Raw genomic sequence first — 135,637 nt, forward strand, 5'->3', positions numbered from 1 at the left:
GCCACTAAATACGGACCGGTGCAGTTTCGGCTGCTAGGTTTTGTTTTGGTGCAACGCACAGCGGTGGGTGGATCCGCCGGAATCCACTCTTGGGGTTGTGAATCCCCAGGAAAGGTTCAGCAGACTTTCCGCGACATTGTGAGCGTGTCGCGCCTACGATGCTCGTTGCCTATGTGGGAGGGCAGGTCCGAGAAGGGAGACGGACTGGGCACGTGGAATCCGGCTCAAAAGCAGAACTGGTGACTAGAACGACTTGTTTGCTTTTGGCGTGGTCGCCCCGGTAGACGCGGTCGGGACTTTGTCGTTTTGCCGTTGGTGTTCGCGCCTCGGTATACGCGGTTCCGACTTAGCTGTTTTGCCGAGCGACGAGATCGCCCAAATAGACGCGGTCGTTCCAAAATTCGCAAAATTGAAAGTCAAACGGTTCCCTCTCGGTACGAGGGCGTACCACCCTGCCGTGGACGCGTTGGTTTCCGATCACGAAGAGCTCGGTGCCTCGCGGGGGCATGCGGCTGGGCGAACCAAGCTTTGGTTTTTGGGAAGCTGCCTTTGGCCCGAAAACACGAAAAGTGATGGAGTAAGTAGCACGCTCGGGAGGCCAGTAAGCTCCGAAACGCGGGAAAGCCCGGCGGTTGTCTGAGTAACGTTAGTAGACCTGGCGAAATCGCAGAGAGACAACATGCTACCTTGTGTTAGCATGTGACGATAACTGCGGACATCAATTGAGACTTCAACCATGAAAGTGTGGGAGAATGGATTGCAGTTTCACATACTATGCCAGGGGCAATCGTCGGTGGGCACGGACGCCGCGAAAACGTGAAAGGATAACTGCTGCGTTGCGAGTACCAGTGCAGTAAGAGCCGAAGTACCGAACGAGTGGTGTGAAAAATCCGTCATCTTAATACGGTGGGACGGTCGGGGTGGCGGAACCTGGCTTGGGGGAGGGGATCCTAGTCGAGCCCCTGTAGGTTTTCCCTGTCTCAGACGGTCGGAGATTGCCCACAAAACGTTCTCTGTAGTGTGGCAGTACGCTCGACGCCGAGGGCCCACTATTGGTGGACTGAGTGCTCGCCCTTCAAGGAGGCCTGAAAAGGAACTCAGGATCAAATCAAACCAAATCTGGTCAAAATCACTGCTGTCCTCAATCCCACCTAAATCCCATAACCCAATCCAACTTCCAATTTCCCATCCATTTGCCCATCCCTTCCGCTACTTCCCAGGGGAGATCAGGGGAGTCTCCCCGGGCCCGCTCCCCCCATTGTGGGTCGCTACAGTAGCATTTTCCCTTTTATTTTATTTTTCCACCCATGGATGGCGAAAATATATTTTGCCTACGGGCCTATTCTTTTATTTTTCAATTGGGTTAAGCCTGTTGTGCCTACGCGGTGCAGGCAGGGGCATATTTTTATTTCCTTCTGGTTGCCCCAACCTAACAAATGTTTACCTCCTGGTCCCTTGCGCTGTTTCCTCAATCGTGAGCTTGCTACATAGAGCGGCAGCGCAGAGCTTTCTTAATACGGTTTGCGCTTCAATGAACGGCTTACACTTACGTTATTGCCGCCAGTTGCGCTTTATCAATTCCCATTGTTTCCAGGAGTATGGCTCTCGAATCAATGTGGGCGCAATTGTTACAAGTTGTACACCTAGTTCTCACAAATCACAAATAACAGTTACAAACCACAGTTACAAATCACAGTGGTTTTGTTGTACAAAAGCGAAGTCGTCCTTTGTTGTCGCTAGTATCTAGGACCCATCTGAAGCTTCCTTTGCGTCGAAACAGCGGCTCGGAAGAGCACAATACAACAACATACGCAGAACACATCTCTATCGGCCAGACAGTAGGATAACGGAAGTTGCTTTGCCGCCATGCAAAGAAACTTGCTTCTTTCGTGCAGCTTTTGCTAATATTAAACGTAATGTCAAGAAGCTTCCTGCCTTTCGCGACGACGGCCAAAGTAAGCACGGGTACCCAGAATTTTTTTATGACAACACGGATCCTTAGTCCTCTGCGGCAAATTTTGTGCGGGAATTGAGAGCGACCAATACGCTCATCTTAATCCTATTGAGCGAAATTTACTACTTTCCAACAGAACGTACAAAAAGGGAGTGTCGGAGCATTTTAATCAACGTAGCGAAAACTTCTTTATGTTTAACTATTCATTCTCCCATCAGGCTTAAATTGTGCAAGGGATAGAAAATAGGATGAGTCATTCCTAATCCACAAATTTCAAACCTTACAACCAGCTGGAATCACGTCTCCGAAGTAAACTTGGAATAGCTCAGGTATATTCCCGCACCGAGGTCATTTTTTTTTAAGTGTCCGTCACCTGGATTTACATTCCGAGGTTTTGTCACTAACGAAAACGTCGCCATCGGCCACAGCGGCCACATCTCATTTTCGAAACGCGCAAGCGGATGTGTTTGTCCGGATGCAGCCGAAACCTTTGACGTAACGGGACCTTGTCGTAACATGCATTGCGCATGCTCCATAGCAGTTGCTTAAGGACCCCAATCACAGCCAACATGGCGTAGCGCTCCGAAGCTGTGCCTCTCGCTTCGGAGTGAACTCATCGGTGTCACTGCGTTTTTTGGCACTGGGTACCGGGCTTTCGCTTCGTCTTGTCTTGCCGCAACGGACGAACGTAACTGCGGCGTCGAAGGGGGCGCCTCTTGCGACGAGGAGCGTCATGTAAATAAATCTGCAGTGGAAGTTAGCAAAAAGCGATTGGAGGATTGGTGGCTGAAAAGCAGAGATGTGACATAAGGTTAGAAGTGTAGGAAACCATGGGTAAAGAAGATGGCGGATCTTAATGAGAATTGACAACACAACACAGTTTAAAAAAATAAATAAATAAAAGCTGAGCATGGTGGCAATTGCCGCCACCCAGTTTCAAAGGAGGCGCTCCTATCCATCCATCCATCCATCCATCCAGCGTGCCTGTTGCAGGGTAAGCTTGCCGCCGCGCAACCTGAAACAGCTGCAATTCGATCGTGACGGCGGGCGGTGCTCGGCCGCGGATTTTAAACATAAGTCGTCGTGTCGCCAACTGCACATGCACACACATGCGATATTTCACCATGAACTCTACAGCACCACTCGCTTGATCGCGCTTGTCCCGCGTCGAACTTGGCGTTATGCACACTAGCGCTTGTTAGTTCCCGGAGGACGAAGGCTAAGGATAAAAACTTCAATGCAACAACAATGAAGATTGGCTTACCACACCTCACTCGAGAATATGGAGCAAGAACTTTGTTGGTTGTGCAAAATCAAATGAACCGCCACACCTATCCTACTGCCGGTTGGCTGTGTTGTATAAAGAACACTGTCCACTCTGACCTCTCACTTGGATCTCTGATTACGTTGTCGTGTTATACTTTTAAGGTGAAGCTTAAGTGTCCCCTCTTTTTTTTTTTTTGACGAAGGATATTCAAATTTGGTGCGCTCGTTTTGAAGCGTTTTGAATTACTACAAACCTCTCTGGAAGAAGAAGATTCCTAGTGAACTATATTCTTCTGAGCACGAACTTAATGGTGTGTTGAACATGCCGCAATTCTTGCGCAATTAGAAATCTATTGTATGCTGGTTTCGGAACAAGGCACTGGAAAGGCACTAGTGTTGCGCAACCTGTTCCTATATAAAGCGCTCTAGTCAGCCCAGACTGCCCTGGAGTAAGTTTACGTTAATCTCTGTAAAACTCTATTCTCGAGCAGGAAAACTTCGAAAATACAGTCAAGCGAATTTCGCATCATGCCGCAACGTTTCTTTCACATTGCTCGAAAGAGCATCATTATTTACCACTGAATTTGGCGCAGCTGTTTGGTAAGCTATATGACGCCTCTCCTCCCAGGTGAAAATATCCAGAGTGATTGAAGGAAGTTTATTTCACCAGATATCAACTGCAAACTTGCACCTGAAACCAGCTTGATCACTGAGGATATATTCACGTGAGCCGAATGTTAATTAGTATTATTAACCTCCGTATGTCCAACAGTCACCCATTGTTTTGAGTATTGACTTCAATCTGCAGAAAATCCTCAAGCTCGTGCTTGGCTGGTTCACGACCAATACTTCACCTCTCGAACGAACAGCTCCCCAGCTGCGCCATGGGCGCATCTTTTTTTTTGTTGTTGTTGTTGCGAAAGCAACACTACTGGAGCTCAGCTCGGCTCGTCCCGTATGCTCGTGGTGGTGCGGCTACCAAACGACCTTGAGTAGCCGTTGCCTAGCAGCCGCTTCAGCTGCGCTCCAACCCGAGTTACTATCCGAGCTTACCCGGGTAAGCACGGTTAAGTTTGGTCAAATTCGGAGCAGCGTCGCGCCGGTTTCGCGAGAGGTTGGTAGGGGAGAGCAACATGGGTCGCACAATCCCTACCGGTGGCTCTGATAGAAACAGCCACCTGCCAGTGCAGTGGCGCATCTCTTATCCGCTGCGCCATTACACCACGAGGGGTATGAGAACTCTCATGGATCTATGAATGTAAAGTAGAGAATGACCTTCCGCGTATATGGGAATTAATCCACTACGCTATCGCGTCATACGCTTAAGGCGGAGCTTAATTGCCCCCAACAACTGAAGAATGAACACCTGCTTTCGCACGTCTCCTCGGTTTAACTACGTTAAACCCCACCAATTTTTTTGCGTACCGGCACTACAGCCACAGACTACCAAATTTAAGTATTGCCGAACGGCACATATCTGAGCTACGAAGTTCAGTACGCTGACGGATAGGACTAGTTGGTGCAGGTAAGGTATGTCATATTTTGAAGCGCGGGAAAGATGCGGGCACAGAAAGAGACTGACACTAATGAGCGCTCGTCCGCGTCAGTCTGTGTCCGTGTCGTTCCTGCACCTCAGAATATGTCATGTGAACTACGGTAACTACGACTGCACAATAAGTGCGGGCAAGCACGGCGCAATGGTAACAACGACCACGCATTACCGACTTGGTCGCACTGCCCGCCCGGCTGTGCTAGAACCCTATAAGAACAGCCAGAACCGTAAGCCCGTAATACACAGTTACAAGCGTTCATTAATTGGAAGCACAGCGGCGCGCTGGTCGTCGAGGGCGTGAATTCACTGTGATCTCAGACGCCTGACAACACCGCATCTATCAAGTCGTGTAGCGTGTTCTGCTTCAAAACGAGCGCACCAAATTTAAATATCCTTCGTCAAAAAAAAAAAGAGGGGACACTTAAGCTTCACCTTAAAAGTATAACACGACAACGTAATCAGTTAATTCCCATATAATAAGCCAGTAATTCTTTACTTTGCATTCATAGATCCCTGAGAGTCCTCTTGCCTCTACTGGCGCAGCGATTAAGCGATGCGCCACTGCCCTGCGGGAGCAAATGCTTCCAGCGGCGGGCCTTGTGCGATGCTTGAAAGGTTTGAAAAGTATTTATTCGAAGTGTGTCTCATACACTGCAGGAAGGAGGCCAAAAGGCGTGGTGCCTGACGAGGGCCTTCCTCCCTGGGGGTAAGCAAACTGCATTCGGCTCATACACACACAAAAGACACAAATCCAATAAATGTAGCGGTCGCCGTGACACTTGCCGGGATATTAAAAGGAAAACGAAAAAGTGTACAACATTGTTAAGGTAACTTCAAAGTTCTTCAGATGCGTGCTGTTGGGTTACAGTGAATTATAAAAAGGAAAAAATATATACAATCATGTTAACTGTTATCAATATACAATATGTCACAGGACGTACCGGTTAGTCATGTAGTCAACAGTGCAATCACTTTTTTCTCGTATATTTTTTGAGTTCTGCATTGATGGAGGAGGTCATGAAAATTTCTGCTTTCATTCAAAAAGGTAGTCATTTGGTATCTAATCGTTTGGAATCCGTAATTTGTTCCTGCTTTTGGTGCTCTTATCGTCATGTGTCGAAGGGGATATGGGTTTTGTGGTAGTTCTGGTGTTGCAAAAAAGTGCTCTTCTCGAGCGCCCACTCATTAAATCAACTGCCACCTGCCGCGGTGGGCAGTTTGCTCACAATCCGGTGGACAGTCTGTAATGACGCCGTAAGGTCACGTGACCTAAGTGACCCACCTACCTACTGGGTTGCGCTCTGGGCACCACCTGCCAGAGGCACGCTCGTGATCTTTTGCTCACAACGGCGACTCCGACACCGGAGAACGGGGCCTTTAACACTGTCGATTGAATAAATAAGAAACCAGAATTCAACTAAGACGTGCAAAGTTTACAAAGCTACGATTCTCTTACTTTCTCTTATGATGCGTTCTGTTTCGGGTTATGCTACCCCATTTGCTGCGCTGGAGCGATCCTATACAATACTCTCACCGCTGCTCGCTGGCTGCTAATCGCTTGCGGCGGCACCTAAAGAATGCCCGTTGCCTGTAAAGAATTAGAATGGCGATAATGGAATAAATTTACTGTTAAATGTTTACTGTTGTCAGAATGCCTTGAATGCGAGAGTAACGGGAGAATCAGAAACATAACTAGACGTTTTCGTTACAAATATATATCCAGCTCATCTAACGTCCGCGGTAATCAGTTCAAAAATTAACGATCAACTACCTATTCTCCAATCTGTGAACTATACACTTAGCCGAAAAAATATTCTACACAGGGATATTAATCCTTCTATACTTTCTAACTTTCGGGAGCATATAGCCGGCGCGGACTGCAGCAATGTTTTTTTCTGAAAGAAGTCCCGAAGTAGCGTGTCATAAATTTATTACGATATTTCAGGAAATATATTCTACCTGCTTTCCTCACAAAGTACACAATCCCCCACGGAAGGCTCGTAAACCGTGGGTCAGTTATAAGTTGCTTAAACGGATTAAGAAACGTGACAAACTATACAGCATTTTTTTTAAAACCAAATGTCCTGACGCATTGAAAACCTTCAAATCATTCAGGAATAAGGTGACAAAGGAGCTTCGAGCCGCGAAAAAACTGTATTATGAGAACCTGTTCCTCTAGTCGAGAAATAGTTGCGAGGCGACCTGGAAGAAATTAAACTCAATCATAGGGCGTACGCCAGAACCGTTCACCAAAGTTACTCTTCACGGAGTAGATTGTGAGGGACCCGAAGTGGCGAATGCATTTAATGACTTTTTCATTTCCATAGCTCAACCCTCCTCATCTTACGAAGACTTGCAGCTCAATTATTCTCCCAATAACCCTACTGTTTTTTTTTAATCCTGTTTCAGACGACGAGGTGGTTGCGCCTTTCAACAGCCTTAATAACCGCAAATCTGTAGATATTACAGGCATTCAGATAAAACCAGTTAAATTTGTTATTCATGATATATCAAGCTGTTTGACATATTTTTTTAATACATGCAACTCAGAAGGGGTATTTCCACGCAACATGCAGTCTGCGAAGGTGACAGTATTGTTTAAGAAGGGCGATAAAAACGACCTTGCTAACTATCGCCCAATCTATGTTGCCTACCTTCTCAAAAGGTTTTGAAAAGTTAATTCTCACACGTCTTACATCCTTCATCTACCGTCAGAATGTTTTAAACCCCGCTCAGTTTGGATTCAGGAAAAACAGATCAACTGAGCTTGCCCTTCTCACGCAAAAAGAGTATATTTTAGAGAATTTTGAAGAAAAAGAACTAGTGCTAGGTGTCTTTAGATTTCTCGAAAGCTTTCGACAGCGTTAATTAGAAAACGTTGCTCAATAAACTAGACCGCTATGGTATACCTGGTACAGCCTACTCCCTTATATCTTCTCACTTATCTTATAGAACATAGTATGTTGAAATAAATGGTTTTTCCTCTGCAGTGCAAACACCCATCAACTCAGGAGTTCCACAAGGAAGTCTTTTAGGCCCCTTCTTTTTATTGTTTATATTAACGATATTGTCACCATAGATCCATCTGCAAAATACATTATTTACGCTGATGATACCAATCTGTTTTTCTCTGGTCATTCAGGTATTGATCTATCGAGCCGTGCTAACATGACCTTGGGTAAAATTCATCAATGGGCATGTAAGAACAGTTTAAAACTTAATGTAAATAAAACGTAAGCCGTTCTCCTCCAGCCCAAAAACAGATTATTCGAGTTATCCCCACTCATACTCAACGACAGTCAAATAGAAGTTAGCAAATCTGTCAAAACGTTAGGCGTCCATTTTTCAGAGAATATATCATGGGATGCACATGTAGAATACTTAGTCACAAAGCTCTCAGACACTATAGGTTCCATACGTCACCATCTTTCCGTATTTTCTCTCTAGATTAATATTCTCCTATACAATGCACTCTTTTCCTCTATTTTAAGCTATTGCTCACTAGTGCGGGCAACCACAACTGGAGAAAATATCACCAAGTTATTACTGCTACAAGAAAGATTAATCAGACTAATTTCTAAAGCTCCTTTCGCCGCGCACACAGCGTCATTATTTGAGCAACTAAAAATCGTTAAAATGACATCTTTGTATAACTACAGGCTTTCCCAACTGTATAGACAAGGCATCACCAAGAAGAACTACACGCTAACATTATTAGCGGCACTTCAACAAAACATTAATACACATAACGTCCGAAATCTAGAACATTAGCATGTCCCTGACTGTCGCACAAACTATGACAAGCAGATGCTTCGTCACAGGCTTCCTGTTTTACTCAATCAGCACTCACGCAATAGTCGGAAAGATTTTACAGTTGTTTCCGTACAAAAATTCCGTCAAAGGTTTTATATGAACAGTTTGTCTATGTCCTCATTTAGTACTTTGTACATGATGTACTTTGATTTCTTTTTTTGCATTCACTCAAATTGCATTCAATTTTGATTTATTGAAGTAAAAATTCAGTCAGTTGATTTATCCTGCGCTGCCCAATGCCGTCAGTAAGGGGGGCAGTCGCCCCGTCAAGCTGCTCTCCGAAGCAGCTTTCTCGCGGCTGCGCCTTTCCTTGTAACAGAGGAAAAATAAACTATATTTATTTAATTACCGTCTGCACAATGGTTCGATCGCAGTAGTAACTAACGTTCAGCGCGATGTTGCAGACGGCAAGTCGTCTGCAACACCGCTAAACGTAAGCTGCACTTCGTCTTTTCAGCACGGCAGCGAGCGCGCAGTGGGCAGCGAGTGAGTGCTGTGGGGCTGTAATGGGGATAATACGTTCGCCCCGCTTAATCGCGGCTGGCACAGTTCCAGACCACAGACATCACCCCCGGATAGCGCGCGCACACCGACCATGGCGGTCTTCGCTGGGAGGGGGAACAATGGAATGACACTCTGGCTGAGAAAAACAAGGCAATTGTTGCCTAAAGCAACCATAACGCCAGCTAGCAACAAAATACGCTAAGGAATCGCGGACGTCCGCCTCACCAGCAAGATAACGTGCGAACGTACGCCGACGCTAACTCAATGGAGAAACTCTGAGACCGGGCGGGATTTGCCAACTCTTCATGCGCAGAAGTGGCATATCTGGGCTCCGGCTCACGCGAAGCGCGGTGTTGACGAGCTTAGTGAAGCTTTTCGCTTCAAAAATAAATAAACGCGCCCTGGATCGGTCCTGCGAAATCCACGTCGATTCTGCGCCACAGCCGTTCAGGCTTAGTCCAGAAATGCGTTGGCGTCTTTTGTTCGCTCTGCCCGTTTTCCTGGCATGGTGTGCAGTGCCTGACAAACTTGATGGTCTCTACGTCCATCTTCGGCCACCACACGTACGATCCAGCGATTTACTTCATGGCCGTCACTCCCGGATGGTTAGCGTGCATAAGACTTACAACTCTCTCCTGCAATGTCTCAGGAATTACTACGCGCCTCCCCAGAGCACGCATCCACGATGTACGGACAACTCGTTTTGCCTTACCCCATGCGCAGAACATTTCAGGGCTACCCATTCTCGCGGCCAGCCCTCAAGGATCCATTGCTTCACCTGTGACAGCTGGGGATACGCCGGGTGAATGCTGCCACTTCCCTTGCGCTCACTGGAGGGTACTCTAGAAGTATGTCGCTTGGCCCCTCGGTCTCTTGGCGGGTTAGGGGGCCCGATAGCCTCTTTAGGCAGTCTGTGTTTCTACGGTCGTTTGTTTTCCTGTACTCGAGCACGTTACCGCAGGTTGGCAGCATTAGAGTCCACCTTAACATGACGAGAGAAATATCCCCCCGAAGTTGCTTTTTTCTTGGGATGGCGTTGCGCACACGAACAAACATACACAGGAAGGAGCAGAAGACAGAAAAAGCGCAAACGCAGAGCGCAGAAAGTTGCTTTTGCGGTGCGAAATTCTTAGCAGGAGTTTGTGATCCATAAGAACGAAATTTCGCTCACCATAGTATTGGTGAAAATTTCGAACCCCAAAAACCACGGCAAGGGCCTCACGGTCAATCTGAGCATAATTCCGCTCCGCCTTAGATAGCATTCTGGAGCCGCCGCGGTGGCTCAGTGGCTATGGTGCTCGGCTGCTGACCCAAAGGACGCGGGTTCGATCCCGGCCGCGGCGGCTGGAATTTCTTTGGAGGAGAAATTCTAGAGGCCCGTGTACTGTGCGATGTCAGTGCACGTTAAAGAACCCCAGGTGGTCGAAATTTCCGGAGCCCTCCACTACGGCGTCTCTCATAGCCTTAGTCGCTTTGGGACGTTAAACCCCATAAACCAAACCAAACCAACCATAGCATTCTGGAAGCATACGCCACAGGGTGCTCATTTCCTTTGCTGACGCGGTGAGCCAAAACTGCTCCTGCACCTACAGGCGATGCGTCACATGACAAAGCTAACGTGGCGTCCGTCTTAAAATGCACCAGCAACGAGTTAGATGTTAGTAACTTGTTGAGACTCTCAAACGCTTCCGTATGGTGTGCATCCTAGTTCCATGCTAGGTTGGTATCCAACAAACGATACAGCTTTTCAGCTCCCTCTGTTGTCGCCTTCGAGAACCGATTATAGAAATTTATCATACCCAAAAAGGCTTGAAGTTCTTTTTTGTTCTTGGGTGCAGGAGCCGGGTAGATGGACTCGGCCTTAACCTTCGAGAGCTAGGTGCCCCTAGCATCAATCCGATGCCCTAGAAACTCAAGGCTCGCCTTACAAAACTCTCAATTCCCGGCTTGAACTCTGAGTCCCGCTTTGGACAAGCGGCTGAGGACTTCGGCCAACATCCGTTCAATTTCCTCAGTAGACTCGCTTGCAATCAGGATGTCTCGGTATGTAGCTACTTGCGGCACCCCGGCCAAAACCGTGTCCATGGTTCATTGAAAAATCCCGGGGGCAACGGATACACCGAACGGCAACCGACAAACCTTGTACACAAAATCGGTCACAAAATCGACGTCAAAGCCAAGTAACGCTTTTGCATTAATAAAGCTGTCAGTTCAGCGCTATAGTGCCCCACCTTTGTTGTCATTTCTCTGCCAATGCTGCATGTTTCAAAAATGTTTAATTTTGAGCCGCTTCTTGATTACCGTGGGCACATCTTTAGGTTCATCTATTTCTCGCTCTGCGTTTTCGTCTACTTTGCCTAGGATACTTCTGCCTGTTTAGTTTTTATGATCCGCGCCATCTGTCTGGCAATGCGGGTCGCGCGGAGTTCCTCAAGTGCGCTGTGAATGCCGAGTTGGAGAAATTTTTCTATAGATGTGTTGCGAGGAAGCCCTAATGCCGCTTTGAATGCTTGTCCCTTTCCGTATTGGGATAGCGCTCACCAATACCTTCAAGATTGTCTAATGATGCACTCCAGCTGCGTCTTCCATGCAGCATAGAGCTGTAGGCAGGGCACTGAATAAGTGAAGCGGCTAAGGACAAAGGCCTGCAGTAATATGCGCCGGTACTTCTCCCCCATGGTCCTTCTCGTGTTTGCAGTTCGCTTAATTAGACTGATTGTCTGATCGGTAGTGGCAGAAAGCCTGTTGATGATTGCGTTCTTGCAATGACTCTGGATGAAGAGGCCCAATACCCTGTGTCTGGACTTCTGGCAGCACAATCCAGAGAAAGACAAAAATCACAGATTGGAAAAAATTCCGTGAACAGTTGGAGAATGAAGCCGGAAGAACTGCGATAACGGACATCGAAAAGTGGACCAAACGACTACGGGAGGTCCACAGAGACAATACTACAGAGCTAGAGGTCACTGATGAATTTCCACGTGCGGATAAACGATTGCAGAATCTTTGGGAGGCTCGTAGGGGACTGACGAAAAGATGGAAGAAACAAAAACATAACAGGAAATTGAGACTCAGAATAGCTCAGATCAATAAGGGGATAGAAGACCACACTGCAAACTTATTTAGAGATAATTGGCACCAAATTTGCAATGAACTAAACGGCAACTTGGGTAGCGCTAAAACATGGGCGCTGCTCAGGCACCTCATAGACCCGACAAAATCGAAAAGAGAAAACAGCAAAACGATAGAACGTATCACGCACAATTTTCAGGGAACGGACGCCCAGATTACAGATTTTCTTTGGTCCAGGTACGTCGGAAGCACGCAAGTGCCACCCTGCACCATGGTATATTCAGGGACAAGGAACTCGAAGCTGGATCAACCGATAAAAGACTACGAGGTATACGCGGCTGCCAGGTCATTCACAAGGAACACAACACCGGGAAAAGATCAAGTAACAAATGCAATGATCAGAAACCTCAGTGATGACCAAATCGAAAGCCTGACTGGACTAATCAACGAGCACTGGGAAAGGGGCACGGTCCCGGCGGAGTGGAAACACGCTGAGATTATCGTGATACCTAAACCAGGGAAAACACCCAGTTTGGAGAACCTTAGGCCCATTTCACTAACTTCATGCCTCGGTAAACTATACGAGAAAGTGGTCAAGACTAGACTGAGCATTTACATGGAGGACAACGGTTTGTTTCCGGATACCATGTTCGGGTTCAGAACGGGGCTCTCCACGCAAGACGTGATGCTCCAGTTAAGAGAAACGGTACTAAAACAAATATCGGGCACTCGAGAAGGCGTAATCTTGGCCGTAGACCTCAAGGGGGCCTTCGACAACATCGGCCACAATGCCATTCTCACAGAACTCTCGGCAACAAACTGTGGGGAAAGGATCTTCGCATACGTAAAGGCCTTCCTGTCTAACAGAACAGCAACGATCGGCATCAACAACATTAGGTCAGAAAAGAAGACGACGCCAAACAGAGGGACGCCACAAGGATCCATCATCTCACCTTTGATCTTTAACATAGCAATGATTGGATTAACTAGGAGACTGAAAAACATCAAAGATGTAGAACATTCAGTTTATGCGGACGACATCACAGTGTGGACGACAAAAGGATCGACGGGAAACAAGCAAGAAATACTGCAAAGAGCGGCGGATGAGATCGGTCAATTTGCTTTATTTAGCGGGATGCAGTGCTCCCCAGAAAAATCAGAATTTATTAGACTTCACAAAAATAAAGAGGACAGGGGAACGATAGAATTAGAGATAGATGGACAACCCGTAAGAAGGACAAATAAGCTTCGCATCTTGGGAATGTGGCTGCAGGAGAAAGGCAAACGGGACCATACCATCCAGCTCTTGGAACACTCCACGAAACAGATATGCAGGATGTTAAGCCGGATTACGAACAAGAGAAAAGGGGTGAAGGAGCGAGATGCGTTACGGATCACTTCTGCGCTCATCATACCGAGGATGACGTACGCGCTTCCGTACCTACAACCTAACAAAGGGGAAAAGAACAAAATGGAAACATGCATCAGAAGGGCGTACAAGCAAGCCTTAGGCGTCATGACCTGCGCCTCGACAGAGAAGCTGATGAACATGGGGGTGTACGGCACCTATGAGGAGCACAGCGAAACCATGCTCAGATTTCAAATGGAAAGACTGAAAAGAACAGCCGCTGGCCGCGCACTACAGATCAAGCTAGGATACCCGGCAGAAGACGAGGGCGAAGACAAGACAGACATTGACAGCCAAATTAGGAGCACTTTCTTGGTTAAACCAGTGCCCAGAAACATGGACCCGAAGAACCACGAAGGAAGACGGGCGGCGAGATCATTGGAGTTGGACAGGTTCCTAAAGAAGAAACAGATGGTTCTGTATGTTGACGCGTCCAAGTACAGAACGAAGGAAAACGCTAGGGCGGTAGCAGTAGTGAACGCCAATGGGAATATAGTTACTGGTGCATCAGTGCGCATAAGGACAACACAAGCAGCTGAAGAGATCGCCATAGCTCTAGCCCTGACTGAAGCCAATCGGCAGGGACTGAGTTACTGGATAGCCACGGATTCTCAGGCTGCAGTAAGGCCGTACAGAGATGGAAGGATCGGCCGAAAAGCCGCGAGTATCCTCTTCGAACAAAAACAACACAGACATGGATCAAACAACACAAACATTCAACACACCATCATTTGGGTCCCTGACACTGGGGTTGAGGGAAATCTCATGGCAGACACCGTTGTCCGAGGGTTCACGAACCGGAGGGCGGGTTTGCCGGTGGAACCCTTCAGCACGCCAGAATCTTACGGGGAGGCAATGAAGGCGTTGTTGGGAGCGCGCAAGAAGTACTCGGCTCCGGCGGATATCCTCGACAGAGAGCAGGCCACCACGCTCAGACGACTACGAACAGACACCTACCCAAGCAGAGCCATGTATCACAAAATGTGGCCGAACAGATACGCGAAAGAGTGCGTGTGGTGTGGGGGCTACGCCACAACGTACCACGCCACCTGGGGCTGCGAAAAAAGCCCTTTACTACCAAAGGTAAATAGCCCTAGTCTAGAGCAGTGGGAGGCCCTCCTGGCTGACTCCGACCCGAGCACTCAGTTTATGCTGGTGACGAGGGCCAAGGCAGCGGCGGAGGCCAACGGTATCCTGGACTAGGGAAGACCGACCACTGTAGCTCCACATCTATCTATCCCCATCCCCCTACTCCCTAACTCTTCCTTTTGAAAAAAAAATAAATAAATGTTTTTACTACTACTACTTGTCCGTTAATATTGACTGTGATGGGTAACGGATCTTGGTGTGCCCGAATACCTCCGACCTTACTTCGAATGAGGAGGAGTTCAGATTTAGGCTGCGAGCAGGTGAGTCCTGATTGTCCGGTGTACTTGAACTTGAAAACTTGAACTGGTCAAATCATATCGACAGCATAAAACCAGTATTGTGAGATCTAGCGGTATTATTAATAAGTTGAGAAACCTGCTGCCCCAACTACTGAAAATTCAGCTATATTATAGTCTAGTGCATTCACTTCATCAATACTGTTTATCCGTTTCGGGAACTACAACAAAAACCAACTCATATAGGTTATATACATTACAAAAACGAATTCCTAGCACGAGTTTGTGATCCATGAGAATAAGGAAATTTCGCTCACCATGGTATTGGTGAAAATTTCGAACCCCAAAAACCACGGCAAGGGCCTCACGGTCAATCTGAGCATAATTCCGATCCGCCTTAGTTAGCATTCTAGAACCATACGCCACAGGGTGCTCATTTCCTTTGCTGACGCGGTGAGCCAAAACTGCTCCTACACCTACAGGCGATGCGTCACATGACAAAGCTAACGTGGCGACTGTCTTAAAATGCACCAGCAAAGAGTTAGATATTAGCAACTTGTTCAGACTCTCAAACGCTTTCATATGCTGTGCATCCCAGTTCCATGCTAGGTTGGTATCCAACAAACGACACAGCTCTTCAGCTCCCTCTGTTGTGGCCTTCGAGAACCGATTATAAAAATTTTCATACCCAAAAAGGCTTGCAGTTCCTTTTTGTTCTTGGGTGCAGGAGCAGGGTGGATGGCCTCGACCTTAACCTTCGAGAGGTAGGTGCCCCTAGCATCAATCCGATGCCCTAGAAACTCAAGGCTCGCCTTACAAAACTCTCAATTCCCGGCTTGAACTCTGAGTCCCGCTTTGGACAAGCGGCTGAGGACTTCGGCCAACATCCGTTCAATTTCCTCAGTAGACTCGCTTGCAATCACGATGTCTCGGTATGTAGCTACTTGCGGCACCCCGGCCAAAACCGTGTCCATGGTTCATTGAAAAATCCCGGGGGTAACGGATACACCGAACGGCAACCGACAAACCTTGTACAGCCCCTGCACGGTGTTAATCATGAGCAACTCCGCTGTTTCTTCATTCCTTAGGCAAGAAGAAACTTGCAACACGTACCTGCACAGAAGGAACAAGGGGTTAGCCACTGTTCAGACTTGCGGCTGCCTGGATTTCTCCAAAATGACGACCCTCGTTGACCAGCGCAGCCTTTTATAGCTGAGCGATGACGTCAGTCCTGACCAAGGGGGAGTTTCCAGAACGACAGCTTGCGCCGACAAGTGTGCTGTCTTTGCAGCAGCACGGTGATGTGGCAGTGAAGGGGCGGCGATGGCTCAGCTCTAGAACATTTGATCGTCGTCGAAGTAGTGCACTTCTTTCTGCTGTCTGCAACATTAATGGGCAGCAAACCCGCTGCCAACACTTCAGTGTACGCCAGCCAGTCGTCGCTTTACGCATCGACAGGTTCGATGCGACCGAACGCAGGTACCACTCTTGATCTCTTGATTTACCAACAGTTGCTGATAAGCCTGCGTCAGATCCAGCTTGGAAAAAACACGCCTCCATCCTAATCTAGCAAAACGTTTCTTGCTTTTCGGAAGTGGGTATAAATTACTTTTGACCGACTGGTTCACAGTTCTTCTATAATTCCCGCATATTCTGAGGGAGCTCCGCCACGACTTCCTCCCTCATGGCAAACGGAATGCTACGAAACTTCATAAACCTTGCTTGGGCGCCCTCCTTGAGTTCTATGCGGATGCGGGGTAGGGCAGCGCCTGAAAACGTCTCACTCAACACGTCTGGAAAACTTTTCAAAATTGCTTCTGGTCTACTGTGAACGCTATGAAGACCCGCTAGGCTGGTTTCCAACGGCTGGAACCAATCCCGGCCCAGCAGAGTGTTTCCCTCGTTTTTCGCCACGAGAAGCGGCAACTGCAGTTCTCTGTCTTTGAACTTCACGGGCACGGACGCTTTTCCCAGCACGTCGAGACCTTCCCTTGTCCAGGTCACGAGTTGCGCGTTGCAATCTTGCAGCTTGACTCATTTCACCACTTGCAGCTTTTGAAATTCGTTCACACTAATAATAGATCTGGCAGCTCCAGAATCTATTTCTATAGGCACTATTTCCTTCCCAATCTGTACAGCGATGACGTACTGTCAGCAGCAAAATATTGTGGGACGTCCAGCGCGTGGCGGAGCGACGCAAAACTGCCTTGTGGCGCCATCTCCCGTCTCACAGCGCTGCGCCGAGGCTACCGGAACTTTCGTTCGAAGCACGTTTAGCGCAAGCCTGTCCTTTCTTTGCTATCAAGCTTATCCCGTCGCTCGTTTCCCCGTGAGACGCTTATAATACTCACGGAAGCCGCTGAGGCGCTGTGCGATAATCGCCCGCAGGCGTGGACGGAGTTCGCCGGCGGCTTTGGCGTGGCGCGCTACATTCTCCGAATAAATACTATCTTTCAAGAAGCGCGCTAGCTGAGCTTCAATTATCATTTCAGTCCTTTTCAACTCACCTCAATTTTGTGTTCTGTTATTAACAACGAGTGCACCTTTTCGTCCACAGAGGAAGAACAATGCGAACTGAGATGACGCTTGCTTTGAACTTAAGAGAGGAAAGTCCCCCCCCCCCCTGGCACTGAAATCCAGCTTCTGTCTCGCGGACTCTTGGCAGTGTTCCTGATGGGCATGTGCCGCCCGCCAAACAGCTTCCCCTAACTTACATGACGGAAAAATCACCTTGGCCTCTGCCCGAAGAACAATTCCTGGCTAACTGCCTTACGTGACACTTTCGAGTTTCGCTTCAGTTTGAGGATGCCTGTGGAGATCATCTGCTGTAATCTAAGTCAAATTTTTATATAAAGTCATTTTTCTCATCGCACAGCCCCGGGGTTTTTGCGCTCCCCTCCCTAAAAGGATTACTGCCACCGCAATTTACCTTACATCATGCTTAACTGTGGAATGTATACGCCACCAAAACTCCATGGCACGCCACTGTGAAATGTTTTAAATTAAGTGCCCAAGTTTGATTTTGAGCATGAGGCTACATCAACGCATTTACAAATGTGAAAGAGAAGCACGCAATTGATGGTGGTGAAAAAGATATATTTAGAAAGAGGCACCTGCTCAAACAAACAAACACACAAACAAACAAACGAAAACCAAAAAAAAAACAGCATGAAGACAAGTTTAGGGCAGGGTACCAGTTAGTGACCGGTATAGTGGCCTTCTGAAGCTATCACTTCGGCGATTCTTTGCGGCATGGACGCTTATAGAGCCCTCACGGTTTCAGTTTCTGCCCTCAGTGCATCCCATGCTTCCTGAACTTCTCTCCACAGAGCATCGGCGTTGGGGATACGACGACGTTGGGCAGCGAGGCGTCTTTTCATTAGACCCCACAAATTTTTAATTGGATTTAGGTCCGCGCCGCTTGGGGCCCATGGTAGTCGCCGCACACCGCAAGCGTCAAGTGTAGTGCCCACAATTCGCGCAGTATGTACTGGGCTGCGGTCGTGCTGCAGCCAGTAGAAGCCGTCGGGAAACGGGCCATCCAGAGCATACGGCACCAGGGTCTGCTTAATGACTTCGCAGTACGAAACAGCATTAAACGTTCCATCGATGCGCACTAAAGGACCGAGTAAATCTTTGCTGATGGCTCTCCAGATGGCAACGCTGCATCGACCACTGGATAGTACACACTGCGTGTACTGCGGTCGGTATCTGAAAGAAACGAGAAAAAAACACTGGTAATATGAACAACGCCATAACCGCGCGGCGAGTACAGCTTTTGTCGTCACAGCGAATAAGCTTTCTTAGTAACAGTCGGCGCGCGGAAAGGAAAGCTAAAATATTGTAATCTGTTATGACCGTGCGCTTTCTTGAGAAATTTGTGCTTTTAAGGAAAATGTGTCCATGTAGAAAAACTGCCACGTGATGTGAAAGCAGCTAGATGAGTTACTAAATTTCTGTATAATGCCTAATGAACTAATCCAGCGGGAATTTAGTTAACACTTATTTGGACAGTAAGCTGATCGGCACAGACGAAATGCAGTATCCTGTTCTTTGTTTTGTACTACGGATTCATATAAAATATTTAAACACAATGTTGAAGACGTGAACCTTAGCCATACCTGCAGTTGAGAGGTCGCCATACACGCTGCTGTTGATCCCACCTGGTGCAGAACGTGGATTCATCAGTAAAGATGATCTGGCCCCATTCGTCGACACCCCAGTGCTCGTACACCCTAGCGAATTCCAGCCGCTGCCGGCGTTGATTCTCGGTTAAGTAGGGCTTTTGCGCTGCAACACAATTTTGTAACCCCGCTTCTTTAAGGCGCCTTCTGATTGTGTCGCATGACACTTGAATACCCTGCTCTTTCTTGATTTCTTTGGCGCTCAAGAAGGGATCAGCGACGGCAGCGGCAAGAATCAGTTCGTCGTTTTCTCTTTCAGTGACCTTTGGTCGTCCACTTCGGGGGGCGTCAGCTATTCTTCCGCGATCATCTTGGAACGCCTTCACCACTCTTGTTACGGCTGATTTTTACCTTCCAGTCAGACGACATACTTCTCTTTGGGGCACGCCTTCCACGAAGAGGCGTGCAATACGTCTTCTTTCATCCTCCGGAACGCGAGGCCGCATCGTGGAAACACACGCACCATCAATTGTGGTTTCAAGAGCAATGAATGGCGGACAGGAATTGTGGGTCGCAATAACAGCGCATCAGTGTTCATGTCATCAGTCGAAGCGAAATGCTTGCTAGTCCGGCGACGCGTAGTGTAAGATAACATTTATTCAGAGAAGGTTGCGCCAAGATGCACCGGAGCTCCGTCCAGCGTCCCCGCAGCTGAAGCACACGCGCAGCGATGGTCTCACAGCGATTAGGCGGCTATAACGAGCGTCAAGAGCGCATTACAGGGAAGCAAACGATCAGACATGCCTCATAGCGAAGGGAGGACAGGCATGCGCAAAGAATGACTGTGGTGCGGAAATGAGGCGAGCCTCGACCTCAGGCGCGGTTGCGGCAGATAGCGCTACAAGGCAGTTTTGCGTTGCACCGCCACGCTCCGCCACGCTCCGCCACATGCAATTGCTTCTAGACCCAGGATTCGGCATCGCAACAGGCATCGCACATTTCCGCACTGGTCAAGCTGAAGTACTGCTGACAGACTTCAGCGAGGAATACCGTCACCTTAACAGATTTACGACGATTGCTTTCTTCGGCGAAATATCTGACGTACGAGACTTCTTCGCCCTCTCCGACTCATCCAAGGAAGATTCGCCTGAACAAAAGAACTCGCCCACATTCGACATCAACCCAGCCTTGCCCTGGAACAGACAAGACCAAATCTGCAATCTGCTTCGAAGCACAGCGAGTGCTTCTGGTCATATCGGAAGGTCCCACACACGCCGATTGCCAAGCGTCGCACAGCAACCGACCAGCACGCCGGACCTCTCCGCCAAAGCGCCTATCATGTGTCACCGCGAGAACTACAAGCCATCCGGGACAAAGCGGGAAAAATGCTTCGCGACGCCGTCATCCAGCATTCAAAGAGCCCCCGTGCTACACCGGCTGTTCTAGTCGGAAAGAAAGACGGCGCAATTCGATCTTATGTTGATTATAGCAGCTTACAGCATAAAGGAGAAGGACTCCTACACCTCACCGCATCGACGACACTCTGGACTGGCTCCGCGACGCCAAGGGTTTGTTTTCTATGGACATCAATAGCGGCAACAGGCAAATTGAGGTCGATGAAAGAGATCGCGACAAGACCGCATTCATCACGCTGGATGGTTTCTTCGAGTTCAGGGTTAGACCATTTTGTCTCTGTTCCGCAACAGCGTCGTTTCAGCGAGTAATGGATACAGTGCTGGCAGGCCTGAAGTGGCAAATTTGTCTGGTATAATTAGATGGCGTCGTTATCTACGACTAAAACATTGAAGAGCCCTCGAAAGACTTCGATTAGTACTAGACGCAATCAAGTCGTGCGGACTAACCTTGAAAGCATAGAAGTGCCACTTTGCCTATGAAGAGTTGTTTCTAGGCCACATCGTTAATCAGGAAGGAGTACGCCAAAACCCGCAGAAAACGGCTGCTATCGCACTGTTTCCACCGCCGGCCGATAAGACAGCTGTGCGCAGATTCCTCGGACTGTGCGCGTATCACCGACTATTTGTCAAGAACTTTTCGCGCATCGCCGAGACTCTGGCTCAACTTACAAAGGCAGATGTGCCATTTAAACGGGAAGAGCCGCAAGCGGAAGCCTTCAAGGAACATGAGCGCCGTTTACAGTCCCCACGGATCCTCGCACGCTTTGATGATAATGCTGAGTCTGAAATTCATACCGACGCAAGCAGCGTTGGTCTAGGCGCCGTCTTCGTTCAGAACATCGACGGACTGGAGAAAGAAATTGCATACGCTAGCCGTTACCTGTCCAAGGCCGAGGCTAACTATTCGACATCTAAAAAGGAGTGCCTTTCCTTCATCTGGTCTGCATCGGAATTCCGCCCCTACCTGTACGGACAACCGTTCAAGGTGGCCAACCATCACCACGCACTGTGCTGGCTTCCCACTTTTAAAGACCCCTCTGGCCGCCTCACTCGATTGAGCCAGCGCATCCAGTAGTTTGGCGTTACCGTCGTTTACAAGTCCGCACGCAAGCACTGTGAAGCCAACTGCCCGTCACGAACCCCTGTAGATGTACCGCCACTGGATGACGATCAGGACGCGTTCCTCCGACCCATCAGCTTCAGCTCTTTTGCACGGCAGCAAGGCTGGGGCTCCTACCAAAAACGTTTCATCCAGTACTTGGAAGGCAAGGTTTCTTCATCCCCCGCCGCCTCGTTCAAGCGAGGATTGTCCTCGTTCAGTATATCAAATGATGTCCTGGTGAAGAACTTCGCAGCGAACAGAACAGCCTACTTCGTTGTTGAACGTGCAAGTCTGCGCGAAGTTCTTCAGGATTCACACGGCGAGCCGACAGCATGGACATCTCGGGTTTTCTCGCACCCACCGCCGAGTTCAAGACAAGTATTACTGGGCCCGACGTCTGCCGATGTCGCACATTATGTGAAGACCTGAGAAGATTGTCAGCGACGAAAGACCCCTCCCACCCAACCAGCAGGATTTCTGAACACTATTAAACCCTCCTCAAGGCACTTTCAGCAGATCGGCATGGACTTGCTTGGCCCCTTCCCGAAGTCAACGTCCGGAAGCAAGTGGATCTTCATGGCGACCGACTACCTGACGCGCTATGCCGAGGCAAAAGCCCTACCGAACGAAACAGCAGCAGAAGCCACCAAATTTTTCGTGAAGTGCAGTCTTCTGGGGCACGGCGCCCTTGATGTGTTCATCACGGGAAGAGAAACAGCGTTCACAGCGGAACTGACCCAAACCATTCAGTGTTACAGCCAAACCAGCCACCGGAGGACAACTGCATGCCATCCGCAGACCAGCGGACTGACTGAGCGCCTTAACGAAACTATCGCTGACATGCTCACCATGTATTTTGATACCAATCACAAGACCTGGGACGTCATCGTGACTTCCCTTGTCTTCGCCTACAACACCGCAGTGCAGGAGACCGCCCAGATGGTGGATTTTAGGCTCGTCCATGGCAGGGCGGCCACGACATCGCTATGCGCCATGCTGCCGCCTAACGTTACCCAAGAAGATAACGTCGATGTCGCCGCCTACCTTCAACGCGCAGAAGCTTGAAGACTTGCCCAATAACGGATCAAAGATCAGCAGCGTACCGACACCAGACGCTGCAACCTACGAAGACACAACGCGGACTACAAGCCTGGAGACCGAGCCTGGGTTTAGACCCCCATTCGCCGCCGCGGATTGTGTGAAAAGCTTTTGCGCCGCTATCTCGGCCGGTACAAGTTTCTTCATCGACCAGGCGAACTGTACTACTATGAGGTCGTCCCTGACGAAATGACTGCATCCCAGCGGCGCCGCGTAGGAACAGTTGTCCACGTCGTCCCTCTAAAGCCCTGTGATGAGCGCTAAAGGACGCTGTGTTTCCACAATCGGTGCTTATTTTTGCAAATATCCGTTTTATTTGACCCTAGCCGCCTTATTTGTTTTAAAGCATCGCGTCGATGCTTCTTTGAGCATGTAGTATAATGCTGCGAATCTTTGAAGTATTTGTTTGGTTATTATTCAAAGCAGCCGGCACGCCTCTTTATCGCGTTGTTTGCGATGCAAGAAGCGACCGGATTTATCTTGACTGATCGCATCCAGGCCGAGCCGATTCTACGTTTTTCCAGAATGTCATGGTAACCTTGCACGCCTTATCTCGAAATTTTGCTATCAACATTAAATTGAGCACGGCCGAGGGTGACGGGCGTTCTGTTCGACGACCGCCGAGCACGCGTATTGCTATGCCCCCGCCGAGTTAAGTCCATTGTGGTCTTGTTTTGTTCAGAGTTTTGTTTTGTTCAGAAGGCATTCAGAAGGCATTTTCGCTGCCATCCTGTTCTCCGGACTGCAGGCACCACTACGTCATATCCACTACCACTACGTGACATGACGTTTTATAGCAGTGGAACAATGCCGCCCCGTAGTAAAGTTCGAATGTCATATGCTTGCCGACACAAATGTGACAAAACGGAACGAGCTTTGCCAAATTTTTGTTTAGAAATTGTTGGAAATTCTCGGTTGCGACCTGCTACAGCGTTCGATACTTCATCGGGTGTCTCTCCTAGGTGATAGGCTGATTAGGTAACTGCCCTGGACGACGAGACATAGGCGATAGTCGGAAATTTCTTGCCTTGCAGTTCTACGGACAGCAACTTCTTAACTTCTTATGCGATAACTTCTTATGCGGTAGGAATTCTTGGTGCCGATAGCGATCGTGTTCTTGTAAGGGCTGAGTCTAACATCAATCTTCTTTCAGTACCAGCATCGGCACTGAAGGCAATCGCCGCATCCACTTATGCGGCGATGGCCTGAAGAACCCATCTAAGGCTGTAAGCCTGAAGATCGAAGCCTCTTGGCCGCACGACCGCTTTATGGTAGTATGCAGGAAGGTGGGAAGGGCCGCCCAGCGATGCCGGAGACGTGCCTGGCTGCCAGCGGAGGGATTGGACTCGCCTTTAGTCTAGTCGACTCCCGTGGGTCGATTTCTTCGTCGCTTCTTCCCGCGTTCCGGCACGGGCGGATTTCCTGGATCCATTGCGGCTGTACTTTCGTAGTGTCCCAGGACTCGTTCTCAACCCTCCTCCGAAAGCTCTTATGGTGAAAGATCTTCACCGAAGATGGAGTACTCAATCCTTCTTAGCTGAACTAGCCTGCGTTGGCGCTGAGCCACTGACGATGCGTCGGGGGATGCTAGGCTTGGCACGACCTAGCGTTCCCGTACACTTGGTAATTGAGAAGTCCACTAGAGTGGTTAGTGGACGACCCACCTGGACAAAAAGAGGCTTCGGCCAGTCCGGGAGCACTGTCCAGTAAGACCACGGGGGATGAACAGTTGCCCACGTCGCGAGTAACGGCCCTCCAGCGGGCGCGGAGAGTGGAACGCATGAACACACGTCAGCTCACTCCGGCAGCTACTGGCGTACCCTCCCTGATGGCAGAAATTGTTTGAAAAAAATTATTTGATCGGCCATAAAAAAGCGGTAGGCACGAGATTCTGTATAATACCAGCGCCAATAGCACCTGATACCTGTCTTCAAATTCCAAAGCGTCGTCGGTCCTAGTGAACACCAGAGACCTACATGGCTCTTCCCTGAGCGGCGTATTCAAGCTTCGCTTATTCAAGATATTGACTACTTCTGTTCCATGATATTTTTGCTGTGATACTTCTGTTCGTGTTCCTGCCGTCGCCAACCACATCGACAACGATGGCAATTTTCACGCGCCCTTGTGAACATGGAGTTCCGATGTGGTCCTCCAGTGTTCATGAAAGAGTGGCAGGTGCACTAGTCCGTCGAGCTCTAGAACTGTGCTTCCTGGAGGAAAATGCTGCTGCACCCTTACTGCATTTTACATATACGACTACTGCAAACCCGCTCCTCTTTCCATGCTCGATGTTCTGCTCTAAGTTCTGTATGATTGCATCAGGGTTACATTTGGGGGGAGGGGGCTAAGGGGAGGGGGAGAAGGGGGCTAATGTTTATTTGAACAGCGGGCTAAAAAAAGCAGACCTCGCCAAGGTGCTATGCTGGCGCTGCTGGACCACTTAACGGCAAAGATAGAAAAAACCACATCGACGTATTGTCTAAGCCTAGCAACATGTCCAACATTCTCGGGCAAACAATTTTGAAAATTAGAAAATTGTAACATATAGTTAATTCTTAGCCCCACCGTTCTGCTCTGCCTGTCTAACTGATTGATCATGCTTTGCAGTTCTTGTCCTGAGTGGCTTAGCAAGGCAATGTCATCAGCGAATCGCAAATTACTCAGGTATTCTCCATTAACTCTTATCCCCGACTGTTCCCATTCCAGTCCTCGGAATACCTCCTGTAAGCAGGCACTGAAGAGCATTGGCGAGATCGTGTCTCCCTGCCTGACACCTTTCCGTATTGGCATTTTATTGCTGACTTTATGGAGAACTATAGTAGCTGTGCAATCGTTATAAATATCTTCCAATATTTTCACATAACACTCTTCTACACCCTGATTCCGCAATGTCTGCATGACAGCTGAGGTTTCCACTGAGTCAAATGCTTTCTCGTAATCAATGAAGGCTATATATAGGGGTTGGTTATATTCTGCGCATTTCTCTATCATCTGATTGATAGTGTGAATGTGGTCTATTGTCGAGTATCCTTTACGAAAGCCTGCCTGATCATTTGGTTGACTAAAGTCCAAGATTGTCCTGACTCTATTAGCGATTACCTTAGTAAATACCTTGTAGGCAACGGACAATAAGCTGATTGGTCTGTAATTCTTCAAGTCCTTGACGTCTCCTTTCTTATGAATTAAGATAATGTTAGCGTTCTTCCAAGTTTCTGGTACTCTCGAGGTCACAAGGCAATGCGTATACAGGGCGACGTGTTTTTGTAACACAATCTCTCCTCCGTCCTTACACAAATCTGCTGTTACCTGATCCTCACCAGCTGCTTTCCCTCTTTGCATTGCTCCTAAGGCTTTCTTTACTTCCTCCTTCGTTACTGGCAGGATGTCCAATTGCTGTGCTCGGCTGCCTCTCTCACTAACTTGATGATTACATTCGCAACTGTATAGATTTGTATTGAACTCTTCGGCTAATTCAACTATCTTATCCATCAGATAGTGGGACGGTGGGGCTAAGAATTAACATGCAGAAAACCAAAGTAATGTTCAACAGCCTAGCAAGGGAACAGCAGTTCGCAATTGGTAGCGAGGTGCTGGAAGTAGTAAGAGAATATGTCTACTTAGGGCAGGTAGTGACCGCAGATCCGGATCATGAGAGGGAAATAACTAGAAGAATAAGAATGGGGTGGAGTGCATATGGCAGGTTCTCTCAGATAATGAATGGTAGCTTACCAATATCCCTGAAGAGAAAAGTATACAACAGCTGTATCCTACCGGTACTCACCTATGGGGCAGAAACGTGGAGGCGAACAAAGAGGGTTGAGCTTAAGTTAAGAACAACGCAGCGAGCTATGGAAAGGAAAAGGATAGGTGTAACGTGTAACGTGAAAAGGATAGGTGTAAAAGATCGGAAGCATGCAGAGTGGGTGAGGTAACAAACGCGGGTTAATGACATCTTAGTTGAAATCAAGAGGAAGAAATGGGCTTGGGCAGGGCATGTAATGCGAAGGCAAGATAACCGCTGGTCCTTAAGGGTAACGGAGTGGATTCCAAGAGAAAGCAAACGTAGCAGGGGACGGCAGAAAGTTAGGTGGGCGGATGAGATTAAGAAGTTTGCGGGGATACATTGGCGGCAACTGACAAAGGACAGGGTTAATTGGAGAGACATGGGAGAGGCCTTTGCCCTGCAGTGGGTGTAGTCAGGCTGGTGATGATGAACATATAGTTATAGAAATATTGAAAGTAACGGTGAATTTGTCTCATATGTAGCAAAATCTTTCATTTAAAGTGTTTCCATCTGTATCATTCAAAGGTTAAGACTCCCATTTAAAAAAAATGCGGAACGCTTTTCATGACAGTAAAAAAGTTAATAGAAAAACAAATGCAAGGCTGACGTCAGGTGATCTGCAGATATATTTATTATGATAGTGAAATCTTACATTATATGAAAAAAGTTGCATTCATAAACCTTCTCCCGCTCAAAACTGCTTTTGTCTAGGATTGTTGCGTATGAATAAAAGGAAATCGTCTTAACACCGTTTCCAGCCGATAGGAAAGAGTGGAAGCACACGGGCGCCGCGGAGAGTTTCGCACCCTGGTACTCCAGCTCAACTGCCGAGCGCCCTCACCACTGAGCCACCGCGGCAGGCTGTGCCGCTGTGGCTGTGCACCGCGGCAGGAGCACCGTCACGCGGCCCCCGCTGGCGGCGATGAAGCGGGTGCTCCACCGCCGCAGGAACTCGTCTTCTGGGAGGGTCACATGATCTAAACACGCCTGTTGAAACAGGCGCGCCCGAACCCTCTGCAGCATGGGGAACATGGCGCGTTGAGGCCGGCCCTGCAAGGAAGCGACGCCTCTCTGGCGCCACAAAACAAAGGCCCCGACACACAGCAAGAGCCGCACAAATGCGTCGCGCGGCCTGGTGTGCGAGTCGAGGCTAACAAAAAACATGCGCGACATCAGCCTCCAAAAAGTGCGAGCTACGACGCACTCAAAAAGCGCGTGTTCGAGGATCTCTGTCGCACCTTGCTGCCTACCTCTCCCCCCGCACTATTCTGCGTCTTTCCACCCTGTCCTCGCTACGCCAGCTGTGGCTGCGGCTCAGGAGCCCACGCAGATATAAGACAATTACTGCGCCATTTCCTCTCCTCAAAAGCAGCTGGGGAGTTGAGCGCCGTGTTTACGAGGCGCGAAGTGAGCAGTCCGACAGATGTTCACAAAAAGTGTGCGCCGTGGGATGCTTGTAAATTGACCACGCCGGCGGAAGTGAGTATTTTACATTCCGACGGGAAAGTCGAAAGCGTGTTGATATCCTAGCTGATTGTGCAAGACCGCACCGCTAGCGGTGGTGCTGGCTCATAAAGCGGCGAAGCCCATTAGACACATGAGTTCAAAACGTGTTCGAAATAAACAAGCCAAAGCCAAGCAGCTAAACATGATCGAAAGAGAGGCAAAGCGAAGTAGCTAAACGTGCGCAATATAGAAAAAATTCAGGGGGGGCGCTTTGTTGACATAAAGCCCGGAGAGGCGAAAGACTTAAGCGCGGTGTTGCTGCTAGAGTCACTGATGTGTGGTTACGATGTTAAGCTTCGCCTCCGAGTATGGAACGCGATAGCGTCTTGCAACGCTGCCAGGGAGTCCACAAAACGCCATCGCCCGTTCAGCTCTACGCCTTGCTCGTGGGTAAACTGGTTTTTGAGAAAAGGAAATGTATCTGTCTCGCATATCTCGCTGGACACCTGTACCTCGCCTTAAGGGAAGGGAGGAAGATGGGAGTGAACGAAGACACCGTAATCACTAGACGCGCCTTTGTTCTTTTTAAACATCGAGCTGGCATGGCGGAGTGGTTCCCGTGCTCGTCTCGCACTCCGGAGACCCTGCTTCGATTCCCCAACTCGACCAATTTCCTACTCGGTCTTATTTATTTATTTACTTGTAGCATCACTATACGATCTCTTTAATTGCCTGCATGGTTACTAGCCAAAGTACAATTGTCCCCGTTTGAAATTCGTGCACTTGACGTCACGACCATTTCGACCAATTGAAAAACGTGACATTTCTGTCGACAACTCCTGCTTACAACGATGAGGCATTAAAGGCTCGCGCCTTAAAAGCGAAGCCAAGTAGCTGTTTGTGTGCGAGGTGGGTTCGTCGCGTACACAAAAAGTCTTTAAATAACCTTGAGTCAGCGCGACCGTCCTCATTGCACGCATGCGCCAAACCGGCTTTGCCTGCCGGTAACGAGGCTACTTACGACCAGCTTTCGGTGAATGGTGCGCTAAACCGATGAGCTTAGCTCTAATACTTTTTCCGGCGTATTAAGGAGGGTTCGAAAACTCATTTTTCAAGCATTTCACCCCAGAGACACCGAGCACCAGGCCAGGGCAATGCTTGTCGCCACTGTATCCCTGGTTGGTTCCTGGGGGCATTGGGAATCGAACCCGACATCTCCCGCTAGTCGAAGCTATTCCCTCGATACCCCACTGTTTTCATTATAACTATCACGCAGGATTCCTTCTCCAGCCGCTGATTTCATGTTGTTAATTGTAACAATGTGGAGTTATGGACCAACGCGATGACCTACCACATTCGTAGACAGCTGTACTGAAAGAGCTATTATTGCCAATTTCGTTTTATAGCTACGTCGCCTCTCGGAGCTGGCGCATTTTTGTCTGTCCGCATAACAATCTCGAAAGAAAATATGACCGAAAGTGTTTTAACTCTCAACTGGATTCGAACCTACGCTTCAAAACCTCTGGCCCAGAAGGTGGGATTGAAAAATTAGTCCTCCAATATAAATCAGGACAAAAGGCCTTCGTCATGTGCTCTGCTCCACTGATTCCTATTAGCTTCCTCATCTCCAGCTTTCCTGGACTATCAGCGAATTGCTCGTAAATCATTGGGGATATTTTAAATTTGTAGTTTTGAGAACACAACACAGTCCTGAGCAGTACTGCGCTTGTTGCAAAATCTGACCTATAAGATGCTTCCAGCGCACGGACCAACTATTTCCGACGGCCTACGATATCATTGGAATGAATGTAGCAAAACTTCGAAATTTCTTAGGGATCTCTATTTAGAATACAAGGGAGTGGAAAGGGGTGCTCGTTACGACATAAATGACGGAAGCCAACAGTCACTGAAACCAAGGAGCACAGGGCATGTGTTTTTTATTTATTTTCTAGTTTTTATCAGTGGAAGATAAACAAAAGGATAAGAAAAATAACCACTCAGCGCCGATGGGAAGCGAGCTCACGAACTCGAATTTCGCGCCCGGTGCTCGACTGGAATTCGGAGGTTGTGGGTTCGGATCCCACCGGATGGCAAGAGGGTTTTTTTTTCTTCAGGTTTTCCTTATCTCCCATTGACAAAAGCTACAAAATAAAAAAGGCCACCACCTATGACCCTTGGTTTCGGTTACTCTTGGCTTCCGTCCTCTATATCACAACGAACACCTCTTTCCATTCCTTTGTCTTCTGAATGGTTCATCGAGGGCCTCGAATCTGGCTGTCTTGACACTGTAGGTAGCATAATAAGGTTCTCGCGCAGCTGGCGCCCTCACCGTTGGACCACGTTCCTACGTGGGACTCGCGGTAATGCAGGACGTACCACGTCCGCTGCTATGAACAAGGGTAGCGCTGGTGAACACTCTCAAGGCTAAGTTACACTAAAGATAAATACCCCCGAAAGCAGACGATTGGACAGCCGTCGTCGTAGCTCAGTTGGTAGAGCGCCGGACGCGGAACTCGGAGGTCGTGGGTTCGGATCCCACCGGCGGCAAGTGGCTGTTCGTTGTTTTTCTTCTCCTTTTATTAATCTTCCGTTAGTAAAAACTACAAAATTAAAAAAGGACATCGTCTATGCTCTGTGGTTTCGGTGAGTGTTGGCCTCCGTCGTTCATTGTGATGCCTGTAACCAATGCGTGCGCAAAAAGAAACAAGTAACTGAAGCACTATAACGTCATTGCTAAAAGGAAACTGTAGTTCTAGAAAACAGTGCTGTAAGCTCCACCGTTTGGAAATAATGTACTACTTTGGGAAATTCGACGAACTCAAATTGTTCATTCTTCAGTCAGGCTTCAAATCGACCAGGGACAGAAAATACAGAGAAGCATTCCTAATCCACAAATTTAAAACACTGCAACCAACAGGAATTAACATGTCTAGAGGAAACCTGGAATCTCTCAGGTACGTTTCAGGGTTAGCATAATTTTAAATTAACAAATGTCTTGCACGTGCTCAGACAATTTCCTAGAACCTCGCATAAGTATATTATCTTTTTCAGGAGGACGCAGGGGCGGGATGGGAGGCACGGGCGTGGAGGTAGACAGGGACAAGGGCTTGTCCCTGTCTGCTTCTATGCCCGTGTCTTTTGTTGCGCCCCTGTCTCCTCCTGAAAAGTTATGAACCAACACGCCCAAATACAAGTACTTCTGAGTATACTATCGCTCTTTGCACCCTTCCCACGTCATATCTTCCACCACATTTCCGGCCTTCTCACCCTCTCCCTTTGTTCACTTTTTTTTTTTCTCCTAAACCCCTACTATATGTTCTCAGAAACCATGACATTCCTGTTACCCCCTCTGCCCCCACCTTTTGGCTTTCTCTGAACTCGAGCCATTCCCCCCCCCCCCCCTGCCTGTTCCTTCCTTGGAAATGCCCCCCCCCCCCTTTTCTTTCTCCTTCCAGGCTCAGCCTATTTTGTTTGCCTTGTTCTCATTTCCCTGTACCACGCTGACTAATCCTCTTATCTGTGTTTTTCAGGTCCATCCAGCGCCAACCCCCGACGCAGCCCCTTCAAAGCCTTTGTTCATTACACACCCCCGGGATATATGTTTTTTTCACTATTTCAGCTTAACGAATCAAAATTCACCTCCCTCCCCTTCCTGACACGCATCCCCTCTCACACCACTTTCCTTCCCAACCCCCGGGGCCTTCCTCCTCGGAGCGAAGGCCCTATTTAATCCCTGCCAATGATGAACGCTTTGCCCAGACGAAGACAAGTCCCCTTGTCGAAACGTTGGCTCAAGCAACCTGAGGTTTTCCCCTCCCTTGTTCATTTTGTGATCGCAAAGGACCATCTACCACACCCTCTCTCTACCATGGACTCCAGTAAACGGAAGATGACGGAACAAGGTAAGCCTCTCCCCCTTCTTTCATTGGCACATGTAGCGTTGATAGGTGATAGTCAATACAAGCACATCCACAATCACTTTCCTCCCGGAGAACATGCACCATACATTAGGTTTCAGAGCGGCGCCAAAACCAATGACATAAGGAAACTGATAGCCGCAGCACCACAGAACATCACGCACTTCGTCATTCACTGCGGGACTAATGGCCTGAAACACAGCATTGCGGAACAGACCATTGAGGCCATGAATACACTGGTACACGAGGTCCATGCCAACAGACCAAACACGAAACTGCACCTGACAACCGTGCTTCCTAGGGTAGTCAACTTGCACCACAGACACATGCCACAATCCCGCCAACTCGCAGCTCACGCACAGGACTCGTTTAAGCTCAACAATTTTTTGCTGGACATAGAACATTACCAAAAAGACGTTGAAATCATCCACCACGCTCAGATTCATCATGACCCTGAGGCACTTCTGGCCAGAGATGGACTACACCCTAATTTTTTTGGCGTCCAAGTAATGGCAGACAACATCAAGTACCGGGTGAGAAACACATTTAAGCGGACGCTACAGCCCACTCATGCTCCCTCTCCCACTCTGGCCAACACTCAACAACAAACCACCCACAAAAGCGACAACACCCAGGAACGAACACCGCCTACCCCCGCTAGGACCCAGGACACCTCCACACAGTTCACTCCAGAGACTCGCGACGCTGGCACAAAGAGGGTAACCGTGGATCCCACACCAGCGGAACAGCACGTAGGAATCCCACCGAAAGTAGCCACTAAACAACAAAGCCACCACTTCACACAGACACCTACGCGATTAGTGACGCACACTAGCACGCAGATTGTCACCGACGCGGACCTCGACACCGATACCTCCCCCAAACAGAAGTCCCCTAAACACACTTCACTTCACTTTATTTTCCTTAAAGACCCTTTTCCAGGGTGTTACATAAGGGGTGGGGTTTACAAAATGCAGGAATCAACAGTGCTTGAAAATGATGATGAACATGTTATGGCAGCAATATTATGGGGAAGGGCGTTCCAGTCAGCTGCTTCACGAGAAAAAAATGAGTTGGCAAAAACAGTGGTACGGCCACGTGGACGCAAAACTTGAAGAGAATGACCGATGCGATGGGACCTGCGTTGTGGAAGTGCGCAAATGTATGGTTCTTGTTTTAGTGGTGAATAAAAGAACTTGTGAAACAGGACAAGACTGGCTATGCGACGGCGACTAGAAAGATTAGCTAGACCTGACTGAGATTTGAGGGATGATATGCTCACGTCGTACGAGTATGAGGAGTGAATAAATCTGATAGCTCTGTTTTTGAACAGCTTCGATAGCGTGTGTTAAATATTCTTGATGAGGGCTCCAGATGGGTGATGCGTATTCAAGTTTAGTTCTAACGAATGAGATGTACGCTTGTAGTCTTACGTGTTGTGGGGCTTCCCGTAGGTGACGTTTTAAGAAACCTAGTGTTTTATTAGCAGATGATATCAGGTTAGTCACGTGCAAACGCCAAGATAAATCATTAGAAATGGTGACTCCTAAGTATTTATATGATTGGACGAGGTCAACTGGGGAATTGCAGACTGTGTATTTGAAAACAAGAGGATTTCGACGGCGGTGAAAGGACATGCACTTGCATTTGTTAGAGTTGAGCATCATCATCCACTGGGAGCACCAGTCTTGCACATGGCGCAGGTCTGCCTGAAGGGATTCTTGGTCAGAATGGTTAGTCACTGAGCGATAAATGACGCAATCATCGGCGAACAAGCGGGTGTGACAAGAGATATGCTGGGGTAAATCATTAATGTATATGAGGAATAACAAAGGACCGAGACAAGAACCCTGTGGGACGCCAGAGGTTACTGGAAGCGGGTTGGAAAGTTGGTTATTAATGACGATGGACTGAGAGCGATGCGTGAGGAAAGCTTTAATCCATGCAATTATGTTCGGATGTAGGTTCAACTGGGAGAGTTTAAGAAGCAAGCGTTGATGAGGTACTTTGTCGAATGCCTTAGCGAAATCTAAGAAAATGGAGTCAGTTTGTAGGTTAGTATCAAGGTTGGCGTGAATATCATGTAGAAAAATGGCTAGTTGAGTTTCGCTGGAGAACCCCTTGCGAAATCCATGCTGTGATGGATGGAAGAAATTATTTCAATCCAAAAATTGCATGATTTGAGAGTAAATGACATGTTCCATGATTTTGCACGGCACACTTGTTAATGAAATGGGGCGATAATTAAGAGGTGAATCAGTACTACCTGATTTGTGGACTGGAACGACCTTCCCCACTTCCCAGTCGTCTGGAATGGTACCTTCGGAGAGTGATTGCGAGAACAATGAACAAAAAATGCTGCAACAGACTGATTTATTGTTTTTCAGGACCTTTGAATTGATTTCATCTATGCCGGAGGCCGAGGAATTGTTAATTTTGTCGATTATGCACGAAATTCTATTACTGTTGAAGGTTATCGCGTCCATGCCTGTGGTGATTATAAGAGGCAATCTAAAACACGGTGTTTCGGATTCGTTAGTAAAAACGGAAGAAAACGCAGTGTTAAACGCGTTTGCACATTCGATATCAGTCATCCTTTCACCAGAATTGTTAGTGAGGGTTGGAAGACGTGCTTCCTTCGGGTTTATCAATTTCCAGAACTTCTTGGGGTTATCGGTTATAATTTTTGGCAGATCAGCTTCGTAAAATGAACGCTTCGCACTTCTAATCGCCGCCAAGTACGTGTGTTCGGTTTCGTAGTATTTATCCTAAGCCTGCTGGCTTGCTTGACGCTTAGCTGTACGAAATGCGCGTTTTTTCTTATTTTCAAGCTTTTTAAGAGCTTTTGTAAACCAGGGTTTTTGATTATTTTTTCGAAAACTTCGTGTCGGAATATATTTATTGATCAATTCAGAAAACTTATGTTTCAATAGCACCCAGTTGTGGTTTACACTTCTACTATGAAGATCCGTTTGAAACGTCGATAGAAAGTTAGTTAGTTCGGTGTTAATTGCGTCATAGTTTCCCTTATTGTAGAGGCTAATAGTTTTCTGGGTAGTTTGTCTTATTACAGGTGAGAAGTTAAAACTGGCATGGATTACTTTATGATCGCTGATTTCCCTGAGACACGTAATGAATTCTAGGCTGTCTGGATTGGTGGTCAGTATAAGGTCGAGTGTGTTAGCCGTTTCCCCTGCGACACGTGTTGGTTCGGAGATTACTTGGGTTAAATTAAATTTAAGGCAAACGTCTATAAATTCTTTTGACTCTTCTTGACTGGCTATAGGCTGAGACTGGTTATGCCAGTCGATATTGGGGTAGTTGAAATCCCCAAACAGGAGGATGTGTGCTTTAGGGTGCTTGGAAACCATGTTATTTAAAATATTGTGAAGTTTGCGAGGAAAGTCAGGACTGCTGCGAGGTGGTCTATAACACACACCGATTAATATTGTCAATGGGGATGCCCGGCACATGATCCATAGAATTTCTAAGTCTGAAGTGACTTCAATGCTAGAACAAGAAAACTGCTCATGGACTGCAATCAGAACTCCTCCCCCCCGAGCATCTTTGCGATCAGCGGGAAAAAGACGAAAATGAGGCAGGTCGAACAATATCTCGGAATCTGTGATGTCGTTATTCAACCACGTTTCAGTTAGAACGAGCAGACTGCTGCCTGATGATGTTACAAGATTTGACACGACATCACGTTTCGGCAGGAAGCTGCGTATGTTAGTAAAGATTACCGATAATGGAAAGTTGGCACGAGGAGTAGGCCGGGAAGATCGTGATGACCGGGAAGGATTAGTTGATTGTTACGATATCTCTTGTACGGACTGAGATGATTCATCAAAAATATAGCGTTTTGGGCCAATATGCATCGTTTTGAATCTCAGGGAAAAAGACGCAAACTTTGCCTTGGCAAAAGCCACAAGGTGTTTTCGGCAATTTTGGACACGACGTGAAAAGTCCTCACCGACGCTATAACAGGTATCCTTGAATTTCGGACCTTTTGAAAGAACTGATTCCTTAGTTTTGAAGGATATAAATTTAACGATGACCGGGCGTTGCCGGTCTTCAGAGTGGCGTCCGAGGCGATGGGCACGTTCTATATCATTTGCACTTAGCTGGGTGTCGAGGTGTTCGGAGCAGTGACGAATTATTAGGTCCTCGGACTGCGAGTATGTTTCAGAAGGGTTAGTGTCAGGCAAACCATAGAAGATTAGGTTGTTGCGTCGGGAGCGATTTTCCGCGTCGTCAAGGCGATCCTCTAGTACAGCAACTAGGCGAGCAGTCTCGGTTGCTGTGGTCTGCATTGCCTCTAGATCTGAACGGAGTGTGGGTAGATTTTCACAGTGGGTTTCTAGAGCACTGAGGCGTACGGTCAAATTAGACATTTTCTGGTCCATTGAGAGCAATTGACCCTTAAGCCCCTGCACTTCATTCACTAACTCTGCCTGGCTAGAAGACACCTTCTTTAGTTCGCTAAGAATAGTGTCGAGCTTATCGGGGCCAGGGTTGCTCTCAATGTCACCGCACAGCAGCAGAAGAGACCGAACAACATTAAAGCACTCGACACTGATAACAAGGCAACACTGGGGGCTCGGGAGCTGTACCAAAAAGTAATTGCTAGTTTTCTTTGAGAATAAACTCAGATGGTTACCAAACTGCATGGCGAAGACGGGTGGTTTAGACCGTGTTGTGGCCCAGCCACCGAGCCCACAGAGTGCTGGCGTCGGTTGCTGCTCTTTTATAGACTGTCCTTAGAATGTCGCTGACGATGGGGCTTTCCAGTCGAGTCCGAGGGTCCAGTTTGCTTGAGTCAGTAGCACAGGTGCGGGGGCGTCAGTAGGTGCAGCGCAGAATGTCCCACCATTTGCACTGCGCATGGGTGCACTTTCGTTTGCTGTCATCCAGGAACCGCAAAAGGCTGCAGGGAGCATGACGCAGATGATCATCGGCGAGAAAACCTGCATGGCGAAGACGGGTGGTTTAGACCGTGTTGTGGCCCAGCCACCGAGCCCACAGAGTGCTGGCGTCGGTTGCTGCTCTTTTATAGACTGTCCGTAGAATGTCGCTGACGATGGGGCTTTCCAGTCGAGTCCGAGGGTCCAGTTTGCTTGAGTCAGTAGCACAGGTGCAGGGGCGTCAGTAGGTGCAGCGCAGAATGTCCCACCATTTGCACTGCGCATGGGTGCACTTTCGTTTGCTGTCATCCAGGAACCGCAAAAGGCTGCAGGGAGCATGACGCAGATGATCATCGGCGAGAAAACCTGCATGGCGAAGACGGGTGGTTTAGACCGCGTTGTGGCCCAGCCACCGAGCCCACAGAGTGCTGGCGTCGGTTGCTGCTCTTTTATAGACTGTCCGTAGAATGTCGCTGACGATGGGGCTTTCCAGTCGAGTCCGAGGGTCCAGTTTGCTTGAGTCAGTAGCACAGGTGCGGGGGCGTCAGTAGGTGCAGCGCAGAATGTCCCACCATTTGCACTGCGCATGGGTGCACTTTCGTTTGCTGTCATCCAGGAACCGCAAAAAGCTGCAGGGAGCATGACGCAGATGATCATCGGCGAGAAAACCTGCATGGCGAAGACGGGTGGTTTAGACCGTGTTGTGGCCCAGCCACCGAGCCCACCTACCAGTCAAGCCCACCTACACAACACCCGTCAAGAGGTCCACTCGGCGCAACCACAGATGACTTACATCTGGCAGCACCAATCGCCCCGAACCCAAAAGTCGAATTTTCCTGGTCGCCAGAAAACTAGCCACTAAACAAACTAACTACCGATTCCACCTACACACTTATAAATCCTACTCGCAGCACAGGACAATACCCAAAGGACTTCGAGTTAATGTTAGGTGCTCCCTCGGTGCGCTCAGGGCTGAACTCCTTGCTCGATGGGAAAAGGTTTCAAAGGACGCATCCCTTTCATTCATAGCTATTTTAAAAGAACATTGTCAAGAGCAGTTAAATTCCACTCGATGATCAACTTAGTAAGATAGAACTAAATTCGGACGAAAGCCAGGCACTAGCAGATTTTGTAGCCAGAAAGGAACGAAAGCTGCACGATAAACAACAGCGTAAACAAATTAGAGATAAATTTCCGCTAGATACGTATACATCTGGACAGTTTAACAACCGCCCGCCAATTTCGATACAGACAAAAGATACGCCTCTTCCGCCGCGGGACACTGACAGCAACATTGTCGATATTTCCAAATCCTTAAGTGATAGCGACAAACGGATTCTGAAGCGTGGCCTTACATTTTGTCCAACTAACAATAATTTTAACGAGTATGAACTTCACAGAGATATCACAGAATTTGCGCGAAGATTGCGAATTAAGGAATTCTTTGCCGAAAAAACGAACACCCCGATTACTAACTTAGCTCTTTCCTGTAACACGTGGTCAACACGTGCTCACCCTACTGAAGTAACCAGCCTTAATCCCATCCCTCTTAAAGCCGAAAGCACATGGACGCCGGAAGCGCAGCAGAGTCCCGAATTAGACTTGTACATTAAATCTGTCTCGAAAGAAATTATAGACCAAACAAAGCAAGCTCGAAAACGCAGAAACATCACCCCAACGGAACAGGCTACTCTGAACCACTTAGCTTCTAGAACCGATATAGTCATTAAGCCTGCAGACAAAGGAGCATAGTTATCCTGCCGGCCGAAAAATACAAAAAAGAAGCTTTTAGGCAACTCAAAACCCTTGTCATTATACACTCAAAAAAAAGGTAGTTGAGGTTACTACATTTTGGGGTAGTAACGACTGTCACATATATGACTACCTAGGTAGTAACTGTACGTAGTAACTGAAGGTAGTAACATTTACTACCTCTCAGTAACTGTACGTAGTAACTGCGAGGCAGTAACATTTACTACCGCTCGAGAGAAAACACCTTAAGAAATAATCTAATGACTTTTGACATTAGAATCTTATGCATATAAGATAGTAATAGTGCAAAATAAGAGCCAAAATAAAAAAAACTAGAGCAAAAACAAAAAAGAAAAATTTAAAAAAAATGCCTGCTTTAAGGAGGATTCGAACCGCCGACCTTTGACTTTCTATCCTCAAGTTTTTTCTAACCTGTTTCTATACTTTCTATCCTACCACGCTAACCACTACGCCACGCCACTTTTTTTTTTTATTGCCTGACTTCGGCAAGAACCACAGTACACAAATACACTTACAGAGCGCAATGAGCAATAATTAACAACACTATCCGCCCGGGGGCGCGTGGCTTCATCATATTAAAACTCCTTAAGCGTCACCAAAGGCTCGACTCTTTCGAGCCACTCGGGAGCTTCAGGAGCAAGTTTCTGAACTTCAATATACTTATGCATGCACTCCCGAAAATAGATCCGTGCTGGCCGTGCATCAGGATCGCAATGATATCCTGCCATTCTGGAGCGCCAAATACAATGGAGGCCCATTAGCATAATGAGGTCGAATGGTGTCCCATCCTCACTCTCTACAGGCAAGTACCGAATACCATGAGCGTCGAGCGGAAATTCCTTTTTTAAAGTCCGTTGCAAAATGTTCCAAAAGTATACCCCCTCCCAACAGTGCAAAAAAACGTGGTCTATTGTTTCTGGTTGTTTACAAATTAAACAATGTGATCCCCAAGGTAGAAATAACTGCTTCCTTTCCAAGAATTCCTTTACTGGTAGTGTTCCGGTATGTAATTTAAAGAAAAAAGTTTTTGCACTTGGCGGCACCTGCATCGCCTTCACACGCTTAAGTACGTCGCGTCCCTGGCCTCCATTGTATAAGGCCCTGTACATAGGTTGTGGAAGAACTACATCGCACAAATCTTTATACAATTTCTTCCTGCTAACAGAAGATAAATATTCATACGAAAATCGAACAGACAGGAATCGAACACTCACGACAACCTCTCTAAAGTAACCAAAAATACGTCCCGAGAAACTTTCGGTTGTGACAACAAAGTCCGGCAGTGCATTTCCGAGCCTTAATTGGCACACAGTGCGCAAAAACGGATCGCTTACATCGCGCACAAAACAAAATCTGCTTACAATCTGCCGCAGAAATAAGTGTCCCAGACTCAGGCCGCCATCCTTCACCCGCCTAAACAAATTGGTCCGGCTACAGCGTTCCCAGTCCGCAGCCCACACAAAAACGGCAAAGATCCGGTGCAGTCTCTGTACGTTCATCCTTGCACAATGCAACACTTGCATCACGTACCACAGCCTAGACATAAAAAACAGATTGCACACTGTGGCCCTTGCGAAAATTGAAAGGTGTCGCCCTTTCCACCTTTCCACCTTTTCACGCGTGGCTTGCGTCTGTGCTTTCCAGTACGAATCGCTATCGCGATAACCGTCCAGTGGAACGCCTAAGTACTTTACTGGGGTCCTCACCCAGGACACGTTTGCAAAATTGCCGGGCTTCGTTGGCCATTCTCCGTGCCAAAGCCCCAGGGACTTTGACCAATTCACTTTACTACCGGTGATCTTGGTGAATTCTTTTACGCATGCCACGGCCTCGGTTATACCTTCCCGGTTCACTGTGAACACCGCGACATCATCCGCATAAGCCAGCAGCTTAACTTCTGCTGCCTGTAGCTGGAATCCTCGAATTTTTTCACTTTCCATGATATTCAAACACAACGCTTCAATGTAAATGCAGAATAGAAGAGGGCTGAGGGGACAACCCTGGCGCACCGAACGCTGCAGGCTAATGGGGGCCCCCAAACTCTTATTTACAATTAATCTTGTCGTGCAGCTCCGGTACGCCAAGGCCACTCCCTCACAAATAATGGACCCTAAATTCACATGGTCGAGTATGCAGAACAGGATATCGTGCGAAACACAATCGAATGCCTTCTCAAGATCTAGCTGAAGGATGGCTACACAGCTATTTGTGTAATCACAACATTCCAGCACACACCTCGCTTTATGAATATTGGAAACAATAGAGCGTCCCTTGATCCCACACGTCTGGTGGGGACCGACTATATCCTGAATTACTGACTGTAGTCTACAGGCTAAAATCTTCATGAAAACTTTATAATCCACGTTTGTGAGGGCGATAGGACGATATGCTGTGACCTGCTTTAACTTTTCTGCGTCATCGGATTTAGGGATTAGCACTGTATGGGAGTTACCATAAGACGGGGGCAATTCATTTTCTTTATAGGCTTCGTTAAAAACTGCTGTCAGTACTGGCACTATTTCGCGTTTATATGCTTTGTAAAAAGCGGCGCTTAACCCATCAGGTCCAGGAGATTTTCCAAGGTTCAAATTTTCTATCGCTTGCTCGACCTCCGACGCAGTTATCGACAGCTGCAGCCTTTCTTTCTGTTCGTCATCTAATCGCGGCAAAGCGCCAAGAAACTTTTCCTTGAATGCGCTCACATCCACTTCTTGCTTTGCAAACAGCGCCTGATAATATTCAAGAAATGTCTGCTGGATATGCCCACTTTCTCCAGATAACGCCCCGCCCCATTCAATCTGTTCAATGTGGTTTCGTTGAGCATGCGTTTTTTCCATTCCTAGCGCTCGTTTTGAAGGTGTCTCCCCATCAGCTATATCTTGCGCCCTAGCCCGCACCAGTGCGCCACGATAGCGTTCTTCGTCAAAGAGTTCAATCTTACTTTTTATTTTCCTAATGTCATCTATCCATTTGCCAGGCTCTTCGCTTTCTCTTTCGAGAAGTCTAGCTAGTAAAGATCTTAAATTGTCCTCCTCACGCTTCTCCTCTTGTCGTATGCAACTTGACCTTTCGATTGCTGCTATTTTTATTTGTTGTTTGCAAAGTTCCCACTGCTGCCATACTTTCAGTTCCCCGCTCGGCTTTAATTTACTGATTTCTTCGTTTACTTTCCTGCTAAAGATGTCGTCTGTAATGAGCTTATTATTTAATTTCCACATCTCCCAAGAAAACTGATTTCCTCGTTTCTTTGTCCCTATCCCACACTTCACTAAACAATGATCCGAAAATGATACCGGTACTACATTGTAGCTACTGCATTTTGAAATAACGTTCGGTGACACATAAATGCGATCTAGCCGTGCATGGCTTGACCGTTGAAAATGGGTGAGTCTCACACAACGCTCGCCTTCTAAACATTCGGCCACATCATCGAGGTTGCACGTGTCTATAATTTCTGAGAGTACTTCAGTGCTTCTGTCCCTAAATGCCCTTGCACTGGTTTTGTCACAGCCCCTCAGGACGCAATTGAAGTCACCCATTACGATCAGGCATTTCTCACAACTGAAGTGCTTTTGTACGCGTTGAAAAAACGCTGTCCTCTCATCCACCGCATTTGGGGCGTACACACAAATGATGCGCCAATATGTTTTGTCGTACAGGAGGTCAACCAAAACAAATCGACCCGAAGGACACGCCGTATATGCCTGAACCTCAAGTCCCGGTACATTCTTTACAAAGATGACACAACCCGCAGACGTTCCTACAGCGTGGGCGACAACTGCAAAAAACGCCACGCCACCAGACGTTTACTTGTCACCTTATGTGCCGTGATATGTGCAGCCACAGTTGTTTCTTGTTCTTTTCATTGCGTGTAAATGTAGCAGCAGCATTTACATTCTCGCACGGGACAACAATGTTGTTGAGAAGAACCTTTCAGTGGCTGATGGCCAATGACATAAGGAAATCTTCTGTGTTAACGAAAAAGAGTCTCTGCTGAGTTTTTATTGTCAAAAGACATGAATACCTGATTTCGTGGTGACTTTCTAATGTGTCACAAGGAGTGCACGAACATGACATCAAAAACTCAACGCCCATTTTTGTGCATCTTGTAGTAAACCAGAAGGAAAAATGAGCACAAGTCAGGCACAATAGCTTGGGGTTGGTGAAAAAGTGCAATTAAGAAATCAAACTAAAGAATGGAACACATACGCGCTGCGTATATTGTATTGAAAACAAAAAACAGCACTGGCAATTTTGTTAGGTTTGCTGCCAATTAGGAAACCCTTTTCATTATATATAAACATGGGGCATTGAGTAGCAATGTCACCGGGAATGTTAGTATACGTACATGTGCATATTCCGATCATCCATTTCCAGATCAAGGTAGTAATGGATACTACCAGGGTTATAATGAGGTAGTACAAGTGTAGTAACTGCCAAAAAACGTAGTAACAGCAGAAGTTACTACCTTGTTACTGCTTAATTTTCTTTCGAGGCAGTAACAAGGTCGTAGCAACATAGTACATAGGTAGTAAGGGTTAAAAAAAGGTTTTAACAGCAGCCGTTACTACGTTTCCACTACCTTTTTTTCTAAGAGTGTAGGAAATTACATTCAGATCCCACTTCAGAGTTCTGCAAATTGATTCTGAACAAACTGGCAAACATATTATCAAGGGAACTAATCACGCAGTCCGACTACCACTTCTTAAATCCGCTAAACAAACAGGCAGGACGCTTTTACCTACTTCCTAAAATCCATAAGGTTTCCGCAGAAGACTTGTTTACCGCAGATATCCCCGGCAGCCCTATCGTTTCAAACAATAACACGCCCGCAGAGAACTTATCAATTTTCCTGAACAACTATCTTGCAGATATTCCCACCCACCTCCCTTCCTTTGTCGAGGATACACCGCACTTTCTCCGCATAATAGAGTCTTTGAATGACGCTTCTATTATCCCAGCAGATGGCATACTTGTCACACTTGACGTCGCCGCTTTGTACACAAATATTCCCATAAATGAAGGTATCGACGCACTCTCCAAAATTCTAACTCAAAGTCCTCACCCGCACGAAACTGAAGTATACCTCACGCTACTTGAATTGCTACTAACACTCAACTACATTGAATTCGATTCTTCTTACTACCTTCAAGTATTTGGAACAAGCATGGGCACTTCCTTCGCACCCACTTACGCGAACATTTTTATGGGCTACTAGAATCTAAACTTCTGAATTCATTTCTAAAAAAACCACTTATATACCTGCGTTACACAGACGACATTTTCATGATATGGGAGCATGGGGCTGAGACCCTGAAGACATTCGTCACACATTTCAATTCATGCCACTCCAGCATTAAATTGACCTTCAACTCCTCGAAAACGCAAGTCAATTTCCTTGACATCACTGTCCGTTTAGAAAATAGAAAGCTCAAAAACCAAGCTTTACAGGAAGCCCACTGACCGACAACAATACTTAGATTTCACTAGCCATCATCCAAGACACTGCAAACAAGGTATATTCGTAGGACAGGCAACGAGACTAAGAAGAATATGTAGCGACGACGACGACTACCTGAAACACCTACACTCGCTAAAAAACACACTAATCACCAGAAACGATCCACAGACAACCCTCAATAATGCCTTCCAACGAGCAACCACTTTCAAACGAGATGTAGTTCTTAAAAAACAAACAAAAGCTAACAGTCAACGACCTCCTGCACTTATAACGAAATACTCAAACGCGCTTCCAAACATAAACAATATCCTGCGGAAATACCACCCCATTTTAACTGGTAACGACCGTCTCAAGAAAATATTTCCCGACGCACCAAGGGTAACATACAGACGGAACACAAACCTGAAGGACATCCTGGTGCATGCTAGGCTCGGTAAGAAACCACCACCGACAGTAACTTCATGCTCTCGACCTAGATGAAAGATATGCAAACATTTGCAAAGGGAGACTACGGTTAAAAGTACGGTAAACAATTTCAGTTTCGATATAAAGACCAGTTTTGACTGCACATCGTCCAATATTATCTACATGCTCCAGTGCTCCTTCTGCCAGAAACAATATATCGGGGAAACCGGGCAAACAATGAGTGCCAGATTAAACGGGCACCGGGCTGAAACAACACGGAATGAACAGAAGGCAGTGTCGACCCATTTTAATCAACGCCATCACAAATTCGACGAACTCAAATTGTTCATTCTTCAGTCAGGCTTCAAATCGACTAGGGACAGAAAATACAGAGAAGCATTCCTAATCCACAAATTTAAAACACTGCAACCAACAGGGATTAACATGTCTTGAGGAAACCTGGAATCTCTCAGGTACATTCCAGGGTTAGCATAATTTTAAATTAACAAATGTCTTGCACGTGCTCAGACAATTTCCTAGAACCTCGCATAAGTATATTATCTTTTCAGGAGGACACAGGGGCGGGATGGGAGGCACGGGCGTGGAGGTAGACAGGGACAAGGGCTTGTCCCTGTCTGCTTCTATGCCCGTGTCTTTTGTTGCGCCCCTGTGTCCTCCTGAAAAGTTATGAACCAACACGCCCAAATACAAGTACTTCTGAGTATACTATCGCTCTTTGCACCCTTCCCACGTCATATCTTCCACCACATTTCCGGCCTTCTCACCCTCTCTCTTTGTTCACTTTTTTTTTCTTTCTCCTAAACCCCTACTATCAGTTCTCGGAAACCATGACATTCCTCTTACCCCCTCCGCCCCCACCTTTTGGCTTTCTCTGAACTCGAGCCATTCGAGATTGGGCATGGCGGCACTGCTAGGATGATGACCAGTAACCCTCTCGTTTTCTTCGTCCAGGCTCTTCGTCTTGTGCTGTACGTCGACGACTATGTCTACGGCGTCCGGATCCCTGAGACAGCACTGACACCATCCATTCTGCGGGCCGACGAGTGTTTCAGCGAACCGTGGGACCAAGCTGCCTGCAACGGGATGCTCGACCAGCCTGAATTTCTCGGCTACGCTCTTTCCGGAAGCGCACCGGGAACCACAACGGCATCGATATCACCTGCCTATAGATACGGCGACACGCCCTACACCGGCATTGGGCATGGCGGCACTGCTAGGATGATGACCAGTAACCCTCTCGTTTTCTTCGTCCAGGCTCTTCGTCTTGTGCTGTACGTCGACGACTATGTCTACGGCGTCCGGATCCCTGAGACAGCACTGACACCATCCATTCTGCGGGCCGACGAGTGTTTCAGCGAACCGTGGGACCAAGCTGCCTGCAACGGGATGCTCGACCAGCCTGAATTTCTCGGCTACGCTCTTTCCGGAAGCGCACCGGGAACCACAACGGCATCGATATCACCTGTCTATAGATACGGCGACACGCCCTACACCGGCATTGGGCATGGCGGCACTGCTAGGATGATGACCAGTAACCCTCTCGTTTTCTTCGTCCAGGTGAGAAAGCATTTCGGTAAATGTTTTCGAAGTAATGACATCTTCCTGTTGGTGCTGCCATGCCCACGGCAAATGTGTTCTGCCATTTTTGAATATTTCACCTCTTTAAAGTGCCTGCTGTTGTTAGCCGGTGACGTGGAATCTAATCCAGGCCCTAGTTTGCAAGAAGTGTTGAGTGAAGTGCGAAAGATTGCTGCTGATGTCAGCGAGATCAAAAACGAAAACAAGGCCACTAACGAATCATTAGAAGCGATCCACACTAAACTCGACACGTTATCCCTTCTAGAATCGAGAATGACTGGCGTCGAAGACAGAGTTGCGTGTCTAGAAAGCACTATGAACAAATTACTACTTCAAGTTGATGACTTAGACAACAGGAGCAGAAGGTCCAACGTAATTGTCTATGGGATAAAAAAATCAAAAGAAGAAACTAAAGAGGACCTAGAGGTAGAAGTTGTCGACGGCGTCATAGCTACCACTCTTGGTGTCACAATATCGGGAGTTGAAAGAATTCATCGCCTAGGCGTAGCTAAGGCCAACAAAACCAGACCTGTCATTCTCAAGTTATGTGATTTTCGAGACAAATCGAAAATCTTCCAAAACTGTCACAAATTGAAGGATTCCGAGATATCAGTAAGCGAAGATTTTTCGCCGCGGCTTCGTAGCATCCGAAAAAAGCTTTGGGACAGCTGCAAGCCAAACAAGGATAAAGGTGACAAAGTTTCGTTGGTCTATGACAAGATTAAAGTTAACGATGTGCTCTATACCTGGAACTGTGATACGGAAACGAAAGTAACCGTAGGAAAAAAACAACCACGAAGGAAAAAAACTAAGCAAACACGTTACGCCCTACTTTCTAACAATAGCCAACATAAATGCCAGAAGCGTCGTGAATAAAGCATCTGAGCTTGAAGCCTTTTTAATCGAACATAACCCTGACGTTATCACCATAACAGAAACCTGGCTCTCTCCCAGTATATCAGATGCGGATATTTTCCCGCCTGGCTATGCTGTCATGCGTAAAGACCGATGTACACGTGGCGGTGGAGTGGCAATCTTGGTCAAAGATAGCATACACGCAGCGACCATGCCAGCTATCGATGGCGTTGAAGCGCTTTGGTGCAAAGTCACTGTGGGTCAGTACTTGGTTTATCTAGGCACGATGTACCGCCCGCCTGATGATACCGACGAAACGTTATGCCTGATGGCAGACTTCATGGAACACCACTTAAACGAGTCAAAAAAAGTTATCCTTACAGGCGATTTTAACCTTCCCGGTATCAATTGGGAAACACTCCATCACGGTAATGCAGACATACCTAGCTCAAAAGCACTGCTTGACATCTCTTTTAACTTCGGTCTCATGCAAGTAATCCGCGACCCAACGCGCGTTACAAAAGAAAGTACTAGCACTCTTGATCTTATGTTTATTAGCGATATAGTTCAATTTGCAAACTATTCAAGCGAGGTAGTAGATGGCCTATCAGATCACAAGGCTACATTATGTGTCCTCCCGTTAAGCATATCGACTTCTTTTGAAAGGCAAAAAACATGGATTCTTGACTGGTCAGCCGCGGATGATGTCAGCATTCTTGATCAATTGCAACTGTCATACTCAAACTTCTGCGTTAGTTCCCAAGATCCCTCAATGTCTGTCAACCAGTTATGGCTGACTTTCGTAACTATTGTACAAGATTGCGTATCTAAGTATATCCCACAGAAAGCCAAGCCAGTGCACCGAACAAACCCATGGATAACCAGAGGGATCATACATCTGAAGCGCAAAATTGCACGCCTAAGAAAGCTGAAACGCAGACTGTACTTGTCAAGTTACGCTACGAAAATCGGCATCCATTCACGAGCACTCAAACAAGCTGTGAAAGCGGCCAAGCAGAAGTATATGAACGTCACTCTTTCTAACTTTATTAAGACGGCTCCTCATAAATTCTGGCGGTACTTGAACTCAAGGACTAGAAAGAGTATACCTGATCCGAATGTTGCACCAATCACAGCCACTTCCTTTAACAATTACTTTAAATCTGTGTTTACGCTGGATGATGGCACCACCCATACGATAGAATCCCATATTAACGACAGCAGCAATACACTAGAGGAAATAACACTAACTGAAGAAGGAATATTTGCCCTACTTCTCAGTCTTGACACGAAAAAATCGGCAGGCCCAGACAATATACCGAACGCATTTCTGAAACGTTACGCTGAATGGATTTCCAAGTATTTGCTTATTTTATACAAGAAATCAATAGAAAATGCAGAACTCCCAGAAATGTGGAAAATAGCCAAGGTAATTCCGGTGCATAAATCAGGAGACCCAGCAAATGCTTCTAACTATCGCCCTATTTCCCTTACATGTACGGCTTGTAAAATCTTAGAACATTTAATTTTGAAGCACATTACAACGTTTGTAGAAAACCCCAATTTACTTATTCCCAATCAACATGGCTTCCGAAAAGGTTTGTCCACGACAACGCAATTAGTAGAAACTGTCCACGACCTAGCTATGACAATAGACAAAGGGGGGCAAATAGATATGGTATTCCTTGATTTCTCAAAAGCATTCGACCGGGTATCTCATTCTAAACTTCACTACAAGCTAGTTCACTTTCTTGGAAACGGCTCAATAACTAATTGGATAAAAGCCTACTTAACTGATCGACAACAGTTTGTCTGTTTTGAAAACAGCCAGTCGGATTTAGCAGCAGTATTATCTGGCGTACCACAAGGGTCAGTGCTCGCCCCAATTCTTTTCCTTCTCTTTATTAATGATCTGTGCAAGAATATTGATGCAACAGTACGTATGTTTGCGGATGATTGTGTGATGTACAAAGAAATCAATAGCTCTGCCGACCAAATACTGCTTAACAAATCCCTGCTGTACATATCGGAATGGTGCGACAACTGGCAGATGGCCCTCAACCTGGAGAAAACCGTCTGCATGACCGTCACAAGAAAGAAACAACCACTAAACTTCACTTATGGAATTGAACAGAAGTCCCTTGCAAAGGTAGAGCAATTCAAGTATCTTGGTGTGATTATTAGCTCCGATCTACGTTGGAACAAGCACGTGACACACATTGCCACAAAGGCACATTCCGCGCTTTATACCGTAAGACGTTCCCTTCGACTTGCTTCACCTGAAACAAAACTGTTAGCCTACATTTCACTTGTCCGCTCAGTTATAGAACACAGTATTATTGCCTGGTTGCCCTACACTAAACAATATTGCAACGGATATTCACAGAAGACGATGAGAAGGAAGTGCCTGACTGGTGTGCGCGCGCTAGTGTTCGGTGTCTCCTGTGTTGTTCGCTCTGCGCTCCGGTCGCCCTTGCTTGTGACTAGCCTTTCGGGCAACGTAACATCTTTGGTGGAGGTGCGGGGTATCGTTCCCAGTACCACGGAGCTCCGAAGCGGTCGTCAAACCGGTGCTACTACCATCATGGCCCCACCCAGCGAGTCGCCGACAACTTCTGCTGCTCCTTTCGTGGTCATGGCTTCGTCCCGTGACCCCGGTACATTTTCGGGAAACGACGGCACCGATGTCGACGACTGGTTAAGCCTTTACGAAAGAGTAAGCGCATATAACCGGTGGGATCAAACGTTAATGCTTGCTAACGTAATTTTCTATCTGAATGGAACGGCGAGGGTGTGGTTTGAAACCAACGAAGAAGAACTTACCAGTTGGGATATATTCAAAGAGAAATTGCGAGCACTCTTCGGAAGACCTGACGATAGGCAGATCACTGCGAAAAAACAGCTTGCTTCTCGTGCGCAGTCGTCGACGGAAAGTTACGTGGCCTATATACAGGACGTATTGGCACTTTGCCACAAAGTCGATGCCACCATGAGCGAGTCCGACAAGGTGGGCCACGTGCTGAAAGGCATTGCTGACGATGCCTTTCATCTGCTCGTTTGCAAAGACTGCACAACTGTTGACAGCATTATCAAGGAGTGCCGTCGCTTCGAACAAGTCAAAAGCTGTCGCATTTCTCAGCAGTTTTCCCGACTTCCAAACACGGCCGCTACATCTTCTTGCCAGGACCAACGACTTCAAACTCAAGTGCCCTCAGAGTCTCCTCCTGTCACCGACACTGTGACAAGAATTGTTCGCCGTGAACTCGAAGCCCTAGCCCCTGTGGTAACATCATCGACCACACCTAATGACACACTGCCTTCCGTGTCGCTTATTCAGGCTGTCGTGCGGCAAGAACTCGCCCATCTCAACCTCCCTCCGGCTTTGTGCGCAATCGGAAACTCGTCCCCACAGCCACCACCTCCAGTCCCTTTCCGTCCCACCTATTATTCACCACGGCGTTACCGCGATCCGAATGAGTGGCGCACGCCAGACGACCGCCCAATCTGTTTTCAATGCTCTCGGGTCGGCCACATTGCCCGCCACTGCCGCAGCCCCTGGTCGTCACCCCCGCGAGACACCTCCTACTACCGTCCACACTACACACGCCGCTTTTCACCCCGCCGCCCATCCGAGACGTCTGAGGCCGCCGATCAACCTCCACGACAGTCCTCCCGTTCGCCTTCGCCGCTGGCCCGCCGCTCAAGCTCACCGCAGTCGCCTCGTGTTTCGACTGCTGCGTCCTACCACCCCTCTCATCGGGAAAACTAAGTGATGCAGCTCCCGGAGGTGACGCTGCATCAACGACCCGGACCTCAAACCCTCTACTGACGACTCGACCCAATCTGCTAGACGTTACAGTTGACGGTGTTCCTGTGCAAGCCCTTATTGACACCGGTGCCCATATCTCCGTGATGAGTGCTGCCCTCCGCCGTCGCCTACGCAAAGTCCTTACGCCTGCAACGTCCTGTGTGCGCGTCGCGGATGGTGCTATGCCTGCTGTCGAGGGACTGTGCACCGCTCGCCTGACAATCGGTGACCACAGTACGCCGGTTCAGTTCACCGTCCTTACCACATGCGCCCATGACCTCATTCTCGGTTTAGACTTTTTGTCGGATCATTCTGCCCTCATTGACTGCTCGCAGGGTGTCCTTCACCTTGAGCTTCCCCAACTCAATCCTGACCCCATCGACTCGTCGCTCCGGTTGACCTGCCCCGACTATGCCCACCTGCCCCCTCAAGCCTTATCTTTCGTTTCCCTCACACCTTCTCGCCCTGTTCCCGATGGTGACTACATCGTTGCGCCAGTCCTTGACCTCGCACTGACCCGCAGTGTTGTCCTGCCCCATACCATCGCCACCGTCACAGCCAACAACCTGTCTCTACCTTTCTTGAACTTCGGCTTCTCCTCACAGCTGCTTCCAGCCGGCATGTGCGTCGCTACGTTGTCCCCACTCGCCCAGTGCCCTGTGGCTCCATTAGATGCCTCTCCTAATCGCGACCCACCAGACCCACCGCGGTCCACTCCGCTGTCCTCGGACGCATTCACGACCATGATGCCCACCGATCTCCGCCCCGCCCAAACTTCTCAGCTTCGTGACCTTCTCCAGTCGTTCTCCGACATTTTTGACGTCTACAACACCTCACTGGGCCAAACTCTCGCTGTGACGCACCGCACTGACACCGGCGATGCCCCTCCCATTCGCCGCAGGCCCTACCGTGTCTCCCACGCCGAGCGCAAGGTCATAAACAACGAGGTCTCAAAAATGCTTTCCAAGAACATAATCGAACCATCCCACAGTCCCTGGGCCTCTCCAGTGGTACTAGTGAAGAAAAAGGACGGCTCATGGCGGTTTTGCATAGATTATCGACATCTCAATAAGATCACTAAAAAAGACGTCTACCCCCTGCCGCGTATTGACGACGCCCTTGACTGCCTACACGGAGCCAAATTCTTCTCCTCCATAGATCTTCGTTCCGGCTACTGGCAAATTGCCGTCGATGAGAAGGACCGTGAGAAAACCGCTTTTGTGACCCCTGATGGGCTATATCAGTTCAAAGTAATGCCTTTTGGCCTATGCAACGCGCCAGCCACATTTGAGCGCATGATGGACGCCCTTTTGCAGGGATTTAAGTGGACCACTTGTCTGTGTTATCTGGACGACGTCGTTGTATTTTCGCCTACATTTTCATCCCACCTAGAAGACCTTTCCCAGATTCTTTCCCTCTTTCGTCGTGCCGGCCTACAGCTTAACTCCTCGAAGTGCCGTTTCGCGAGGCGTCAGATCACTATTTTGGGCCATATCGTTGATTTCCAGGGGGTTCACCCTGATCCCGATAAGATCCGGGCCGTGAAAGACTTTCCCCTTCCCCGATCTTGCCACGACGTCCGAAGCTTCTTGGGGCTCTGCTCGTACTTCCGTCGATTCATTCAGGGCTTCGCCGACCTCGCCCGTCCCCTTACCGACCTATTGAAGAAAGACGCCACCTTCGTCTGGGGACCTGACCAAGAACGAGCCTTCTCCACTTTGATCGCCAAGCTGACCACCACACCAGTTTTGGCGCACTTTGATGTTGCGGCCCCCACCGAAGTCCGTACTGACGCCAGTGGCTACGGCATCGGCGCTGTGCTCTCTCAGCGACAATCCGGTCAGGACCGTGTCATCGCCTACGCCAGCCGCCTTCTTTCTGCGCCCGAGCGCAATTACTCCATAACAGAACGTGAGTGCTTAGCCCTTGTCTGGGCAGTTGGCAAATTCCGTCCTTATCTATACGGCCGCCCTTTTACGGTTAAAACCGACCACCATGCGCTATGCTGGCTCTCCTCTCTGAAGGACCCTACAGGGCGGCTTGGGAGATGGGCATTGCGTCTGCAAGAGTATGATTACACCGTGACTTACAAGTCTGGCAGGTTACACCAAGATGCCGACTGCCTCTCACGTTACCCCATTGGCCAGTGTGACTTGTTTGGCACTGCCACCGAAGCCGACCTGTTTTCTATCTCTGTCTTTGCCAACATGGGCGAAGAACAGCGCCGCGATGACGATTTGAGATCACTTATCGACCGCCTCAATTCCACCCCGTCTGATCCCTCGATGCGGCGCTTTGTGCTCTCTGACGGAATCTTGTATCGCCGCAGCCTCAATCCGGATGGCCCCAACCTTCTACTCATTGTCCCCAAGCACCTTCGTCCTGCTATCCTTCATGAACTCCATGATCTCCCCACTGCTGGCCACTTGGGTGTATCGCGTACATACGACCGTGCGCGACGTCGCTTCTTTTGGCCCGGCCTGTTCCGCTCCGTACGCCGCTATGTTGCAGCCTGCGATGAGTGTCAGCGCCGGAAACGCCCTGCTACTCTCCCAGCTGGCACACTTCAACCTATTGATGTGCCCCCAGAACCTTTTCATCGCGTCGGCTTGGATCTTCTGGGTCCGTTTCCAGAGTCCACCTCCGGCAACAGATGGGTTGCAGTTGCCACGGACTACGCCACCCGTTATGCGATCACGCGGGCACTGCCAACCAGTACAGCTACAGATGTTGCGGACTTTTTGCTATACGACCTCATATTGCACCATGGTGCTCCCCGCCAGCTTCTTACCGACCGCGGCCGCTGCTTTCTGTCCAAGGTTGTCTACGACATTCTTCAATCCTGCTCTACTAAGCACAAGCTCACCACCGCCTATCACCCGCAGACAAACGGACTTACTGAGCGTCTCAACCGCACTCTGACCGATATGCTCGCTATGTACGTTTCCCCCGACCACCGCGACTGGGACCTCGCTCTCCCGTATGTTACTTTCGCATACAACTCCTCCCGCCATGATACAGCCGGTTACTCCCCTTTTTACCTTTTATACGGCCGCGAGCCCCAATTGCCTTTGGACACGCTGCTGCCTACTCCTGCTGCTCCGTCCTCTGAATACGCCCAAGACGCCATTGCCCGTGCTGACTACGCCCGTCAACTTGCACGCTCCCGACTTCTCGCCTCGCAGGCCTCCCAGCAGGAGTTCTACAACCGCCGTCACCGCACAGTCTCTTTCTCTCCTGGCTCCCTCGTCTTGCTTTGGTCCCCATCTCGCCGCGTCGGCCTCTCTGAAAAACTTCTGTCCCGTTATGTTGGCCCGTACCGTGTCCTGCGCCAGGTAACTGCTGTCACTTACGAGATCGCTCCAGCCTTCCAGCCCGCTTCCTCCCGCCACCTTCAACGTGATATCGTCCACGTCTCTCGCCTGAAACCCTACCTCTCGCCCTGCCGCTCGACGTCATCCAGTACACCGTGACGGTGTTTTCCCGGACGGGGGGCCATGCAACGGATATTCACAGAAGACGATGAGAAGGAAGTGCCTGACTGGTGTGCGCGCGCTATTGTTCGGTGCCTCCTGTGTTGTTCGCTCTGCGCTCCGGTCGCCCTTGCTTGTGACTAGCCTTTCGGGCAACGTAACAATATATTGATAGATTAGAAAGTGTTCAGCGAAAAGCTGTCCGCTTCATTTATAACAAATACAGTCGCCATGACTCTCCCTCACAGCTTTTACAAAAAGCCGGCCTATCTACAATTCACACACGAGCTAGACTGTGGCGGCTTAAGTTCTTGTTCCTCCTCTTGAATAACGACACAAAACTTGATAAAACTAGATACCTGCTTACGCCTAATACACGTGTCACAAGAACAAAACATGAAAAACATCTATCTGAATATAGATACCACAGTGATGCATTCAAATTTTCATACTTCCCGCATGTAATCCGTGAGTGGAATATGTTGCCTTCTGAAATTGTAAGCCAGCTCACTCCTGAAGAATTCGTGTCGAAGGTAGCAAACCACTTTCAAAACGGTTAACATTGTCACCATGTGTCATTTACCATGTTTCTTTCTATGAGAGTGAAAAGTTCCTTCTCTGCAGTCTTTTATTGTGTACTTTTTTCATGCATATGTGCACCCAATCCTGTTACGGCCTCAAAGAGAGGCCAACAGTATGTAATAAATAAATAAAATAAATAAATAAATCCCCCCCCTGCCTTTTCCTTCCTTGGAAATGCCCCCCCCCCCCCCCCCTTTTCTTTCTCCTTCCAGGCTCAGCCTATTTTGTTTGCCTTGTTCTCATTTCCCTGTACCACGCTGACTAATCCTCTTATCTGAGTTTTTCAGGTCCATCCAGCGCCAACCCCCCGTCGCAGCCCCTTCAAAGCCTTTGTTCATTACACACCCCCGGGATATATGTTTTTTCACTATTTCAGCTTAACGAATCAAGATTCACCTCCCTCCCCTTCCTGACACGCATTCCCTCTCACACCACTTTCCTTCCCCACCCCCGGGGCCTTCCTCCTCAGAACGAAGGCCCTATTTAATCCCTGCCAATGATGAACGCTTTGCCCAGACGACGACAAGTCCCCTTGTCGAAACGTTGGCTCAAGCAACCTGAGGTTTTCCCCTCCCTTGATCATTTTGTGATCGCGAAGGACCATCTACCACACCCTCTCTCTTCCACATACTTTGGGAAATGGCTTTTAAACCGGTAAGCATTAATAAATAATTAATGAACTCAGCATTTTAAGACGGTCGTTCTGTATTGCATGCCACAAAGCCAAAATAACGATGAGACCAAAATTACATGGTAGTCGCTGTTGTTAACGCGATATTTCCAACACCCGGACGCTCCCAAGGATGGCGTTCAGGCCTGCGTTTCTCCGAGCCTGCGCGTCGTCGTCGTGGAGCGCGTTGTGCGTTCGGGCCGGAAAGCTACCGGGACGCTCCCAAGGATGGCGTCCAGGCCTGCGTTTCTCCGAGCCTGCGCGTCGTCGTCGTCGTGGATCGCGTTGTGCGTTCGGGCCGGAAAGCTACCGGGACGCTCCCAAGGATGTCGTCCAGGCCTGCGTTTCTCCGAGCCTGCGCGTCGTGGTCGTGGAGCGCGTTGTGCGTTCGGGCCGGAAAGCCAGCAAGACGCTCCCAAGGATGGCGTTCAAGCTTGCCAGGCCAGTCAGCCACCAGGATGCTCCTGATTGGACGAAAACGGGCGGGAGTCTGTGCCGACTCTATATAAGGGCTCCCGTCTCCTTTGTTCGTGTCTTTTTCCTGTTGTGATATATCTCGTCATGTAGCGCGCGCTTCCCTGCTGCTTGTAAACATGTGAATATATACATTTATCTTTTCATGTTGCTCCTAATCAATCCCCCGCCTCGTCATTGCTCCTGCCGGTCGGTGACAGCGAACCCGCGTCCCGACGACAACTCAGGACCCGCGTCTCAACATCGCTTAGTGCCATTGAGAATACCGTGAATACGTTCTAATCATCGGTCCAATTCTGGTCCTTAAAATACCTTGTTCTATTCGCTAGTTTCAAAGCATACGAAAATAAATTTTCATATGTGAAAACGCACCCGCACGTATGTGTGGGCTGAAGCTTCTATACTTTTAACTTCCAGTACGGCAGAGGCCAGAGTAACATTTAACTCATGTAGATCATTGTCAAAGCTGCAAGTCTGTTCAGGATTCTGCGGGAGTCAAGATATATTAAAGAGCGCATTACCTTCTGAACGCGCCATACAATACAGACAAACAATCGCTGCGCTGGCAACAACAACCATAGGCAGTGCTCACAGTTACATCTTTAGGCAATATTAGGAGTAACTGAATACTCATAAACAGGAGCTTACATAAACACCTTAGGTGCCTTGTACAGGAGCAGAAAAATCACAGGGACATATAATTTCATTATGTGTTGGCAATTCGATGGCATTATCAGCTGGGGATGTGGCGCCGCCATGGCTGCCAGGCACTTACGCCTCGTGTTTCTACAGGTTATGCAGATGGTGACTGCTTATCATGGCAGCATCGACGCAACGTGTCCTGTTCCTGATTACACCGTTTGCAAGGACTGTATACGTGCCCGCCCTTCATCTGCATTACCTTGGATTTGAAGTCACCACTGGACATGACAGCGCTGCCTGCGGTTGATTCTCTCCCTTGCTGGCCACCATGGTCACCCTCGGACGAAAGACTACTAAAGCAGCCGCCGCAGCCGACCATTTCGGGATCTGGCGCCGCCATGGCTGCCAGGCACTTACGCTTCGTGTTTCTACAGGTTGGTTACTCCTATCGTTTCGTAAATGGCAAACCTTTCAGAAAACTTCGGTCAGATCCCACCCAATGCCTGTACATGCTTGCATGTCGCACGATACATTTAGGATTGTGCTGCTCTATTGCCTTTCTTTTTGTCTGCTTTCAAAGTTGCTCTTACTGCTTGCCGGGGATGTCTAGCGGAATCCTAGTCCTCTTACCGAAGAACAAGAACAGGAAATGCTTAATGCTATTATGCAGATACCATTAATCTTGGAAAAACAGTCTGACATGCTTGACGAAATTCGTTCGCTTCGAAGTAATCAGCTGGCCACTGAACAAAAAGTAGAGTATCTCGCGGCCAAGGTTCTGTGCGCTGAAGATCGCGCATAATGTGTCCCACAGTTAAAAGAATCGATAGAAAGGATCTTGTCTCGTGTCGAATCGGCTGTTCCCTCGTTTGCGACAGTGCACACAGGCCATGACGATCTAGATAACAGATCAAGAAGGAACAACCTCGTCTTTTTTGGCCATCCAGATTCTGAGAATGAAACATGGACACTGTGTGAAGAACGGATTCTGACTTTTTGCTCTGAGAAACAAAGTGTAGAACTTAGCTCGATGGCTATGGAAAGAGCGCACAGACTTGGGCGTTACTCACCTGAAAAATACCGGCCGATTATAGTGAAATTCTTATTTTTCAAAGACAAGCAACGCTTACTTCCAGCTGCCTCAAAACTAAAAGATACGGGTTCTGCTATCAGTGAAGACTACTCGAATAAAGTAAGGAAAGAGCGGAAGAAGCTGATACAGTTTGCCAAGGAACGTGGAGGTGACTTCGAACTTAATGTCAACAAATTAAAGTTGGCGAAACAAGTTTACATGTATGACAGCGCTACTGATGCCGTGAAAAGCATAAACCAATAGCCATCAAGGAATCCTGCATCGCAGAAAAGAGCAGATCCTAAAATCGACTTGATAATTATTGCCGTCCACTGCCGCAGCCTCAAGAATAAAAAAGGGGAGTTTGCTGCACTCTTGGAATTGGTTAAGCCACATGTGGTCATTGGCACCGAGTCATGGTTGGACGAAACAAAAGGCGGCTCCTGCGACATATTTGCGCCTAATTACAGTGTATATCAGAAGGACCGTCACAAGCATTGTGGTAGTGTATTTGTCATTGTCGATAATGGACTGAACAGCATACCTCTTAACACAGAAAGCAAGACATGCAAAATGGTCTGGTGTAATGTAATACTGGCTAATGGTTCCTCAATGGCTATTGATTCATTTTACACACCTCCAGCCCTTAAAACACCGCAACCCCTATTTCAATTGAGCAACATCCTATTAACCCTGGATGCATCTTACGTCATTTTAGGTGGTGATTTTAATTTACCTAATGTAGAATGGGTCTCCCTTAAGCCAAATATAAACACTACATCGCTTCTCCATAGTGCTTTTCGTGAAATGATTAACACGCATTCCGTATTTCAGTTTGTGGAATGCGCAACTAGAATAGGCTGTAGTAGTGCAAATGTACTTGATTTGATTTTCTGCAACAATCACACCCTCGTTTCTTCAGCCACCACAATTCCCGGTTTAAGCGACCATGAAGTAGTAATCGCAAGATTATCCTGTTTTGCCGAGCACCGCCGAAAGCTGCCACCACGTAGGGTATTTTATTATGACAGAGGGGACTATATCTCGCTTTCGCGTGAACTCGATGCCTTTCTCCCAGAATTTACACATCATGCACAGTTCCAGACTTGATATGCATTCCACTTGGCACTTACTGAAGACAAAACTCCTGTCCTTAGTGCAGACGTATTTTCCATCACGCACCATTTCGTCGAAGTGTCGAACAGAAAAGCTTTGGATGAACACCGCCATTCGAACGTTGATAAACAAAAGGCACCGCTTATACCGTAGGTGCTGTCAGTCACCAGAGCCTTCCTTGCACTGTAAATTGAAGGAGCTGAACAAGACTATAACGCGAGAGGTGCGCAGGGCCGAACGTGCGTACCTGGGTGTTCTAGGCAGAAAAATGAAGAATACTCCAAAGCAAGTATGGAAGTATGTAAAAAGTAAGCAGCGTGTAAAAGACAACATTCCCGATATTATAGATAACTTCAACTATAGCTCGGATCTGCAAAACAAGGCTTAACAGTTCAATCAGTATTTTCAGTCATTTTTTTCTCTATCGGCTTGCCCTACAGACGATTTCCATATCGTGATTGAGTTTACGGAGATGAGTGTCATAGATTTTTCAGTACATGGAATAGTGTTACTTTTGCATAAGCTCAAGGTAAACACGGCACCCGGTCCTGACCGTATCCAGAACTATACATTGAAGAAGTGTGCAGTTTCTGTCGCTCCTTTTTTAGTAACTCTATTTCAAAAATCAATGGATGTCGGCGCCTTGCCCGATGACTGGAAAAGCGCCAACGTAGTTCCTCTATATAAAAGTGGCGACAAAACAAAAACTGTCAACTATAAACCTATCTCCCTTACAAGTGTCATATGCAAATCGCTTGAGCACATCATTTACATTAATTTATTTAAGCACCTCCAGGATAACAACTTTTTTGTCCAATGCAACATGGCTTCAGAAAGGGCTTTTCTTGCGATACGCAACTGATAGAGCTTGCTCATGATGTCGCTTTCTCAATTAACAATGGTAACCAAGTTGACTGCATATTTTGGATTTTGAAAAAGCTTTTGATTCTGTCGCACACAATTTATTATTACTGAAACTGGCTACCCTCAAAGTTCCACCCACCCAGCTGAAATGGCTCGAAACGTATCTCGTCGGTAGAAAGCAACGCGTTATTCTTGAAGGTGTAAGTTCATCAGATATTGCTGTTTTATCTGGTGTTCCCCAGGGATCGGTTTTGAGACCTCTTCTTTTTTTAATATTTATCAATGATATAGTTGACCGGGTTTCCAGTCGGGTCAGATTGTATTCGGACGATTGTTGCAATTACCGTGACGTCACTTGTCCAAGCGACTCCTATGAATTGCACAATGACCTCGACTCTGTTCTAGCATGGTGCAAAACATGGAACATGAGATTAAATTTTTCAAAGTGTAAAGTTCTGCAATTTACAAATAAAAAGCAACCATTACCTACCCAGTACTCTTTAGGCGACAGAAACTTATCAATTGTTAAGAATTACAAGTACTTAGGTGTTATCTTCGCAAACAACTTTTCTTGGAACGATCACGTAAACTATATTGCTGCCAAAGCTAGCCGTGTGTTAAACTTTTTTAAACGCCATTTCACGCAGGCACCTGCTGATTTCAAGGAGACACTCTACTTGACGAACGTGCGTCCCATCTTAGAATGTGGTTGTGCGACTTGGGAACGTGCAACAAAAACACTTATCAGCGAACACGAACGAATTCAAAAACGAGCAGCAAGGTTTGTGTCCGCAAACTGTGATTTCACCAAAAGCTCCTCTCAGATGTGCAAAAATTTGGGCTGGCCTTTACTGCAAGACAGACGCAAATACCTTAGACTTAAGCTATTTTACAATATTTTTATAGGTGCAAAACGTTTGTCTAAAGATTCATACATGAAAGCTCCCAGCTATATATCCTCCCATTTAGATCATTCTTTAAAGGTTCAAGAATGCCAGTGCCGTATAAATGTCTTTAGAAACTCATTTTTTCCCCAGAACAGTGCATGACTGGAATAAATTGCCAGAAGAAGTTCTCTTAGCCCCGCAGTCTTCTTTTGAAAGTGCTCTGTCTCGACTTTTGTTGAATTAACCATTTTTTTGTCTTTCTTGCTTTCATGATTCTTTTGTTACAAGTTTGCTGAGTATTGGAATGTGTTGTATTCTTATTGTTTGTTTGTCTGTTTGTTTTGTACACAGTGTCATCTGCATGACAAAGTATGTTTTGCAACTGTATCCCCCTACAAAAATGCCCTCAAATAAATAAATAAATAAAATTTGGTGACGTCAGTTCCAGGCAGCCAATTGGCGAATTTTATAACCCAGGACGCATTTGCTGCATTACGAGTATTCAGATTTTCTGAACCAGGACGCCAAGTCTATTTCCTGCATACATTCACGCGAGAACATGTTCCACAGTTATGTGGCCACCGAAAAAACAGAATATTTCAAAGCGTCGCAAGAAAAATTCAGAACCTGCTTGCCGCGCCAGCCACGAAGCAGTTCCTTAAGAAGCGACACCCACCCAGCAAACGGCCTGGTGTAGTTTGCATCGTGCCTTTAAAACAATACTGCAGCCCTCAATATCTTCCTTTTTTTTCGTTCAGAACTACCGTTTCTTTTCGTCGCATACATGGGACATCTTTAGGAACTAAACGCTACAATGTTCCGTTACGTCTGCTCTTTCAACCCTTGTAGCCCATTAGCACTTATGCGTCGCGCTCCTCAGGTAGCAAATCCATAACATGCCGCCTCGCTGGAAAACCAAACTGCATGCTGTAGTGACCATCTGTTGGATGTTATGAGAAACACTTCCATGTAGTTCACTATTCGACCACGAGAGGCAAGGATATGAAAACGCAATGAAAAATCGCTGGAGTCGAGAGCATCTCTAATGTTCTCTTCGCTGCACCGCCACAGATTGGCCTATCGAGAATATATAACCAGTGCAGTGGTTCCACGGTGTCTGACCGGTGTATGCAACGATGGCCCCAGCGTAGTGTTTTGGCGTCAAGCTGCGCTTTCGAGCTGTGCTCGGTGTCGCCGAGTACGGCCAAATGTTGCCCTTTCGGGTGCATGAAAGGAGGCAATCGAGTAACGTTTATTATTTCCAGACCTCGACGACTCCAACAAATCAAAGGCGCGCAATGAGGACACGAAATATTGCCCACGGACGGAATAAACGCGCTTGGAAGTGGATAACTTCAACGTGGATAACTTCACAATGGAAAGAAGGCTTGTCAGAAGAAACACCGAAACAAATTTGTCAACTGTTGCTGGGCGTAGTCTACAAGCCGTTTTTACATCGGGGAGACCAGACGGCGCGTCAGTGAACGACTACGGAACACGCGAACGGTGTTGAAAACCAGTCACGCCGAAATAACATTGTCATTCCTTCCGCAGATTGCAAAGACTGTGAGGCATTTCTGAACCGAACCACTACCATCGCTAAGTATAGAGATCACACATCGCAACTGATTTGAGAGGCATTTTACATTCACGATTTTGGTACTTCATGTGTAAGCCTACCATCGTTGGCTCTTTTCCCACAGGAGCTCACCTTTCTTCATCAGTGATGATTTGATAGTTCCCGTATGTATGTCATGTTCGTCCCACATTTGCATCCCTTCTGTGCTTTATATTGCACCTCACCCCCACCCCTCTATCGCAATAAACCATTTGGTTGTTAGTTCAGCGCATGTGTTTGTGTCTTCTTCCGTCCCGTCCACCAGCGCTGTTCCGTCGTACCATTCATCTGCTTAGACCAAACGAAGCGTGCTGCACAAAGTTCACTTGCGCGCTTTCTTGAAAAGGAATCTCCGTCGACAGGAGTGGGCCGATACCGTGCACCCTTGGCGTCGTCGCATCCAGTCCGACTGACGAGTGGAGCAATCCTTACGTTCTTGGTGAGAGAGACCAGCTTGACATGGAACTGAAGTGCGGCATGAATGTACCGCGTGTGTCATTAAGCGCTGCATTAAGAAAGTTTGGTTGGTTCGTTGATTGGTTTATTGCGTTTTAACGTCCCAAAGTGACTCACACTCTGAGGGACGCCGTAGTGAAGGGCTCCGGAAATTTCGACCACCAGGGGTTCTTTAACGCGCACTGAGATCGCACAGTACACGGGCCTCTAGAATTTCGCCTCCATCGAAATTCGGCCGCCGCGGCCGGGATCGAACCCGCGTCTTTCGGCTCAGCAGCCAAGCGCCGTAACCACTGAGCCGCCACGGCGGGGCGCATTAAGAAGGCTATTAGTAAGAAATCTCTGTGCTGAGAGTGCAATACAGAATATGGCGATGCAAATACGTGTATCGTACCTCGTGTAATGTCCTGCTCTACTCGCGCTACATACTGATTGAGCAATGATTGATAGGGCAGCGATTGAGGCCGCTCAAGGAGTACATGCACAATAGTAAAAACTGGATAGCAATTGTTTATAGAAAATTTTCGTCAATTAAGCTTATTCAGTCAAAGTATTGCACACTTGTATTTTGCATAAATCTCCAGGCTGACCCCAAAGTAAGTTTTTGGAAATAAATTCTTCATCTGTCTGTCTTCAATTAGTTGAGGTTCGTCACTGGAACCTGAGGATGGGTATCGTATGCAATTTGCACCTGTTGTTATTACATTACAGATGTATTTTTTTTTCTTCATATGTCTGCATGTGTGCTTTGCAAGTTGTATTAGAGAATGTTTGAAGAGCACTCGTACATACTTTTCAGCTAGCATGACATATGACTGTGATCACCACAAAATGAACAAAGGAGGAAACAGCCGCAGGGCTCTTGCCAATGTTTCGACAAGAGAACTTGTCTTTGTCTGGGCGAAGACAAGACCTCTTGCCTAAACGTTGGCAAGCACCCTGAGGCTACTCCCTCCCTTGTTCAATTTATGTTGTCAAGAAACCGGTGCACCTTGCCACTCTCTACCATGACTTACTGTGATAACTCATGAATTGATCTATGCGCAGATGTGTAACCTGCTATTATTAAGGATTAGTATTTTTTCTGTAGTTCATGCCCTGAAGCTGTATTGTAGCTGTAATATATTCACACGGTACATGGAACCCCTCACAAATTGATGCCACCCATCTGGGGTCTCTAAAACTGTCACTCAGCACACGGAAATTTTGACTTTTTTGTCCACAGTGAAAAGTGAACGCTACTGTTGAGATAACACTTGCAACTCATGCTAAGCAGCTGAATGCCGTAGCCGCTGCGCCACCACCGCCAGTGAAGAAGCATTTGGCTTTCATTAACAGTCTTATGCAGCATTTCGAGCAATTAGGGCAAATACATATAACCAGGCACGTGCACTTTATTGCTTTGCTGATGTCTGTGAACTTTCATATATTTTATCACAGTGCTAATTCGTTCGCTTTCTATGTATACGCGGGTTTTTTTTCTGTCTCTTGCACTAGTAGCAGGGGATCCGGTGTTTACAGGTGGTAGCAAGATTTATTGTGTCAAATTGGAGGATGTGTCCCCCTCCCTTATTTTCATGTAAACTAATGCATCTGTGTACACGCGTTTTGAGACATTTTTTTCTCTACATATTTTTCACTCTGAACTATCATTAGCCTTCATATCATGATTGTAGACGGCATATTTAGCTTTAGTGCTTATTTATGTTCTCACTGCATGAAACACATCGTCTAACCTGCGTTAGTACCAGGGCAGCTAGTGTTTGACGATGGTAGCAAGTTTTGTTCTTCAAATTATGAATTGTCTGCAGGCCGCTCTTATGAACACACTTTGCTGTAGGACTAGAATATCTGCAGATGAAAGCCAACAATTAACTTTCACACTTAGCACCTTTTAACCCGAAACATTTGCTTTGCTTTCAGTGTGGGGTACCATTGCTTACAGTGGCATGCTGCTACGGAAGCAATACGCTCCATATGTGTTCAGCGGCTGCTTGTGTTAGTCGAGAGAGCCTTAATTAATGTTTGACCAAAATTCATTTGTGCTGTTAATGCGGTACTTTGGCAATTGAAGATAATAAACAACCAATGCTTTGCAAAGATCAAGACTTCCCACATTATGTTGGCCACACTCGTTAGCCTACAGCAAGCAGAAAAAGGTGACCATGCTTGTAACTAGAGGAATACATGGTCTGTTCTGAAAGTAGAAGGACTCATTTTTTTAAACAAAATTTATTTAAGAGAATATTACAAACGATTACAATTTTTCAAAGTAGCACCCTTCCGCACCTACACGCTGCTGCCAATGAGTTTTACAATTTTCGTACGCCTCCAGGAACGCCTGGACCGGAATGCTGTTTAGCTCCCTCGTCACGGCCTTTTGAACCACCTCTACCGATCCGTGATGATTCCCCTCGAGCGTTGACTTTATTCTCGGGAATAGAAAAAAGTCTGGCGGGGCCAAGTCGAGGCTCTAGGGGGGCTGAGGAAGCGTTGCCGCCTTGTGCTGGGCAAAAAGTCGGGGTCCTCATTCACATGATGAAGAAGATCCTACCGGTTGGCCTTTTCCTCCTCTGACAACACTCCCGGCACCAACTTCGCGCACGCTTTCCTCATGGATAAGTTTTCTGTCACGATCTCAAAAACTTGGGTTTGAGGAATGCTCAAGTCATCAGCAATCATTCTGATACTCCTTCTACGATCACTGTTAAGTAAATGTTTCACTCGCTACACATTTTCGTTAGTCTTGCTGGTCGAAGGGCGTCTGGAGTGGTCGTCTTCCTCCACTCTTTCCTTACCTTCTCGGAAAAGCTTGTGCCACTCAAAAAACCCCTGATCTACCCATGGAAGCGTCACCGTAGGCCTCCTTAATCATGTTGTTAGTCTCTTTGCCCGTTTTACTAAGATTTACTCAAAATTTGATCGCGTATCGCTGATCCAGTAGACGCTCGACGATTCTGCGTGACGAGACGTTTCGACAGGGGTTCGCAGTACGAGCGACCTCCTCTCTTCAACGGCCGAGAGCCGACTGCCGATTTTCCCCAGCATTCCCAATATCCCCCTTCAACGATCCTGCACGCGCAGACCACCTCTCGTCCGCCCATTCGCCCAGGAAAAAACCAGTCCTACTACTTTCAGAACAGACCCTCTATGTTCGATATGCACTGAATGTGATGAAGACGCATGAATCAAATAGCCCATATGCGCTCAACACCGCTATCCCAAGACGTCCCATGTTGCACAAGGCTTCGAGTGATGCTGCCTTTTGCAAAGGTTGCACGTGCACATCGTGCTCAGAGATTTTATGCAAACAAAGGCTCTTGATGAGCTGGAAGGTCCTCGAGTTAGATTTCAGGCCGATCTTGTTTTAAATGTGCCGCAGAAGACGCATGTATCAAAAAAAAATTCTTTTGCAGTGTAGCTGTACGACTCAGCGCGCATTTTGAAGGTGTCTATATAGTTTAGCACGTGCATGAGTTGCTTACTAGTACCTGCTTTGATACCTGCACTTGGGAGCAAATGTATTCTTGTCCACCAAAACTTCCGCACCAATAGCATACCGGCATTGCAAAAGATGCAATTTCCTACTTTTTGCTTAATCAGATGTGACACACTTCAGTAGTGTGAAATTTCAGGGCACAAATCGGGCGCGAAAGACCATCTATGATCAAATGCGTCGTTGTGATCCGATGCCAGCACCCAGAGCGAACGACGAACAGCTGGAGACCCCGCCGACGCTACATTGTTCAAGCGCTTCGTGAAAGGAGACATCTCGAAACCGCGCCGCTCGCCGCAGTACTCCTACACCTCCCTCCTCGCAGGCACACACCTAGACGCAGACCGGGGCACAGGTGTGGTGTACCTTTTCCGACGCCAGGCCGTGAAAGACTCTATTGCGCGCCGCTTAGCGCCGCGCACCATCCTCCTCGGGACTAGCGTACGCCATGTGGCCTTCGAAACGTAGCTCAGCATCGCCGAGAGCGCCTTTCTGTTTCTGTGCTGTTTGGCGAAGTATGAAAGTCATGTGACCGAAGCAATCAACGCTTGTTCACGCGTCCAAGCGCGATTCCGGAGTGCCACCTTTTCGCGAGATTCATTTCAATGCATCGATCGCACCAAGTTTGACGAACAAGATACCAAATCGGCGGTTATTCGCCGCATTTAACAACAATCCTAGATGCGTGCGTAACGTCATTACGCGAGGCATGTAGACTTCAGCACGCAAGGCAGAACACACCATCCCGAAAGCCCATACACTGCCACGGAGAAACATACTCGGGCACTCGGGCCCCAAGTGTTGTGAAATGTGAGACTCAAATCTTGCGACGGTGCATATTTAAGAGATAGTGGCGACACATAGACGCATTATTTACCGCACAAACAAAGAAAACTGTGCTAACTTTACGGTACAGATACCCAAAGAGTGGTCAGACGGAACGCACGTCACAACCGTCTCTCTTAGCCGTCGAAGAGGCCACGGTCTTGCCGAGGGGGCTCGGTCGATTTTCCTTGACTAGGCCGTTTCGAGCCCAAACGTGCCTCGTGGGCGCCCCCTACGAAACCCGATCATCCCGGGCCAGCCACCAGCGCTCAAAGCCGGGAGTGCGACCGCACTGTTCCGGCCCCCCTTGGCCCCCCGTAGGGCACACACGTGCGTAGCAAAAACACACACACAAAAGTGAAGGAGGGCACACGGGCGACAAGAAACTCGGGCACGGGGAAACGATGCCGTTCGTGGAAGGCGCACACTCCCCCTCCCCACCCGCCCAACAACAAAAAAGAAAATGCACAACACCTAGCAACATCGACGACGTACGCCGTTGCTAGTGGCCGGAGCTTTAATAGCAACAACCACAACGTTGCTTGTGGCCCCATTTTTAAGCCCAAGTTTTGACGTCACTACCGCCACTCTTTCGCCAATGCATTGGTAATATGAAGGCCTCTCGTCCTGAATTTTCCTTCTTCCATGGCGGACGCGCATGAGGAGGAAGGATGCGAAGAGAAATGCTTTCGCATTACGGCACCTAAGCAGACTAAAGTGCACCCCTGGAATTTTGCCTGCCTGAAATTTGTTTCGCTTCAGTTACTTTTGTTCAGTGGCCTTTATTCATATTTTGCTTCACATCCAAGTATTCTTCATTTCTTGACCCCTGCGAGACGCTACCGATCATGTCCATTGCCACTTTGTCAAGCGTGACATGTTTTTTAGAGCACAGTGAAGTTCAAAAATGCCGTCATTGTAATTGCCGGCCCTCTTAAGTCACCTCAGGAGGGCAATGCGACAGTGGTGCGTTCTGGATCCATTGCGCCCAGATGGAAGGTTGGTGGAGACGACGACACCCAAAGCACAGCGCGAGAGACGCGGCATGTTCGGCTGCTGCGATGGCATAGTGGTCTCATTCCGTGGCCAACGACGAAGCTGCTCTGTTCGCGCCATCGCGGGTTCCGTTGGCAGCCGTGATGTGTTAATTCATTTATTACGTCACCATCCCACGTGACACCCCGACGGCCCCTGCTCATCTTGCCCTCTCCGGTAGCGATGTGCATATCGCAGCATCCCAGCTCATCCTCTGGTCCTGGATATTCAAATTTGGCGGTGCGCTGTCGTTCAGGAGGTCACGTGACATCTCTTCACGTGACATAACTGTCAGCAAAGCGGAAAGTTGGGCAAGTTGGATAACGTTCATGATGTCGTTTACTCTCCGTCCCGTGTGTTCCCTGTGCGCTATTTTTTACATCATGGACATAACTGTACCATCTAATAAGGGCATTTTACGACAATGGGGGGATTTTTGTGCGGGGCCAGCTCTAATGCCATTGCACATATATTGCCAGATTACCTGAACGCATTGGCGCGTGTCTGAGTGGAGATATAAAAACAACTAGAAAAGGACAGCGTCCTCCCCTATGGTCCTTTATTTGACCTCTTTCTTGTATAGTTTTTCTTTGTTTATGTAGTCCTTAATACAACGGCGGGCATCAGACGCCAAAAGATGAAAAGCTCTTTAAACAATGCGACCGGAAAGTGAGCCTGTCGCTGTCCATCAGTGAGATAAAGCTTATGACAGACAAACTGTAAGAATTGGAAAGAAAAAAATATTTTCGCGGAAAATGAACTTTTGGACGAACAGAGATTGATGAACACCTCCGTTATCCGTAACTTATTTCTCGTCAACTCCGTCAGACCGTTATTTGCTACGGCCGTTCATGATACCGCGGCGTCTCTGAACAACGAGCCGGTCGCACCGTCATACGAGCAGAAATCGAGGCTTGTGCTCCTGATACAAGTCCATAACAAAATAATGTTTTACTTTGAAAAGCGCATACAGTCGAACGCACATTTGTCTTCTTTTTGTCTTCCTGCACGATAACAGCACAGAAGAGCAGACAATTAGGCCTCACGGCATGGAGCTTAAGTCTGCTTCCTTTTTCTAGCGGATTTTTTTTTTTTTTTAACGACGGGCCCGTTTGTTGCTACATCCCGCGTCTGCTGCCTAACATGATCCTGGCTTTCGAGCCCTCAGACGAGTTGTAGTCTCCAGCCGCCAGGAGCGAAAGCGTCGCGCAGATCTCTTACAGCATCGCAGCGTGTGTCGAGCTGGCTGATTCCTCCTAATTCGGGACCTAAGCGTGCGCTTAGACTCGAGCCTTGCTGTGTCAGCGTGCCCACCGACAAGCGGTCAAGCCGTCCGCTTCCCTACGACGTTGAAGACAACGCAGCTCCATTCAAACGTAAGAGGCGCACGTTCTCGGTCATACATTTCATACTTTTCTCAGCCGTAGGATGAAGCGGGCAAAGGACCATATCTCCTGCCGACAGCTGGCCAAGTAGAAAGTGTGATTTCCTTAGACGAATGGAAGTTCTTGTTGTGTGGTGTGATCTTGTTCAGTGTATACGTTACGTCCCCTAAAACGGATTGGATGTAGAACGCACACTCAGAAATCGTGGACACTTAAGCGTATTTTTGAACGGTAATTTTTTAAGAACGCAATTTTTTTCATGTATTGTAAGATTTCACTACAGATTCTACATCCGCAGATCTCCCCTCAGTAGGCTTTCACTTGTTTCCTGTCAACGTTGTTGCTGTAGTGAAAAACGTTGCCCATTGGTTTTCTATGGAAGTCTTAAATACTGATTGCGAGCAGTGGCAAGCTTTAAAAGAAACATTAAGCTGCGCATCTGAAGAATGTACCATTGACTTCAATATTTCCTTAAGAGTACATTTCAATATCCCACAGTTACCTCCCAATTTAAATTCATGCCCAAGAATCCTGGACTAGGGTGGCACAGGGCTGATTCTCCGCTTGTCGAGCCGGTCTCCTTCACGAAATTCAATGTGCCCCGACACAAAAACGTTTATCAGGGGATTCTTGAGCAGGTTACGCTTCCTTAGGCAGGCAATTTTTTTTTTGGACATGTATTTAAACAGAACGACTACCCAAACTACTGTTTTACGCTTGTGCAAAAGTGGTTAAAGAAAAGGTGGGTGAACCTTTTGCAGTCACCAAGCAATTTTGGTGACATGAATGAGCATTTTTAGATAAAGCTCGTGCGTCGACCGAAGGACAATAAAGCCAGTGCCTCCGCGGAGGAATTCTACAATCTGCTGCCATGCTCAGAATGGCAAATCACTATAAACACAAAACAAATGAATTGAGATGACCGTAGCACGGAAACGCAGCCGTTAAGCTTCTTGCACTCCATATGTGACAGCACTCTCGCAACGGTAGAGAGCTGCATATATCTAGGCATAATTAAAACATCCGATCTATGAAGGAATCAGCCCATATAGGGAATTGTAAAGAGGGTCATGTGAAATTTGGTTACTTAAGAACTGTGCACACGAGGTAAAATAAATAGATACAAAATTTCAGTTCGCCCTGTCATAGTACATAGATCAATTGTTTAGGACCTAAAGACTAAAGGAGACATAAACAACCTGGAATCTGTAAAAATTAAAGCGGTAAGATTTGTATACCGTATATTAGGTTTTTAGCTACACGCATCACACGCCACCATCATCCCGGTTCACTTACCCCGTACTTTGCTAGAACTGACACATTTAAATTTGCCTTCTTCCCGCGTGCCATCAGCGAGTGGAATTCTCTGACACGATAAAATGTAAGCGCATAGTCATTCTGCATGCCTTTTTTATTTTTAGTTTTTCTTTTTATTTTACTTGTTGCCCGTGTATCTGTGTTATTTAATATGTATTTGTTCTGCTTGTATCTGTGACATGATCTGCAGTATGACATAAATAAAATAAATAAAATGTAGCTGGTGTACTTTGGCAAAAAAAGGCAGGTTTAGACTGCTTACAAAACTGGCGCAAAGAGAGAGAGAGAGAGGCGGAAAGGCAGGGAAGTTTAACCAGAAAGGATTCCGGTTGGCTACCCTGGCGCAAACGTGACCGAATAAAATGCATGCGCTTCCTATTCCACGAAAAACTTGGTATGCGCAAATACGTGTAGAGTCTCTGTCAAAAGTGTACGGCCCAAGCGGACTGATTCTGAGCCCTGCAGCCCGGCTCCTCTTTCGCACTCAGGGGCCCTAATCTCACGAAAGCGGGATGGACTTAAGCCCGCAATCATCCCAAGCTTAGGACTGTCAAATGTGCTACCCGCCTACGCGGAATGGAAGCAAACCCCTTGGGCTGTATATTTTTTGCGAACGCTGTACATAGAGCCAGTGTGCGGGCGAACCACCCGATCGCATCATATTAAGAAATTTAAAGGTTATTCCTGCCATACTGAGACATTCACAAGCTCTTTCTTTCATTTTAAATGGAACCGGCTGCCGGCACTGTGGAATGCCCAACTACCGAGTCATTTATAAAAACTTTTGAGTTGCACTCGTCAGTGCTTAATGCTGCTAACGTGTACTTTACTTTTTTATTTTTTTTTTTTGCACAGAACTCCGCAATTTGTTTTGTTATTCGTGAGTGTTTTCCGTCGGTTGTTTATTTCGGTTTGTGGAAGCATGCTTTTTGTGTCGATGTGTTTTACGCGTGTATTACATACGCTTAGCGAAAACTAATACATTTGCAATATGCGGTGGTACATTTATACTGTATTTCAAAGAAATTTTTTTTATTCACGAATGCACTAAAAATATGAAGGAAATATGTTCATGATTTTGATGCTTGCTTTTCGAAATATATTCCTGAAATTTGCGAAAAATGCCTCACTTAAAGCAGACTTCGAGCACGTTGCAAATACGTGAAAAAGCATGCATGGGGTTTTAGCATCTTGTCAGTATATCAAGCTTGTACTTTCGTAAATATGAAATTCGTCCGAAGTGTACTTCAATTCTAACAAATGGGCAGTACTTTTAAACGTATTTGCAGCACACTTCTTGCAGCCGTAGAACAGTCTAGTGCCCGAAAACGCGTTCCGGGAAAAGGCATTTGCGTGTTGGCAGTGTATTTAAAGCGTACTTTCGTAAACACGCAATTAATCCGTCCAAGTATATTTAAATTCTAACAAATGGGCAGTCCGCGTCAGCATATTTGCAGCACACTTAAAGCTACCGTGGAACAATCTTGGGCTCGAAATCAGGTTTCGGAGAACAGTGAAGAACCTCCCTGTCCTGTCGTCCTTTCGTTTATGGTGATTTCTAGCAGGAAGGCAGTCGCAACTTATTTACATTACGTGTGGTAAACGTCATAGCATCATACCGGCAAGGGTGCCTTGAGCACCTCCGGGCCCGAACATGCCAGCGAAAAGGACCGCGACTGGCACGGCCGACCAGCACCCTTATACGCCCGTGTATTTGTTGGTTGAACGTTCGACTCCTGACCTATGCCTGACGCAGGTTGAGACTAGCAGTTCGGTTCTAGATCGCCGCCAGATTCGAACGCGACCAGTGCGGCACTTGTGCGGCAATTTGGGAGCCCACAGTCTTTGCGCAAAAGCGCCTCACCGGGCAAGATCTCGGTGGGTATATATATTATAAGGCAAGCCAAGCATTGCACTTGTCGGAGCACTTGCTTGCTTAAATCGCTTTCTGACGGCATTTGCTAAGTGGCGACATCTTTCCAGTTCCAATTCGTCACGTAACCTTGCGATGTCATAGACCTCTTGATTGATGATAACTCCGCTCCTGCTAGGTACCTTATTCTTATCGCTAGTAGCCGGGTTAGTCATTAGTTTTGCTGTTAACACCATTAACCCATCTCATCCTGTGATGCCGACTAGTCGACCTTTCTTAAGCTGAAGTGGATATATTTTAATGCATTAAATGTATTTTTTATTCTACTTTTAATGCAATGTAATGCATTCGATGTATATTTATAGTACATTTTAAGCATTATAAATATGCTAGGCGGGCTAAAGTGTATTTTTGACATATTTGTAAGAATATTCAAAATATTGTTCCTAGTATACATGGAAAGCATTTGTATTGCAAGTTAAGCATAGGGACATAAAAAACAACATAAATATGAAATTAATACAATATGTTCGAAAGGCATTTTAGCACATCCCTTTTCGCTACTATAGTTCAATTTCTAGCATCCCCTACTCCTGCTTACAGCCTCATCTTGAAGCTAGCAGTACTATATAAGCAAATAACGCGGAAGGAAATAAACTAGATATTTATTGACTGCTTCCTCGAAGCCCTGCCTCGACGGTGTCAAGCACTGGTGGACGAAGACAGCTTACATGTACAGTACTAATGTCATTAAGTTCCGGTGAGAATGCATTTTTGAAACTGCCGCTTCACTTTGTAATAGAAATGATATTATCGCAGACACCTCCAAGCACCACAGGAAGCTGTTCTTCCATACGCTTACTGCTAGAACAAGTTCTGCCACAATATGATGAGAAATATTGAGTGTTACTGTGTAAAAGGTGTGATATTATATTTCCATATATTTTTGTTCGCTGCTGTATGTCTGATAAGTGCTCGCGATAATATTTCTTCATTTATGTCTCCAATTTCGTTCTACTTAGCAACGTTTGTAATATATGCTTTACGTAGCAGTCATTTTCTTTTTTGAATATTTTGCGCAGGTGAATAATTTGGTGGCCACAAACGTAGGAGCGCGGAGGCACTGTCGGGTACCACGCCTTTGAATTTGTCATCTGCATGGCAAAAATGCGTGAAACAAAACAGAAAGAACTGGAAATTGAGCGCGTTGGCATGGGTTTATACTTGGAAAAACAGTATCAATACGAAATAACGGAAGATAAAGCGCCCACAGGAGGCGCACTGACTCAACTTATTTTTTTAATCAGCCAGGAAAGAACATATATGCAAACGGGAAGTTAAGAATGGAGGATCAGCTCACGCTCACTGCAGGAGGATCAGTGTTCGTTTGAGATCGCAGAGACCTACCATATCACCCAGACGTCAGTGACGTGCATAAGCCAGCCCACAATCGCGTTGTGAGGTAAACCTTCCCTCAAAGAGCAATACTTGAATGACACCTGTTATGTTTATTTTGTTTAGCCTTCCATGAGGATATATGCTCGTTTTTGGCTCATTAAGGCCTTCTGTTGTGAGTAAAAGCTCATCCTGCGTGCTCCTTTTCCTCTCTGCTTTCATCTAGTTTGCTGTTTTCCCAAAAATGAAGAACTAAGAACAAAGATGCGGAGGCGCTAAATTCGGTAGCATGCCTACCACTACGAGCATGGAAAGCTACGTGCAGCCCAGCAAATTAATCGAACATGAGGGGAATATGGAATACTTCAGAAGAGAAGAAGTCTGGGCATCTTGGTTATTCATACTTACAAGGAAATAATAGTGCACAAACGAAGACAGGGCGAACGAGAAGACATGGACAAGCGCTAACTGTCAACTGAGGATTCGTCACATGCTCAGCATAATAGATATATGCATGTCCAAGAAATGCAAAAAAGGAAAAGAACGATCGCAACGTTATCAGAACACAATACCCGTGCCAAAAACTCAAGTTCCTTTCTTGGAGAAATTACAGACGGACCGCTGACACCGTCAGTTCATGTGCGCACAATCTCGGAAGCTTTAATAATCTCACTTGTTAGTTGGTGACAGTGATGATACAGAATAGCTACAGAATATAGATTATAAAGAATACAAAAAGTGGTCTCAGCAGGGTTGGTCACAGTCACACGTTTTTCAACGCATCGCAAATGCCCGTCAATGCCACCACGGAATTTGTTCTTGTGCTCTTTTACATTTACAGTGTACATTTACAAACCTACCCGGTTGCCCACTGTAGAATTTTTCGCATAACAGTAGAATCTTGTACACCACTTTGTCCGCGTCTTCTCGTTAGTCCTGTGTTCATTTGTGCGCTACTTCCTTTCAGTAATATGGAACTAGCACCACGCGCCGCTCCCAAGTGAGACTAACCGGTTTTCACCGGCATTGATGTCTTGAGCGAACTTAGTAGTGATGTCAGGGAGCTTTGGTTTCCGAACACGAAATGGGTCCACAAGGAAAATTGCAAGATGGACATTAAAGTACAAAGAAATGTCCCGAGGTCAAACAAAAACACGCACCCTCGCATAGCAGCTGTCTCGTTGGCTCTCCGTGCCACTGCACGTGCTCTCTTCTGTCTCATGTTATTCCGGGGCACCGACCGATGTTCCCCATCGAGGATGAAGTCTAGAAGAGTGCGGTGAGGGGCTAGTTGGTACGACATTATGAGAACAAAGAATAATTGCGCAAAAAAAGGACGGGACAAAAGAGAAGAACCACACGGGACAAACGCAGACTAACAACTGATTTATTCCACCAACTTCTCTTTCCTTCAACAGCAAAGCGCATGCGCACCAACTACAAAAACAAAAGTTACACTCACCTCGTGAAGTCAAGAAACTCCAACTCCTTGCGGTACAGGTGTACTGAAGCATCGCTAACACATTTGTCAGGCCCTAATCTCAAGGCTTCGATAATTTCCCGTTATTTCTTATCCCTCGAGTGTCCGATAACCTTAGTCCTGTTGAAAAGAGGATTGCAATCTTTGTCACCATGCTTGCAAGTGTTACAATGCTTAGGCAGATGCTGTCCCCTTGAATCAGCTAAGGAATTGGCATGCTCTAATAATCTAATGTTGATGCAGCGGCCAGTTTGCCCGATGTACACCCTACCACAACTTAGGGGAATCTGATAAATTGCATTGCATGTACAGTGTACGAATTTATTCCTGTAGTTAATGCCAGACAAAACCTTCTTTTGCTTATCTTTTCTCGCTAAATTGCACAAACGCGACAACTTGCAAGGTGCAGAAAAAATAACCTCAACGCCGAATTTACCGGCGACCCTCTTCACCCGGCGATCCGCCGATCCGTACAAGGTCAGCAGTTCAGACCGAGTGGCGGAAATGTTAGGGGATAGCCTTTCTGCTGTTAACTCGGGCTTCTCGGCTGACATCGAAGAGTTGTTCTACTCCCTCCCCACGATGACCTGTTCCGTGCAGTCCGGAACTGTATCGAACGTTCTGGTGCTGTGTCTTTCCAGAATGCGTGCGGTATTTCCGTGGAAGGTTTTTGGAATTCATTAAGGTTTATCATACTTCAATGATTGAGAGTTTTCAGGAAAAATTTTACTTGCAGAAACGCGGCATTTGTATCGGGTCACGTGTAGCTCCAGTTTTATATGAAATCCTTTTAGCTTAAATTGACCGCTCTCTATTGCAGGTACTATCTGACGACCGTATCGTTCGAGTCTTCCGATACGTCGACTTTTTAATCCTTTTAAATATTGACCACAACGACGACTTGATACAGGTGGCGATGGAGGTTTCAGCATCTTTTACGTCAGCCTTTCTGAGTTTTAATTTTACCATTGAATTTCCTTAGAACTCTTGTTTCCAATTCTTAGATTTAAAATTATTTTTTAACGGTGCTGGGCGTACATGCCTAGTTCGAAAAAGGCACTCCTGCCCTTTAACTCTTGCCATTTCAAGCTGGTCAAGAAGGGTATTGCATCAACTTGCCTCAGGGCTTCATTAGCCAAGTCCTGTCCACATAAGGTTCAGGTTAGTTTGAGGCTCAGGTTGATCGCCTTCGGTCTACTGGTTTTCCGCTGGCCCTTCTTCAGGCTGTCGCTGAGTCCCTGTTGAAGTCCTTCCGCCCAGATTCAAAACCTCGGCGGGCGGATGCACAAGAGAGGCGGAAGTATGAAGTTATGCCCTATGTTCAGAGAGTCTCGCAGGGCCTGAAGAGGAGCGTCGCTGGTAAATTCGGCGTTGAGGTCGTTTTTTCTCCACCTTGCAAGTTGTCGCGTCTGTGCAATTTAGCGAGAAAAGGTTAGCAAAAGAAGGTTGTGTGTGGCATTAACCACAAGAATAAGTTCGTACACTGTACATGCAATGTAATTTATCAGATTCCCCTGAGTTGTGACAGAGTGTACATCGCGCAAACTGGCCGCTGCATCAGCATTAGATTATTGGAGCATGCCACTTCCTTAGCTGATTCAAGGGGGCAGCATCTGCCTAAGCATTTTAACACTTGCAAGCATGATGACAAAGACTGTAATCCGCTTTTCGACAGGACTAAGGTTATTGGACACTCGAGGGATCAGAAAGAACGGGAAATTATCGAAGCCTTGGAAATCGCGGCATTAGGGCCTGACAAATGTGTTAGTGATGCTTCAGTACACCTTTACCGCAAGGAGTTGGAGTTTCTTGATTTCACGAGATGAGTGTGGCTTTTGTTTTTGTGGTTCGTGCGGATGCGCTTTGCAGTTGAAGGAAAGAGGAGTTGGTGGAATAAATCAGTTGTTAGTCTGCGTTTGTCCAGTGCGGTGCCTCTCTCTTGTCCCGTCCTTTTTTGCGCAGTGTTTATTTGTTCCCATAAAAAGGATGAAGCACTGGAACGGAAAATGGAAGGATAGTAACGACGGTCATTTCATCGTCATTTGGCCGTCATTTTCGCCATTTGACAGAGGCGCTGTAGCCGGCCCTCGTACTCATTCCGGGCAACTTACGTGCCGGTTTCCATCGGCACTTCCTCGTAACTTTTCCGCTGTCCTTCGCTGGATGGCCTGTTTGTCTTGCAGCTTCTCCTCATTTATCGCACGTGATGCGTGCACCTGTTACTGACGCGTCCTCCGGGCTGACGTCAGACTGTCGTGAACCACGATAGGTTGCCTGACAGAATCGGTGGCAAACGAAACCAACGGTCCCCCGTTCTTTACCTTCATTCGGTCGTAGATGTGTCTATCTTTGAACTCATTCAGCACATCTTGCACATAGGTTAGTGTTATCGCTTCTGCTCGCAATTTCTTGCTTTGTACCTCCGCCGAAGGTGCGTAGTTCGCGAGCTGATCTCTTCTGTCGTTGCGCCATTTATAATTAAGAAGTTTCTGAGATATTCAAGGCCCGGAATAAGCAATATGCGCTGTTCAAAGGAAACAAACATTGAAGAGATGAAAAAAAACTAAAAAAGGTTAAAAATTATTTAACAAGAGTCGTTTGATGGTCTGGTTTCACGCTGGGCTAAAATTGAAAAGAACAACTCAGCGGTTAGGAAAGGAAAGAGTGTTTGACCAGATAAGCACAGAGAACTGAACGCTGACGGCAGTGTTTTACAGAACAGAGCGAATATTCAAATATTAGCAACATTCAGAGTTCAGTCAGTTCTCCGAAATTGGATGCGAACCTGCCGTCGCTTTCTAGCGGATCAGGAAGCGTCTTTAGTGAGCCCATCTCTAGTCCGGATGCGCACGCGTGTCATTGTGTCATCATCAGACGAGGAATGCCCTCGCAATTTCTTTCTTTGTTTCTACTTCCGCCGCCAGTGCGCCTATGTCGTGCCGCCATTTGTTTTTTAGAAGTCTCGAGACACCCGAGGCCTGGAGTGAAGGACATGAGAAGAAAAAAAATGAAAGTCAGAGAGATGAAAACACAGCAAAAAAGTCTAGTAATTTTTTTAATATCAGTGGTTTGACGGTATGGTTTTACGCTGTGAAAAAGGTGAACAAAAATATTCAGCAGTAATGAAAGAAAACAGTGTCCAGCCCGATGAGCGTTGTGAACTGAAGCAGTGCCTTCATAACACTGAAGATAAGGTTTTACTAATCAAGGCGAATATTCGAAGGTTAGAAACTGTTCAGTTCTCCGAAAATAAGAACCTGCGTTCTCTTTCGAGCTAGTCTAATGAACTGATCTCTGATCCGAGGGGATGGTGTGCGTTATCGCGTGTCGAGCTCAAACGAAGAATTACCTCACACCGCTTTCCAGTTGTGCTGTTGACAGAAACGAAATGCGCCAATTAAAAAGGCACTGAAGGAGAACAATTCTTGGGCACTGCAATCACTGGTCTGCTTTTTTTGTGAATTATCACTTATGTCCGGTGTTCAGAAACCTCTTGAGCGAGTTATTGCTCATAAATGGCAAAAACTGTGCAAATATGCTCGGACATAGGACGGCGAAATTTTCGAAGAGAATACAAATGTCGGTTATGCGACGCACGTAATCCTTAAAGTCGAAGCATCAATAACATGAGCAGAGCATTCACCAGCGTCTTCCGACTAACGATTTTCCCTCCCTCTAGCGCCATGAACGCATTTCCATCTCACTTTACTAAAACTTAACCCTAAAATAAATGTACAGACTTGTTCAGTATGAGAGGGAGTACAGTCTCAGCATTCATTGAATTCTTTTATAATTATGAGCATAAGTGTAGTAAACTGAGCTTGTTCGTGAACGTTCGTACTTAAAACAGCGCGAAAGACGTGATACAAAGAACCAGACACCAAAAACAATGCCTACTAACTGACGGCTTTTATTTCAGGCAGCGCAGAAGCATATATACGATTGGTAGGCCAAGACAGCAACAAAACATTTAAAAAGAAAAAACGTGTAGAATGCGGCATGACGGAATAAATGGCACGTGTCCATCCCGGGTGCTAAGAAAAATTTATAGGGAAAAATGCAAAACACCAACAGAACAGCAAAAACTAGTGGAAACTACCGACAACAAAATTCGTAACATTTGTATAAGAATGCTTAAATCTAGCGGCAAGGCGCGCGTCACAAACAGACGGTGCGCTCACACGATGTTCTTACTTTCAGGTCATCAATTCTCATATCTCGCGTGCGCGCTGGTCACTATATTTCTTTATGATGCGCGTTTGAGTTAAGAGCGGATAGCAACCCATACGGTGACCACAATAAATTGCAAGGTTAGAACCTGTCGTCGTTTCTAGTGTCCTGGCGCAACCTCTCAATTATTCACCTCCCGGTTTATCCTGTGTTTAACAATCCACATGACAACTAACCCAGTAAACCATAAAACATCACTTGGACATCAGCGAGATAGTTACGTTGGACATTAGACACCTCCACCAGACATTCATCTTAGTACCGTTTACCAAAAATCTACGTACCCACAACACCAAAATTGGTGTCCAGCCCGATGTATGGTACACCCGGCCAAATCTTTAGCTGGGGAACGCGACGGCCGCTTTTGTGCGTAGTATATTGCAATCACACAGTTCAGCCCTTGGGCGCGGCCGAGCAGCCACCAAACCACGTGAAAAAAAAAGAAAAAAAAGAAGAAAAGGGAAAAAAGAAAACAAAAAGACGGCTGAGCATGGTGGCGGTTGCCACCGCCCCGTTTCAGAGGGGGCGCTCCTATCCACCCATCCATTCATCCATACGTCACGGAGGAAAAGCTGCTGAGAAAATCGAGTGCCGCCAAGTAATACCTCGCGCAAAAAGACCGCGCAATATGCAACGCATTCTTGGCTTAACCAAGCTAAGCCTGGGCATCTTTTTCTGTGCTCCTGCGCTTTGGGATGAAGCAAACTTGCGGAAAGCTCAATATTAAGCACAGGCTTAGTGAGCCTGTGCTTAATATTGAGCTTTCAGCAAGTTTACTTCGTCCCAAAGCCCAGGAGCACAGAAAAAGCGGCCGTCACGCATGCCAGCCAAAGATTTGGCCGGCTGTACGTAGTGCCGACATTCAGCTCGACATTTACGAGATATTTGTGCATGGTGTAAGTGCGCCCAGTCTACGTAGTCTAGACATCAATATAAAGAGGATATGACTATACATAGACCAATACTCATGTGAAAATTTCTAACTGGTTCCAATCCAACTGGTTCAAGGAACACATTTCCAGTTGTTGCTACTGGAAATTTGTTTCTTAAACCAGTTGCAATCCTAGCAGTAATCGGGACCCGTTGCAATCCCAGATGCAGCTGGCACCTGTTGCAATTCCAGATGCAAAGGGAACCTACTGCATCCCACCAGTCACAGACTTCCCTATGGAGACGTCGGAACATCCAAGCACTCTGGCTAGCTCAAATACAGTTGAGTAAACGAGTGTATGGCCATCACGGGAGCCCAAAACACTGCACATGACTTTTGAGTGCGTCGGTGTTTTATTGCACTCGGCGCTTTCATTGAATCTTGATTCTTCTCGTTGAGCTTAGACGTCAGGTTTACAGCTGCGCTGGCATCAATACTCTTCTGCCGAGCCCAATAGGTCAGGGTTGCTGCAAAACAAAGCATATCTTCTCAGTTTTATAGGCGACAAAAAAGAGAATAGCACAGTAACCACTACAAACAAGCCCAGTAAGTTACGCTATTTTTACCGACGCAGGTCTATGAAGCGTCAAAGTATGCCCTTGCGACACTAAAAAGCAGTCGTGCTGAGCGGAGTGTGCTTCCAGAAGCACTTCGGCACACCATCCAAACGCATGCCCACATTTCGGTAGTAGAGGTCAGTTGCATACATCACCAGCTTTTGTTTCAATACACAGCGAGTTTGGCGAAGCAGCCAAATGAGTGAGCATAAAAATATAACGTGCCGATGAATGCGTTAGAATTTTTTTCATTACGAACCCAAAATAGCATAAAATGCACTTCAATGAGCGAACTGAGTACGCACCTGGAAAGGTGATGGTTCCAGCAGGTGAAAACGACTTGCAGTCCTAATTCGTACTGACGGGTCCACTTCGCCGAGTAGTAAAAACAAGTAAACTGTCTTCCTTCAGCTCCATCAAAGAAAAAACTGTTGAACAATCTCTCCAGCAATAACAAGCGAATAATTAATTCCAGGTCGAGGTTCTTCAAACATAACGCTCCCACGGAACACGATGAGAAATCGCACGCGCCGTGTGCACGACCACTGCCGCCATGGCTGACCTAGCCTCGTGCGGAGTGTGCGAAACTGATGCATGTTTTGTATCGTCCCTTTTTTATAATTAGTAGTCTGCTTGCTGTGGTACGAGAAATAAGTTATCAATTTTTGAATTGTAACCTATTACTTTTTTCACAGCTGTAATTACCATGCGCAGTTTCCGTTATTACTTATAAAGTACGATACGAACTTCAACACGATGGCAGCATAGACAATTTCACCGCGCTTTCCGCACCGCCGCCGGGCCGCGGCAGTCACGGCATGTCTCGGTAATCACGGTCTCCGCAATTGAAGTTTGTTCCCGTGGTTGGGCAATTATAAATAAATAATTATAATGTTACCCTGCCCGAAACGCCTATGTCACAACGGGCTGGAAATAGAAAGAGAGCGGGCTTAATAAAAAGAAGAAAAAATAGCATTGCTATTAACGCGGGCACACGATATGTTCGCTGCAGCGCGACCCATGCGAAACTCGCAATGCAGAGTTTTGAGGGAAGTGGCGTTATTCGCCAGGAGAGCGCCTACCGGCATTTTCGCATGCAGTGCACACAGTGCTATCGGATTGATGTTCGCCAATAAGCCAGCTTCAATCTAATTTCACAGTGCGTTCATTTCTGCGCCCAATGACTGCTGAGCCACAGCAGCATTTATTTCCTTCTCGTCGTCCCTCCAAGCAGAAAAAAAAAACTTCCATTTTGGATTTTACCCACGACTAGTTCTGCTCAGTTGGCCCTCAATTGGGAATTTTTGCTTCACACTTGACCCACAAATGGAACCGCTTCCCAGTTGCCCCCAGTTCCTCCCATTTGGCTCCCGGCTGGGAAACGATGTTTCCCAGTTGCAGGCAAACAGAATCATTTGCCCTCTCCCACCTCTGGCCCCCAAATGGGACCAGTCGGCGTCCAACTGAATTTCAAAGTGGGACCAGCTGGCTTCCAAATAGAGCAGAGCCAGTTGCTCTCATTTTAAATCAGTTAGACCCAGTTCAATTTCAAGTTGAAAATTTCTCTTAAATACTGCAGTTGTAATAACTGAAAAATTCTGCATTGAAAAAAATTATAGACGCCCTAACCCTACTGTTCCTTGGGTCATTTCTTGTTTAGAGGCTTTTGCTATAGCATGATACTATGATGCTAACATAATGCAAAGAGCATTATGTTGCAAGAGCATTATAATGCAAAGAGCACTATGTTCACAGTGCCAGCGGACTCTCACGGGAAAAAATGCCCAAGGGACAGTGGGATGAAGACCTTATATTTTTGTAACGCTGCAAGTAAAGCATGGGTGCTTGCGAAACATGATTTAGGCAATTACGCATGCTCTACGAAAAACGCTATTGCGTTTTTTCCTTGACCCATGCCGGCTTTGTTATTTCAACTACGCTGTTATTAAGTTAAGAACATAATAGTCGAAATAACAAAGCAGCCATATGGGCAGCGCATGTAACATGAAGGCAAGATAACCTATTTTCATTAAGGGTAACGGACTGGATTCAGAGAGAAAGCAAGCACAGCAGAGAGGATCAGGTCAGGTGGACAGATAGGTACGGAAGTTTGCTGGGATAAGGTGGCCGCCGCTGTCACAGGACAGGGTTAACTGGAGGAGAAATTTTTGGCCAGCAGTGGACATAAGCTGGGGATGATAAAAAGTGGGTTTAATAAGTTTATTCTCAAGAAATATGAAGTCACACATACAGCTAAGCAAATGCCAAACAAAGGTTTCCTCAGTTCAACATTCCAATAGTTAGTTATCACTGCTAGCACGACTAGAAGATTTAACACATTTTTGAGAAAAATTAACTCACAAAAATTGAATTTAACCAATTTTTGTACTTTAAATAGTTGGATAAGTTGAATAAAACATGCTTAATCAGAAAAAAAATGGTTATTATAGTTATGGTTATTGATTAAACAAAATTTTTTTCAGTGTGGCCTCACACCTTAAGCTGAGATAGCTTGCTTTGGCTGTAGCACAAGGTATAAATTGAAATAAGAATAGTAATGAATTAACAATGCGAATCCTGGCTGACCCAAGTGACCTGCATTTTAAACCAGCTGCGTACAGTTTAGTCAGAAACCTGATGGGTGTGCAGTCAAATTTGTCTTTACTATTTCCGACATTTTTTTTCTTTTTAGGTAGGCTAATGTTGCCGTGAAGCGAGCACGAAAACACAGGAAACGCTGGTCACAGACACACACAAAAACACCGGGAGCGCTCGTCATGCCTCCAATTTGTAGTCGACAGCAATTACCAACTTTAAATGCAGTAAGGCAACATGAAATATCGAATGATTGAAAAATGTGGAGTTCTTAAATTATATCTCCCTTACATACCCATCACATGACAAGTAACATCTACGAGGAGTCCAGGTTAAGACAGATATCATGTCGTGGGTACGTCTCCAGCTTTCCCACGAAAAAAAGTTGGTAAATAAGACGTCTCAGAGATTATGCGTCAGTACGTAGACGTTTAGACTTAATCTGGACATCTCTGGGACGTCTGTGGTTTGCTGGGAAATTTCATAAACGACCTTCTGTTGCGCACAATGAATCATCGCTGGTGTTTCTTGTTGCGGATAGACAATATAAGCCATATAAAGGATGTCATCGATTTTTTGTTAGAGGCGTTAGATGGGCTCTTCCGGGGCACCGACCGACATTGCCGATCGAGAATAGACATTGGAACGGATAATGGAAGGAATGTCAAGGCGGTCATTTAATCGTCATTTCGCTGTCATTTTCGTCATTTGGGAGCGGTGCTGTACCAGGCCCTCGTACTCATTCCACACACCTAATGTGCCGATTTCCATCGGCACTTGCTGATAGCATTCTGATGTTCTTTGCTTGATGGCCTTTTTCTCTTTCAACATCTCGTCATTAATCCGGCGCTCGTGAGGCGTGCCCCAGTGACTGACTCGGCCTCCGGGCTGACGTCAGTCTGTCGTGAACCATGATAGGTTGCCTGGCAGAATCTGTGGCAACGAAACCAACTGTGTCCTGCCCTTAGCCGTTATTCGGACGTAGAAGAAGTGTGGATCCCTGAACTCATTCGGCACATCTTGCACATAGGTTAGTACTATCACTTCTACTAGCAATTTCTTTTTTTTTACCTCCGCCGCAGGTGCGTAGTTAGTGAGCTGATCTCTTCTGTTGTAGCATCATTTATAATTTAGAAGTTTCTGAGATATTCAAGGTCCGGAATGAGCAATATGCGCTGTTCAAAGGAAACAAACATCGAAGAGATTAAAAAAACTAAAAACGGCTAAAAATTTATTTAACAAGAGTCGTTTGACGGTGCAGTTTCACGCTGTGCTAAAACTGAAAAGAACAACTCAGCGGTTAGGAAAGGAAACAGTGTTTGACCAGATAAGTATTGAGAATGAACACTGACAGTAGTGTTTTACAAAACACAGCGAATATTCAAATATTAGCAACATCCAGAGTTCAGTCAGTTCTCTGAATTTGGATGCGAACCTGCCGTCACTTTCTAGCGGACCAGGAAGCGTCTTAATCAGCCCATCTCTAGTCCGGGTGCGGACGCGTGTCATCGTGTGCCGAAGACAGACGAGGAATTCCCTCGCAGTGTTTTAAAGCCCTGCTGTTGAGAGAGACGAAATGCGGTAATAAAAAGTCACTCAAGGAAAACCAACCAAATTTTGGGCTTTGCAGTCATCGGTCTGTTTCTTGAACTACCACCCAGCTTTGTCCCAGCTCAGAAATCGCTGAGCGAGTCATTGTTTGTAAACGGCAGAAAGGGCGTAAATAGGCGCGGACATAAGACGGCGAACTATTCGCAGGGAAGGGAAATGTCAGACTTTAAGCGCACATGGCATCTAAGTCAAGCTGTCGATAACTTAAACTGAGCATTGACCTGCGTGACCTCTGGATCTGGGCCTTTATCTCATTTTGCTAAAATTTACTTTAAAATAATATGCACAGCTCCCCAGTATAAACGAAAATACATTCATTCAGTAATTATTCAATAATTATGAGGCACAAGTGCGACCAATGGGGCTTGTTCATGAACATTCATATTAAATAACTGCAGATTGGGCTAGTTGGTGTAGATTCATAATGATGGTTCAGCAGCGCAAACACACACCGACCAAGAAGGAGACAAGACACACACACAGCGCTGAGCGCTCAGCGCTGTGTGTGTGTCTTGTCTCCTTCTTGGCCTGTGTGTGTTTGCGCTGTTGAACCATCATTATGAATACTTAAAGAGCCTGAAAGACTGCACACAGATATGCGGACACCACTGGCAATGAGAGCTAACTGTCGGATTTTGTTGTAGAAGCGCAGAAACATATATAAGCTTGAGGGGCCGAGAGAATGACAAAACATGTAGGAGCGAAAAAACGTGCGTAATGCAGCGTGACTGAATAAATGGCACGTGCCAACTCAGGGTGCTAGGAGTAATACAAAGGCAAAGGGAAGAAACTACCAGTCCCAAAAAAAAATGTAAACGGTTACCATAAATTTAATAAATTTTGTGACACAGCTAAACTAGCGGGAACGCGCGCGTAATAAACGATGTAAAAAGGCGATTTCCATTGGAAATAGCGTGACAGTTCATGTGCTCCCACAACGTTCTTTCTCTTTGATCGTGAACACTTCCCAAGTCTTCCGCACACGCCGGTCAGTGAACCTGTTGATAAGGCATGTTTATTTATTTTCTTTATTTATTTCTAAAGAGCAACGTGGCCCAATTGCAAGAGGGGCACAGAACATAACAATCGCACCTTGATTTACGCGCGTAAAATATACAACGCACAGCGTGAATCGGTGAGAACAAACAATAAAATAATAATAATACAAAATTAGGCAGCCTAACCAAGCAAATGTGCTTCCACCGCCTGAATGAAATTAGCATTTTGAGAGAGTGATTCTGTGAGTAATTTACAATCCAAGATGGTTACTGGGAAGAAACTGTTTTTGGATTAATTTGGTCGGGCAAAGTTTGGCTGCAACTTGTGTTCAGTAGTATGTCCTGCGTCTTGTTCGCCTGTTAGATGAAGGCTCAGTAAAATAAATTAATCTTTGAGCAAAGAGGTAATAAAAACCCTTGCAACTGCCCTAATGAATTGGAGGGCTAGGACCTATTGTCGCTTCTAGTGTACTGGCATTCTCTCGCAGCCTTTCATTCATGCACTTCCAGATTTGTTCATCGTACAATCGCACACGACAGCGGAATTTCACATACGATGTTTGACTTTCACGCAATGAATCATAGCGGGTGTTTCATGTTACACACTGTATATTGAGCCATATAAATGCTCAACCGCTTACACAGGACGGATAGCTTCTTTAGTTCAGAAAATATTGTTCGTAAGACAGCCTTTCCTGCTCTTTTTTTCTCTGTGACAATCCTTGCATAATGGGAATGATAGCGGTTGTACGTACTAAGTCGAAATGCGGGGCGTTTTTTTTTGCTTTTGCTTTGCCCCCTTCAACCAAGTTTAGTAGATTTTCTGCCAGACTGCACAGGAGATCACCAGGAAATACCGGAGATGTGAGTCGGCTTACTTGGGAGCTACAGCTGGAAAACACTTCGCGCCAGTATGATCTGTAAAAAGCATTCTTCAACACAGCAATGTTTGTTTCCTGGTTTACCAGTTGATAGAAATGGGAGTAGACTCTTTTGTGAACAAGGCAAGTGCCACCAGTAGATCTGAGGTATGAAGGGCATCAAGTACAGGAATTGAAGCTGATTATCTACCAGAAGTTCCTTCGTTATCATAAGGCCTTCAGGGCAGGAAGAGAACACTGAAAGGATGTCATCGATTTTTTGTTAGAGGCGTTGCTAGATGAGCTCTTCCGAGGCACCAATCGACATTCCCGATTGGGCATGGGCTAGCTAGTCATCAGCTAGTCATCATGACTAGCTAGTCATCAGCGTACCGGAATATTTTGCATTCAGCTGAAGTTTTTAGGTTGACGTTCAGGTTTCTGTCATAGCGGGCTAGCAGCAAGTTGTTGAACACAGCTGTTAGGCAGAATTCGATACGCACACCTTGATTTTTATGTACTTTTAGGGACAAAAGTCTCTAGGAAGCTTACAAAATGATTTAGGCACGGAGGGGCCATATTTCTCAGCGATCACATTATTTCGCTACGATAGATTAAAGAACGTGACTTTGAGCTGCACCGCCGTAGGTGTGGTTTCATTGCAGCAGCTAATAATAGAGCTACCGGCTTCATTTGCGGTTCTCGTGTCCTAGCGACTTCTTTTCCCGGAGTGCACGCCTGGCCTTGGAAATTAACCAGGCAGGTGGAGAAGCAGAAAGACAACAGTTGCATGAAATGGCTCAGATCAGTTCCGCATGCGTTCTAGAAACTTTCTACTCCTTATTCGTCGATGCTGTCGCTGACCACTTCGACTAGTACAGCATGCGGCGAGGATTAGTACATGCCCTTAACCCTTTCGCTACCGAAGACGAGCTGGGTTCGTTCACGCAATTTGTACTACCCCGCCCGATGACGAGCTGAGCCTCGATCTCGCAGGTTGCTACCACTGCCGAGGGCAGGTTGGGTTGTCTAAGTTGTTCTATTATCTTCTACTGCCTCAGTGCTTCTAGTAGAGTCGACAATAACCTGCCCCCTTGCGTCTCAACGTTTTGCACTTCTAGTGCTAGAGGCGTAAACGTCTCTGTAGCAAATGATGCAAATGCGGGCGGTACTAGGCGACATTTCTGACGTCGGGGCTAATCGATTTCATTGTCCTTGAAACAAACCGATATGCAACGCAACCTCTGGCACAACACAAGCTACGTCGTCATGCCTGCAAAGACCTCACTCCTGAAGAACTCAGACCGCTCATGGCAGTAGTAACCTTGCAAAGGGTGATTCAAAAAGGTTGAGATTGCTTTATACTGGCCAAAGGTTGCTGAACATGTACAGCCTCACAACATACATAAGAAAGGGTGTCCGACCATTTGGCGACACGTCACAGTGGGCGTCACTCGATGTAGCACCTTCTCCCTATAGCGAAGTCCCATAGGCCTACAGACGCTGTGCCCGGTAGCCAGCTAACGCGGATTACTCGATTTCCAAACTCGTAACCGTCCTGTGAATCGTTATTGCGGTAGCACAAGGTGTGCCGTGAAGGCGAAAAGTGTCCAGCGTCTGCGGCGGTCGTCGTCTATGTGTAACGCCACCAATTGCCAGAAGTGGAAGATCGAGAGAGAGGGAAAAGCCCGTCTAAAAATGACTGAGCGAAAATGAAAATTACTGAAAATGGCTCAGCAACAATTAATAAAGAAGCTATTACGAGTAGAACTGGCATAACAAGAGAATCAGAATTTTAGCATAAGAGAATCGGAAAAGAACCGGAATTGGAATGTCAGCCAGGCAGTCATTTATTCAACAAAACACATAAATTATACATTAGAATGTTTTGGGCCCATAGCCATAGCTAATTTGGGCACATAGTTATGCACACTTGACAACACAAGTAAAAATAGTGGAAATGCATCCCAGACATCGTACAAAAAAGAAACAGAAACAAAGAGAAAATTGGAAACACTACATATAATAACTACATACTTCTAAGAGCAAATATTTTTACTGAGTATTCAAAGTTCGCGGATATTTTCACCTCCAGCGGGATATCATTCTAAATTTTTGCGCCATAAAACTGCAGTAGTCGCTTACCATAAAAGTTGGGTGTTACAGGGAGATGGAAGTTGAGATGGCTAGCATTCCTGGTGTTACTGGTAGCCATAGTAAAAATATGGATTGGGAGTGAGTAGTTGTTTGACATAATGTTGTGCACTGTTTGACCTTAACCTGAAACACAAGCATGAACGGAAGTATTTTAAGTTGAATCAGAATTGGAATAGATTAGTGAGCGAAAGACAGTGGAATCAAAAATATAATGGAACCAGATTTGGAATGGATTGGCGATTGAATGAAGAATGCTTTGAAATTTCCTTCGCATCAGATGAATTGATCGCCCCATTTTTTTTCCTTTCCTCTTAATGGTGCCAAATTTATTTACTTATCAACTTCTTGTTTCCTACCTTTATTCTTATCAATGACATTTGACAGCAGTTTACGTGTCTCATTTCTTGCATCTTGAATAAAAAACTTGCCATTAGTTGAGCTACTTTTGTCTTTAAATGCCTAACGTTTCTACACGAGGCTTAAATTTGTCTGGTGATATTTTCTATAGTTTGTGTACGGAGTACTCAATGCGTTTGTAGTGAACTAACTGCCTTAATGCGGATGCCCACTTAAACTTGTTCGTTTTGATGAATACGGCGCCCCTTTCCTGCCAAAGTCTGGAATGCGAGGCTAGCAGCATGTATACAAATGAATAAACAAATTAAGTAGAAAGGGTCTGATTTGCAAACCACATTACAAAAAAAAGAGTATACCAACTGCCGTATGCTAGCTGGATCTTGGTTAATAGGCACTCTGTCTACCGCTAAATTCTGAAGCAGAATTACTTACAAATTTTTATAGTAAAATTACGATGCTGACCCTGTTGCTGACAAGCACCTTTTTATTTTTGGCCTGTTTGGAAAACTACATTCGTTTAGTGCGAAAACACTACCTCACAGTATCAAACCCACCCAAGAATCCTGTGGTGTCCCTCACATTGAGGGTCGACAAATATTGCTGCGACTGAGTTTCGAATCTTCGGCGGCGCCAACAGATCAGCTTCGCTGACCAGTGCACGAGAGCACTACGATATCTCCACAGACAATCACGCCTCGTATTAAACTGCAACACACACTCGCGCTGTGCATTGCACATCGTCTTCTTCATGAAGTTCCCTCTGCGGCTCGAACAGAGCAGATGAGCTTAACCTCGATCAGACCTCAACCTGAGTCTAATAAAAGCGTGAGCCTGCCAGGCTAAACACATGCTTTCGCACGTCTACTTGGTTTAACTACGTTAAGACACTGCCACTTTATTTTGCCATCAAAATCCAGACTGTATCTCGGTGGAAGTCAATCTTTTTGGTTTAGACCAGTGTCATTAACCTACGGCAAAACTAATATTCCTCACATGTTAAAACTTTTTCTGACTCAGTAAAAAGCAGTGTCCCTCAGATTTAGTTGCTCATACCACGCACAAACATATATAGCTCCACCTTTGTTCGCCGAAAGGCATCGCGGTTTTGTGGCCCATAGACTGCATGCCCGCCTCGCAATCTGGAAGTCCTCGGTTAAGTTCCCCGTACTTTCGGAAGAAATTTTGTTTTCTTTCATACCACGGTGACGTAATCTCGGTTTTTTTTTTCGTGACCACTGTCGCGCTTAACGACGACAACGCCGGGTTTCTTTGCTTATGAGCCACATTTTGCCCCGCCGCGGTGGCTCAGTGGTTACGGCGCTCGGCTGCTGACCCGAAAGACGCGGGTTCGATCCCGGCCGCGGGGGCTGAATTTCGATGACGGCGAAATTCTAGAGGCCCGTGTACTGTGTGCGATGTCAGTGCACGTTAAAGAACCCCAGGTGGTCGAAATTTCCGGATCCCTTCACTGCGGCGTCCCTCATAGCCTCAGTCGCTTTGGGACGTTAAACCCCCCATAAACCAAACCAAACCACATGATGTTTTCGCATTAGAAACGCCGGTGGCTCTCCGGCTGCGCCGTTATGTTACTCATATACGCCCTCCTATTCTTCTTGCCCCGCGCCCGCAGCTGGTTTTATTCAAGCCAGAGCCATGCGCTTTGGTGAGCCTCATAGCGTGCGTGCAGCTCTGGTACAGCAGATTCACTAAAAAGATATCAGCCGTCACATTCATTCCTAAAGGTGTCGCAATATTAGCCCATGAAACGGGAGGTACTCGCCGCTCCCTATTACTGCGTAAGCACTAATCCGATGGGTAACAACCGTGAGCCAAATAGTCCGCTGTCTCTTCGCCTATAGCGGCACTGCTCGCTCATCGTCGTCTTCTACGTAACAAGGTACCCATGTGGGCTAGTTGGTATACATCAGACATAACTTCACCAGCGAAAGAACGAGACACGAGGAGAAGAAGAACACAGGACAACGCTGGACTAACAACTGAAGTTTAATCGAGAAACGGCCAACCTAGGTCACCAGAAGACGCATGCCTATCAGACACACCAAACAAAACAAGCAGATACATAAGTGGCAGATCACCGAGGAGTGGATACACGCTCCAACACGGATTGGTGCAACTACGTTGCATCAATCCGTGCTTTCGCACTTATTCGAGTGTAGTGAACATTCTCTTAGGTTTTTTTTTTCAGATTCAGGCTTCGACTGCATACACAATTTCAGGAGAATTTTTTAACTTGCAAGTCATCCACAGCCTCGTACTTTTGAAGGAGCGGCCGGGAGAGTGGCGATGTTTGTTTGCTGAAGGTTGTTTTTTGCCATCTTGGAGGCAGAAAGGCGGTTGATGGTAGCGGAAAGCAAGACCACCAGCTCTGCTGTTTACAATTCTCGCCGGTAATGGCGGCATAACTTCCTTCGTAGGCGTCCTTCATTTCGCCAGTCGGTTTTCGCAGCTCGCCTTGACCGCGGCTCTGCGGCCATCCTCCTCGCGCGTCTTCGCTGTACCCGGGGTCACGCAGTCCATTTAATGGCGGTGACGACGTCGCTGTGTGTGGGTTTCGGAATCGGCTGTAGCTTCGCTGGCCTCTCAGGGATTTATGGCGGCGCAGTGGTCGCTGAGCCAGACGAAAATTACAGATGGAAACAGTCGCCGCGGGAGGTTCGATTACCGTACGCTTCTCATTGAGAACCGAAAAAAACACACAAGATGTGGGGCGCTGTCCGGTACCACTAAAAGTAACTTACGCGCAGAGCAACCCAGAGAAGCAAGGAAACATTTTTGTGGAAACAAAGTATACCACAAGCTCTTCATGCAGAAAAATAACGAAAACGGAAAGTGTCTACAACCGTCTGTAAGCGCTCGCCCAGTAGTGTGGTATAGTAACTGAGCGCGAGGAAAGTGCTCAGGAGAAATGAGTGAATTAAATGCCGACTGGCTGGAAATTCTGCGCCCCTCGACTTTCCATGTGTTGCTGTCAATACGTGTTGCCATTGACACACGTAATAGAGTCTTCTGGCGGCCGGTTCTCCGGAAGCACGCCTGGAACCTGGTAAAACTCTGCGCGGTAATCCCGAGCCCCGACGACCTAGTGAGAAGGTAGGACCGGCTTCCCTGTAGTGTTTTTGGTATCAGCTTGTCTCCAAACAGAAAGCCCCTTTGGGTGACTGATTTCAACTAAGTGCTTAGTCAACACTTCGTTTCGCTTCCAAGGCAGCCATACCCAGCAATTCTGGACACAAACGGGAGACAGTTTATGAACGCAATGTTTTTATATATTGTATGATTCCACTGTAACAATCAATATATGCTTAGATCTCCCGTGGGCAGGCTTCCATTTTTTCGGTATTAACGTTCTTGCTATCGTCCGAAATGTTCCCCCCTTGGTTTTCTATGGCAGTCTCATCTGCTCGATACGAGATAAGCTTTAAAAGAAAGACTTTGCTGCGCATCGAAAGTACCTTCGATACTTTCATAACAGTACCTTACAATATTCTAATACTAAAAATATTTTTCTAAGAATGCTGGACATGTCCAGACAACGTTCTTTCACGCACGGCGTGACAGACGATCAGCCATCGAATTTATCCGGAAGAAAAAAAAACTCACACGACAGTTACCACCTGTTATGCAAATTTCAAACACATTAGCCTGAGCAGTTATCATAGCTGCCCACACACGAATCATGTGCCCGAGATTGGAGGCAGAAAGAAGTCTGCACTTCCCAGAACTATACACGTTCAAAATATCGGTGCGCCCTTCTTTATTTCTAACTGATGACGAAATATTTTCATTGGACAGGTATTTTTTTTAATTTTTAGCTCATTTAGGCTTTTTACAAGATATCTCTTATTCAAAGTGACCCCATTCCCTTTTTATTGTTGAGAAGAAGGCTTGGCTTATATTTGCTGTCAGATGTCTCGACCTTCATGCTCAAGCAAGGATTGTGGTTTAGTCAGCCTGGCTGCGTATTTTATATGTAACAACTCTTACCACATTTTTTAGGCGCTATACATCACTTTAGGCCATTCCACCTGACTTATACACCCTCACGACAGGCTGTAGATCATGCAACTACTCTTTTGGCCTTGTGCATACGGCGATAACATGTATAAAAACTTCACAAAGGAAATTTTCAGCATCAGCCGACCGAAAACCTTGGGCTTGGCGCTTTTTGGCCTTAGGCGCCCTTGCGTCAAAAAACCCCAGCATCATCATCACATTGGCCCGAGCAGCTTTGCCCAAATAGGCTCTTCTTAAATTTACTAGTCAAGGCCTTCGCTGCTCCTTCGGCTTTTGCTTGCCTCTGACGCCTCTCCTTCGGCCGCATGCTTTGTTGAATATTCGCGCCTGCGTCACTGCAGCTGGGCTGCCGCCGGGACGTATTATATGGAGTAGACGGATACGGTCTATCGGCGGATATGGTCTATCCGCTGAACACGCCTTGCCTCTGCTTGGGTGGCAAGCACTGCTGAGTCTTCGCGCCTGTGTCTCTTTGCCTCGATGTCAGCGGCACGTATTCACTTGGACCATGTCATTGCACTCTCTTACAGGGCGAGCTGAGCCTTTATGGGCTCTGTTTTCGTTAGCGACCGCTTGGACGCCTCAAGGCTTGTGTGTCCACGAATCCGGTATGCCTTACTAGGGTAAGAAGCAGTCACTCAAGAGGCTTACTGGTCAAACGGTTTATTACGTCCAGCACGTCACATCGTCGCATCGAACGGTATGCTCGGCAGTGACGAAAAAGACGAAGAGGCCCACGCCTGACCATTTCCGACGCGCCTTACGTCGCGCTGCGTGCGCCAGACAACGGACACCACAATCTCAGAAAACAGGGTTAAAATGTTGTACGTGCGTCAAGGTTACGAAGGTTACAAAGTTTTCGAAAGTTACAAAGCCTTGACGTGTTGCATACTCTGGTGTGGTATACAACATTCCCTTTTCCGGCGGTCGCCTGTAAACAGGGCCAACCGACTGATGTGGTCAAACGCACTTAAAAGACCATAAGTATAGCTTAACCAATAACGCGTGGGCTCTCACCTGGCAACGCACTGCCGACCTTGCGAGTGCATTTCACTTTCTGACGGGGCAACAGTGCTGTTCCGGCACATTAATCCGCTGACACGAGAAATAGCGGATTCGAGCGTACTAAATAACCAACGTAAGATATGTGTCAGCCATCCATCCATTACCTAACAGAAGGAAATTTGCATAGCATGCATGATGAATGAGAAGCTCGAGTTTAGCCTTAACAATTCGTGTAAATTTTTATTTCCTTTCTATTATTGTAGTAGCTTTCTAACCCTTCGGTATGTGCGATGGACTGCATATAGGTTTCATGTTTTGTTTTTTTTTGCGAAATATAACCGTTTGCTATTACTATCATATAAATTTAACAAACAGCATTCGGCAACATTAAACCATAACATGCAGGCGGCTTCATTACTATGCTGACCAATCACAACAGCAAAGAAATCTTTCTAATGCTTTACTGATTTAAACAAGACAGAGGTGTCAAAATTATTGTGCTTATAATTCCGTTTTGCGATTACCTTCTTCTTTTGGTAAGGAGAAAAGCTTTTTTTAAGAACGGACTACTTTCTAGTCACCGGGGAATTCTGTGTCGCGGTCAAGAATGTGGGTGGAGCTTCACTTACCACTGAAGTTACATCCAACCACAGTAGAGAGCCTGTGTTGTCTACATCTACTTTTTTGTCATCTATGGCGCTCGCAGTAAAAGTGCATGAATAACAACCAGCTCGTCCACCTTTCCTTTCTCGCCATTTATATTGGCGCCTTGTGATCAAGGTGTGTTCATTGTTCTAGGATAATTCAGGTTTAGGTTACTAATAGGGGCGCCCAAGACCGGGGCTCCGGTATAGAACCAACTAGTTGTTTTTTTTTCTTCCCACCCGCCAAAATCTGAGCCGGGTTCAAAACCGTGGTCTTGCGTTCACTACCAGAACACAATACGCATTCGGCTACCCGGTGCGGTTTTGGCCCGAAAATGCAAAGAATCGCGTTTTAACTGCCCTTCTATGGTAAACGAAGCGCGAAAGGGATCCGCGTAAGTGTGCATGTGAATGGAGCGGAGTGACTGCTTTGCCTGGAATTTACGCTTTCAAATGTACAGAGCTTTAAAAATGAATTTTCGGCAATTATTTAGAAACTGAACGCCGGTGTTCAGTTAAGCTCAGAGATAAAGCGACACAGGATTACTTACTGGAAAATTGCAGCGCAGCAGTAGCAAGGACGAGACGAGAGGGACGCAAACACATGCGCTGACTAACAACTGTGTTTTATTGCTCTGAGCCAGCCTATATAAGAACTAGGTACAAAACAACAAAACAGAAACCAACACATCACCACACGCATTCGTGGCACGGTTATCGGAATTGTCTCCCGTTCCTCCAATCTTTCGTCCTATCATTGGCGTTCAGGAATGACATTTCTTTTTCACTAAGGCGCGCACAGAGGGGTTGCTGACACACTTATCTGCGCATTTTGATATCGCCAGAGCTTCTGTTATCAACCTTGTGGTGGTGTCCCGACACTTGCGAATAATAACCGTTCTTTCAAGGGTTGGGGTGCAGCCCTCGCACTGGCTAGAGTGTAAGGCGAGTTCCCCTGAGTTTGGGTCCCTTAGATTCCTTTTGTGCTCTTGTAGCCTTGTGTTCAGGCATCTCCCTGTTTGGCCTATATAGTTGTTGCCGCACGACAGGGGAATTGAATATATCACATCTTTTTCGCAATCGACAAGACGCGGACGGTGCCTCGTCACCGTCTGTCTCGGGTTGTCGATGAGTAAGGGGTTGTCAGGTTGTTCATAAGCTATTTTCCCTGCGCTTTAGCTTATTTACTGGTTGCCAACCTTAGTTGCACTTTTCCAGAGCGGTCGATATATTGAAAGCTTGCTTTTTTATGCTTAATTGCTTTTTATGGTAAAACAAATACAAATTTCTCTAATGGTAAATTTTTTCTAAGCATTACAGTACCTGAGTACCCATTTGAGGTACCTCAAAACTTAACAAGGTGCGGTTTGGGCTAGTAAAAACGCGCTGAAAACGATGGAGACGAAGGCTTGTCTGTGTTTCTTCTCAGATTTGTCTTCGTCGTTTCCTGCGCGCTTTGTTGTCAAGAATACCTAAAGCGTTCTTAGAATAAGTGCGTACTGGATGTTCTCTGTTCATCATTCTAGTGAAAGAAACAGCCCAATCACGTTCCCAGCTAACGTCTAGACGGTATGACGCGATTAAACTTCTGCAGTATGCACGAAACTCGCTAAACGCGCTACGAGAGGGAGGAAACATTATACTTCAGGTAGGTGCACGCTAGTTGATGGACGCGCGTCATTGCAATTAGGAACAGTAAAGTTAATTGGAAAGTAGCGCCTCCGTATATGTTTCTTCCGATTCCTTTGCAGAATGGAGAAAGTTGCTTTTAAACGGGCGCAGGCCGATTAGGCATCAGTTGGAGTCACGGGCTTTTATTTTCTTTGTTGCTTTACCACACCAACCCAAGTGGTGAAATATGCAGAAAAGGGGAGTGTGAATAAAGGGAAAATTTGCTGCACTCATAATAACGATAAACTTCTCCTGTCCGTGTTCCTGTCCCAATGACAGCGTCAAGTTCATCAGAAAATGCCGACTCAGGCAAAGTTTGTGGGTCCAAAAACTACATCGACCACGCAAATGCTGTTGTGAAGCTTAAGCCGGCAGTAAAAAAAAATAAAGATCTCGACAAACATGTTCTGCCGTTCTTAGGATCTGCCTGGAGAGTGAACCATTATTTGCGTCACTGCTTAGGATTCTCTCCACATTCACCCACGTGAGACACTACTCTCCACTACAAAAAAGACATAAATCTTCCCCACGACAAAACTGGAGAAACTCTTCGTACGCTTTTTCTTCCAGGCATGTCTTCCACCAGCACCCAACTACGCCCTCTTCGAGGCGTACTGCTAAATACAACCCTCACAGCGCTCCGTTCTTATTTCTACTGTATCCAATACTCCCTCGCATGCGCCAACTGCCCCGAACCATGTGCAAATTAAGAACATTCCCTTTTCTTCTGTACCATTGCCATTCAGTCCCTTCATTTTTCATATCCTACTCCCCCGACGTGGCGGGCTTGGCTAGCCTCTGACCAGCTACTGACCAGCTGAACAGCTCGGTACCCTGGCTCAGGACATCCTCGACGCTTAAAATTCCTGGGATAATGTTCTCTTTCCCTTTCTGTCCCGTTGCTACTATAGAAAGGTTTTGAGAATCGAAACTCGAAATCAAGGATGTTTCTGACAAAACTTATGCACGGTTCTTGGGGCACCAACCCAACGCAGTGGAACAACTCTGAACGCCGCCTATAAACCGCGCACTGCAGGACCACGACTAGTGAGGAACACAGACTTGCATAAGTGACGTGCTTCAGAAATACCCGAAAGGGTCACGGAAAAACCACTTCGCTGGTCACTTCCTGACACTGCGCAGTGCTTCTGCCGCCGATGGTCAGCTCGATCGGTTGTCGTTGCCTTGCTTACTTCGTTCGCAGTGCGAATATCGGCATCAACGCTACTCAAGCTGCGTTCTTTTGTGACATAAATGCAAATGTTTCTGGTAGGCTTGTGCTCTCGTGGTTTACTACCGGCGTACACAGCTCGACCAGCGCGCATCGCTGGCGGCAATATCTGCGTGCTCTTCGCCGTCCTGTTACTCCGTGTGCTTTGATATGTATTCAAGAATAAACCATTTTCGGGCTTCGCCGGGCTATCATGTGTAACTGAAAACTGCAATAGCGAATCGCTCAACAGGTATATGCCTCGTGAAATTTTACACGAAGCTCAAAGGGCACAACAAGAGAAAAGGAGGAAGACCAACACGGGCGTTACTCACAGCTGCACGTAAACATATTGGACTTGCCCACGTGCCACACAGTCACCACACTACCTAAAAGGCTGATTCCCACCCACTCTGGCAATTATATTCTTGGGAGAGCTGAGCCGCTCTTTCTGTTGCACTCCGCCCAATACTGCAGGTTCTGCTCGTTGCCCATATCACACAGGTGTTGGGCAATGCCGGCTCAACTTGAGACGCCGACCCGGGCCGGGATCGGAGAGCATTTTTTTTTCTCTCCCTCCCTCCCCTCTCTCTCTCACACACACACACACAATTGCTTTATTGAGGGCTGAAGTATTCACAGATATATATATATATAGCCCTGCGCAGGCGGATCATACAAGAAATTATATAAAATACCAAGCAGCAAATAATCAGACTCGGCACGACGGAAACTCAATCTCTGCATTCGGTAGTGCAATCGATCTCTTACTTACACAATCTTGTCCGGCTTTCATGATATAAAAAATGCCCCCAAGGTATCTCGAGAGTTTTTTTTTTGCTTACTTCTATTTATTCTCGCGTCTCAGAAACGCTGATTACAATCGGTGCAAGCAAGGTGCTTGCCCTTCTTATTGGGCAGGTTTTTTGCATGCTCGCTGAGTCGGTCATTGATGCAACGCCCCGTCTGGCCGGTGTACGATTTGCCACAGGACAGGGGGATCTCGTGCACCGTACACGTACAACGTCACCCACAGCCTGAGAAAGGAGGCTTATCAGTTCAACGCGACGTTTAATATTCAGCTGAGCCGTCGTATCACCTGCGAATGTAAAACGCAGGGTTGTCAAAAGAAGCATGAACAGCGTTCCATTGAGTGTGGCACGGAAGGCGTATGCGGGATCCCCTTGTAAATCGCGTCCCTGTGGCGTGAGAATATTTCACAGAAACAATAAAAAACGGCTCATGAAATTTCGGCGGCGTTTTTTTATTACAAAAACGGGACAGGTCTGTGTAAGTGATACATCTATTATGCTATGAAGTGCAGAAATTAAGTTGTTCTCGCACCTGGCCTTATAATTTTTTGCTTTCTGATTAACAAAACTCCTTGTAAGGTGCGCCCTCGCAGGCCGGTGGATGCATGTATACAGTATATGCAAGGTTTAACCTTCAATGAAGAAGTTGTGAGTAGCACCCGTATTCTACGGTTGTCACGGCCTTTTCAGTAAATAAGATTAATGTGCTGCGTCTTAACCTCCCTCTTATTCATTCATGTAACTTTGTCTGCTTGCTTTTCTGTTCATTTATTTTGTGTATCTCAAAGGCCCCTGGGAAATGAAATGACTTGAGCTGCGGGTATGAAAAACACGGAATGAATTCTCAAACAGTCCAACCAGAATACAGACCTAATTGGCTGCACTGAAGCAAAAATGTCTCTGGATAGTTTCCCAAGGGGTGTAACGCTCATACGCGGTTGGTTCTTAGAAGTTGTAAGGTGAATGGTTGAGCAGAGATGGCTGCCTAAAGTATCCCATTATCTTAAGTGTCACTTAAACCTGCAGACTTCAGAGGCAAGATTCTTTCTTACCATGAAACACAAAGCCCTTTGTAACACTGTAACAACGCTTTTGGCGCTTTTAGCAGTTCGATGTCCTGAGTGAGCCAAGTTCTCATTTGTTTATTATGTTGACACTGCTGTTACGTGCCATTTCTTGTGTTAACAATGCAAGAACCGAACGATGTAACAAAAGAAAGGAGAGCTAGAGCTTGCGTTGTCTGTGTCTGTGTTCATGTCGCCAACCAAAGTAGTAATGGCAACCCTGGTATAAGCTTATCTGACTCTAAGCACACTTTTCCATCTTTCTACTCGTCCACAGGTGACCCCGCTTTCTTCCCTCCTTGAATTGGTAACCAGTGGAAGACGCAAGGATGCCCCAAACACGCGTCAAACCCTTCTACCAAGTCATTGACGGGGTCGAACGATGCCCGCTGATCACACCAGACCGTCTTAAGGACATTCTGAACTTCGTGCCAAAGAAAGGAGACATTCTGCAGTTTTCTTATCCGAAGGCAGGCGCCCACTGGGTACAGTTCACTGTGCAGACGATCCTTCAGGACGGCGAACCAGTGCAGAATTACGATGATTTCACGACGGCCACTTGCCTGCTTGACTACATCGGTCTGCGCGACTGGGACCGTCCTGCCACTATTCCCTACGGTCTGTACATGTCGCACGTGCTGCCGCCCCCGGAGAACTTCAACCACGAGGCCAAGTACATTTACATCGCTCGGAATCCCTGGGACTGCTGCGTCTCCTTTTACCACATGGCGAAAGCCCTCGACGTGTATTGCTTCCAGGAGGGAACCTTTGAGGACTTCTTCGACTCCTTCTTGGAAGGGGACTTCGGCTACGGCGACTACTTTGAGCACCTGCTGACCGGATACAACCTCAAGGACAAACCGAACACCCTGTTCCTCACCTACGAAGACATGAAGCGAGATACTCGCGGCACCGTGATGCGCATTGCGCGGTTTCTGGGAGAGAGCTATGCCCGGGCTCTGGAAAAGAACAAAGGCGAGCTTCTGGAACACATCCTAGAGAAGCTTACGGTGGACCGCATGAGGAGCATTCTCGTCCTCAACCTAGCCGCCCACAAGGACCCGAGAATAGATGTGAGGCTGAAAGAAAAGAACGTGACTGCGTCCGAAGGTTACGAGGGATGCCGTACGAAGTTTCCTTTCGTGAGGAAGGGTGAAGTCGGGGGCTGGAAGAGCTACTTCAGTCCCGAGCAGCTCCGTCGCATGGAAGAGGCTATCGTGCGCAAGACACGTGGCTCAGATGTCATGGACCTGTGGCACGAAATTCGCGAGGAGGCCCGCCGACTCAGCGAAGACTAGACGCGTTAGCCTGGCTGCAAAAGAAAACTGGAAACGCATGTAAGACCCTAGTGTTTATCTGCTTGACACTTGAATAAAGCACGACCAAAATGCCGCAAGGATCACTACACCCCTTATTCTTTGCACTATATAGTGGCGTCAAATACCTTGACGAGCTGAATACTGGGGCTTATCACATGCAAATTACTCACTTCACGGCAGCGAAAAACAGAAAAATGTCGCAAATTTTTCACGGGGACTAGAGGAAGGACGAACACCTGCGCGCTGTCTTCAACGGGTTCTTTAATTCTGATTTCGGAGGCGACGTATATACTGGAAGAATGGATGAGGAGGCACTTGACGAACCGCCGAATTCACATGCGGGGCAAAGGGCGAAAAGAACTTTAAATGGCTAGAGGTAACCAGTGTAAACCACAACACCACGGGAAAGAAAATGGTACGGAAGGACTCCGACGCCAACAGGGACGTTTGAATCGCTGAAACGACTGATGCAAAACGAAGGGCAATAAAAGATATGCAGGGGCAAAAGAGGTGATTAAAAAAACACAAAGGTCTAATAGCAGGCAGAAAGCCCAATAACAAAATTTATTGCACTCCATAAAACAGTACGGTGGAAGTGTGTTCTCAAATAAATTCCTGTGATGCTCCCAATGGCAAATGAAAAAATGGCGCAAACACTATCTCATCCAAAAGCAAATTTCATAGTCCAACTGTTCGTGGAAAAAACTCAAATGAAGCTATACAGCGCTTAAGATCTACCGCCAACGTTGCTGACGTCATCTCCTTGAGCCCTACCAGGCGCTGTACGTAGCGGAGAAGACTGAACATCGTCACGGCTTTGATTGGATATTACGTCACCATTTAAAATGACAGCATAAAAATACCTCGTATGTTTGGTGTATAAGTTTCACACTTTCAACCTTTTAAAGCTCGTCGCATTCTAAAATCTCAGCTCAGTAGTCTTTTTTACCAGAGTCCTTAATTACAAGGGTGGAAGAGCGGGCTAGTTGGTAGTTCATCTTGAGGAAAAACACAGCGCACTCTTAAGACACGGACAAAGAAAGGCAAGACGATACAGCGCTGACTTCAACTGTTTTGTCGCGCTACAGTTTCCAGGACAAAACTGGGCCCGTCAATTACGTCGCTTCATTTCTAAGACGACATCAACTTTCGCTTTTAGTTGCAGATAAGGAGGATGGCTTTCTTGTCCTACCCAAAGATCTGTTTGGTAAAAAAGCTGCTGAAGCTCTAACATCTGTTTTCGTACGGCGCGATAAGGTTTCCCTTTCTAGGGTGAAATCAAAGGCTAAGCAGGTTTGCAAGCGCCTAAATCTTGACAGACTGGTTGCAAACATAGATGCTGCAGATAAGAAGAGCCTAGACGTATTTTTCTCAGCAAAGACACACAAAGTTGACTGCCCATTGAGGGCAATCGTTACTGAAAAGGGAACGTGGCAAAAATCCCTGGGGTCATTTCTTCAAATTAAGCTCAAGGTTTTGACAATCAATGATCCTTTCCTTTTGAAGGATTCGAGACAAGTTTTTGAATTTCTCAAAGCAGGCAGTGGCTCTCTCATGCCTTTTTCGGTTGACATTAAGGACCTCTATTACTCACTTCCACATGACAAGCTTCTTTTGTGCGTTGAAAGTTGTATTGACTCATTCGGATCCGTCACTTTTCAGAATTCTTGTGGCATGTCTGTGGGCGGCTTCTTAGAATTGTTGACCGTTTATCTTAGCTCCACTTTCATTACCTGGGGTGAATGTCATTTTATTCAAAAGAGCGGAGTATGCATCGGCTCATGCATTGCTCCAATCTTAAGCGATATCTACCTCGCCCATCATGACCGACTGATAAAAGAGCAGCTCTGTTCGTCAGCAGCCGTGAAGGTTTTCAGGTTCGTGGACGATTACCTAATCCTATTGGCCAGTAATGAACGTACTTTTCTTAGCTCAGTTTCAGAAGTGCTCCAAGTGTTTGAACGGTACCTCTCGCCCCTCGTTTTGACCCATGAGGTACCCGTGAATGGGTCTTTACGCTTTCTCGACTTGAGGCTAACGACGGCACAAAATCACCTGTGTTGGTTGTATGAGCCAAGAGGGGGCAAGTCCTTGTTGCCTTACAGTTCAGCTCACTCCAAGATCGTGAAGAGGGGCATTGTGAACCTCTGTTTCACAAATGCCTTAATGAAGTCCTGTGTCCACTCGATGGACCATAGTCTGAAAGAGCAGAATCGGAGGCTGATAAAAGCTGGCTACCCCGAGCACCTTCTGATCTCAGTAGCCGGCTCCCTCTTGGGGAAACTCAAAGGAAGCCAAGTGAGTGCTGCCCCAGACCACCAACACAAAGTCGCTGTGGTGCCGTACCTGCATGGTCTCTCTCACAGGCTCAAAAGAATTGGACAAAAGGCAGGTGTCCGAGTAGTGTTCTCGGCGCCCGACAAGCTATCCAAGCTCTGTCGCAGAGTGAATGCCCCGGCTGTGAGAGAGCCAGCCTGCCTTGTTAGGCACCGTGCACCCTTCGTTCCTTGCGAGGTTGGTGTAGTTTACAAGATAGCCTTGAGCTGCGGCAAGGCCTACGTGGGGCAAACCGGACGTTGCCTCAATGAGCGTCTTATGGAGCACTCAAATACTGTCTCTAACACCGTCAAGAAAAACTTGGGTGTTCACTGTTTAAAGTGTCCCTCCGGTTCCTGCGAGCCTTTCCTTCATGACTGCTCGGTCATCGCGAGAAACGCGCATCAATCCACACGCGAAATTATAGAAGCCGCCCACATTCTAAAGCTAGGTGAAGATTGTGTTAGCACACCCTCGATAGCGCTAACGAAACGTGAGTTAGATTATTTGAGCCAGGCATAGAGCAATTTTAATCTGTAGGATTCCGAAATTCGTCTTTTAGCCTCTTTTACCTTTTGGACAAGGTTGTTATCTGTCTTCTGCTTTTAACGTCCCTTTTGGTTCTTTTATCGGTTTTAAAAAATTTTTTAATGGTCTTTTTGGCCTTTTAGTGCATTTTGTTCCCTTGTCATCTCCTAGTGTTCTTTGTCTCTTGTACTGCCTGCTTGCGTCATCCTTCTAAGCGTCATCCTTTTAAGCGTGATCCGTTTAATCGCCCCTCCACTTGTCTCTTTATCTTGTCTAGTTTTCATTTTTTGTTCCCTCCAAGGGTCACTCTTGCCCTCATGTTATTTTCAATTGCAGTTTGTTATCTTTCGGTCGCGTGCAAACACAGCAGATGTTACTCATGTCTTCCCGCCCACTTTTCCAACGTATATATATATGTTGTTCCACAATAAAATAATCAGTTGAAGTCAGCGCTGTATCGTCTTGCCTTTCTTTGTCCGTGTCTTAAGAGTGCGCTGTGTTTTTCCTTAATTACGATCGTTACATACATTGTTTTGCTCGTAACTTGCACCAAATATTAATTTAGCTTGGTCAAATCACCACAGAGTTATATGGTTGAAACCAAATTGCACGTAATCCAACCGAAGAATCCCTTACTGGGCCCGTGGTTACAGAGCTCCCACCTAACACTTCCATTTTTAGGCCAGCTGCGCGCTATTCTGAGCCAAACGAGATTTCTCGCTCCATCCTGATAAAATCGCCAAAAATTGCGCTAAAGTGCGCTAAAATTATTGTCTTCGCCTTTAGCGAAATTTTACAGCCCTTTGAATTGTACGAAAAGGCCGCCAGAATTTCAGTTCAAATGGTTCCAACGTCTACGGAACGAACGTGTTTGCGAATCCCCCAGGTTAACTGGTTTATTGGGGCTTTTAACGTCCCAAAGCGACTCAGCCTATGAGGGACGCCGCAGTGAAGGGCTCCGGAAATTTCCACCATCTGGGGCGCTTTAGCGTGCACTGACATCACACAGCACACGAACCTCTAGAATTTCTCCTCCAAAGAAATTCTAGCAGCCGTGGCCGGGATCGAACACGCGTCTTTCGGGTCAGCAGCCGAGCGCCGTAACCACCACCGGTTAACTCAATGATCGGCAAACGTCGTCGCCACTCGCCGCCTTGGAAGCGATGCGTCGCGTGTTGACTGCGATACATGCTCCGCAAATTGCTGCGCTTACAGCGTATTAACTTCCCAGTTTTTTCAGCTCTGCTTTTAGTCAAAGTTGTCTACTGAGGCGTTTTGTTTTGCAAAAGTCAGACCGCAAATTTTAAAGCAACTCCAGAAATGGCACGAGAACAATCGCTTTCGAAACCAAACGATTTAAAACAAAGCTCATCTTCGCTGTAAAGACAAACCGTGGCGATAGGCAGCTGCCGAACAAGTTTAATAACTGCAGTATTTAAAAGCGTTTATTGCGATTTCTCCCGAGTTACGCCTGCCTAGCACAGCAGACTAATACCTAATGTTTGGGCAAGAATTTGCGGAAGTGATTCGGCAGGCATTCATTAGCAGTCACCCATGCTGCCGCGTACAGCCTTTCACGCAAGCATATGAACCGCAGTCGTGTGTTCGTGTTGCAGATGCTTATGGAAGAATCATTTGTTTTTATAACAGGGAGGTTTGGATGTATAACCTGTTGTTTACTTGAAAACTGGTGTAAGAGACCTTGATCTGAACAGAGTAAGACATGAAATACGAGTGAGCTTTGGCTTCAGCGCCTGGGCGTTTAATTTCTAGCGCACTACTGTTCGTAATCTGTTTTCCTAGCGCTGAGAGCTCTGTCGTTATTATTAGTTAAAATGGACATGAAGGGAAGCTTGCCAATGGCCACTGCGCACTATTTTGGGAGGCAGTTTTGTCTGCAACCGATTAAGTAAGTTGCTGCTGTCTCTAACTTCCATTCATGTGAGCTTAGGTATAGTGTATGTAGTAGACTTTGCACTTGTGGATTATATGGTGTATGTCTTGATTCAGTTTTGTATTTATAGTGTTACTGCACTAAATTTTCACTCTTACTGCACAGTTCTCGGTTGTGTCAGTCTGGGCGTTATAGGGGTGGCCCGTTATGTCCGTTTGCCGTCCTGTCGGTTATCTACTTCTTGCAACAATTTCTTGGTAATTTAGACTCTCGGAGCTGACAAAATGGAGCCATGGTGCACGGCTTCTAAGAATCTGCGTAAACGCGAGCTGACGTACATGAAATCTAATGTGAGAGGGGCTGATCCCATTCCTTTTACTTTCCACACTCAGTGCGTACAGTTGATTTTATTTTTTTAACTTCTGGGCCCATGTCCAGGACAGCTGTTATGAGAGCAACCGCGCGGCCTGGAGGCAGCTGCTGAAGGTAAACAGTCTTTCTGACCTTGCAGCCAGGATGCGCATACACCACAGTCAACTTGAAGGGAGAGAAGATGGCTATGGGAACAATTAAAACATGTGCTGGGGTCATCTTGCAGTGAAGTAGAGATTTTGAACTCCTGTACATATGTGGCCGTATTTTGTCTGCATTATTTTGGTTTTTTCTTAGTTTTTTGCGTATTCCTCTAAGAATTAATGAATTAATTAAATGCATTGGTGGTACAGTGTTCGTTTACAAGTCTCGACATTGTGCATTCTGTTTAGCATGTTGCTGGTTCACGCTTCGGAGTACTTGAGAATTAATAGGTCGATGCGACATGCGCATTTTGCTAAAGCATGCTCTGTCGAAGGTTATCTCTATCTTTCCCTAGAGGTTTTTTTTTTTAATTTGAACTCAGACCTGCACCTTGAGCAAAGGTTTTCTGTGTCGCTAAAGAAAACACCAAACACGTTTCACGCCACGGTAAAAGTGGCCGCCTTATATGAACAGTAGCGCCATTGGATGTCGCAGACACGGCGCCAAATAACGTACCACTGCATTACGTTTGTTCCTGCTTAAAATAAATTTTTCATCATATGTGCGACCGCAAGAGATATTAGTGTGATTGTTCGCTATCGTAAAAAGTGCATCCATTTTCCTTCCGTAAAAACAGATTTCATTCATTAGCAGCTGCTTTTTCCTATCATTTTAGCTCTCCACGAGCAACACATTTGCACGAGGCAGGACGTTCTGCTGCAACGCGCATGGGTGAAGCGCTTTGAGAGGATTGGGCACAAGCAATGCGGGCGCCGTAGTAGACGACGCGCTTGTCTCCATCCTAGGAGACGGCGCGCGCATCGAGGCATCGAGGAGCGGTGGTGGAGCGGACGCACCCATTTCACGACTTGAAAGCCGCGTGCCGCGTCCTGCCGTGAGCAGTGGCATCTTTACGGATTGCGTGCAGTTTCCCGTACGCGTTTTAAAGCGAAAGCCTCGTCAGGTCATCGGCACGTGGAAGTGTGTCAGCCAAGTGAGGTGCCACGTTATTCGCCGTAGCACGTGCCGCCGCTGCGCCGACCGGCGCCTCGCCAGCTGTGTCCACGTGACTGACCACGTGACTCGCCGTTCGCTTGAAAGGCAGACGGCGCCGCTGTCGCGTGCATACACACCATAGAGTTTCTTACTATTACCTAGAGGGAAAGCTGGCAAGCCGTCTATGGGAGTTTGCATGGAGACCCCACGTGACCACCTCAGCCACCATGGGCGCTCAAAGCATCATGGGGCGGTGAGCTACTTGTTGCGGAACTGTAACTTTTGGGCAAAAAATAATAAAAAAAATAAAGCTGTTTGATAGCTACAAACGTCATAACATTCAATATCTTGTCTAATGATTGCAACAAACGAGCAGAAAAGCATTTAAGTGCAAAGTTTGCCTAAAATAAGACATGACTAGCTTTCCTATTGGCCAAGTGATGAACACTAAAAAAACTAATATTTCGTAATTAACAGGCGCACTTTTAAAAGTAAATATGTTTTTCAAAAAAAAAATGTTGTTTAGATACTTTAAGAGGTTTTTTAATGGCATTTCAGAAGAGTAAAACCTTTTATTGGCGTCGTGTGTCGTCGCGTCTTCACTACTATGGCTTTTGCACACTGCGTTCGCGCGAAAGTCGTCTGCGCACACACGAACTACGTTTTCGGAATGAAACGCCTTAGTACTGCCACTCTGTGTTCCCGAAAAACTACGACTGTGCCGCAACAAGTAGCTCACCGCCCCATGATGCTTTGAGCGTCCATGGTGGCTGAAGTGCAGCGCCGCCAGCTTTCCCTCTAGGTAGTAGTAAGAAACTCTATGATACACACTACCGCCTCACAGTTTCTCGCTGTGAAAGAAGCGAGTCGGCCGGGACTGCCTACGCTGTCGGGACGTCTCGTAGACGATGGGCTGAGTCTGATCATTCTGCTGACGTTGCCAATCATGATAAGTATTTAACTAGAGGTAGGGAGGTTAAACGTGCCAAACTAGCCGCAGAGACCGACCATGAACGGGAGCGTCGACTGGCTCAACGGCGGTTGAAGGATGACGAACGGCGGCAGAGAAGAGCTTTGCAGGCAGTCGCTGCTGCTTCTGCCTCCGCCACGACTTCGGCGACGGATGAAGAGGTTGAGTCTAACCTGGCTTAGCAACACAGCATAACCATGCACAACAAACATTTCGCTTGCATAAGGGTGGTTAGCTGAGCTAAGCCGCAGCCATTTTTTTGTGTAGTACACAGAGATCAAATTATGAGATGAGAGACGCTAACCGTTATTCAAGGACTTTCTAAAATACGAGACTTTTTGTAAAAAAGATAACAGTCTCAAACGCTTAGGGAGCAAACATTCTTATATCCGTTACGCAACGCGGCAGAGCAGGTTCAGCGTCGAAGAGTACTCCACGTTATTCCGCCCGCAGCATTACGTTGTTATTTATGCTCTTGTGGCTTTATAAACAAATTGGAGTATCAGTACATAAAACAGAACCCTAATTGCACCCAATTCACAGTACCAGATTGCGCGCCAACAGCAAGGAATTAATCGATTGACTCTTTATTCTTGAATGATTGATTCCTTGTAGCCGCATTCAGCTCTGCCAACGTCGCAGCCAGATCGCGGCCTCCGCTGGGCGAACTTTTGAGCACATCGCCAGCACGGTACGTATTCAGTACTATCGTACATGGGCACTGTGAGCGTACTGATCCGATGAGTGGGCGAACGTCGAGGAAAGCAAGCGCGCACAGTGCACGCAGCGCCACTCCTGCCTCCTTCTGGTTGAAGTAGAGTGAGTCTAACGCGAAGTAGGGTGCCTTGATATCCACTCACCTCCGCTCGCCTCGGCGCTGGCGATAGAGGTGCGATTGTTTACGGGCGGCTCAGACCAGACAATAGGCACCTGCCCGGTCCGGCGAGCGGAGGGAAGTCGGCCAACTTCAACTTCCGGGCGGATGAGCGGATCCGGCCGGCGGGCGGATTGCAGCGATTGGCTGCTTTTTACGTGACGTCTCAGGCCCTACTCCGCCTCCGCTTCTGCCGGGGCAAGATGGCCGTTCGTCGACTGAACCGGGGAGCAAGGCATAGGTGGTGCTAGCTATGCCGCGAAGCATATTATATTGGTCGCATGTTGATATTACGAGTGTTCGGAGTGACTGCGAACTTCGCGTGCAGCAGCGGCGAGCGACTGTTCCCCGAGTTGAACTCTGGTATCATCGACGCTGATGGAGTTGACAGAGCTCCTGTTCAAACCGACGCAACACCTACGCGTTGGCGGTGCCACGAAGTGTGTTTATATGAAGCGGTTTGTGGTTGTAGTAATTCCTGTGAGGTTGGTTATTCCTGGTGATTGGGAATTCCTGCGAGGATCATCACGCGCAGCGGTGAGTAACAGCTGCTCATGGTGAATTTCTTGTGCTTGCATGAGGTGCCTAGCAGAGTGACTAGTGTCCGCGTAGTGAAAGTGATTGCGATCGGAGCGGGTGATTTTACGTCAAGGCAGTGAAATGTGCACCTGCGAGAGCACACTACGCACGCCATGCTTTCCGAGTGCTGAAATGAACGTGGCGTTGTGCAGCTAGTTGCATTCGTTGCGATGGTTGCAGGGATCGCGACCGAAGCGTTCACACGACGTTGTTTCTGCTACGCATTCACAACCATTTTGGTCGCGATTCGTGCGGGCACTGTGCTTGAGAATTGCCGTGTGTGCGACGTGACGCGAACTTAGCTGCACGGCCGTCGGACTATTTTCTGTGGCGACAACAACAATGTCGCTATCCTTCTGTAGCTTGGTGCTCCATTCAATACATTTTGCGATGATGGGTGCTCGGGTTACGACTCGCTGGAGGGACTGCGTAACCTGTGTGAAAACATCCGTGCAGTGCAGATGTATCTCCGGGAGCGTGATTTCTTTTTATTTCCTGCCGGCTGTGCGCACATTTGCCTACAATAAATATCTGCGTGAGGAATGGGTGACTGAACGCTTCCTATAGCCATTTCGGTTTAGGTTGTGACAACATTGTATTACGCGTTTACAAACAAGAATCATGCCACATTTAAATCACCGCTGGTTGACAGTGTACAAATCATCTTTAATATGTGGAAACTCAAGAGTCTATTTTTCATGAGCATTTCAATTGATGTAGCGCAGAAAAAAAAAAAAGTCTGGCAGCAGCTAATGCGATCAAAACTGTCCTCAGAGCAAGTCGGGCATAACGAGTCTTGATGAAAAACAAACAAAAATGTGAAAATCTTTGCCTTTGCTTTTTCTCTCTTTTTGCTTAGCAGTGTTAAGTCAATATTCACAAATATTTGGCAATATGAAGTTCAACAGGGATCTTGGTTTCCACTGCAATCAGAAAAATGCAGTGGTCTTGAAGCGCTCATGGGCAATGACAGTGTTTGTTGCTGACCTTGCCCATGGTCCCTTTCGGTCTAGAGGTCAGCGGTACGAAACTGGAAGATGTCTTCACAAAGATATTGTTGCAGAGCTGCTCGCGAAATCGGCTTTATTGGTGTTAAGCGGTTGTGCAGCAGCATTTCCTGAGTCAGCCGCAGCAGTTTGTTTAAAAATGCGTTCTCGAATCCTTGAAAAGATATCGTCGATGCACTTGCATATGTCTATCTGATACCTTCATTTGCCTGTGACTGCTTGCTACAGACATGATTACTTGCAGACTGCAAAATGAGCCCTATGGAGCTAAAGCTACGCTTGGAACAAAGACGACGGGAACAACACCACTGCACAGGGTAGCAATTCTTGCTCTGTCGTCGTCCCTTAGCACAGTTTCGACATGCCAACTTTCCTCCGGTTCACCCCACCGTACACGATGATCAATTTCTGTGAAATTTACATTAAGCAACAATGAGAGAGGAAGCAGGTTGTGTAGGCGTACCTAGCGCATGCTGTGCAGACAGCTTCCTGCCTCATTATAGCCTGGCCACTCTGTGTTTCTTACCCCTCATCACCCAGCACCTATGGCCCATTTTTGTGGCATTGGCATGGGCTGCAAATCACCAAACACATTTCTTAATCTTGCCCCTGCTAGATTTTTTTTGTCCATTAAATTGTTTCATCCAAATCGGCAAGCTTTTATAAAACATTTCTGCAATAGCCAACTTTCTCTTATTCTTCACGATATGCACCTTTACTGCAACTACCCTTCGATGTTTTAGAGCGCAGCTCTTTGGCGTCCGTTCATGGGTTTCGCGTCGTCGTCGGCCTGGTAACCAGCTCCGCCCCCTTTCATCCCCCCAGCGCTAGCAGCGACCGACTGATACCGCTGGATGCCGCTAACGCCGCTAGAGAGTCAAGATAACGTGACTGCATAGAACACCGTCGCCACCATGCAGAAAGAGGAGGAAAGGGTCCCCCCCCCCCTGTTCTTGTGTGGCGGATAGGGTGCTCTTCAGTTGCCGACGCGCCGGTTATTTCACGTAGGCCCCGGCACGTCGACGAATACGCGACCGCCTTCCCACGGCTAGACCTGGTTCTTAGCGCTGCGGAAGCGAGGGTATCATATTGTTTGTGTCGGCATCGGCGGCGTTGTCCCTGAAACCAACTCCGCAGCTGGGGTTGACTCACTATCGGCGTCAGCGGCATCAGTCAGTCGCTCTATCTCTTCCCTCCTCCCTTTATAGTGTTGTCCGCTTGCTGCGCGCGCTTCTGCCCCCATCGTTTGCCGCTGGGTGTACACACCGCCCCCCTCCCCCCTCTTCCTGCGAAAAATAAAAAAAAATTCTGTGATAGCGCATACATGTGTTGCTCGATTTCTTTGCCTCAATCTATCCAAAAGGTGGAACAGCTTATTTGCTGCGCTCAAATTTCGCATTAGGAAGTAACGTAATCGTCGGTAATTTTTTTTTCTTAGCTTTGAAAAGCATGTGATTTCTTTATTTATGTAAGGCTGGTTTTCTCCGGCTTTAACTTGCATCCAATCGCTCAAAACTGGATCCAAGCTTTAACAGCCAGCCGTCGGCAGATTTCCCGTGCCAATTCTTATGCATCCTGCCTTTTCCTGCAATCATGGACGCCCCCAAGGCACTCCCATCGGCTTTAGCTTTTTATTACCCACATTATGACCTTCCCTTCAGTGTTCTGTCACATGCCTTCACTGGCAGCTATATAGGGTCTGTCATATTGCAATCAATACCAGCATTTCAGTTCTCCAAAACAACATTTCCATGTTCTGGAATGGCCTGTTTACTAATGCTACTAAGAATGAACTAATATATTTTTTGTTGTTAGCATTACGTTTTGCCACTTATAAGGCCTTACGATAAAGATATATTCACTGTATACTGGTTCAAATACCTAATAATCCTCATAAACCCACCGACAACCTATGATATTTACACAATGATGCGTCCTTAGTATCACCGTCTTCCAAGTTACTTCCGTTCAAATCTCCTGTGTGGCATCAGCTTGGGTATTCTAATGGCACAGGGCACAAATCTAACTTAACTAGAATACTGGAATGAGTTCAGACCTGAGCCGCTTGTTTTATTCTTTCAGACTATTTTTGAAGCTCCTAGCTCCAGTGTAACAGCCCTACAGGTGAATCTTCAAGTTTCTTCATGTCGTGCAGAAACTGCAGGTTTTTTTAACTGTTTACCGTCCCGTATGCAACTAATCTGTTCTCAGTGATGGTTCCTTCTGTACTAGTCGCACAAGAACTGTTGTGCCTCAGTTAGCTCATGCCACTGCATTTCAAGATTCATTTTTGTTTTTACCACAGAATGATGGAATGGCCTTTCACCTAGCAGGGCTTACTAACCTCTTGTCCTTTGAGGTAGTGGCTGCAGAAATCCATGCAGTAGATGATGTTCATTCACTGATTTAGCTAAATCCCCCAAGGCGTAGATTTGTGATAAGGGAGTAATTATACTCATTGGCATCAACACAAGTGAAGCCATAAGGCTACAAACAAAACATACAAAGCTTTCCTTTGCAGCCGCATGGCTGTACTTGCATGCTAATGGTTAATTGCTTCTCATTAGTAAATTACAAACTCATCAATTTCCTACTTGGCACATCATATGTCAGCTAACCACTCAAGTATTATCATTTAGTACTGTTTAGGTATAACAGATGTTAAAATAAATGGTTCTAATGAAGTGCTTAGTCTCAGCTCAGCAAACCAATGCAATGCTCTCTTATGCGTAAGAACTTTCCTCACAATCTATTTCAAGCAATATCGGGCAGATTTGCACAATATTTTTATCAGACAACATTCAGTTGCATTTAGGCTAACTTGCATACCGCACAAGCTAGGTCTAGTCATCTAAAGTCGTGCACTGAATAGCCAAGCATGCAATATTGTGCCTATCTGTGTCAGACTTTCCTTGGTGCTTCCCTATTATCGTCTCTTCAGCTAAACAAGACATTGAATTCATAACGTGGCTCAGTGAGAATGCTACAAATGCATACTTATGCATGTCAATTTATATATTCAGGATAGTGTTAACAGGGCTGTTGGTTCATCTTAAACACACAAGCCATCAACTTTAAGTTGCAGGAAAGAGATGCCAGAAACGACAAAAGCCATCACTGCTTTTCTGTTTTTCTTCAGCATTCTTCGGCCTAACTTCATATTGGTCTTTTCCAAATTCCTGATGCCTGTCGATGCCTCCGTTCATTTCTTTCTTTGAAAGCAGGCTGGCAGTGATACAGGTATATTTTGCTGAACAAGTTGATAGTCAGCAACTAATAGCACTCTAATATTTAGCATACGTTAAGTGGTTAAGGACATGAACTGCAAAGCATGATCAATTAGACAGGCAGAGCAGAACGGTGGGGCTGAAAATTAACATGCAGAAAACCAAAGTAATGTTCAACAGCCTAGCAAGAGAACAGTAGTTCGCAATTGGTAGCGAGGTGCTGGAAGTAGTAAGAGAATATATCTACTTACGGCAGGTAGTGACCGCTGATCCGAATCATGAGGAAAATAACTAGAAGAATAAGAATTGGGCGGAGCGCATATGGCAGGTTTTCTCAGATCATGAATGGCAGTTAACCAATATCTCTCAAGCGAAAAGTATACACCAGCTGTATCTTACCGGTACTCACCTATGGGGCAGAAACGTGGAGGCAACAAAGAGGGTACAGCTTAAGTCAAGGACAACGCTGCGAGCTATGGAGAGAAAATGATAGATGTAACGTTAAGAGATCGGAAGCGGGCGGAGTAGGTGAGGGAACAAACGCGAGTTAACGACATTCTAGTTGAAATCAAGAGGAATAAATGGGCTTGGGCAGGGCATGTACTGCGAAGGCAAGATAACCGCTGGTCCTTAAAGGGAGACTGAAGCACTTTTTCTGAAAATCAGGCTGGCAGCGGCGTCCTATAGTTTTTCATGCTGTATGCTCGAATATCGCATCCAAATAAGGCAAAAACAAGCGCGAATTGCCTTTTTTAGCAGAAATATGCGGCCTGTGCCGCGGGGCACGCCGCGCGGCGTGCCGCCGCCCGTGATTGGTCAACAGAGGTCGTGACGACATTTTGAGGACTGGAGAAGCTGCCGATGCGGATCCGGCGCTGCGTTTAGTGCAGATCGCAGCTTTCTGTGGCTTTGTAAAAGCGAATATGGCGACTATTTTTTTACTGACCTCCAAAGAAAAGGATACTACAGTTTGTTCATTCCACGTATCACCTGAAAGCAGAAAAGACACGAGCAAAAAATTCTGCGCCTAGCACAAGCATACGCCAGCGTGAAAGACGCGTATGCAGACCATGCGTAAAAGGTGCTAGCACAACCTCGGCTGGTATTCTCGGAAAGGAAGGGGTGCGAACAATACTCAAGTCAATTACCACCACCGGATGCCTCCTGGCTCGCCCGAAAGAGCGTCATCCTAAAGAAAATGCCCAAAGCGCTGTGTACAAAAAATCCTAATCTCACTACCCGGCGTGGGTTGGGGCAAGAAAGTATTTCAAGGAAACGATGAAGCAGCACAAAGCTGATGTCAGAATTAGTGAAGCGCAGTGACCACAGCGCAGTGCGAGGCATGTGACCACAGGATAGGTTTGGTTTATGGTTTGGTTTATGGGGTTTAACGTCCGAAAGCGACTAAGGCTATGAGAGACGCCGTAGTGGAGGGCTCCGGAAATTTCGACCACCAGGGGTTCTTTAACCTGCACTGACATCGCACAGTACACGAGCCTCTAGAATTTCTCCTCCAAAGAAATTCAACTGCCGCGGCCGGGATCGAACCCGCGTCTTTCGGGTCAGCAGCTGAGCACCATTACCACTGAGCCACCGCGGCGGCTGACCACAGGATAGTGACGGAATCATTGTGAGCTGGAAACCAAGCTAAATACGCGCACAAGGCTGCTGCTTCACTCGTGGCGCGTTCAGCAGATGCCAGAAAATATTAATCGCTGCCTCGGAAACGTTCGCCCTTCCTATAGATTTGCAGCTTAGGTTCAGTGAAGTAGTGGCCAACTATATGTGTGTTTAAAAGCCAATCTAGCTGCAACTCGTCCGCTGCCACAACTTGATGAAGAAACCGAGTAAGGTTGCGAAACATGGTGTTTTTGTGCAAAAACTTGGTTGGCATTCATTTCTCTGTTAAATTTGCATCCGAAATCAGAACTTCGAACGCTTTCATTTTAATCGCTTAGCTACGATTAAACGAGATGCCGCATATGCTTCGATGCTTGCTTGTTTTGCTTTATTGTGTTTTGCTTTGCTTGCTTGCTTGCTTGCTTGCTTGCTTGCTTGCTTGCTTGCTTGCTTGCTTGCTTGCTTGCTTGCTTGCTTGCTTGCTGCTTGCTTGCTTGCTGCTTGCTTGCTAGCTGCTTGCTTGCTTGCTTGTGCACGTCGAACCGAGTATAATATCACTAACTGGGCCTTGCTGAGCAAGCCTCAGGTGGTCTGGCCGAACCTAAGCTGAGAAGAGCAACACATGCTTGAGCCTCTATTAGGTTTCTGCAGGGGCTTAGTGAGCATGTTTCTACTTTTAGAAGAGGCGCTTCTTCGGAATGGTGACACGCCTCTCATGCGCGAGGAAATCAAAGGAACTGCGTCATGGTTCAGCCACGATAGAAATCTCCAGAGATCACATTAGGGACAAGCTCTGCATGTAGCCGCTCTTACGAAAGTGCTTCGTGCAGAGTACGCTTGCTTTGGTCGGCTTGAATTCTTCGTCACAGCAGCGAGCGCTTGCGCTGCGAGCGTATGATCTTGCGGAAAACAGCGAAAGACGACACAGTCGCGGGCGTAGTTGTTCGTGGACACGAACGCAAAGTAGTACCTCGTGTTGAATCTGATTCTCAAGGTCGGCTAACACGCTTTGTACGTCACAACGCACGCAGTACTAGGAACAACGCATGTAGCACGAGAAATAACGCGCGCTGAAAGCTCTCTCGGGCGCGCCGAAGTATCCCCGGCTCCTCAACGTGACGTCACGTTGGCCGAGATGGACGAGGTTTCCCTCTCCGCTGTTCTCCTCTCCTGCGCACGCGCGGGACGCGGGAGATTTAAACATCGCGCGTTCAATTGGTGATTGCGCCACTGTTTTAGCAAAAATCGAAAAAATAATTCCACAGACGGGATCAGCAATGACACTACTTTAAAACCCTAAAAAATTAGCTGATTCGAAAACCGCCTCAGTATCCCTTTAAGGGTAACGGAGTGGATTCCGAGAGAAAGCAAACGTAGCAGGGGGCAGCAGAAAGTTAGGTGCGCGGATGCGATTAAGAAGCTTGCGGGGATACGGAGGCCGCCACTGGCAAACGACAGAGTTAATTGGAGAGACATGCGAGAGGCATTTACCCTGCAGTAGGCGTAGTCAGGCTGATGATGATAATGAAGTGGTATGAACATCAGTTAACAGTTAACGCTGTGCAGAACAAAGTCATGCACTTTGCCCAGTGATGCACGTCTAAGCCCCTTTGCAGCCGCACAGTGCTATTTCTATTTTGGCGTTAATAATGACCTGAAAAACATCACAAAAATAAGTCACTATTGTTGCAGTGTCACTGTTCTGTGAAACGTAGAACTGCTTTAGTTACAACTGATTTTACCTGTTCCATGTAGCTGGAAACATAATTTCTCATATGCATTACCATTTGTGTTTTACAGCAATGTTTTGCTAAATTGTGAATGTTTAATGCCTGCACCATTCAGACGCACACATCTTATGTACTGAATAGGTAAGCATGTATTTTGCAGTAAAAGTATAGGGAGCTAAGGAGATAGACCGTTTACATATTACAGTGACTGTGAAAAATGCTTGGGAAAGGCTGCCAGTGCAATTATTTTTTTTCTGTCAGCAATGCAAACACACTGCAGTGTGCTATTCTCAATAACGGACTAAAATTTAGGTATGTAATCTTATTTATTTAAAAAATGTGATTATCTTGATTATAATTACGGACGGTTGTTAGCAGCCTATATTCCATCCTGGCCCGATCGAGAATTTCAATCGCGCCGTCGTTTTGAAACCGTCGGGGCAGCGTAACTTTCAGAGCAGGCAGCATACTGTTATTTTGGGGCAGAAATCAAAGGCTGTTGTGAGAACGTATCGTCGAACGAGGAGGAGTACTCGATTTCGATGCGACGCGTTTTCCAGTCTATTGGGTAGAAATGGTCCAAATACGTATCGTTTCCCACAACATTTCATATGATCGGATTAGCCTTCGATGTTGCAAAGTTTTGTCGCGAATTGGTTCGCGACCGTCAGGGTCGGCTGAACCGAGATCCGTGCCATCAGAGCCGACCATGATTTTACCTTCAACGAAAATCCTGCAGCAAAAGCAGCGTTGACGCAACGGATATGTCTCGAATACGCCACAATTAATACGGGTAATTTCTAACGCAAGATATCTGCGTGTTTCGCTACAAACACATGCCTGTACCGCCGCACGCGATTAGACGGAAGGCACTGCTGGGAGCGCCAGTCGGAACGCTCAAACCATCCGGCTCGTCCGCAAGCAGCAAAGCGATCGTAAAACACATTTCCGCCCCACGGCTGGGCGGAGGCTGAAAACGCGTGGTCCGCTTGCTGGCGGCATCCGCCCAAAAAACGATTTACGACGGCCTAACGATAGACAGACGGACGGACGGACGGACGGACGGACGGACGGATGGATGGACGGACGGACGGACGGATGTATGGATAGTAGTATCCCGTTTGAAACAGGGTCGTGGAAATTGCACCATGCTCAGCTTTTTCCTTTATTTTTGTTTAACTGCGTTGTAAATTGTCATTGACATTCGCCAATTTCTTTCACTACGGTTTCCTACACTTCTAACCTTATGTCTCATCTGCCCTTTTCAGCCATCAATCTTCCAATCGCTTTTTGCTCTCTTCCACAGCAGATATATTTACATGATCATTGTTATCTCTAAACCCATGGGTATCGGGAAGAGTGACTGTGTCTGCATCAACATCCCAGTGGACACCATCGCATTTGAGTATGAGGTGTTCAATTTTTTATACAGATTTACCACACACAACACATCTGTCATCTTCGTTACATTTCTTTTTGTAGCAGTCGGCGGGCCTCCTCGCGAATTTCGTGCCACAGGTCCATGACGTCTGAGCCACGGGTCTTGTGCACGATAGCCTCTTCCATGCGACGGAGCTGCTCGGGACTAAAGTAGTTCTTCCAGCCTCCGACCTCGCCCTTCCTCACGAAAGGAAACATTGTGCGGCATCCCTCGTAACCTTCGAACGCAGTCACGTTCTTTTCCTTCAGCCTCACATCTATTCTCGGGTCCTTGTGGGCGGCTAGGTTGAGGACGAGAATGCTCCTCATGCGGTCCACCGTAAGCTTCTCTAGGATGTGTTCCAGAAGCTCGCCTTTGTTCTTTTCCAGAGCCCGGGCATAGCTCTCTCCCAGAAACCGCGCAATGCGCATCACGGTGCCGCGAGTATCTCGCTTCATGTCTTCGTAGGTGAGGAACAGGGTGTTCGGTTTGTCCTTGAGGTTGTATCCGGTCAGCAGGTGCTCGAAGTAGTCCCCGTAGCCGAAGTCCCCTTCCAAGAAGGAGTCGAAGAAGTCTTCAAAGGTTCCCTCCTGGAAGCAATACACGTCGAGAGCTTTCGCCATGTGGTAAAAGGAGACGCAGCAGTCCCAGGGATTCCGGGCGACGTAGATGTACTTGGCCTCGGGGTTGAAGTTCTCAGGGGGCGGTAGCACGTGCGACATGTACAGACCGTAGGGAATAGTGGTAGGACGGTCCCAGTCACGCAGGCCGATATAGTCAAGCAGGCAAGTGGCCGTCGTGAAATCATCATAATTCTGCACTGGTTGGCCGTCCTGAAGGATCGCCTGCACAGTGAACTGTACCAAGTGGGCGCCTGCCTTCGGATAAGAAAGCTGCAGAATGTCCCCTTTCTTTGGCACGAAGTTCAGGATGTCCTTGATACGGTCTGGTGTGATCAGCGGGCATCTTTCGACCCCGTCAATGACTTGGTAGAAGGGCTTGACGCGTGTTTGGGGCATCCTTGCTTCTTCCACTGGTTGCCAATTCAAGGAGGGCAGAAGGCGGGGTCACCTGTGGGCGAGAAGGATGGTGGACAAGTGGGCTTAGAGTCAGATATGATTATGCCAGGGCTGTTATTACTACTCTGGTTGAAAACATGAACACAGACAACGCAAGTTCTAGCTCTCCAGTCTTTCGTTACTTCGTCCTGTTCTTGGACTGTTAACAACAGAAATTCGACTTGAAAGCACTGTCAACATGTTTAAAAAATGAGAACATGGCCCACTCAGGACATCGATTTTCGAAAAGCGCCAAAAGCATTGTTGCAGTGTTACCTATGGCTTTGTGTTTCATGGTCTCTGAAGTCTTTAAGTTTAGGTCACACTTAAGATAATGGGATATTTTAGGATGCCATCTCTGCTCAACCATTCTCCTTACAACTTATTCTAAGAACCAACAGCGTATGAACGTGACAACCGTGGGAAACTAGCCGGACATGTTTTACTTCAGTTCAGCCAATTAGTTCTTTATTGTGGTTGGACTGTTTGAGGATTCGGCCCGTGTTTTTCATACCCACAGCTCAAGTAATTTTATTCCCGAGGGGCCCTTGAGATATACAAAATAAATGAACAGAAAAGCAAGCAGACAAAGTTACATGAATGAATAAGACGCACCACATTTATCTCATGTACACCAAAGGACGTGACAAGAGTAGAATACGGGTGCTACTCACAACTTCTTCATTGAAGGTTGAACCATTCATATACATATATATCCACCGGTCTGCGAGGGCGCACCTTACAAGGAGTTTTCTTAAGCAGAAAGCAGGAACTGATCAGACCAGGTGCGACAGAAAAATCTCTGCACTGTATAACACAATAGACGCGTCACTTACACAATCTTGTCCCGTTTTTGTGATAAAAGAACGCCGCCGATGTTTCTTGAGCAGTTTTTTTTTTTTGCTTCTGTCAAATATTGTCACACCACGGGGACGCGATTTACAAGGAGTCCCGCTTACGCCTTCCGTGCCACACTCAATGGAACGCTATTCATGCTTCTTTGACAAGCCTGCGTTTTACATTCGCAAGTGATACGATGGCTGAGCAGACTAAGTTTTATGGGGCTGAATATCCAACAGCGCGTTGAACTGATAAGCCACCTTTCTCAGGCTGTGGGTAATCTTGTACGTGTACGAGATCCTCATGTCCTGTGACAAATCGCACATCGGCCAGACGGGACGTTGCGTCAATGACCGATTCAGGTAGTAGCAAAAAACCTGCTTGATAAGGAGGGCACGCACCTCGTTCACCGTTGTCTCGCTTGCACCGATTGTAATCAGCGTTCCTGTGACTCGAGAATAAGAGGCAGAAGTAAGCAAAAAAAACCGCTCGAGATACCTTGGGGGCGTTTTTTTAACACAAAAGGCGGCTAGTGCATATATACATGTATGTGAATGATTCAATCCTCAACAAAGAAAAAGTGCGTGCGTGCGTGCGTGCGTGCGTGTGCGTGCGTGTGTGTGTGTGTGTGTGTGTGTGTGTGTGAGAGAGAGAGAGAGAGAAAGCGAGAGAGAATGAAATCTCCTTCAGCCCTGCTCCGGGTCGTCGTCTGAAGTTGGCCGTCTGAGCCCATATCGCCCAACACGTGTGCGATATGGGAACGAGCATTAGCCGCAGTATTGTGCGGAGTGGAACAGAAAGAGCGGCCAAGCTCTCCTGATAATATAGTCACCAGAGTGGGTATGAATCACAGTTGTAGGTATTGTGGTGACTGTATGGCACGTGGGCAAGTCTAATATGTTTACGTGCAGCTTGGTCTTCCTCCTTTTCTCTTGTTGTGCCCTTTGAGCTTCGCGGAAGACTTAAGCTCGGCGATTCGCTATGGCAGTTTTCAGTGCCCCATGATGATTGGGCGAAGCCCGAAAATGATTTATTCTTGAGTACATATCAAAACACGCTGCGTAACCTGATGGCGTCGAGCTGTGTATGCCGCTAGTGAATCGTAACAGCACAAGCTTACCGGACACGTTTGCATTTGTGTCACAAAAGAACGCAGCTTGAGTAGCGGTGATGCCGATATTCGCGCTGAGAACGACGTAAGCAAGGCAACCACAACCGAGCGAGCTGACCATCGGTGGCAGAAGCTCTACGCAGTGTCAGGAAGTGACCACAGAAGAGGTTTTTCCGTGAGCCCTTGAGGGCATTTACGAAGCACGTCGCTTATGCAACTCTGTATTCCTCACTCGACGCTGTGCTACAGTGCGCGATTTATAGGCGGCGTTAAAAATTGTCCCGTATCGTTGGTTTGCTGCTCCAAGAACAGCGGAAATGCGTTGCCAGAAACATCACTAGTTTCGAGTTTTAGCTCAAGGTGGCTTAGAAGGTGGAATAGGTACTATGGGAAGGTAAAGTAAATGAAGCACATTTATCGTTTCTGAAAACCTTGCAATAGCAGCAACGGGACAGAGAGAAAGGGGACCTTATTCAACGCATTTTGAACGTCGAGGATGTCCTGGGCCAGGGTCACCGAAGCCAACTGTTCGGTCAGCTGGCCCGAGGCTAGCCAAGCCCGCCACGTCGGAGGGTATGAAAAATGAAGGGACTGAATGGCAATGGTACAGAAGAAAAGGAAATGTTCTAAATTTGCATATGGTTCGGGACAGTTGGCGCATGCTGGTGAGTATGGGATACGGTAGAAATAAGAACGGGCAGCAGTTAGGGTTGTATTTAGCTGTGTATACGCGTCGAAGAAGGCGTAGTTACGTGCTAGTGAAAGACATGCCTGGAACAAAAAGTGTACGAAAACTTTCTCCAGTGTTGTCATAGGGAAGATTTATGTCTTTTTAGTAGTGGAGTGTAGTGTCCCAAGTGGATGAATGTGGAGAGAATCCTAAGCAGTTACGCAAATAATGGTTCACTCTCTAGGCAGATCCTAAGAAGGGCAGAGCATGTTTGTCGAAATCTTTATTTTTTCCAGTGCCGGCTTAAGCTTCACAACAGTAAAGCTTCATATTCGATTGCGCGGTCCATGTACTTTTTCGACCCATATATTTTGCCTCAATCGGCATTTTCTGATGAACTTGACGCCGTCATCGGGACAGGAACAAGGACAGGACAAGTTTGTCGTTATTCTTAGTGCAGCAAATTTTCCATTTAATTACACTCCTCTTGTTCTGCATATTTCGCCACTGGCGAGTGTGGTAAAGCAACAAAGTAAATAAATGCCGGTGACTCCAAGCGATACCTGATCGACCTGCGCCCGTAACTTTCTCCACTATGCAAAGGGATCGGAGGAAACATATAAGGAGGTGCTACCTTCCAATTAACTTTACTGTTCCTGATTGCATTTGACGCGCGTCCATCAACTAGCGTGCACCTGCCTGAAGTATAATGTTTCCTCCCTCTCATAGCGCGTTTAGCGAGTTTTGTGCATACTGCAGAAGTTAAATCACGCCATACCGTGAAGAAGTTAGTTATGCACGTGATTGCGCAGTTTCTTTCATGAGAATGATGAACAGAGAACGTCCAGTGCGCACTTATCTTGAGAACGATTTAGGTATTCTTGACAACAAAGCACGCAGGAAACGACGAAGACAAATCCGAGAAGAGACACAGACAAGCCTTCGTCTACATCGTTCCCTGCGCGTTTTCACTAGCCCAAACCACACCTTGTTAATTTTTGAGGTACCTCAAGTTTGGACTCAGGTACTGTAATACCTTGAAAAAAAAACCGGACTACCAAAGAAATTTGTATTTGTTTATACTATAAAGAGCAACTAAACATGAAAAAGCAAGGTTTCAATATATCGACCGTTCTAAAAAATGTAAATATATGGTTGACGATAAGTAAATGATTTAAAGTGCCGGGATAATAGTTTATTAACAAGCTGATAAGCCCTACTCACACACAACCCGAGACAAACAAGTAATCCTGTGGCGCTTTATCTCTGAACATAACTGAAAACATTGCGTCCAATTTCTAAATAACAATCTCGTCCGTCCGTCCGGCGTTACATCCAGCGCCTGGGGTGACTCATCGACGAGTGCAGCTGCCAAAAGGTGACGTCATCTTCTTCGTGCGCTGCTCCGTCGTCAGTCGATGTGCGGCAGCTAATGGAGGAGGATGGCTCCTAAGCGGTGCAACCGTAAAAAACATAGGCAGTCATTGGCAGTCGAAGTAGAACGACGACAAAGGCTTTCGCCTAGCACAATTAGGCTGCCAAAGTGCCCCTATAGTTTTTATGTCCTGTGCAGAGCAAGGGTGCGTGAGGCCGTATGCCAAGATCGCTGAATTCGAAGCGGTCAAGTTAGGCACGACGAGGGTCACGGAGGTTCTTATATACTCCACGCAACATCTATAAATAAAGCTTCGAAGATGGCTGAGAATCCGAAGACATCGGTAAATAAACCTTCTCTGTTGCATCATGAATGGTTCGAATCCTATTGGACGTTAAATTATGGTGGCTGTTTTTGCTGCGTTATTGGGGCACATCCGGGCACTAAATCGTAGAAATGCATCTTCGTCAACCTTGAACCCCACTTCCCCCCGCCTACAGTCGATGTAGCCGAGGCGGATTTCTGTGAATGTCCTACGTATGCCGTCGCACAAGCGTTCTACGAAAGAACGCCAACAAGTATGAGCTTTAGAAAGATGGGATGCGCACATGAGACAATCACAAAAAAGAAGACGGTACGGGCGCAAACTAGCAACTGAGGTTTATTCAAGGAATCGACATTACGCTCAGTCAAGTGCTCCCACGCTTTAAGGTGAAGAACAGGCCACAACGAGGTAACCTGCTGTGTTTGGGCGGAGGAAAAGTCCCGGACAACGTGTCATCACTTCTGAAGAAAGGCCCGAAATTCTGCCTAGAACCAACCATGAAGCCCCATGAATGGCTAGCCACCAACCGCCAGATATCAGGGAAAGCAGGTCCGGAAGACGAGGAAAGGTGCCTGTTGGACGGCGTTGACAGCTTGGCAAGGTCAGTGAACAAGACTGCTAGCAAAAAAGACCCATCAAAAAGTGTTTACACCTACTTTGTTAAGAACAACCTCCAACTCGTCCAATCAGACAAAGAAGGTGGTTTTGTTGTTCTACCCTCTGGCCTTTTCAACGAAAAAGCAACAGCAGCTGTACTCAAGAACTTCAAAAGGGTATCTGTGAAATGCACGCGTGTTAAGAATAATGCAGCCTCTTTATGTCGTGATCTTGAATTAGTGAAACTCTCCCATGTGATTAAGAACAGTAAGCAAGCCAGTCTGTCTGTGTTCTTTGCTGCTAAAACGCATAAGAATGAAGTGCCCTTCAGGGCCATAGTCAGTGAAAAAGGGACCTGGCAGCACGAAATTAGTCTCTTTCTGCAGAAGCATTTCAACATGTTGAAAATTGAGGATCCTTTCGCCACAAAGAATTCTGAGGACGTCATAGCGCGTCTACAGACAAACGACACTATCGGATTTGGCTTTTCTGTTGATGTGGAAGATTTATTCTATGCCATACCACATCAGCCGCTTTTTCAATCCGTTCGTAGCTGCATTGAAGCAAACGGAGCCATAGGTTTTCAGGACGCAACAGGCATCCCTGTAGACAGTTTCCTAGCTCTATTAGAATTTTACTTGAACGCTACTTTTATCACGTTTGACAACCAGACTTTTCTGCAGCGACAGGGAGTGTGCATAGGGTCGTGCGTAGCACCAGTTTTGTGCAACATCTTTTTATCCAGTATTAACCGCACCTTGACTGGTGTACTGAACAGTGGTGTTGTCCATGTTTTTAGATATGTTGACGACTTCCTTATCCTTTTGAAGAAACAGCCCGATTTTATGTATGACGATGCCATTGCTGAAATTTTAAATGTCATAGAGAGTAACGCCTCATGTTTAACCTTCACCCATGAGCTCCCTGTCAATAACACTCTGCAGTTCCTAGATATTAAACTTACTTTCTCTCATGGCCATGTGTGTTGGTGTTTTTGCCCCCGCACAAAAAAAAAAAGAAAACAATTATTACCCTACGATTCCGCTCATTCTAAAACCACGAAAAGGGCCATTGCTAAACAGATTATCGAGAAAGCTTTAAAAAAGTCTTGTTCCCATGCCATTCAGGCCAGCTTCGATATGCAGGTATCGAGATTGAAGGAGGCTGGTTTCCCTGATGTGATTGTGCTGGCAGTGATTGAAACGCTGGCAAAGAAGTTGAAAGCTCCTCTGAATGTCAACACTGATATGTCTGACCAATCTAAGAGACCAGTAGTGGTTCCGTACGTTAATCCACAGGACCGCACACAATCTCAAGAAAGTGGGTAACAAGCACGGGGTCCCACTCGTTTTCTCGGCACCGTGCCAGCTGAGTCACCTGTGTGCCCGCATCGGAAGACATGCTTCCAGAAAGAAGAAAAATTAGTGCGGCGTGAAACAGAAGAACCTCTATGTGGACTGCCAGGTTGGCGTAATATATAAAATACCGTTAACATGTGGCAAGGTTTACATAGGACAGAAAGGCCGCTGTATCAATATCCGCACTCGTGAGCACGAAAGGTCAATCGAAAACAAGGAGCAGCGTCACTTGCCGTTACATTGCCTAGAACACAAATGCATGCCTCTCCTGACACAAGTCAAAATTCTACGCAAGTGCCGTAACGATAAAGCACGGCAAATTCTCGAGGCATATTTCATCAAAAAGAAAGGAAAAGATTGCATCAGTGACACATCAATCAAACTTTGCAATAGAGAGACACGTTTCCTCGAAAATATGCTCAAGAAGAACTGAATCGAAAACATGATGACCTGAATCCACATAGTGTTTTTATCTCGTTTTTTATCCGCCCTATCTGCCTTGATGCCCTTTGTCGCCAGTGCTGACATGCTTATGTAAATGTCGATTCCTTGAATAAACCTCAGTTGCTAGTTTGCGCCCGTCCCGTCTTCTTTCTAGTGATTGTCTTATGTGCGCATCCCATCTTTCTAAAGTAATATGAACCAACTTGCCCCAACAACGCTTCCTGCTAAACAAGTATGAGGCTCTGCTCTCAGACGCCAAGAACCCAAAGAGCGAGAGCAACAGGCAGAGCATTAAAGGGAGCATTCAAGGTCCAGCGGTCGAGAACAGCGAGACGAAGGCGCTCGCAGGCGGATGGCGTCTATATTTTTTTATATATATATAAGCAGAAAAATCTCAGCGCACAGGCATAACAAAGTCATTTCATCGCAGTTATATTTGATCGCAGTAGCGTCTTTATGGGCGTCATCATTACGGCATGCCAGAGCGCGCATGCATTTCCGCATTGCTCCTTTCTGTAATAGCTCTAATTTTTTTCTCTCTTGAGTGTCTCTACCACTTCCACAAGCACGCCTTTCCTTGCTTATTTCCGTCGCGTGCAACAATGTTCGCATTCTGAAAAAAAAAAGGTGAAAGAATTCGTACATTCTTCATTTTGTAATAGCAGTAGCAATATCTGGGAATAAACCTGTCGAAGCGAAAGGGGGGAGGGGCTATCAGGGACGCTGCAGCAGAGTATTTCATATTAACGTATACCAGCTGGGCTTCTTAAGCGTTTGCTGACATCACAAAGGACACGCGCGTCTTTGCATTCCGCCGTCATCGAAAAGCGGACGCCAGGATCGAACTTCCGAACTTGGGATCAGTAGCCTAGCGTCGCAGTAACTGATCCAACGGGAGGGCTCTTTAGTATCTGGTGTATGAGACAACGAATGCATCCGAAAGTAAATGTTGCACAACGTGGTTGGGTCATTGCGCCTATGTTTCACATATTTATAATAACTGACACAAAGGAAGGAAAGCTAATCTCACTCTGTGCATGATAAGATAGAGCAGTGTTAGCAATTAGACCAAAACCATACGCAAGCATGTGAACGGCGGAGACTAATAAACTCAATATTTCACATAAATCTGGAATACAGCCGCTGCGGTGGCTCAGTGGTTATGGCGCTCGGCTACTGACCCGAAAGACGCGGGTTAGATCCCGGCCGCGGCGGTCGAATTTTGATGGAGGCGAAATTCTTGAGGCCCGTGTACTGCACGATGTCAGTACACGTTCAAGAACACCAGGTGGTCGAAATTCCCGGAGCCATTCATTACGGCGTCCCTCATAGCCTGAGTCGCTTTGGGACGTTAAACCCCCATAAATCTGGCATACAATAGCTAAAGAGATAAGCTTCTTGTGGTTTCCATTAACCTCGAGAGCAATTACAGACGCCGCTGGTTCTTTTATCTACTTAATCCCCTTGTTGTGCACCACATCGCTCACCCGCCGTAAACGAGGCAGCAGACGCAGCCGCCCGCGCGCTCTCTCACCGGGCTGTTTTCTCCTTCCCACCCGATCAGGAACCCGATTTTAATCCGGTCTATACGTTCAAAGATATTACAACCTATTATCAAGATAGTCATCGCCTTTACCCTAACCCATGTAAAGGCCTGAAGAAGGCGGATGAGCGGCTGCTTCTATTTTGACCCCTCTTTTAGTGGCAGCTGCCCGCACTGCAGTACGGTGTCTTCGGACACCTATCACATGGTGTAGGGCTGCCCCTCCAACCCGGCCATTCCCCTTATCCCCAACCCAACCTCGGAGGACTGGGAGGCAACCCTGCCCGGCTGCCAAGACTTACATGCCCAACAAGGGGCGGCGGCCACCGCCACTGGGGCCCCAACCTAGGAACCTCCACCTAGTGTTTGTAAGGATCGGTCCCTTACGGGCTGATCCAAACATACCTCCTGTCCCTTCTAAATAAATGTTTTCACCACCACCACCATGCCTAATCGGATTACCCCTGTATAGGTGAAGCCTAGGTGGAGCAGAAGGTGACTGGTGGTCTCCTTATGAGCGGAGCCTTTCCAGATGCCACTGGCCACCACTGTGCTATGTTCACTAATACGAACCGGTGGAAAAAAGGGGCGGGGGGGGTACGTAAGTAGGCAATCATGTGGCAGATAATCCGTGGGCAAAAATGAGTCCCGGATCGGTCCTCTGCACCCCGCCTGAGCCACCTTCCCTTCAGGGCTGAATAGATTCTTGGAAGCTTGTTAGAATCGAATGGCAGCAGGAACTGAAAAAGTCACCACAGCGGTAGGGTGTAAACGCTATACTAAACCTCCAATCCCTCTTCTTGCAATACTACTGCCTCCACCCATGGCATTGCCACAATGGCCAGGAATTCTGGGTTTGGGTTATTTGGGTTATGGGGTTTAACGTCCCAAAGCAACTAAGGCTATGAGAGACGCCGTAGTGGAGGGCTCCGGAAATTTCGACCACCTGGGGTTCTTTAACGTGCACTGACATCGCACAGTACACGGGCCTCTAGAATTTCTCCTCCAAAGAAATTCTAATCGCCGCGGCCGGGATCAAACCCGCGTCTTTCGGGCCAGCAGCCGAGCGCCATATCCACTGAGCCACCGCGGCGGCAGGCCAGGAATTCTGAAAAAATAGCCGAACAGAAACGAAAACCGGTTTCCATGTATTGGGACGCACCCATACAAGTCCCTGCTTGACAGGCGCGTTTAGAGGAAGCACTCACAGGCATAGTGGGTATCTGGCAAAGAAGTCCTTCCTAGAGGCCTCTGCAAACAAAAATACCGGTCATAATGCGCATTTATGTAAAGGTGAGTTCAGGTACTTCATTTCTGCAGCTCTTAGTTTGCCGGTGTGGGGCACTGTAGAAGTTATGAGTCCGCGTCTACATTAAAATTCAGGATACCTCAGCCTTTGTAAGACTTCAGTAAAACACTGACCTTATGCGCTCGTGGTGTGAGAGAATCTATAAAAGATCCTGGAATCGACACCGGGTATATGTTACACAAATTGTTTGCCCTCGTTTACAGTGCACAACGTGCCCGGAAGATGACATCAGTTTGCTATGGAGAGTACTTTCTGCCTTCGGATGTTGCTCCAGGTCATATCGTTAGCACAGCCTCATTCGCACTTCTTGCATAATGGATATCTTACCGGTTGCTATTTTACTCTGTCACGTTAGCAGTCCGACGGGCAGATACTATGCAGAAATATACAGAAAAAGCCCGGAATTTTAAGATGGACTTCTTGACTGTTAGCTGAAAAAAGCGCTTTTTTTGCTTTTCTCAGCAAGGCTAGCTTCGTCTCTTGTGTGCGCTAAGACAGTATTCATTTCTAAAAATGATACCTGTTTTGCTGCTCATTGCATCTTCTCACCGACCGAAGAATCTCAGCGGTCAGAGCTGTCGGCCCGTGAGAACAAGGACGCGCAGTCAACACATGTGGGTGAGATGCAAAATAATCCTGTGTGCTGTTCAGTGTCAGTCGAACTTTATGAAACTTAAGTGCTTGAGATTAAGCAGCACTGAGCGTGTTCTTCATGCAGTGTATTCTGACAATATCTTGCAGAGATATACAAAAACGCCTTTTTTTTTTAGTGCTCATCCCTGAATCCTGCCGCTCCCGCCTTTATACCAAGCGAAGCGATGGTTTTGGTGTCAGCCAGTGCGACGGCGCCTGATTCCAGGCTTTCCCAAGATGCGGCGCCGAGAGCAAGCCGGATGTCGGCGGAGGAGGAGGAGGAAAACTTTCATTCCTATTTACAGTGAGAGGTCGATGGGGCGAGCCGGAAGGGCCCGCCCCTTACAAACACTAGGAGGGTAATTTTGAAAGCACGGTCTGGAATATACCCTTGCTCAATATTGCGGCAGGCGCCCCTGGAGTCCGTAATAATGACTCGGGACTCTGGATCTGCGGCGGCCAGTGCAATGGCGATCTCTTCCGCAAATGTAATGTTTGGGGCACGGAAAGTAAGGCCCTGAACTGTAGTGTTTTGGTGGATGACGGCCGCCGTGTACCAACCCCCATGGTGTGGGCCGGCCGCATCCACATAGAAGACACCTGGCTTATGGCCATATTGTTGAGAAATAGCCTCCGCCCGCGCCAGACGGCGACCATCATGGGTGTCTGCAGTCATGTTCTTCGGAAGGGGTCGCACCTGGAGTGCAAAGCGCCAGGCTTCAGGGATGCGGACCCGTTCTTCTGTATGTGTTGCATAGGATATGTGTAAGCGGGTCAGAAGGCGGCTCCCCGCAGGTGTTTTGCTTAGGCGCAAGTATTGATTGTTAAGATGAGCTTCTCGTAACTCCCCAAAGGTGCCTAGAATCAAACTCGTGCCTAGAATCATCCTTAACCAAATCATGTGAGCATGAAATGCATTCCAGCTTCCATAATCAGATCACCAGGCTGCTTTCAGCCGGATTCCCCTGCTCGCTCATCACAGCGGTAGCCGAGAACCTTCTCCAGAAGACAAAGAAAGGCAAGCATAGCTGTGACCTTGAGCGCTTGCGGAGTGCTAAGCCGACGGTGCTTCCTTACATGCACAAAGTCGCCCACAATTTAAAGAAAGTGGCAAACAAGCATGGTGTTCCGGTGGTTTTTTCGGCTCCAAAAAAGCTTGCTGGGTTATGCTCCAGGATCGCCGAGGAAGGAGCCCCACGGAGCGCATGTACAATAAAACATGCGGAACAATATGTCAAATGTGCCACGGGCGTGGTGTATCAAATCCCGCTCAAGTGTGGACGCGTGTATGTCGGCCAAACTGGACGCTGCATAAATTAGCGCGCAGGGGAGCATGCTCTATCTGTAAGAAAAAGAGACGGGGCTAACTTGCCTGCCCATTGCATTTCATGCTCTGGTTGTGAGCCGATGCTCAATTACATCAAGATTCTGGGCAAGAGCAAAAGCAAAATAGCCCGCGAACTTTTAGAAGCTTTCCACATCAGAGAAAAAGGCGGAAATTGTATTAGCGATACCTCGGTCACCTTATATGATAGGGAAAGGAATTTTATCCGTAGCTTTCGCTGACCTATGCAGGCCTGACTTGATATCCCCTTCCCCCTTTCTTTTTTTCCCTTTCCCTATTCTGTTTTGCACGTGTGTATGCTGCATATATATTCTGTTGCGAAAGCAATAAATCTAGTTGATAGTTTGCGCTCTTTCTGTCTTCTGCCTCTTCCTGTGTACTCAAGGCGGAAAGCTGGGCTAGTTGGTTTGACATAGTTAATTAAAAGACTAGCGCATAAAACTAGGACAAAGACAGAGAAGGAGACAGGACGAGCGCTAATACGTGTACGTTCCTGTGTACGTTTGTTCGTGTGCGCAACGCCATCCCAAGAAAGCTCCCCAAAAGTGTTGGTCATCCCCAGACCGAGGAGACGCTTGTTGGACGTCGTTATGGGGAGGTCGAGCGCTCTCTTATAAATCTTGCGGAGAACTACTTCTAAGGCATTCTCATCGCATTTGCGTAGGTGGAGGTAGGGAGCCGAATATAAAATCCGGCTGGTCACGAATGCATTGGCCAGCCGCAGGGCATCTTTGCATCGTAGTCCCCCCCTTTTATTGGACACCCGGCGGAGCATCCGACCCACCTGGTCCCCCACCTTACGTAGCTTGTTTAGGGTAGTGTCTATCTTGCGCCTATGATGAATGAAAAGCCCCAGTACCCGGATCTCCTCGTTTCAGGTATCGGTCCGCTAAGTAGGGAAAGGGCAATTTTGGTTGTGCACTTTGAAGTGGGGCGTATGTGCACAAATTCAGATTTGCTCGGGGAGCATTCAAGACCACAGCGACGAGCGTATTCGTCCACAATAGCTGCCGCTTGTTGCAGGTTGGTCTCGATGTCTCCAACCGATTGTTGTGTTGCCCAGAGGGTGATGTCGTTCGCATACAGAGCGTGCTGCACACCGGCGACCTCTGCCAGCTGGGTAGGGAGCTTCATCATGGCCAGATTGAATAGTAATGGCGAGAGGACAGCTCCCTGTGGGGTCCCTAGTGTGCCAAGTTGATATGGGCCATATTCTGTGTCTTGCAGCCGGATATAGGATTGGCGATCTGTAAGGAATTGTTTGATATAATTGAAAGTATTGCGTCCACAGTCTGTTTGCGACAAGTGGGATAGGATGATCTCGTGGGTCACATTGTCGAAAGCCCCCCGCAGGTCAAGTGCGACGGCTACTTTATCATTGCTGGGGTGCTCGATGGGGTCGAGAATCTCCTTGTGAAGTTGCAACAGGACATCTTGTGCGGACCGGTGTGGGCGGAAACCGTACATGGTGTCTGCGAAAATGTTTTGCTGTTCCAGAAAAGCCGACAATCTGTCGCGGACCATAGTCTCCATCAGCTTCCCCACACACGAAGTGAGGGAGATGGGCCGGAGGTTGTCGGTGTTAATGGCTTTACCTGGCTTGGGAATAAAAGCTACTAGTGCCGTTTTCCAATCTATGGGGAGTGGTGTGCCTCCAATCCAGATAGTGTTGAAGTAATCGAGGAGAGTTTCGTAGGCGGGATCTGGGAGGTTGGCAATAAGTTTTACCGTCACCTTGTCCCGGCCTGGTGCTGTACCTCGCTTCATTTTAGCCAGGGCCGCTTTTAGGTCATGGAGCTGGAACGGTTGATCCAAATCCGCGTTCTCGGAACCTGTATACGAGTACGCCTGACCACGGGGATCCTGGTGTATACTCAAATATTTGTCGCGGAGCGCATCGGCCAGTTTGGCCGTGTCTCCAGTGAAGTTATGTATAGCCCTTTGAAGCTGTTTTTGTGTCTCAGTACGGGTTTGTGCCGGATCAATAAGGGCGCGGAAGAGGCGCCACGTACTCCGACTCGACATTTGCCGAGCTGCAGTGTTGCATCGGTGCACCCAATTGGAGTCGGCGAGTTGGGCCGCGTATTGTGCCGCCTGTTGGGTGATATCCGCGATGCGAATTTTGAGTTTCCGATTGTGTTTTTGACGACGCCAGCGGCGGACTAGGCTGTGTCGTGCCTCCCAGAGGTGGAGGAGGTGGTTATCCACCGCCGGGCTCGCCTCTGAGAGTTGAACATTTTGCTCGACTGATTTCAAGTGGGATACTAGGTGTTGGGACCACGTTGAGTATCCTTGGTCCATTATCGATTGAGGATTGGTGTAGCTGCTCCTAAATTTGGTCCAGTCGGGTAGTTTTGCATTGGCCTGTGGTCTTGTGAGTGGCTTGGTATGGATTGTAGTGGTAATTATGCAGTGGTAGCTACCGAGGGATTCCTCGGTGTTCCTCCAATCTGCATAGCGAATATTTTTCGTAAAGGTGAGGTCCGGACACGTATCGCGTGTAACGGAGTTACCTATACGAGTGGGTTGCGCGGGATCCGTGTGAAGAGTAAGGCCCAGTGTGGAAACAAGCTCCGCCAACTTGCGTCCGCGTTTCTCTTCACGTGTGTACCCCCTTAAGGTGCTGGGAGCATTAAAGTCCCCAACGATTATGAGGGGATCCCGGTTCGCGACCTTCAAAGCCCGGCTGAAGATATCTGCGAATGTAACATTTGGTAGCTTTGGGGGACAGTACATGTTGAGTATATGTAATGGGGGGTCCTGTTTGCGTAGCGGAAGGATCGTCACCATTACATAGGAGAAATTAGCGCTAAGATCCAGGTCAACCTGGGAGGCCGTGTAATTTTTATGTACGCAGAGGCAGCTCTGCGCATCCTGCTGGTACACCGTGTAACTGGCAAGGGTGGCGCCGTTTCCTGGCTCCTGAAGGGCCACCACAGCAGGTAATTCTGGGAAAGTTGTAAGGAAAAGGCGTAGATCGGCTCGCTTTGTGCGTGCCTTGAATCCGCGACAGTTCCACTGTACAATTTGAATAGGGATCGAATTGCTTCGCGGATGCTTCCTATTTCTAGGGGCGCCCGCCATGATCAAGGGTAGAGTTGTGAGTTTGGAGAGAGGAGGCTTGAGAGCCAGTGGCTCCAAAGAGAGGAGCGTGCAGAACCAGTTCTGAATCGAACAGACCTAACATATAGCAGAACACGGTTATGGTAACAAAACAAAATAAGGTAATGGAGTCTGAGAACCAGAAGGCTAAAGGCATACATGGGATAAGATGTATCTACAAAGAATATGAGTGCGAGAACTTAAAAGGTGAGCATAAAAGTGTTCTAGAAGTCGCAGGCAAGAACGAAACGAAGCGCAGAATCGATTCAGGCAGATAGGAAGCAAAGCTCTTTTTCTGAGAGGGCAACTGACGGTGGGCTAAAACACACGTCTTTTTGCCTGTTAATAGCAGCAGCTTCAATAATCTCTCGGGTCAGTCGGTTTTTTGCTTTACTAGAACTTCTGTTTCGCCGAAAGTCGGAGAGCGGCGGCGGCAAGGACTGCAATCATGACAATAAGTGACAATAAATAGCCAGATTGCCCGATTTTTTGTCATTAGCATTGGCTTTGTGCTCTAGCAGTCTTTTGTTTAGGCATCGGCCTGTCTGGCCGATGTACTTTCTGCCGCAATGTAAAGGGATGGAATAAACGACGCTAGAACATGTGACAGGCGGATCCCGATGCCTTAATTGTAGTGCATTCTGGAACCTTTTTACCAGAGCCATTGACCCGCCGGCAAAGACTGGAAATGCGGTGGGGGGCCGAGAAAATAACTTCAACACCAACCTTTTTTCCAATTTTTCAAGATTGTGGGAAACCTGGTGGATGTAGGGAATCACAGTTAACTTATTGCTGCGAACCTTCACATCTCTTGCGGATTGGCTATCTCTTTGCCCGATTCTTAGCATTTTTTCCGCTTCCGACGGTGGAATACCCAGAATTAAGTAAT

General features: G+C 47.0%; 2 protein-coding genes, 1 non-coding gene and 1 pseudogene across 8 annotated transcripts; 2 read left to right on the top strand and 2 right to left on the bottom strand.

Moving 5' to 3' along the window:
• Positions 1-27,821: 27,821 nt before the first annotated feature.
• LOC149361164 (sulfotransferase 1C2-like) lies at positions 27,822-101,433 on the top strand. Of its 6 annotated transcripts, XM_089572600.1 has the most exons (6): positions 27,822-27,956; positions 31,454-31,825; positions 56,637-56,920; positions 60,186-60,319; positions 62,406-62,482; positions 100,320-101,433. In XM_089572600.1, exon 6 carries the CDS (start codon positions 100,372-100,374, stop codon positions 101,338-101,340), a length of 969 nt encoding a protein of 322 aa, XP_089428726.1. In that variant the 5' UTR covers positions 27,822-27,956; positions 31,454-31,825; positions 56,637-56,920; positions 60,186-60,319; positions 62,406-62,482; positions 100,320-100,371; the 3' UTR covers positions 101,341-101,433. The 6 variants fall into 6 exon arrangements, 4 of the variants coding, with proteins under 4 accessions (XP_089428726.1, XP_089428727.1, XP_089428729.1 ...); XR_016288914.1 differs by lacking the exons at positions 62,406-62,482; positions 100,320-101,433 and adding an exon at positions 61,691-62,263; XM_089572601.1 differs by lacking the exons at positions 27,822-27,956; positions 31,454-31,825 and adding an exon at positions 54,955-55,354.
• On the top strand, positions 30,398-30,470 carry TRNAP-CGG (transfer RNA proline (anticodon CGG)). The gene has a single exon. It is a non-coding gene; the product is annotated as a tRNA-Pro (tRNA).
• LOC149361166 (uncharacterized) lies at positions 35,388-37,116 on the bottom strand (annotated as a pseudogene).
• Positions 101,434-119,082: 17,649 nt separating the features above from the next.
• On the bottom strand, positions 119,083-121,427 carry LOC149361167 (sulfotransferase 1C2-like). Its single transcript, XM_089568013.1, has 2 exons — positions 120,933-121,427; positions 119,083-120,109 (listed from the first exon to the last, which is right to left on the bottom strand). Exon 2 carries the CDS (start codon positions 120,055-120,057, stop codon positions 119,083-119,085), a length of 975 nt encoding a protein of 324 aa, XP_089424139.1. The 5' UTR covers positions 120,058-120,109; positions 120,933-121,427.
• Positions 121,428-135,637: the final 14,210 nt, after the last annotated feature.

This window comes from Amblyomma mixtum, chromosome 2 (assembly GCF_055824585.1).
Source record: "Amblyomma mixtum isolate Tamu chromosome 2, ASM5582458v1, whole genome shotgun sequence".
Lineage (NCBI taxonomy): Eukaryota > Metazoa > Arthropoda > Arachnida > Ixodida > Ixodidae > Amblyomma > Amblyomma mixtum.

Coding starts and splice junctions, on each gene's coding strand:
- LOC149361167 (XM_089568013.1), bottom strand. CDS start 120,057: ATGCCCCAAACACGCGTCAAGCCCTTCTACCAAGTCATTGACGGGGTC.
- LOC149361164 (XM_089572600.1), top strand. CDS start 100,372: ATGCCCCAAACACGCGTCAAACCCTTCTACCAAGTCATTGACGGGGTC.